At 36.5% G+C, this 139,397-nt stretch overlaps 1 protein-coding gene across 1 annotated transcript; it reads right to left on the minus strand.

Moving 5' to 3' along the window:
* Positions 1-14,536: 14,536 nt before the first annotated feature.
* DNTT (DNA nucleotidylexotransferase) lies at positions 14,537-108,564 on the minus strand. Its single transcript, XM_086616792.1, has 11 exons — positions 108,362-108,564; positions 104,833-105,007; positions 98,118-98,240; positions 87,335-87,505; positions 86,019-86,090; positions 81,721-81,844; positions 80,232-80,364; positions 50,639-50,741; positions 41,346-41,609; positions 39,800-39,883; positions 14,537-14,623 (listed from the first exon to the last, which is right to left on the minus strand). Exons 1-11 carry the CDS (start codon positions 108,562-108,564, stop codon positions 14,537-14,539), a joined length of 1,539 nt encoding a protein of 512 aa, XP_086472918.1.
* Between the last annotated feature and the right edge of the window lie 30,833 nt (positions 108,565-139,397).

The raw sequence follows: 139,397 nt of genomic DNA on the forward strand, positions 1-139,397 counted from the left end.
GATCATTTTGAAACTTGTGTAACTGATGAACCAACTGAGAAGTCTGACGGATGGGAGGGTTGAGTGATGGAGAATGAAGGTTACTGGCACAGAAGAAACAGGAAGCTGCTAACAGTGGGTCCAGAGGACAAAAAGTTAAAAAAAACAATGAAAAAAATTGTCGAGTGTAGAAAGAGAGAGCACAGGAACAATTAGGAAGACAAAACTATCATAATAGTAAAGTCTTCAAACAAGGGAACACAGACTGATGACACAGAATAAGAAGCTGTTCAGTGTAAACTAATAGAAAAGATTTAATGGTTGATCAGACCACACAGGTTATTAGGGAGCCAGTAAGGAAGGGATGAAAGCAACACTATTAAAGCTAGTATACAGAAGATAAACAGAAGAGGAGAAACACAGCACGTTTTGGAATGTCACCTCTATTTCTCTCAGCTTCCTATTTTCATCTCCCCTCATTTTAAAATTTCTCATTCCTCTTTCCAGACCTATGCCTTCAGCTGTTTCCAGGCAGGCTATTTCATCTGACTGGGAACTGTTTTGTGTCACCATCACTGCTTCCAATTCTTCTCTCTGCATTACACCCACCCTAGGACCACCAGTACATGCAGAACTATAAAATAGTTTGCAGATTTCTGAGATACTGTGGAGGACTGTAACCAGCATCTTATCCATGAGCTGACTGCTACTGAGTTCTAGCAATAAAGAAACCAAACAGATGTTTCATATTACACATTATATATTCATATTGCATCCATATTTCATTGCTTCTTTGAAAATGACAATGTTTAAAAATACGAAAGTGATCTGAAAATGCCTATAATTGATAGTTAAGTAGAAAGAAGCAGAACAAGAGTAGAAAGAAATAAAACATCAGCAGATAGAAAACAAGAGCAGACATGTAAGTTATAGCAGGGCTAAAACCGTATCTTGTGGACACCAACTGAAAATGATAGTTTGCAATACTGCAAGATCTCTCTTTATTAAAAACACAATCCACTTAACTGTTAAAGCCAGAAACCATGGTATTTCCCATGGCAAACAAAATGCCAAATAGCTCATAATAATTTAAATTTAACTACTGGGTATAAAAAATGCACAGTTTAAGTATGTGTGTGATATTCTCACCATGGTAGCAGTTTCCTCAAAATATTTTGGTAAACAGGAATTGATATTCTGAAGTAACTGCTGCTCTGTTTCTTCACCAGTTGAAAATAACATACTGTATTATTTATGTTACATTCTTAGCTTTAAAAGTTGTACAAACAAAAACTAATCAACCTGTCATCTTTCACATTTTAAATATCCAACAGTTTATTAGAACTCTGATCCTCTGGAAAAAAAAAAAAAGGTAATGTAAATTTTAAATACTCTTTATACAAATCAAGGGAGGTAGCAACACTCATGACTTTAGTGTTTACTTTTGGTATGGTATCAAGAAACAGAACGTGCTGCCACTTCTTTATAATAGAAAAGCTCTTCACAGACCTTAGAGAATAAAGTTTTATCCATACAAGATATGCAGCATTTTCAAGAGCAGAATGTAACTAACATGAAAGCTATAGGAAGTCCTTCTCCATAACTAAAGGTAAATTGCATAATGCTGATTAATTTCCTTGGTCCCATTTTAACCCCTGAATCTTGTATTTGCATTGGAAGGTTCTTACGAGCCTTAGATCTACTTTGACTTTGCAATGTGACATTTTATCTTAAAATAGACTGAGAAAAGAGAAGGATTTTTGTGATCACATAGGAGGAGACATGGCAATCTGCACCATACCTAAATTTCATCCTATACTGGCTGAGAACACCCCCACGGTCCTGTCTGTTGCAGCCCTGCAAAAATGAGAGGCTGACTGATTCGCTGGTGAACAAACAACATTTGTATTTAGGTTTGTAGCTACTTGCTTACTTCAAGTCTTATTTACTAAAATGTTAATTTTTAAACTTTTATTCCTCCAGCTCTTCTATGTCTATTTTCCACTGTTGTTAGGCATATAAGACAGCCCTTCGTCTTGGCCTGTCAACTGCTGGCATCTCTGCCCTCTCCCAGGAGAGAGAGGCTTCTTGTGAATTCTATTACTCCCTCACTCCCCGCATCCCCTTTGCTTCTTGAATTTCACTCCCTTGTCTGTTTTCTCAGACTTTCCTCCTTCATTTTAAAGTGTCAAACAAGATTTCTGGCATATTCTACAGATTCTCAGTGATCAAGTTGCATTTTGCATCTCCACAGCAGTCACCAACACCTACTGTTCAACACACACTTCCATGTTTCCTGCCAAGTGTAAACACTTGTTTAAGAAGGTCTCCAGATTCACAGAGTGCAACTTACATTCAGTAGTACAAAAAACACTTATTGTATAGCTATGGTTTTATCTTTGTTTCTTCAAGCTGAATTATTGCAGTAATAATTTATAGACTTTATTGCTTATAATTTTGTTTTATTCCTTCTAAATTTTTGTCAAATGTTTTTGACTGCCATTTTGCCTTGATTTGCTGTTAGGACAATCACTCAATTAAGAAATCTCATATATTGTGTAATCTTTCAATTAGTTGTCTTTTGCATCCAAAGAGCATATCTCCTTTAAATCTGCTATGAATTATTTCAGAATTATACGACTGAGAAAACATAAAAAAATTAAAATACTTGCTTTTTTAATGCATTTTGTGTTCTTTCAGTCGTCACTCCATGGGACTCTAATGAGGAGATTTAAAGTACTTTTTCCTACACTGCCTGTATTAGTCTTGTCTAGCTGTAATTTGCAGACCAGTGCTCAGTTGTTGACCTTGGGCTGTTGTGGGATTTTTGATTTCCTACAGAGCATAAACTCAGCTCTGATGTCCCTCAGAGCATTCCATTCTTGGCCCAGCACTGTTCCTAATCAATATGCTGGCACTCAGAGGCCAAAGTCTTTGGCAATGTTTTTGTGCCCCTGCATGGATGCTGATACTAAACTATATCTATCTTTAACGCCTTCTGTCCCTCAGGCATTTTTATTGTACTTACATCATTTGTCTGGTCTCCGCTACTAGATATGCTGTAACATTTTCCATCTACATTCAATAACAACAAAAAGCAGGTTATTCTTACTGGAAGAGGTTGTTTAGCTGCTATTTTTCTCTTTAGTACATAGCCATTCCTATATTCAACATTCAGTCCAAATATTAAAAAGAGAAGAGAGCTGCTAATCTCATGATTGATATTTAAGGCTTATGTCCATTCTATTAACTTACCTTTATTTCAACTAAGAAAGATAGACTGCTCTTTTATTATCTGGGTATCAACGTCTTGGGCTGTGCTTTTATTTCTTGCAGCAAGATAGCTGTGAACCTGTCCATATTTCCAAATCTGTTTTTTTTGACAAATTGGAGTGTATCAAAAATACTGTTGCCTGTATCTTCTCTAGAATTTTCTAAAGCATTTATGTTCAACAGTAGAGTTTATCTCTGTACAGAGGAGACCTGAAAAACGTATCTTCACCCCAATTTTTTAAAATGGAGTATAGAATAAACCACAAGTCCCAGGAAAGAATGACAGAAGCAAAACTTGAAGCTAGGTCTAAAAGATGATGTGTGGCTCACTTATGTCACAGATAATGGATTAAAAGTAGGTACTCTTGCTAGACTACTGGTAGTACAGCTTGCAGAAACCACATGTAGCAAAAGTTTAGTCCAGACATTGATCTCTCTTAGTACTTTGAATATCAATCCATAGAATATACTTCTTACAATGCAGCAATATTTGGAAACAATTTAACATACAATTTTCAAGAACTGCTTCATCTACCAATTTTTAGTGTTTATTTTTGCAAAGATTTTTCATCATGTGCTTGGTTAATCAGTTATGTTGCTGGTGCTAGCTAACACTAATACAAAGACTTGTGACAATCGTTTCAGTTGACAACCTTAAGGATAAAAAGTTCCCTCAGATAACAGATACATGGTGCCAAGAGTACCACAGGTATTAGCAGTACCAAGAACAGTAGACTGGTGAGTTCCATCCAAACAAATACTTTAAACATATTTAGTCTGCAGTGTTCTTCCATTACTACCTGTGGCTTGAAAATGAATGTGAAAATACTGGAAAAATGAAGAAAAGAAAGAGTGACGTGCAAGGACAACACTGGAGTAAAAGGCTTAAGAGCTGTTTGAAAGCAATGTGGAGACATTATGAAAGCATCATATGGGTTCTTGCACAGAACAATTACAGAAGCCCAAATCTCCTTCTTGAGCAAGGCTTCCCAATCTTTTGGATTACTCCACAATGGGGTAACACCAGTGTTGTGCACACCACAGAATGGCTTTTATTCCCTGACAAATAAACATTAGCGGTTTAAGATGCTTAAACAAGCACAACCTGCAAACCATCACTTGCACAAACATTAGTTTGACTTGTTTAACAACAGATTGTGATAAATTACTTCTCACAATGTAGAGGAAAAAAAAAGTTTGAGCTGAAACCCAAAGCCTGACATATTTATAAGTTTTCTGCTTTTTCAGATATATGTTCAAATAAGCATTTTTTCATACTTAATTTGTTAAATATGGTAAAAACTCTTATGCTTTTCATGACCTGACAAGGAATGGATGGAGAGTTGTCAAGGAAATTTCTAAAGTACCCTTGGTGCTACCCTTTTCTATGACAGCTGTCTCACTCAGCTGTAAAAAAAAAAAAAAAAAGAATTTCTTTGTGTAGGCACTTAAAATCAATTGAATGAATGAATCTGAAAACAAGATACTCTAAATCAGAAAAAAAAAGAAAGAAAAAAGCATTAGATATTACAAGGGCTAAATTTTAGATTTTATAAGCTTAGATCAGATTTTATAAGGGCTAGCATGGCCCTCTATTCTAAAACTACTGCCCATTTTCCATTTTTATATTAGTGCAGCACGTTGAAAATATTCAGTTACATTCATGTGTTAATGCTATTCATCATTAGTAAAGATGCAACAGTCTTCTTTATAATTCATACATACGAATATACATTTCATAACCATAATTTCCATCCTATAAGCCAGAAAATACAGTCAATTCCAACAATATCAGATTGCGGCATCATCACCATCACGAAAATTCAAAACCAGAAACTTCTACTGTAGGGGAGCACATTTATCTATGTCCATGCTATGTTAAAGTTTCCTATAACTGCAGATGATGATTGCAGCAGCCTGTCAGTGACTGGTTTCAGCAAAAGCCATCTGGGTGGGACATGGCACAGTAATTTCCTTCACCACCTCAAAAATACTTTCAGCTGAGCAAGTATTCTCTTTTCAACACAAGAAAGTAGCTGAATGCTTCTATGACAATAGATTGTCAACGTCAAATTTATTTATTCCATACAGTATCTGAACATATTGCATACCACATAAGCTCCACAGTTTACATTTACCAACAGATGTTTTTCTTTCTGGAGCAGATGGTATATTGAGTGTACTGTGACATAATTCACATTTGCATTATCAGTCATGAATGCTAATGCATTCCATAAACTGCGTTTTGTATTTTGGTAAGATATTTTTAATAGCCATAGCATCTTTGTAAAAATCAATTAGCTTGATAATACAATCAGGGAACCAAATTTCTTTTCTTAGCTGCAGAGAAAGGTAAGCTTTATCTTACCTAAAGGTAAGATTTACAAAAAAAAAAAAGAATTAAAAAGAAAGAGGCAAGAGGGATAATACTTTGTTATTACCTTTGTTTGATCTGTGCATACTTATTCTGTTTGTGGTTATCGAAAATTCAACTTCAAAGATGGAGTTACTTTTGTAAGAATTTCGAATTTTCAAAGCTATTAGCTAATTCTGAGTAATATACGTTGCCAGATAAAGTTAGTAACTTCACTATTCTTGGGCATGATGATGGTCCTGCTAAATAATTAAAAAATCCAAATTGTCTTGAATTTTATTCTCAACTTACATTATTTTTTCCATTATTTTGGGATTTTGGAATCTAGAATGCTGTTAATATCTGGAATACCCTGCTGAGCAACTTCCTAAAAGGGATATATCAAATAATATATGCAGTCCCAACGGTATTCTGTTTTACAGTATTCAAGGTACACTTTCACATAAATGAACTCTCTGCTTACTTTCTGACTACGATTACAGATTTTTCTTGATTCAAACAAACTTCCTATTGTCAAATTACTTTTTTTTCCCATGAGTTTTATCCCGCACAGACAGTGCAAGTGTAATCCAGTTCTTCCACTGGCATAAATGAGCCCAGCCTTCTTTAAAGACAATAAGCCTTTCATCAGTTTAAAATCAGCACAATGTGAACTGGACTGGTCTCATGATTCAGAAGCCTAGAGTCTGGTTTGAGCTGCATTGAGAGCAAACATCTTCTCATACATCTAAGTCAATCACTGCCCAACACTATGCTACTCTTAGATGTCTTAATATTTGTTTGTTTTTACACAGTTTACTTGTTTTTGCACAGAAGCGACTGGAATGTTTAACTGAGCACTAAGGAGTTAAGGAAGTGTTATACAAATTGAGTAACAAGTTAGATCAAAAGAAGGACACAGGAATGGAAAGACCACTGGTCTGGTGTGGCACTGCAGTCCTAATACATTCTTGATCAGCTTTGTATGAAGACCAAACGATAAAAGCATGACTTTTGCATTTTAGAGTAAGATATCCATACAACAACAAGAATATAAATTACACGTGTAGAAGGCTAAGAATTTTTACCTTAAAATTCTGATGCCTTAGAGAACCAGGTGGCATCCTATGATTGATATATAGAATTATATGATTGAGATTATAGAATCTGGAAGCTGGATACTATTCCCCTTTCCCAACAGTAAAAATAATTACCTATAATAGTGGTTTGTCACAACTAGCCCATTGAGACAGCTCTCAGGTGGGCCTCCATTATTGTTTTACAAATATTACAATATCTTAAGATTTGTAACTCATAATAGCTCTCCATTACTAATTATCACTATTCTTGCCCACTTGTTTGTGGCTGATTTGTCCTACCTTATACATCAAGGTTTAGTTTTGCAGGATTTAGTCGGTACCCATGTTATTTGGCATGAGAAATACTTGCTTCTAGGGGGATTTACCACCATCTTGATGTTTTCCTTTTGACTGGAATAAATATAATATGAAGTTCATTACTGACAGCTCTTATTAATCTTCATAACTGTCCATCCCTCCCTTACACTAGAAGAATGTTTATTCTATGTTCAGCCTTCTTTTTAACAGCTTGAAATTCTTGATTTGCTAGTAATTTTGTATGATCGTTAAACTTCAGTTCAAATGTTTCTTGGAGGCATTTTTTGTGTTTATTTGTGGTTTGTAGGTTTTAATGTATAGTCATTTACCATCTAGTGCAGATTGTCTTAGCAGCCATCTGTCACTAAAATTCACACTGGAGTGGCCCACTCATCTACACTTTCTTTCTCACTTGTGTGCTTTTGAAAATCTTTCCCTGTATACACACATGTACCAGAGTGGCTTCCAGCATAATTTTTATGATGGTTCATTAGGCTCCATTTATTTGCATCCAACAGAAATTTGCTTAAAGATGTTCGATATCGCACTTTCTGGTTATATGCAGTCAAAAGGAACCTCTGGGTCCTTCAGACAAGTAGGTAGAGAAAGGGTTTGTAAGCCCCTTCAACAAGGAGTAGAAGGACAGCACTTGTTCTGTAGTTGAGTTCCTCAGATGCATGTCCATCCTCTTTCCCTAACGAAGTCAGATCTGACTTGGGGCAGCGGGGTGAGGCAGAACAGGACAGAGAGAAATATCTGTATTTCCTCTGTAATTCTGATGTCTTGTCCAAACAGTTACATACAAATATCTGTGGTATTTGGATTCTTTTTAGAGTTGGTATCATGAAAGATTCAAATTATGTCATCCATCATTTGTCAAGTGCCCTGCAACAGCTACAGCCCTGGAAGTAGTCTGGAAGGGTTTCCAGAACAACCACTTCCCACTTATATACCACCAACACAAAAAATACTTTCTAGCAGCCTTTAACACATTTAAAAGTGTAGTGCAAAAGGACAAAAGGCACCAAACTATATCTTTGACAGAGTAGTTTAGTTAAAAACATAGAAAAACAATTCATATATCGTAATATATTTTAAACCAGAACACAAGGATTTCAGGATCACTAGAAGCAGCAGAACCTAGCTATCTCACTCAACATTGTCTCTTTGATCTTTTGCATTTCACAGGAGTTCAAAAGAAAAATCTCCTGGCCATTGTATACTAAAGTGTGGGATTTATAGATTACAGTTATGGAATCCACAGGACCATATGGTCTTTCAACCTATCCTTAGGCTACCAAAAATTGAGCACTTTCAGACTCATATCATCGGCAATAGTTTCCAACTGCAGAAACACTCCTACCTAGTCACACAATTACATAACCTTGTCAAGCTCCATTTTTGAAGCTATATAAACTCCTCAGCCTCTCTACCCAGCTGTGAAGAAAATTCCAAACCATCTCTCTTTTAGTGGTTAGAAGTACACAAAGATCACTATTTTATTTTCTGAGTGCTGGGATAAGGTTTTTATTATTTGCTCTTTTTTCCCCAATGTTGCAACCACCGATTTCTGGAGCATAATCTACACTTCCCCTGGCAAAGAAATCACCTTTTCTTTAGAAATGGAAAGGTTTCTCGCTATTTTCTATTATATCTTAATGCATAGCTTCCTAAAAGGAAAAAGACACTGAAGCTGACAGAAAACTTAGGATAATTTGGATGTAGCGTGTGTACATATAGCAACAAATACACGAAGCAATGCTATTCATGCTAGAAAGGCTTTCTTTATCTAATAGAAATGCTTTTGACTTGGTTTCATATAAATGTTTTTCTTTTATATCTTCAAAGATGATGGTAAAGGAAATGGGAATCTTCACCATTTCCAAAATCACTTTGAATTAACATGTTAATTTTGGAGAGAATGCAACACAAAAGGCAATATAACATGTAGCAGCACTTTTTTGCTGCATAGTCACAAAGGAACTAGAATCAAACACCTGCAACATCAAAAAAGTGTAGCTTCTTTTTCAAATAAGCGTGTTTACTTACTAAAACACAGCAAACTGGGAGCCTTCACACTTACCCAACACATGATCTCTCTCCACATAGTCACCAGCTGCAGGTATGATTGATTCTGATCAGTCAAGTAATATAACATTTACCCAAGGCACTTGGGATTCTGGGATATGTAGTTCAGTAACACCCACAATGCAATATGTATCGTGTGTCTGTATTTCCAGTAGTACTTGAGAATACTCTTTGTTTGGCGGTATTAGGTGAAAAATAGTGTTAGATTTTATGGGTTGCCTATAATACACATTTATTGAAGAAGTCATTCAATCTATTTTTCAATTAAGCATTCTGAAGAGGTTTGAACAGCAATCGTGGAGAGAAACCTTTCCTAGTTATGATTTGACATTGTATACCAGGACAGAGAGCAGCATTCAACTTTAGCAGAACAGCTTAGGCAAGGGTGGCACAACATACATTTTCACTGTATACCACACAAGCTTCAAACAAAGAAAACTTTCAGAAAACTGAAAGAAGCAAAGGTCAGGGAGAAGATAAGGGACAAATAGATGTTGATTACTAGTTTGTGAGGTTTAGTTTTTTAATGTCTGATGCTTAGGCTAGCATTTATTTTGGCCACCACAGAATCACATTCTAGCTACAAATCACTGTAATGTCAAATACAGGAAAGAGGAGCTGAAATGGCAGAGTGAAATGGAAATGTGCAATAGGTGATCTGTGCACAGATTTGGGAATCTAAGTGTCAAGAGCAGGCCCTCCTAGAACAACTCATTCTGCAGACACCTGACCAAAACGTGCGGCCGCACATGCACACAAGAATTATGGCAGAGATATAGGACACCTGGAAACACTTGATTTCCTAATCAAAAGTCCAAATTTTCAGTTAAAAATAAATAGAACAAATCCAAAGTTAGAATTTGACAGACCTAATGTGTAGTAGCATAAATCATACAAAAGAAGCTGTAAACAGGCACAAGACAATTCCTCCTAAGTGAATTAGATCCTGAAGAAGGAATACTAACCATGAGTGTGAACTCATCTTTTTTTCTAAGGAGCATCATCAGCTAAAACAAGTTACAGCTGATGCATTCTGATTAAATAAAAGGCACTCAGTATATCTACACAGCAGGGGTGAAGATTGCTGAGTCCTCTTTGTAAAAAGAAACATAAAAAAAAATAAAAAGAGGCTAGATGTGTATACAGACAGTGATCAGCTAATTAGCTGAATTTAGAAGTGGAAAGCTCTGAAGCTCTGACTCTTTAGCTACACACACGAAATTTTCATGTTATGGCCCCTATTGGGCCCTTAAAGGCAAAGCCATCAGCATTTTCTCCTATCTGAAGGGACAGCCATGCCAGAAGAAGCTTAACCTCTATTGAAGGTTTTCAGAGCTTCTTGTCTTCATTTGTTTATGTGACTTCGTCAATTAACCTTTTAGACCCAGGACTCGATTATTTTAACTGCAATTGCTGAAGGAAACTATTATCATATAAAGAAATAGTTCAACAAGCGAAAGGATACTTTTCATACTAAGGCATAAGATGGCCTCACCTGAGAAATCCAAACAATTCTGGCCATAAGCTATAGAAAACACATTTCATTTGGGGATTGTAAAGTATGCAGATCTTTAGATTTTTATTTTTTTTTTTTAAAAAGTTCTGGAGTTATTTATGTAAAATAGCAGCAGTTCTCTGATTTCCAGTAATTTCCAGAAAGTCTGTGTGGCTTCAAGTTTATAATGACAGCTGTATGAATATTTAGATTGTCTGAATTTGCAATTTTGCAGAGCTGTATAGATACAATGAGCTCTTCCTTTATTACATTGTACCACCTAGATTCACTGATGACATTAACTACATTATTACCCACCAATTGAAACATATTTTAAGAGATTTGTAGCAAAGTATTTGTATGATCGAGCATTTGGATTTGTTTGCTTTTTGACTTCGTTATGTTTCCTATACAATATATGCTACACCATGTTTGTTACTGGAAAACATTATCTGGGGTATTTGACAAATCACAAATTACCACAAACCATGAAAGAAATACAGTGGTTTTCTTTTTAACTTTTACCTTTCTTTTTTCCCAGAGATAGAGTAATTGATAAATTTTTAGAGAGTTAGTATTTAGATGCTTATAAAACCAATGATTCTTCTCCTCTTACTACTTGCCAAATTGCCTTGGTGTAGAAGCAGGGGAGGAGAAACAGACATTTTAAAAATCAGCCTCCAGGGACTTTACAACTGAATTAGTTTGATATGATTTGTTTCTGATGAACAAGTTACCAATAACTTACCACTTTATTTTCCTCTAGGTGCTTTAAAAATAAAGTCTATTAATCATTCTAGCAATTTAAGAGATATTAAGTGCACTGATCTGAACTGCTCTCTTCCCTTCCTGCTATTATAAACATCAGTCTGTTCTTTTTTACAAGTGTTTGCCCTTTTCCAGGCCCCCAGGCCTCACCTGTCCTTCAGAAGCATCATTACCATTGACTCCAACAGTTCTGCCACACTGTAGGGAGTTTTCAGTACTCTCATGGATCCAGATATGCTCGAGTGATAAAGATTTTCTTTCCTTTAACCTGTTCCATCCCAGTTCTCCTGTATGACTTCTATCTTTTCTAATTACAGTCTCAGTTGACTAGCACCATCAAGTGAAATCATTACAGTGCTGAGACTGTTTAGAATTGTAGCACTAGATTTAACTGATGTGAGAAGTATCATGTCATGATCCAGAATTTGTTTACTAAAAACTAAGTTTATGGTTTTCCGGCTCTGCCGTTGCATGCACAATTAGTTTGGCTAGTGCTATCAGGGATGATCCTGCCTGTAGTAGCTCTGATAGTGACTGGGTTACCAGCTTCTTCAGTGGAGGTGTTCATAACAGAAGCTATCTTCTTCATAGTCAGACCACCCTGGTAATCTAATCTGACCTTCTGTTTAATCTGACTTCTCATTTAGCAATTCTATATTTTTTTATGATATTTGATCCAGTGAGTAATCCTGTTTTTCATTCTCTGTAAAATATATTCTAAAAAAAGTTCAGAAAAATTGAGGGAAAGAAAAGATAAAATGATATGCTGTTTTCTTCCAATCTTGAAGGAGCTGACAGAACTTGTGTTTAGTATCTTCTCCCCCACAGGTGGTATAATTATAAGTGATGCATGGGCAGGCAAGATGGGAGTTATGAATGTCAAACATTTCTTTATGTGGAAATCAGAATGTTTCATATTTCCTCTGTGGCTTGAAGTATGCAGAAACAGAACAACTAGAACGTATAATTTCTGATAAATGTTGGCCAAGTAGTAAGTATGTTTAGATAAGGTATCGCAGCTTTTGTTCTCTTCTGCTAAGACTGAAAAATGTCATTGCTACTTACGTGTCAGCATCCTGATGCAAAACAAAGAGAAGGTGCTTCATACATCAACACAATAAAGCAGGAAGCAATGCCAGTGCTTTCTAGTTAGAGCAAATTAGAAGGCAGTGTTATATTTTCAGCTTAGTTAGCAAAACTGCACTTAAGAAGGACAGTTTTATTGGCACAGGCAAGAATAAAACTCTATGCTGTTATCACATTTTGCTACATCTCTGACTGAGGTTTTAGAATAGTTTGTGATGCAGTCCTCTTAAAAGTCCATTTCTCAGTTGAATGGAATGAGTAAACAAAATCTGCATACTTTTGTTCAGTATCAAAACTGTCATGTAACTATATCTGTAAAAAAAGTCTTGATTACGTTTCTATTAATGGCATCATATTAGGTTGAAATTACAGAATTTAAATTGCTTGCACCATAAAACTATAGAATTAATTCATACCATAGCATGCATTTCTTGCAGTAAGTCTGATAAAGCCATTCCTGTTTAGCTTTTGTTTCAGGTTGTTACTAAAACTTAGGAAATCTCCCCACTACTTGTGAGCCAGATGGGTGTGTTTATTGAATGAAATCCTTTTAGCAAAACGCCATCCTTTGCTCAGACATAGGATTCACTTTCCTACAATTACTTTTGGGCCTGATCCTGTAACATTTTACCTTGGCGAATTAATGCATAAAACTGAATAAGAGTATTTTTCAGGAATACAGTAGAGGAGATAGAAAGTGGGATGCATAAACTGTATCCTAAAAGATGTGGGCAACAAATAAATATAATTCAATGTGAATTGATATTTTCAATGTATTTTTATAGTACTGAGCCTAACCACATTAATGAATGAATACATTTCACAAAAATACAGCTACTACCTGTTTTAACAACCATAGAGAGGTGATTGCATATGAAACTGTACATTGGAAGTTTTGTTAATACTTGTATTATCATACCATCAGGCCAAAATGTGAAATTGGCCTTAATAGGATAAAAAAAAAGTTCAGGCTTTTAAGAAAGAAAGTTAATTGACCAGTCTTGATGCTCTTAATCACCTTTATTCTATAAATGACAAATGAATGGTCAGTGAGTAACTTCATATAGCAAAGCACTAAATGTCTTTGTTCATTAAAGGATAAATGTATTACAAATTCTGCCTTATCATTAGTCAGAAGAAGTACCAGGAAATTTTCTGAAACCAAAATATCTAAGATTAATTTCTGACCAAAAAAGAGGGAATACCATTCTAGAGCAGCCAATAGCCAAACAGCTCAGGTAAACTTCCATTCCAATGCATATATATTTACTAATAAATAAACCTCCAGCTACCTAAATTGAGCACAGACAATTAAAAGCTCTCACCCCAGAGCAGCCACCAGCCTGAGAGTTAAAGCAGTTGTTTTCATGCAGGTTATAATTCAAATTCCTGATTGAGGACCATCACAATCAGTACTCCAAATCTGTAGTACTTTTTCCTCACAGTTGAAGATTGCTACTGAGTTATTTCACTTTTACTTTCCAAAATCCCTTCTTGTGAAATGTTTTTAACTATCATTGAATTCTCAACTTGTTTATGGTTTTGTAGACTGGTGCCGCACCTGGAAAAATATTATAGCTGAAGCCTCAACTTGGTGAGACTGCCAGGCTAATTACTGCCTAGGTCGTTTAGTCTTATATACAGCAGCAATTTTATATATGGATTCAGCAAAATACCTCTGAAATTCAGTTAAAGATAAGCATGTATTTCAATAATTTTTGGACTCAGCTCAAATATTTTCTATGATTCAGGTATGTCATAGCTGACAGTATTTTAGCAAGCATTATTCATAGGAATGTTAAATTCCTATAACAAGTTAAAAATCTCACCAGTTTCATGTTTTCCCCCCAAAACAAGCTCTATCTTGTTACTCCCATATAGAAACTTCAAAGAATAAAACAGAAAAGACTGGAAAGGATTCGGAAAAACTTAAAGTCTTCTTTTCTAGGAACATCAGCATGTATAATGGCTTCTAACTAAGATATTTTAAAAAAATTTTAGTTGGCATAGAGACACATTATATATATATAAACCAGACTGCCAGATAGGCACAAAGACCATTGCTGTCAACTGATGAATGTACACTGGCAAATTGTTTTAAGCATTCCTTTCCCATGGTTCGACATAATCCAAGCCGAGATGTGCAAAGATTTCTTCCTCACTTCCAGCTTTGAGAAAGATCCTCTGTAAAAGAATTTTTTTAAAAACAAGTCAATAAGGGTGTTAGAGGGAAATTTCAATTGATGTTCTTTGTTGTTTAAAAGGAGTTAACTTTTGGCAGTTCTACCCATTGTATCCTCTACAGAATATACTGCCTTCATCAGTGTGCTGACCTTGAAATATGAAAGCAAGTTAAAAAATAATTCTAATGCTGCTTGATGCTTTCAGTTCCAATGACTAGTTTACAACTTTGTTTTGATTTACTTTTTCAAGACTCTGTGCATGAGTATTAGTATTAGAACTCAAATAAAACCTATATTTCCCTTCCATGAGGGTCAATAACTTGACTTTCTTAACAAAATCATCAATATCTTTTAAATTAATACAGTAATGTTCTTTATAAATGCATTCAAGCTGATTCAATGGTTACACTAATTAAGTATAGCAAAGCATTAAAAGCATCAATGCTTTCCGAATCTCTAATTTTGAAAAGACAAAATATTCCACCTGGAAAATAAAGCTGAAAATGAGGGATCAACAATTGCAACTTTGGGGTTTTTTTTTACACACACACACTCCTAATGAATGTTTTACAGTAAAAAACAGTTTTGTTTTTTTTATATCTGGACTTCTGATAATATAAGATAGTACTCTTGCACAGGAACCATCCACAAGCCTACCTCCCCTAAGGTGACTGATACGGTAAAGTGCATAGCTTTATGCATTCCTTTCATCACTGAAGTACAAAATTAAAAGAGCTGCTAAGGTAGGTGAATATTAAAACAGTGAAAGCGCACCATTTAGAGGAGTCTGGAAGCAAGAAAGAATTCATTTCTATTGAAAAAGAATACTTAATATTTCAGCAATTCTTGAATCATTTGAAGTTAAGGTCTCAATCAGTGTTCAGCTCTGAAAAATCTCAAACTCCAGTGTCATGAAAACTTCAGGGTTAAGGTTTCATAATCTTCTACATTTACTTTCTACTGTGAAAGAGGAGATGCTGTCTGAAGAACTACCCACTGATGAATTCCACTTAGTCAGGAAAATCTCGGACTACCACAAAGTTTAGGAACATTTGTGCCAGCAACCTCCTCTGTCTCAGCTGCCAAGCTCTGCCTTCTCTGTCCAGCATACCCATGGGAACGGGTCAGAAAGAGGAATCCATAACTACATCAGAGCAGGCCCATGGTATGGTGGAATAAGAGATTCACAACCTTTTCCTTCCTTTTCCTCTGTGTTCTCTCCTTCTTGCGCTCCTTCACTCCCTGATCTGGATGGTGCTTCCCTGTCTCTTACTCCCATTGAGATAACATAACTGAAGGGACTTAGAAAGCATCTGGCAGGCAGACTGCTGAAACAGGTATATCCTGCTTCTGGTTACTGACACTTCACTCTTTCTCCTTTCAACCACTGTTACTTATCAGTCACTAGGGAAAAAGATCGACACTGGTAGGAAAGACTTGAGGATGCAACCTGGCCAAGCTGTGTGGCACCAGAGCATGTGAAAGCTACATAACACTGTATAAGCTACTGCATCAATGGGAGGAAAGCAGAAAGCACAATAAGCCAGAAAGAATAAGCAAAACCACTGAGCCTAGGGCAGGCTCGTGCTGCCCCTGAAATATGCTTGGGCGTCATCAGTAAAATTCATCATATCAGTTGGCACCCACTGGCTTATTGTCATTCTCCATCAGTTCCATTCTTTCCAGTGTCTGATCCATATCTCAGTCCTGTCAGGTGACACAGTTTTGCCAAGGTATAAGGAAGAATTGAACCCCTAAAGTGAAATGTAACATTAATTGTAAGCTGAACTCAAACTTCATCAGGAATTCAACCAAATTAGAAACCTGTTTCCATTTCTTTGTAGGGATATTTTAAATCTGAAGTTCTAAGTCCAACTCTACAGAAAAGGACCATCTTTCCTTGACACTGTTCAGCTCCAACAGCCAGAGTAGCCAAGCTGGCAGCTTTCCTAACAGCTATTTTTCAATGACACAAAGTAGAATAAAAGCCAGTTTAACTGTGCTAGAAAGGTTATGAAGACTAAATTAAACGATAGAGGTTAGATGCTCCTGAGTGAACAGAGCCAGAGGCCATCAGTGTTCCCTTGAGCTTGGGAGGACAGAAAAGACAGAATAGAAGGTTTCGATTCTGCTCTTCCAGAGTTCCCACCAGCAAAGTAGGTATTTAAGAGAAGTTCTGGCTGGTATCCTCTTGAATCCATCCAAAGTTACTAAGTCATTTATCTTTCTTAGAAAATTATAGTTCTACAGTGAATTAATATGAAACATTTTCAGTTTTATTTGGAGACAGTTTATCTTAGGCAAATAATTAGTCGATGGTAATTATGGCAACATGAAATTACATACGTACTCCGTTATTAATAAAAATCAGAAAGTAACTTTTTAAATTGTATCTGCTTCTGTACGGTCCTCTATCAGCGTGTACAGTGCAACCTTCACAACCTCACCATGCTCAGAAGCTACTTGCTTGTCACGTTGACTCCTTGGCATCTACATTCCCCAGATGTGTATTTGCAAAACTGTTGTGTATCAATTGCACTTTACCCAAACCAAGCCCACTGGAATAAAGTCTTTCTCACTGAGGCCAGTGGACGTTGTATTAAGCTCTGCTATAAAGGTATTGATCTCAGGCAGTGATACATTCAATATGGATCACAGATTTGTTACTAGAGTGCACAGTAAAAGTACTTAACAAGGTATATCAAGTTTTTTTTCACTTCTCCATCATGAATTTGGCTTATATGAAATAATTTTCATATTCAAACATACCATATCAGAAATTTGAGGGAATAATTTTGCCCATTGCTTCAAGGATTTCATTATTTCTTTTTAAAACCAAATCAGGTCAAACATAGTATGCCTTTGTGCTTAGACACCTGTAGCATAAAAACAGTCTCCTCTTTTCTTACGTGTTTTATCATCCAGCAGAAGTTCTCAGCATATGAATATTTAGACTCTGGGACAGTGCCTCAGACATCTACAGAGTATTGCTGGAGCATGAAAAGCTGAAAAAAATCACATTCATAATGAACTGACAGTTGAAAATTTTATCTGCAATAGCAAAGATTGCTTTTAAAGCATAGACTAATAATGTTCTTTTTTCTAGGAAGTTCAAATGTCACATTCTAGAATAAAAGGAACCTATGAAAAACACTGATCAGGCAAAAGTGATCCTTTTTTCATATGGAGAGGACTAGAAAAAATGGTAGAAAAAAAGATATTAAACAGAATAAAAGAAAAGGAGAGAAGAGATTGAAAACTGTCCATTGGGTAACAATACTGGGGATATTTCTTTCCTAGAGCATGTCCTGGGAGGACAGGATTTTAGGGCTTTTATTTTGTTTTTTCTTTTACTATTATTAAGAACAAGAGAGGGCAATCCATACATGTACATTAATGCAAAAAAGTAGAACAAGAAAAAAGATCTTACATTTCTAGACAGATGTTATAGATACTCTTTAATAGAAGCTCTTCATATCTTGGGGACCCCAAATTGCATCCCATTTCTTTTCTTCTGTCACTTTATGTTTTTCTGCAAGCAAAATTCATTTCATTTGCTTGACAGGGAAAATTTCTAATACAAAGTGTCTGATGCCGAATACCATTCTCAGTAGCTACAAGCCATGTTTCTAAATGAATCTCTAGCTGATATCTGCCAACTGCCTTAGCAATGTAAGTGTTATTAATGTTAATCATAACCTATGATTTTGCTTGTCAATCTATGCAGAATTTATACAGTGATGCAAATTTGATTATTGCATTCACTACTGTTCATTCTTCCTTTTTTCTTTTCTTTTTGCTCAAGAAAAGTGACAAACTGCTCGACTAGTTGTAATTTTTTTTCAGCTTCTTACTAATATTCAGCTGATCCAAGACATGCCCAATGAACATCAATCAAACTTAGAAAAAAGAATCTCTGGAGCAGCTGGTATCACTCTGGTCTTATCCCATTTAATCAATTCTGTTATTTCAATGGATGTAAATGTTACATTTGTGGTTGCAAACATGACCATTAACTACACCTAATGTAGAACAGCTGCCATCTAAATGTTTTCCTATGTGGACTGCTACCTCTTATTTTTCATTTTGGCATTAATGATCAATAATACTTTTAATGAAGGAAAAGCAAAGTGAAGGCACAGAGCTAGCACTGCTTTGATGATATTCTAACTACCACTGCCAAAGTTCAAACAGATGTTATACTACTATTGTCACTTGGTTTCATCTCACATTTTAATACAATGAAGCCAGCAAAACAAAAGCATTATTCAAGAATATATATATCAGCATGGGCTAACAGCATATGTTTCTTTTGGGGGGCTAATACTGATTTTACTAATTTTGTATAGGTGTCATTTTAATAATCAGAAAAAGTTGAATGCATTGGAAAGTGCCTCAGATCCCTTTTTCTCTTCCATTTTGGCAGTAGCTCCATGTGTCTCTTTAACCTACTTCTTGAGTAGTTCAACATAAGTAGGTTGACCCTATGCATCAAAATAGGAAACCTTAAAATGTGGTTAGAAATTTGGCCACTAAAAACATAGAATAAAAGATTCCAAGACATCAGAGATTACTAGAAATTACTGTGCACAAATTCTTGATTTTCATAACACAAGGGATCTTGCTATTATATGAAAATATAGGCCACTGGATATGCACTGTTCACGTATTAAGCAACCTGTATTTTCAGCAAGCCTAGATAAATTCTTTAGGCAGTTGAAATGAAACTATACTGCTTAGACACCCAGCCCACACTTGCCTCTACTGTGGCCATCCATCTTCCTTTCCACTGTTCAGTCAGGAAGGAAAAATGCTGCAGTGATTGTAACCTCCTCACACTGCACTGAACAAAACAATACTTTGCTGAGGTTGCTCACTCAGGAGACATAGAAGCTGTTGCTCTGCCTGCAACTGCTCTGCCAGCTTTGTGGACACAAAGTTCCTGAAACCAAGTCTACTCATGCTCTCCATCAATATTAACTCAGCCTTCTTGAAAGGCATACATTTAATCAGACTCTGAGCAGACTGATATCCTACTGTTTATTATCAAATAGCTCGGTAATAATAGTGTTTTGCAAAATATCACATTGAGTAATCTAATATAATTGAGTAATACTATAAATAACTCTCAGCCTGTCACCGTGGCATTTCATTACTATTTTCCCCATCTCAAGATTAACTTAGGAAGTTAGTTTGAATACAAGCACCTCAAAATAAAAGCCAGTAGGACCACAAAGACAGAATCATTGATGAAATGGGATTTAATAGTTCTGAACTAGCAGACTTTGAGAGCGAAGTCCTCCAGATTTGTACGTATAATATAGATACTTGTGCAACCCACTGTTCTCAAGATGAGACACATGGTGGAAATTTGATTCATTTCTTTAAATCCTTATCATGCTTGGCATCAGCTGAGAAACTGGAATTAACTATGAAGTTTCCTAGATGATTACTGGCCCAACTCTACTTCACACATTATTTGAGCATTTATTCTTGAACAAGTCATAGCAAAATCGTGCCCTTTCAAAGACCAAAGAATTTCCTTCCATATTGCGTTCTTCCTACTCTTTTCATAGTTCTGACTTTTATTTGCTCTACAGCTGTAATTCAGAAATAATGCAGTCATACTCCAGTGGATTTCATTATCCTTTGGAAAACTATGACATTGTGTAGGAGGCACCCTCCCTCCTTTTGCAAAAGACCCTGAAGGGCCATAATCATTAAAGTCTGTCTGGACTCCTTCTGACATACTGTTTCATCAAATAAATTGGGCGGGGGGGGGGGGGGCGGGGAGAGGGGGAGGTGGGGAGCAGATGACATAGAATATTGCCAACAGTATCTTGTTAACAAATTACAAAACTGTTTGACACAACTTTGCTTCTAGACGAGTATCTGGGAATGTCTTTAACATATACATTTATTCTAACCATTTCTTTGTATCCTGATGATGTTGCATGCTTTAAAACAGCAAACTCTTACACAGGGTAGTTAGGGATTTCCTCATTTAATTTTGGTCTTCTCTCACTAGTTTTTATATGGTGTTTCACATGTGACATTTATTCACATGAGTTTAATTACCTTAATATTTGCTTTCCTTTTTTAAACTATTAAAATGGAGATGTAATGGAAATATGACTATATTTAACTTTGTAGCATTTCCAGTATACTGAATGATAAATACCAAGCAGACTAAACCCCTATCACTTTACATGTCTGGAATTATTACAGTGGCAGTAAGCATGACAATGATAAATGAACATTAGAAAAGAAGAGGACAGAGTGTCATTTGCAGACTTGGAACTTAACTGTTCATTGTGCTTGGACAAAGCCCATTCTAAAAATAAGTTTTGTGGGTAAAGTCAATTGTAGATGAATTATGGTAACAACAGGACTTGCTTAATCAACTGTATTAGAAAATACTACAATGCACCTTAAATTTATCTTACACATGTATTTGTCACTTTAGTGACATCTTCACATGTCATCACTTATGCCAAGTCCATTAAAGATTTCTAATTAAAGATACTCGGGACTAATGCAGAGATGATGCTACTTACATTGCTTGCAATAGCTTCCAAGATATGAAAGCACTTCTCTAGATATGAAAGGTGTACTGGTTTTAGCTGGCACAGTGTTAGCTCTTCTTTTTAGCAGCTAGAAGAGCTCCGTGTTTTGGTTTTACTCAGAGACTCGCTCTGAGAAGAATGCTGATAGCAAGTTGATGTTTGTGGTTGGACGTGAGACTCTAAGGATTTTTCAGTGTGCCGGAGTGCAGAAGCACGGCGGGATAAGGGAGGGGGCATAGCTGGGACAAGGGGGACACAATTCCCCTTGTGATTTGTGGTGAAACTTAAGATTGAGGCCAAACTGGCCAATTAGCATTCCATATCATGCAGCGTCATGCCCAGTATAAAAGTGAGGGTCAGCCGGACGGAAGGGCTTTTGCGCTTTGGCTCTTTCGCTGCTTCTGCTCTTTTGCGCTTGCTGCACTTTTGCTCTATTGCCTTTTTTTTTCTTTTTCTTCCAGTACTCCCACTCTCGGAGTACTCTCTCTCTCTCTGCCCCTCTCTGTTTCGGGGCCTCGCGTTCGTCCGGGATTGCAGCTTCGGGACGAGACGGGCTGCGGATAAGAGGGGGTGGTGAGCATCTACACTGTGTATTACTTATCTGTATTAAACTGTTCTTATCTCAACCCACGGGTTTCCCGTTTCTCCTTTAATTCTCTCCCTCATTCCTGGGGGTGGGGGAGGGTGAGTGACCAGCTGTGTGGGGGGTTCGGTTGCTGCAGCGGCCTAACCCATGACAAAAGGCCACTGCACTCAGTGAAGCAGTGCACTGTAACACCAAAGACCTACAATTTACAGAATATACTCAGATAGTTTATTAGATTAAAAGTGCAAAGCTATTAAACTGCTCACACTCCCTTTTTCTCTGATCTCATTTGCTCAAATAACGTTTATATTCGGTAAAAAAATACAAATAGCTGTTAATTAAATTAATAAAATGACCTTACAGAAAAAATTGTGAAGGCAGAAAAGTAAGTAATCCATCAAATAGCAAATACTTTCCACACGATTAGCAGTAAGAATGTTCACATATGTTTGCCAGACCTGAGCGTTAGCCTATCTGTTCTCTGCCACTGGGTCATTTTTGCTAGAACAAGTGTTGATGCACCAACACTGGACCCAGGTCACACCAGTATTGCAGCAACTTTTAGGAAGATGCTACTTTTAATAAATCAGCCTTTTATAATGCATGTCTTACAATGTAGATATATATGTCATTATTTTATGACTTTCAGACTATATTGACCTAAACTCCTGCTTACCATGCCAAAGGTATTCAGCTAATGAGGGAGTCTGATTGTTGCATCAAAAATGTCTGCACAATCACGTGTCCACAAAACAATACACTGAAGTATTTTTGTTGTAACATTTCCTGCAATTCTTAGATTGACTGCAGCTATCTTCTGTACTAGACGCTCACATTTTATTGAGCTCAGAGCAAGATTCTGACAATAAATGGGTATAGCGTTAAATTATTTCTCATCTGTGAAAATGTTAGAAATAATAATAGTTAGAAATAAACCAAACAAGTTGGAATAAGTGAAAACAACCGTCACTTATGGGAGAATTTCAATGAATGCTAAAACAACCATTGGTGAAATTGTTCTGAAAAGGTAGCTGTAGTACATAAAATGGTTTCTTGATATATGATTATTACATGTTATATATGACAACAGCCTCTAGCAGCTGCTTCTAACCCACAAAAGACTGAGGAGAAAAGAAATGAACAGACATTTGAAAAGTTGATCTAGTCACATTTTCATTTATTGTATGATCAGAATTGCAAGGAAAATAGTTTTGGGGCTTGCACTACAAAATTCTTTAAAAACAGAAATGAAATCTGCCTGAGACGTAAGGAAAAAAGGAACAAAGAGTTCAGAAAGCAAAAAATATGTTATCTTAACTGTTAAAATTTTGCAAAACACTATTACGTATCAGAAGCGTATTCTGGCTCATTTTTATATAAGGAAATGGATATGATTCAATAATTCAATTCTGCTGCATGGATTTTGTTAACTGGAAGTTAGAAGTCCTTAGGCATACACCTAATGGTTTATATCAACATAATTCCAGTTGCTTCCTACTTTCAAGAGTTAAATTTTAGTTCCTGTGACTGACAGTACACAAATTCAGTAAGAGAAGAGTAAGTTCTCAGTGCAAAATTAAAGACAGTTCAACATTTCAGGCTTTTTCATTTGACTACAGTGAGCGACACGGATTTCTGGTGAACCTTAGCAAACAAGCCTTATGAAATCATGCAAGTTCACTGCTGCTTTTCAGCTGGGAAGCCTGCTCTGCCTCACTAGCCTGAATATCTTCATTAGCTCAGAACCAAAAGAAAACTTGAAAACACTGAGGTCACAGAAAAGTAAACCTCTGGCAAGGAGAGCATACTTTTCAAAGAAGTTGAGTTCCAAGGCCAGTCACTGAATGTGCTGAATGCAGATGTTTAGGAATTCTTGGATGTGACAAGTACAAGGACCATTGTCAAAGAAACTGAGTCAGGAAAGCCCAAGAGAAGAGAAGACAGACAGGGAGAACATATGTTCTGTTTCAGCTATGCACTTACATCTTCTCTCAGAAAGGTCGCTCAGAAGAGAGGTAATCAGATTATACAGACTGATTGATGAAAAATTATCCAAACTCACTCCATGGCACAACTAGTCGGACTTTTTATTTATTGACAATTAAGTTATTGCAAGTTACAAAATAAACACTTTAAGCTGATCATATTCTTGATTCCTGTCAAATTCAGTTCGGTTTATGCTGGAATCATAAGTATGGAGAAGCTAGAAATGTTTTCTAAAATAAGTTAAAAATAAAAGAGAAGGACAAAAGGGAGGATGTCGGTAACAGACTGGCAAAAGACAAAACAACAGGATGGAGGAGAACGTTACTGAATGATTGACTTGACATGACCTCCTAATGGTGCCTCTTGTGCTAACGCTTCTTACAATACTGAACATGCTGATAAGCCTCTGCAGTTCAACACTTCCATACAGAGAATGTGTATAACACATAAAAAGTCAGCAAGGTAAAATTGAAGAAAATAGTGAAAAGAAATTTTTAATGGAATTTCAGTTCAGACATTTCTGAACTGTTTTTTTCAGGTAGATGTTAACTCAGGCTAAAATCTCCAACAAAACGACTCAGAACATTTTACTCCAACCAAATTTACAGAATCACACAATAAATATACTCCACCCACCAGCCAGCAAAAAGCAAGAACAAAAGGGCGCATAGAATAAGAAGCAATGGAAAGAGAAGATGAGCGAAAAGCAATAGTCTTGATAAATTTCTTTGGGTCTTAATAAAGCACTACAGCAGATTGAAGAAAAAACATTAACCTGTTTTTGTTTTATCTTAATGGATTTCTGAGAGAGTGGGTTTCTGAGAGGAAGGTGCCTGCAAAGCAACTCAGCAAAAATAGCAGCTGCAAGGAAGGGTGAGGAAGGATGTTGCGAACTTTAAGTGTTTCAATCGCTTCCTGTTGAAAACTTGTTTACTCGCAAAAAGATATTTCCACCTTCACCATTATCAAAAGCAATCACTTTCTGGAGTAATTTCTTGCAGACAGAGCTTGTGCATTAACTGGGCCAGCTAATCGCTCCGGAAGGTACAAGCCACAAGGTTTCAAGAAACCTATGAGAAAACACATGATAACTCTCCACAGCAGTAGAAAAGAACAGATTTCAAACAAAAGTAGAATTTTGCTGAGGTTATTACCATACACTTGTGTCTATATTTGAATTTACTAACCTAAAGACAAGTAACATTATGCGATTAGTATGATTTATAATAATATAAGAGATGTGAGTGAAAGTTATCCTCTGTCAAGAGTATTTTTTAAAAATCTTTCTTGAATATCTAGCTCCATGATATTTTCTACCCTTATCACGTAGAATTTGAGTTACTGAGCATCACCCTAACCAAGACAGTGGGCTGTGATTTGATTTTATATGTTATATGTCAAAAAAGAATACATATGGTAGCATACAGAGATTTTTACTAAAATAACTAACAGGAGCCCAGTGCTGCCATCAACACTTAAAAATTATTGACTTCAATAGCAGAATTTGGCAATATGAATGTTTACCCACAGGGACTATGATTCTGTTTTCTTTCAACAGCTGGATGTGCACCTCCACTCCCTCCTGTAATGACCAAGATGAAGGCATACTTTGCAAACACTGATCAGGAAGCCAGCTATTTTATCTTCCTTCTCTATGCTACTGTTAACTTTATAAGAATGAATGTTGTACATCTTTGGTGGAAAACATAAATTCGCTCAGAGCTTCAGTGTAGCAAACAGCTTTGCAATTTTACACCAGTTACAGACCCAGAATTTTGTAAAGCAACTGTAGAGGAAGTGTTACAGAAGATCCATAAATTCCTGCAGTACACTGAGTGATACAAGATTGAGTGCTCAACTTTCAATCTGCAATGAAAGAATGGGAATACAACGTAACATTAATCCATAAGATGGTGGCTACTTCTCTGAAATCATTAGCTGACTCGTTAGAGTAGACAAAGTGCTAACAAGAATCACTGTAATCAGTAACTCTCACAGCAAGCTAAATGATTTTATGGCAAGGGAGAAGAGGGAATAGAGAAGGGAAAAGAAAAAAGTCTAAGTAAAGCAATTTCCAGATAAAACTGCATACAATCCTGTCATTATATCAGAGGTTTCCAATAATTGTATTCAGTGATTATCTTGTGTAGTAGGAACGCTGTCAGAAAGTAACATGGAAAAATGAAACTTCTCCATGGTCATGAGGTTCATGCTGCTCCCCAGCCTGAGAGGGACAGCATCTTATTCCATCACTAAGCAGTGCAACAACATTGTCAGAATACGACACTGCTTGATGAAAAAACATGACAAAATCAAGGAGCTAAGGAGCTGTGTAGTAATTAGCCATTTTACTCTAGTGGTATTTATCTTCATTATGGTCAACACAAATTTTTTACATTTTGTGGGTTGCTAGAATATCTGAGGAGCTATCTTCTAGCATTTTCCTAAACAATACAACTAACAACATTCAGGTGTTTTTCCTTCCTTGTTTTTCCCAATCTTTTCTCATTCGTTTTTTTGGAGAGGTTTTGTTTGAAGACTGGGTTTTGATGATTTTTGCTTTGCTCGTAATCAGACATTTTGCTAAATATTTATGCTATGTTTATGAATGAGACTATCAACAGTATGAACAATTTCATTATAATTATAGAATATAAATGATGAAGTACTAATTGTGCTAGAAATGTGAAGTATTTAATCAAGTTCAATAATATTCCACAATACTGTGTAAACACTGTGCATTTTCCCTTTAATAGTATCATAACAGTTTTCAGCAGCAAATAACCTGAAGTGCTTCTGACATTATATTATCTCCAAATGTAATTTTCATGTTTAACTGGTATTTTATGTAGTAATATTCACATCACTCTGCCTGCCTGCTTTAAAATAAAAACTGATCTGCTCCTAATCCAGCGACAAATAAGATGATAAATAAATCAGAGAGGAAAAAAAATGACTCTTTGAAATGACATTATAACAAACCATGATTGAAAAAGCAGTATTACAAGCATTACACATTGACTCAATACCCTCAGGCAAAATCATGTGTAATGGTATTGATGCAAAATAGTGCAGTGGAATTTATTCTAATAATTCTGGGCATGAATAATTTTTGAAGGTAATAGAAGCCAGAATCATAAATTCTCATTTCATTTGACCACTGGACATGTCCTGTGCTTTTAATCTGAAATACCATACTTGAATATTTCTCTTACAACTATTCTCTAATTCTAGTTATAGGTTTATTCATACTAAATTTCTGAACAACAAAAAGTAGATTCACTGAGTGAAACTGAATAATCAGGCTAATGTTAGGACATTCTAGGCAGTTATCCTATTAACTATTTCGTAACATGGAGAAGTAAAAGTTCTTCAGGCTTTCTACATGCAAAGTAGCTACTCCAAGTAGCTTTGATGAAGGAGAAAGAAAAGACCAGTGCTGAAGAGCTGACACTTCAAAAAATAGAATATTAAAAAACATTATCTGTTGACTTAACTGACTGAGCAGTTTTTTTATCTACTAAAATTTAGTTTGTAAACAAGACCATGCTGTCCATAAAATGGAACCATTCTCTGTTTAAAATGACAGATGTGTGGTTACTTTGCTGCAAAACACAACATAGTTATGCATCCAATCTCCCATTAAAATGTTAATAATTAAAAACTTTCCATAATAAATAAAGAGTATAGTACATTACCATCCGGACTACAAGAATATGTTTTCGGGGTTTTTTTTTTAAGAGTGAGGAGAAATTTGGAACTTCCTATCTGACAATCCAGGCAAAAATTTTAAGATTTTAAATAGCACATTGTTGTAAACAAAAACAGAACAAAAACTTCTCGCCCCCTGTAGTTTTTGACAATCTCTATCCTATCACAAAGTCACTAAAAGATGAACGGATTACTTCCTTTTCCACTTTAGCTATACGTCTGTTTTTCTTTAAGTCTATGTTATTTACAGTAGCTTTAGCTTGTCAAATACTGTTAACTTGGCTTATTGTATTTTTCTTTATAAAGCTTCATACGAATGAAACAAGAAAAATGCAGAATCCTGAGACACAGTTGAGTGTAATTCATATGGGACTATTATAAACAAACTACTTCAAAAGAACATTATTGAGATGGCAAAATCAAAGACCTGCAATTTAAGAAATCCCAGAATGTGGTTGATTGTATTTTAACCTTAATTCAGTTTTTCTATGTATATGCATAGAGACTCCTTTCTCTTCAAAGAAATACTGCTTCCTTCAATTCCTTTAACACGCTTATGCTTCTTGCACTGGGCAGGAAATATACTCCGCCATAGGGCTAACAAATGCCTGCTGACAGCACTGACAACAATCTTGGGTTGCAGGACAATGTGGGGTCCATCAGTCTTAGCAAGCTCAGCTTTTACAATCAGTATCTGTTCTAGCTCCCTCTTTTCCCCGCTTCCCTGTACTAAACTGTAGTCTTGATCTCTCTCCTCAGATTTCTAAAGTAACTTCAGGCTCCACTCATGCCATATCCAGAGTAAAGTGAGATAAACATGGTTTAGTCAGTTGTTTGGGGCAATTGAATGTCTACCCATTTGTTGCCACCCTAAAGCATTAGCTTAATGAGTTTAGATAATTTTTTAGTCCATCAAACTTCCACTCATATCTCTCCTCAGTCATTCTTTTTTCATGCCCTTTTCAGCTCAGTGTCTTCAACCAACCCAGATTATTTTCCACAATGCAGCTGTGAATCAAGTACACCCTTTCCATTCCCCATCACTTTGTCCAGACACTCTGCACTTCCTTATCAAATCTGTACATCCACCACAGCCTTCCTATTCTCACTCCCATTCGATATCTCATTTTTCTCTCTGAGTCTTGGCTCATTCCTTTTCCAGCTTCTTCTCTACCTAGCTTCTTCTCAATCAATTTCTTTTTTCTCTTTAGAGGAAATCTGAGTGTTACCTGCCCCACATTCAATAACTTACCCAAGCATACTGATTGAATAATTGAATTAAAACACTTGAAAATGGTTGGCTCTGTACTGCTCTAGAAATTAAAATGCATAATCCTTTTTTAATTTACCAAGAGGTAAAAACATAGATTATTTTAATTCTCAATTTTTAAAAATAGACTAGGTGCAAAAACAACAAATGCCCCAAATCACACATGAAATTTGCAATTTCCACTTTCCTGATAGAAAGCAAGAATTGGAACGTAAATGAAAGTATGTGCATCTGTTTGCAATGTCTCAGTGTTTAATTGTAGTAATGACTGTGTGAACAACTGATCACATTGGAAATCAATATTATAAACTTTGGATCTTTATGTTTACTTTAGCTTTAATCCAGTCATTATTGCAGACATCTAAAGCAAACTCTGCAGCTGCAGCATGTTTAATTCATCAAGATGTTCTCAAGGCTGACTGTCTCACTGTTATAACTTCCTAGTTTTAGAGCAGCATCTGCCAAAATAGGACTATAACATCCAGTTTTTAAGGAATCATAAAAAACGTCTCTTTAACTGTACAAGTAAACTTCTGCAGGCATCTTTTTTCAGTGTGAAGTAAACATTCTCAGAAGACACAAGAAAACTGATTTTGACACTATAACTATTGAATACACAGTTAAACATGTGTTAATATTGCAAATCTTTATGTAATATAATAAGGGTATAGAATCATATACAGCTCTTCTTCCCAGTGACACGTTTTTGAAAAACAGCGTATTGGGTAGTGACAGAATAGAGTGAATACTTGGAAAACAAGCTGGTCTTTACTAGGACATCTGTTTACAAAGTTGTGGGAAATGCACGTAACAGCCCAGCCATCTGCAATCAGTCTGGCTTTCTCAGAGCTGATTCCATCCTCTAAGCAGAGCCACCACACAAACATAACTTTTCCAACCAACGTGGTCACTGTCAGGTAAGACATTTTAAAAAAAGGTTACTGGCTAAGTGGCATGCCAGCAACACAAGCTTAGACTCAGCCAGATAAAAATCTGAGTATCATGGGGAGGCTACAAGTTCAAGTATGTTGCCAAGCATGACTGGATGGCGTGCCTACTGTAAACACTCTTGTCTGTGAAGGAACTACTTGAGCAAAAGAAGGGTAGTAGTAGAACTCAGCAAACTTACATGTACCCTTGAGCCAGCTCATCAAAGCATTACAGTCATATAATAGTCATTTACCTGGGCTGCAATCACACCTTCATTTGGCTTTATATGCAAGACAGGGCAAGCCCTGCCTGAAGAGTCCGTTAAGGATTTTCATAGAATCATAGAACACTTTGGGTTGGAAGGGACCTTAAAGATCATCTAGTTCCAACCCTCCTGCCATGGGTAGGGACACCTTCCCCACTACACCAGGTTGCTAAAAGCCTCATCCAACCTGGCCTTGAACACTTCCAGGGATGGGGCATCCAAAACTTCTCTGGGCAACCTGGTCCCGTTTCAGCACTGTCATTGTAAAAAATTTCTTCCTTAGATCTAAAAATCTAAGATCTAAATTTACCCTCTTTCAGTTTAAAGCCATTGCCCCTTGTCCTATCACTACATGCCCTTGTAAAAAGTCCCTCTCCAGCTTTCCTGTAGGCCCTTTTTAGGTACTGGAAGACTGCTATAAGATATCCCTGGAGCCTTCTCTTCTCCAGGCTGAACAACTTCAACCCTCTCAGCCTGTCTTCAGAGGAGAGGTGCTCTGATCATCTTTGTGGCCCTCCTCTGGACCCACTCCAACAGGTCTTAAATAGAAATGCTTTCTGCAGGCAAGGGATTAAAGATTGTGCCATAGTGATCTTCACAGTGTGGAAGAAATCCCAGGATAAATATTCCCTTTCATGCTTATACTGTTTTCCCAAGGAAAACTAAATATTCTCTTAAAAAAAAGTTGGGAGCATAAGCAGACTGTTTTCATTGTAACTGTACAGCACTTAATGTTTTGCAAAGCTGGGTCCTGTTATGGAGTTTTCAGAGCATCTTGTGAATTTGCTATTCAGAGGAGTTATATAAACCACCTCTCTTGCTAGTCAACAACTAAATAACATTTAATGCCATTCAAATTCACACAATGATTTTTAAATGCAAAATTGTCATCAGTCATATACAGTATTCCACATAGAGTGTCATATTTTTTTCTAGTATTTCTTTAGCAGCAGAAAATAGTAAGGCAGCGATTTCCAGTCTTCAATGTTTATAGGACATAAAAGTAATAACTGCTTTCTGCTCCAATGACTCTTCAAAATAACACTGAGCTTGTGACCCTCCTCTTACAAAAAAACAACCTACAATGTTAGCGCAAGAGCATTCACATGCTAATAATTTAATCAATCTATTATATCCTAGGAACTCCAGCAACTCTTGTACAAAAAAAAAAGCAATGCTAATTATTTATATCACTTCATTTTGCTGCCTTAAGCTGCATAAAGTAATAATTGGACTTAAAAGAGATTTTCTGGAATATTGTTGTGAAAATATATCACAGAATCACAGAATGTTAGGGACTGAAAGGGACCTCAGAGGATCATCTAGTCCAATTCCCCTGCCGGAGCAGGACTACCTAGATCACATCACACAAGAACGTGTCCAGGCAGGTTTATATAATATAAAAATCTAAATCTACATCATAAGTTCAACCCTTGGATCCCACAACCAGCCTGAGGATCTCCACTGGGTAGTGGTGTGATAAAGATGCAGGAAAGAGACACTTTCTACGTGGCCATGATCTAGCCACGAAGCTGTTCCACATGCCATCCCTAGAAGTGAAACAGGAAGTACCTGCAGCAGCTTAATGCACCTACCCCATCCTACCTCTCATTCAGTAACTCCCACATGCTCGCTTATGTCCTCAAAGATAAAAATTTGAGGAAATATATCATTCAGAACTTCTCGCATAGAGCGGTTGAAACTAGTTCCTGTTTTATGCAGTCTTCTTCTATGCAATGGGATATGATTACAGCTCAGACACTGAATATATCAAACTTCCACTGGGCTCTTGGGCTCTCAGTAACTGCTGAACAGCAAACCAAATCAAGAACAATGAGCATACTTCGAATGAAAGGAAAGACCAATAGGGAATCCTACCACAGCTGAAACTGTGTGAAGTACAGTTCAAACATGCTTCTCTACTGAAGCTACAAGGTATAGTTTCCAAATAGTTACCAAAATGTAAAACCAACTAAAAAAACAGCTTATTTTTGACAGCATGGGTCCTGAAGTATTTGGTAATAATACTAGTTTTAAATTAATTCAGATAAGAGAGTTTAGTTAGGAAGTAATATTAAAAAGGATTAATAAATCCTGCATTTTAAAAATGCAAATTTATCCATGGTGTAAGTAGTAGGAGGGCTGGGCTTTGCATAGCACAGTAGAACTTTCAGAAGTATCTTCTGAATTTAAGGTTGGGGCATCCTCACACCAAGCCCTACAGAGAAACATGATATATGGATGCTGCTGGCTGAGAATCACTGGAACACAACTTCAAAGGATTCTCAAAGACAGTTCTAGGGAACAATATTTCAACTTAATACATGCATAGTTACACAAACATAATATCCCATTATCTTGTGAACAGATCCATTCAGCAAAACACTACTGAATTTTGGTTTGTTGGAATTTTCCTACTCACTTAAGCCTGGGTGTTCCATAAAAATTATGTAATTATCAAAATATTGCCCTGAAAAACAGTAATCCAGTAGAATCTAGTTTACCAGGCACTTTTAAAAATCTAAGCATTTTTGAGCTCCTGCCAGCTTGCCCATCTTCTCAACAACTTGCTTGACAGTCTACTGGGAGCCTGAGTTCAAAAAAAGTCATTTTAATTACATCAGAGCCAGGGTCCCCAGAGCTTATTGGCTCCACAAGCCCAGAGCAGCCAGCCAAGCCAAGCACCTCAGAGCTTGCAGCCTCGAGAGCTATCTGAGCTTTGGAGTTTGGAACAGTCTGATCTGTGGATTGCTTCCAAAGCTGAGATTCAAAAAGCATTTTCCTTTGCAGAAAGTGTCAACATTTTGACTTTCCTTCTGATTAAGAGAACAAGCAAATTTTGAACGATCAAAATTATTCATTAACCATTTCTTCTTTCTCCCAGTTATAGGGAAAGGCAAAACACTCAGTGATCAAAATCGTTCATTAAACAATGCTTTGCCACATCGTTGCCACTTCAATCCAAATGTCAAAATGCTTTCTTCCTTCCCATATTGTCTTTTTGCAAGACAAATCAGGATTAAAAGAGGGATCAGAAAACATTCAGAAAACATGAAAACCTAAAAATTGCTTGAATGTGCCCTTCGATGTCATGTCTGAACAGGTACAGGATCCTTTGGCTGACTGTAATCACACCAGTCTACCAGCCTGACATGATGCCCTATTACAAAGTGATACAAGAAAATATGTATGTAACAGGCAAGAACGGACCTACTGCAGAGTAAGAAAAGACACAAATAGAGTAGGTCACCTCCAGATGTTATTTCCAGTCTGCATACAAATGCCTTCCACATGTGTTAACAGCTGTTCTTGATTGTTTTCTCTGTTGAGACAAAATACCAGCACTATGTGCAAAATTTTACACAAAAATTTCAGAGTGATTTCACTGTGCACTTAAGACATTTCCAACCTCAGAGCTTGGTCAGTGCGAAACCCTGAAGAATCAAACTGATGAAACATCACGTTATCTTCAGCTTGCTCATTCAACCTTTCCTTGAAATGCTAATGGTTATCTAGGCTGTTTTGTCAATGAGAATGGAAGTTTGTGGGACAAGTGTCTTCACAACCATCAATGTAAACACTTCAGACACCGCTGACAGGTATGGCATCTTAACAACCATGTACGTCAGGCTTTTTGGAAGCTGAAGAAAGACCTTTTATATCCAGTGACTATACATAGAGAACCAGAGGGAGCAGAAGCTTCAACCAGCCAGACTGCAGCAAATCTACAGCTGTTTATGACAAAGATTGGGTATCTGAATTGGATCTTCAAATGGATGACCCATGAGGAAGAACAGGATCACAACAGTCTGATATTTAAGAACTGCAAGCTGCATCAGGTAACATCCAGGTTCCCAACGTCAGGGAGGGGGGAAAAAAAGGCAAACAACATATTTACGTTCCTGTGGAATTTTAAGAGTAACAAGCAACAAAAAGGTTTTGCAGTCATGCCAAAAAGCAGCTAACAGCAAGTGTCAGAGTAACAACAGAAGTTAAAACAAAATCAGCTTAAATTAAAAACACAACTTTTCTTGATGATGAAATTTTTGGAACTTGAATCTCATTTTAGCAGTTACAGACTGGAATCTAAGCTACATTTAAAACTGGTTAATTATAATTTCAGCATAAAAACATAGCTTATGTCTTCCAGAGCTACAGCAGCTCTCTAGGTAACTCACAAGGGCCTATTGTATCCTTTCAAGACTGGAATAAGGAACATAACTTCTCAAACTGACATTTTACACCACTAAGTTGTAGCCACCCTTTTTACAGTCATTCCCTGGATTTTGAAGTGGTATTAATAGCACCCAGGAGAAAGTAGGCAGCAACATTGGTGTCTACAAAACTATTGATGGAGTCTACAAAATGGAAAGAAATTATGTCAAATTAGGAAGAAATAGAGACTTGGATGAGATTAATCATAGAGACAAAGTAAAGGCCTGAAGAGTACAGACAGATAATAAGGCTTTGTATTTATGGTAGAGCAAACTTCAAAGTTAAATATGATGTTAAGTTTATAAGCTAACTGGACCGTAGCGTTTCATATTCTGGAGGATGAGGAAGTTTCTCCTTAAGTAATATTCTCACTGAAGAAAGCACACACTTGAGTCCGAGAGCCATTTCATGGGAGAACAGTTGTTTCACATTAAGTCTTACCCACCCTCTTGGTGAAAAGTGAAAAAACAGTGTCATACGGTCCAGCTTCAGACACTCTCCGCAGTGCCCTTCTGCATGACAAGGATACTCTACTCTAGCTAAAAGCATCAGAACTTGGTAAAGGAGCGAGTAACAACCTTTGCGGTTCCTGAATCGTATTCCAGGTTGCTGACACCATAAAAGGGGAGAAGCACTCATACTTCAAGGACAGCTACTCCTTTAAGAATAGGAAGCCTGTGGTTTGCCAACCGCTTTAAAAATAACAAAACATTAAAGTGAAAGTAAATCACACATTTATTGCATTCTCATTCAAGTAGATGATAGTTATTCAGCTTAAAGACAGGTGTTCAAAAATAAAGCAGAGTTCAGAGCCGTAACATCTTTACTTAAATCCACTAGATCTCTCTCTATATTTCGCCCAGTTAAAAAGCTGCCAGGATGTTGTAAAAAATCTGCTAATGACTGTCCCAGTACATCACAAACTTTTAATCATTGCAATGAAAGTGCCCTTCAAATCTCAGTGTGTGGCAAACTATATATACCTGCAGACGGCATGTATAAAAATTTTAAAAATTACCCAACGAGCTCCAGTTCAGACAGTGAACCGATGACCATGTTGCATAAATACATAACAGAGTTCGCATTGACACCCTTCTTCCTAGCTCCTGATTAAGTCTAGACACAATGCATGTTGTAATAAAAAATTCTTTATAGGGCGTTAAGGGATAAATTATCCCAAATCCAACACAGAGGGGTATGAAAATAACCAGCGATAGCATGGTTTCCATCTTTAAAGACTTTAATTTTTCTAAGGAAGAGCCTATTGTTCAGCTGACCTGACATGGTTCACAATGAAAAATCAAATTATTTTTTTGCAAAAGCACTTCTACTTAGCACATTGTTCATTCATGAATCAGGAAAGTTTTACAGTGAGAATTTTATTGGCCTGGTTCATAAATGTGTTGTGCCATTTGTAACCAGTGCAGTATCAATAATAATATTATAAGACAAGGGGAATACACAATTTCTCTTTCTTCCTGATGGCTGATCAACGAACTCTCTCTTTCTGTGAGCGTGGGAATCATTATAAGGTATGATCTCCAGCTGATGTAAATCACAGAAACTTCATACTTCAAGTCGGTGCGTGTAAGTGGTGACTTCGATACCTTTAGGACACAGTTCCAAAGAGGCACAGCTTTGAACATCCGCTCATCTTTTTATGAAAAAGAAGCTGACAGATAAGCAGTAGTAAATTTTCAAATTTTGTTGTCGCAATTTTCCTACCAAAGGAAGATCTACAAAATACTGTTTTTAGTACAGAACTGAAAAGAATATTAGTTTGATAGTTGCAAACTCACTTCCAAAACCCACAAATATATGAAAAATATTCACATTAGAAAAAAAAAAAAAATCAAGGCTGAGGAATAATTTCAGTGTAACTTTGTAACGAGTCCCTGGAGGAAATATCTGTTCCTTTTGTTCCACCCTGCAAAGCTATGTAATTGATTCCTAACTGCTGTGTTAATGCTCCCCATCCCTGTCAGAGTCCCCTTGGAAATACATTAAAGTAACCAGGACTCTCTCCTCATGCAACCCTTTGAACACTGGAATCTGGGATTCTCTGACACGCATCACATTTCAGGCAGTAGGCCACAGTGGAAGCTTCAGTGCCAAAGGGCTGATAAATATTAATACATAAGAATAAAGTATACCAAATTATATAACAGAATGCAGAGCAAACCAGGAAACTGTTGTCTCTTATAGTCAAAGATACTATCTTATAGGTACTGTTACATTCCATCACAAAAAATAATAATCAAAGTATATTTGCTATAGCATGGTTTATTAACTTCCTAAAGCAGCTTGCAAAATTTTAAATGAAAATGGGCAAGTGTTTTCAGAGAAAGGATGCATCAGGATCCACAATTAGCTTGACACTCACTGACCTTTCTATCCCTTTTGCTGTACACACACACGGAGTAGTAAAAGAAGTAAAATGAAGCAGAAAGTATTTGTCTCAGCCCTTGAATTATACCCCTGTGACTGTCACAGAGTTGTGCATGAAAGTTTATCTGTCTGGACAGAACTAGTGACATCAGGTAACCTCTCTTCAGCAAATAAGGAGAGAAACATGGAAAAGATATGATTCTGTTTTAACCTATGGTATTTAATTAACCTCAATTAAGGTTGTGTTGAGAGATCTTGGGCAGCTTGTGCAAGGGATATCTACTTCCTGATTGCTTTTAGCTTTGAGAAGGTTTTCCTTTGAGGAAGGAGAATTTCCTGCCACAAAGAAAAATGTCCTTATGAAATACATATGTTCATGTTCCAATCTAAATTTAAGACAGCATAGGTAGAACATCCATGTGCTTAGTGCTTCTCCCAGTCAAATGTTATTTAAACAAAAGCACTAGAATTACAGTAAGGAAGATTCTCTAGTCTTCATAATTAAATTAAGAAAAAGTCCAAACATTCAACAATTTGGGTATATATTCCCTCAAACAGCGCTAAAGTTAGTAATTATTTTCATCACTGATTTTAAGATTACTAACCTGATGACCCTAAAAATTAATCTACCTTGGCAGCCACACAACTTACTGCAAACTTCTCCTCTTCCACTATGGGTCATCATCTCAAGTTTCACAGTTACAGACACCACTGTGGTATTATGCATTTCTTGACTTTATTACACATTGTGTGGCAGTGTAAGAAGGCTTTTTGTTCAAAATGTGAACTTCATGAAAAATTGCAAAGTTAAAAATAGTAAAAAAAAATTTTAATTTAACACATTAGATTGTAAATAGAATACTTGGGGGGCACGGGGCAGGGGTTGGTGTCTCCCTGCATCTTGTTAGAATGACACTACTTAATAAAAGAGCTTGTTTTAAGTAGATTATAACTTTAGTGCTACCTAGTCTGAAATTTTGCATATTGCATATTACATTCTCTTTCTTTGTGGAAAATTTCAGCTAATGAATTTTAGCTATTTCTGAGAATGTAGCAGAGACAACAGCATTCTGCTGTATCAACAGATCGTCATGACTTCTTATTTTGAATTCTGTAGCACGCTTATGTTTTGCAGCAGAAAATTAAATTTGGAAGTAAACTGCCTGTTTATGGGATTAAACGAGAAAAGGCAGACTTAGATATTATTTTGGAGGGCGGGAAATATTTGAAAGAAAATAGAGTCCCTGGCAGAAAGGGACATTTGATTCATTCATGTCATTCATTTGATATATGGAAGTCCTAGATTAAGGACTTCATGGTCAAGAGAGTTGAAATTTGCCCTGAAGGTTTGAATTTTTTTTTTTTTTGCTTCCTCTTGTCACAGAATTCCTGCATCATAATAACTAATAAGGAAAAATGTTTAAGTCTTGCTTCTCAGTCCTCCCACTAATTCTTTTGCTTTGTTTTTGGGCAGTGCAGTGAAGAAATCTAAGTTGACATGCAGAAGGTCTGGAAATTCAGTTACAGCTACAGCTAGCTGATAGCTTTGGGAAACATGTCATGGATATACACAATCCTGTGTATTTTACAAAGTCCTGAGGAAGATACCCAAGAGGAGAAAATTCATGCCAAACTGCAATGGATTTTTAGGGCCTTAAATCTTTCTCTGCCTCAGTTCTTTACTTGAAAATTTGGGTAGACAAGAGCACATCTTTTCCCAGAGAGCATTGGGAATATAAACTCATCATTCATCTGTGAAACATCCTGGCTAGTCCAGTGAAATTTACATGGAAACTCAGATTTTCTTTCCCAGAAGGATTAGAATGATATGTCAGATATGAAGTCTAAACGCAATAAGAAAAAATAATACTGATCGATGCTGTTCATGAATGAACAGTGTCCATTTTGCATCACTGAATGCCTCAGGGTCCTGGGTAAAAGAAGCAGATATAATGATATATACTTGCTCACCAGGCAGGCAAATTTTGCTGCACATAAAAAACAACACTGGCATTTCTTCAATTCTTTGTATTTCCCTAGTGCAGTTACCCATTACATCCAAAAAGCTATTTAACAGAGCACGTACTAACCTGCAGATAATAACATTTGCTATATCATGTTGAGTCAAAGAGTTTGTTTTGAATGCTTTGAAAATGTAAAAGACAGGGAGAAAGACACTGACATCCACCGAGTTCATGAAGAAACTTTACCCTTAGACATTTGATTGCATATTTCTCTATCATGTGATTTTATATTTTCTTCTGAAGCATCTACTATTGACAACTGTTGGAGACAGGATATTTGACTAAATGGATCATTAGTCTGATCATTTCCCCAGGTTTCTATGTGAACTGAGGATGCTATAGCATCTGACAAGCACATATGGAGGAGACAGCTGAAATGGAGCAAGGGCTTAGATCACTGCTGCATCTCACAAACAAACAATGAGACAATGCTGCACGTAAGTAGAGATGCTAAAAGTAGTGCTTGTTCTATAAGGAATATATAGGAAAGATTAATGTAAAATCTTGACATGGTATTTTGGCCTTCCCCTATAATGACATCAACAAACATCTTCAATATTGATTTTTGCTTATTATTAAAATGGCCTAATACAAATACAGACATTAAGCCAGATAAATGCAGAGGTCAGTATATTTGCAGCCAAGAGCATTTAGACCAGAAATACTATCAATTACTACCAAGACTAGCAAGCCTGACTAAGCAGAACTCCACACAGAATGCAGGGCTTTAAAAGCAGGACAATTCCTGATCTCCACTTTGTACCATACCCTACAAAAACTTCCTTAGGCCTTCTAGTTGAGCCCATACCACTCAATATGCCTTCTTCCTTTGAAATGTCAGCATAATCCCTGTTGAAATTGTGCCTGTGACACAGAAATGACATTTCATTCTGAAATGGGACAGTAAAATACCTTTTTTCAAATACTTTCGGATGAGTTGTTCTTAGTTTTGTGAAGGTTGCACAATTCCTTCCAAATAGCATTGTCTAATGTATGTGTCTTGTCAAATTTCAGAAATTACCTTAGCATTGCCAAAAAAGATTTCTGGATTTACTTGTTCAGATTTAATCAGGCTCTGTCAGTGAAACTAAACCTTGTGAAGGTGGGACAGTTTTATCACGTAATATACAGAGAACTAAGATAAAATATTCTATATTCTGGAATATAAAAAATAAACTGAAAATGTATACTCAGAAATAAAAACATGATAGCTTTATTTCTGAGAATAAACAGTACCTTTCTCCTGTCATATAAAGCATGGTTATCCAATATCATCTTCCTTTCATGAGTAGCATACCTCCGCAAATCACGTCCAAATTGCTGTAAAAGATATAGCAAATGTGAGCAATTCTGACAAATGAAAATTGTTATCCTTTGTATCAGAGCTCCAACACCAAACCAAATAAAACCAACCATGTTAAAATTACCTCTATTAAAAAACAATAGGCTAAAAAAATGGATCATCTGAAAGGACAATGTTTTGATAGGCAATGGTCCATCATTTCAGTTGGTTAGTCTGAGAATAGTTGAGCACTGTATGAAAAAGCAAGCTTATGTATAGTCTACTATGAGCTCCCACAGTCTGGAAGTGAATTATCTCAACAGGGAGTAGGAGCTCAGTGACGCAGAGAAAGATGAAGTCATTGCCTACTCAACCAAAGGGCCTCACAAAGTGCCTTTTTAGTGTAGACACTCACCTACAGAGTTGAGAGAAGGGCTTTTAAGTAGCCAAACACTTCTAGGATAAGAACGACCCCAAAGTCTGCAGAACTTAATTCAAGGTTCAAATAAATACATTTCATTATCTCAAAAAAGAAAAGCGACTGAAGTAACTCGTCAGCTCAGCAGGAGAACACATCAGTTGCAACATTTTGCCTGGTTTATAACATCCTGCTTCCAATTAACCTGAGTAGAAGCATGGCAATGCACCTGTACTGCTTCTAGCACATCAAAAAGATCATTCAGAGCAGGCTCAGGAGCTCTCTGTTATACCATGTAATCACTCCCTAAGAAAAGGAACATCAGAAGGCAAGCATGTAGAACAGATTAAAAAATAATTCTGTCTGGAGAGAGATTAATCATTTGAGTTTTGAATTTGCATTTAGATAGAATTTTTTATTTTGAAAATACTGTAATATTCTATATTATACCCACTGACTACAGTGTTTATTGTGAAAGTAGTTATAATTTCAAGTTTTCTTAACTTACTAAAATATCAATCAAAACATATTTTATTCTAGTTCAGAATTAATGTGTAAATTTAAAATTTTCCCACTTTTTTACGATGTAAAACATTCAAGTAAAAAACAACTGAAAGAGAACGTTTTATCTAATCCAGAAAGAAAGATGTCAAATTGTTTTCAATTTCCTATGAAACAAATTAAGTTCCAATTCAGAAGATCTTTTCCTCAAATGTTTAATTTTCTGTAAAGTTCTGTCACACTTTCCAAATCATCTCTCTACTTAGTAACCATTTGCCTTGCTCGTTAACACTAGTATGATGTAAAAAGACAACGCAACTGACTGAAAATCTACCTCTTCAGTCCATGAACTTAAAAATCAAGTTTCAAGGAAAACAGATGTTAACTCCTCTAGAGAGACATCCATAAATGTCAGTGATGAGTTCGTCAGCTCCAACCTATGATCACAGGTTGATGACAGCATGAAATGTGATGTGTGGAGAGAAGAATAGTTATTAAAAATCCATGAATTCTGAATGGTCCTGCAACAGCAAAAATAGGTTAGCAATGCTAAGAAAACATAGACTGTCGTGGTTACTTACCCTGGAGCCTGTCCAGCCTAACAGAGCATATGCGTATTGTTCAAAGGGGGTTATGACCAGATCCACACGGATTGCCTTCCAGTCTTTGACTTCTGTCATATCAAATTTTTTTGACGTGTTGTAACTGTTGTCGTCTACTCTCGGCTGATATAATTTTAAAATTGCAAAACACTTCTGAAAATTATCCATGGCATCAACTTTTCTGCTTGGTAGCTGTTCCTTTACAAATGTTGATTCAATGATATCACAATATAGGAGTAAACCCTACAGAGAAGACATTGCTCACATTGAATTGCTGGACTGGTTTTACTGTAATACCAGAGTTTCTAGATAGTTGTTTTTAAAAAATCCATTAAAAATGCAGTTTCAGTAAACACAGAAACGTACAGGGACATATCTGAGCTAAGCAGAGAAAGAAACAGCTGCAACTTTTGGGAAAATATTAGCAGATCTTTTAAGGGAAATCTGCAGTGGTAGTCATCTGATAGTGGTGATGTCCTGCCCTGTACTAAGGAGACAATATTTGCAATTCTTCTTCTCCATCCTTTCCTCCTAAGCCTTTTGTAGTTGATGTCAACAGAAATTTCAGAGTAGGGATTGATGCTTTCCCACATGGCTGACATCTAAATAAACAGATTAGTCCAGAACACAGTCTTGCTGACAAATTCCAAACAGAGCATTTGGACTGTGTCTGTTCCGTGAGATTTCCTTGTGACAAGGGCTGGAGTCTCCAAAGACGTCAAATGGCCCTGCCCATGCCTTTTGTTTGAAGGGAGTGCATCTTCAGCTGCCCTTGGGTAAAGTGTAATCTCCCCTCACCAGCCAGAAAACTTCTCATCATCCAAAGCAACGCACCTGGGACAAGACAAGGAGCACCATCCCTCTCTCTGCTGCCCAGCATATCTTTTTTAAAGAATATAAAACATCAAATACACAATAACAAAGAAATAAAGGAGATACTGTCCATTACACCACTTCCTTCAGTCATCCTTGAGTCTTCAGAATAGAAATGGAGCTTGACACGTAAAAATACAACAATGCTTACTGTCACTGAAGCCATCTCTACCAGGAGGGCTCACCTGGCAAAAAGATTCTGCTTTCTAAGAGCTGTTCCACATGATGAAAACACTTAGATGTGTGCCTAAGTCCTGGCACACTTAGCCTTAATTTGGCTTTTATAGACTCACAAAATATAGGAGACCACTGTGACTGCCTCCTTTGAGCTCCTGATTTCACATAAAGAAGAGAGTTCTAAGATTCGCCTTTGCAAAATAAATTTTTTATAAAGTTTGGAAATAATCATGCATAAACCACTTTCTTCATAGTCTATCAGGTGTTTAACTGTTATTACTAGACAGAAGACTACTCAGACAAACTTACTAACTTTATGTTCTGACTGAATAAGCTCATTAGTTTTCCTCTTTAAGATCAACAAGCCTACAACTGTCACATGTCTTTTCATACATCTTTTTACATTTATTTAAAACTACACATTGATTAAACCAACTTCTCAGATTTCTCACTGAGATGAATAGACTCAGTTTCTTAAAATTTCCATCATCAGGGTTTCTTTACGTCCTTGGATCAATTTTTTGTCTCTTCTTTGTAGTGCCTCAAATGTTTACACATTCTCCTTTCTCTGGACTAGGAATTCTTATACTAGTCTCACCATAAAGAAGCATGGTTAGGAATGCCTCCTGACTTTAAGTTAACATATCCTGTAATATATAATAAAAAATCATACTAGTTTTGTGAGGAGGAGGTTTAAATTGCAGTATTGAACTGAGCATGTAGAAGTGTTTTCATTTGATGGCTGTTGATGGTTAACTACAACGGTCTCCAGGCCAGACCTCTTATGAACATAGGTGACAATGATCTGATTTTTTTAAAGAATATCTCCATATTAAACACTGGGTTTTGATTATTTCTTTTATATAGCGTAAGTGTGGTAACTTTACATGATAATACATTAAATACCTTCGAGAATACTTTACAGCAATAAAATTATTTCTATCACTCAGAGCTGTAGTTCTGACAAAAAACCAAAAGCGTAACAAAAACAGTTAACAAGACATGATTTCCATGAAGAGACACTGTTAGGTATTATTATATTTTCAGCCTCCAGGTTTTTGTTGATGATATTTCCAAATTAAGGATTCCATTATTTTACCGGGAATCAGTCACAGGCTGTTTTATGGGTCACTGGGGCAACCTTTTTAATGATAACTATTTGACTTGCATTGACATTCTTTCACTTCTTTCAAACTTTTCCTGATTTTGAAGATTTATTAACTGATACAAGAAAACTCTATAAGTAGCTCATTCTCTTGGATTACTAGTTTCCAAGTCTGCTGATTTGAAAATGCTTAATTTTAGCAGCTGTTCTCTCACATTCATTTTTAAAACAGATAGTAATTTTTTTTTTTTAATTTTATCCCAACATCACAGGGCACTGATGCTTCCTATTTCCAAATATAGACTCAAAACAGCTGTTGAATGTTAATGCATAACAGCTTATTATCTCGCTCTTTTTGATGAAACTATGCCTGCCTTCAGGTTAATTTTGTTGCTTTTAATGCTAAAAAATTTTTTTAATCTCATTGGTCATTGACCATTAATTGATGACTTCAAGCTTTGATTAAACACTGACATGCTTTCCATTCTATATAAAGAAATCTAGCTACTTCATCGGTGCTTTCTCATCTTTTGCTTCATTTTCCTTTTTGCTCTTTGAGATTCGATGCATTACACATAGCATATCCCAGAACAAATCGAAACAATTTATTTCCTAAGGCAGAATCTTAACTAGACTGAGTTTTGGTAGTCTTATTTTACAGTTCCAGGTACCTACATTTCCCAGTATCTATATGGTGCTTGTAAACAGTGGTGCTCAGATCACCAGTTTTGAACATTTGCCTCAGTCTATATCAGTGTTTGCGTCCTCTTTGCTTGAATGAAGTTGAAATCTCCTCAGTTTTGGTGCAAGAAATCAGGAATTAAAGTCCATCTTTCGATGGACTACAAAAGGAATGGAATTCCTACTGCAGATGGGAAGTCTTAGTAGGATTTTTGTTTGTGATCACTTGAGAAATCCGGCAAGATATTAAAGCCTGCAGTGGTTTCTCTCTTCCCAGGGAAGAAGATGAGCACCTAGGAAGTGTTTTGTCTCAGTGAGATCTGGGGACAGTCACACGTGGCCACCAGTACCCCATACTTGGATTTTTAGCCTGTAAACTCTTGAGTACATATGATTAGGAATTACCTGTCTGTCTGGAATAGGTAAAAGGGCCTTGACAGAAAATGCTCAGGTCTTTTAAGATGTCAATTTTTAAATTTTAGTCATACATTGTATCCTCTGCTTCATCAGTAATTTCATTCTAACAGTAAGCTGTAGTATCATCTTATAGATGATCTCTTCTGCCTCAGCTTTACTTAGTTTTCAGACTCATTTTTTCCAGCGTGCTACTCATTACAGGAATATATAGTTGTAAATGAAAACAGGGTAAATTTGAGATGTCAGTCTTTGCTGTATTGCCCACATTAAAAATGAAGAAATTCCCCTTACCTAAAGTCATCCTGGATATCACACTTACTAAAGGTCCTCCCTTTGAGATGTCTCAGCTGCTTGAAGAGTACAAGTTCTGCCTGTTAAACCACAGCATTTAAAGATGGATCTCTTATGTATTTTTTTTTTTTTTCTCATCCTGTTTTCATATTTAAGAACTTCAAAGGAACACTCCTTGGGGTCATAGAATCATAGAACGGTTTGGGTTGGAAGGGACCTTAAAGATCATCTAGTTCCAACCTCCCTGCCACAGGCAGGGACACCCTCCACTAAGACCAGGTTGCTCAAAGCCTCATCCAACCTGGCCTTGAACATTTCCAGGGATAGGACATCCATAACTTCTCTGGGCAACCTGGTCCAGTGTTTTGTCACTGTCATTGTAAAAAATTTCTTCCTTATATCTAATCTAAATCTATCCTCTTTCAGTTTAAAGCCATTGCCCCTTGTCCTATCACTACACACCCTTGTAAAAAATCCCTCTCCAGCTTTCTTGTAGACCCCCTTCAGGTACTGGAGGGCTGCTATAAGATATCCCTGGAGCCTTCTCTTCTCCAGGCTGAACAACCCCAACTCTCTCAGCCTGTCTTCACAGGAGAGGTGCTCCAGCCCTCAGATCATCTTTGTGGCCCTCCTCTGGACCTGCTCCAACAGCTCTATGTCCCTGAGATTTAACATCAAGCAGTCATGAAGAACCTTCCTACTGCTGTTTTCAATTGCTAACTAGGCTGTTTTCTACCTGAACACATTTTAAGTATTTGTAGATGGGTACGGTTAGCAAGTGTGACCAGAAAGATGTTTTAGGACTACCTCTGGGTTATTCTGTAGTGTTTTTTAATAGTTTGTTGACTTGGCAATTTCTAAAGATAATAGGAAGAGCATCAGAGTATGTAGACCGCTGAAAATATCTATCTCAACTTAAAAAAATCCCACAATTAGGAAACAATTACAAAAGTGCTGACGTCAACAAGCAATTGAAACCTGATTCAAAGTCAGGATATCTCCTTTAAATAGGAGCCAAAGCCTAGGTCATATCCATTGGGATAATATTTCCAATTAACCTAATTTGAATAGGCACTGGACATCACCATCACCCCATAAAGTAAAGCTGAAGTGGCACTTCTATACCTTTTGAAAAAGTATTGCCTGAATGGGCAGCCAGCTATGAAGATTGTGTGAAGTTTTGGCTACTGCTAGCTGCAAAACAGCAGCCTTCTTATTACTCTGTGTCAGGGAATCTGCAGTTCTTTGCAAATTTCAGCTTGATCTATACACCATAAAGTGCTATAGACCTTGTTTACATAATCAAGTTTTAAAATGTGGGCATTTTCATTTCTCAAATTTACACCACCATCAAAACCAAATGTATATTTTTAGGGCAGTTATGTTAACACCCACAACAATTTTTCCTTTTTAGAATGATTATGCACTTTTACTTAAATAGACTGAGTGCTGGCACATCAATAGCATTGATACTGAAGTAAATCCATGATCAAACTGAGGAAAAGAGTGAATTTTTAGAAAAATATGAACTCAATAGCTGAAAAATCAATCCAAATATATCATTAGCATTCTTTGTCATTTTTACTTATACAAAATCCTATTCTATTTTTAATGTTACAAGCTGTCATTATTCGTAATTGTTGGTAGCTGGATTAATTCTGTTAAAGCTAAGTAGGATCATTTTATACCACCTAAAAATGTAAACCAGTATGTTCTTCTGAAATGTATGTATGTTGTGGCTCTGAATTTCCTTCTGAGATGGTTTAATAAAGTGAAACTGGATTTATTTTTTTTTCAGTGAAAAACCTACAGCTAATCCAAAATAGGATGTAGGCAAGTTTAGTTCAAAAAAATCTCTACCTAGGTGAGACAGATAGAATTCTATAAAGTGGAACAGCTCAAGGAACTGATGCCTGGGAGCAGTCAGGCCTGTTACAGTGAGGAATCATTAGTAAATGCATCAAAGGCTTGATCAGCAATACAAAACTTTGCAGCTGCTGCATAACCATGCAGCTGCCTTGGTCTCTTTTTCGTCTTAAAGTTCCCTGTATGTCGGAATGGTCTAATTCTGGGCATGTCCTGAATAACCTGATTTTGATAGCAATGAACAGACAGCACTGGAGTCCAGGAATGAACATGTTTCCCTTCTCTATGCCATGAGCATTTGCACTCGTGAGCAAGATAAACTGATAGATAGATAGATAGATAGATAGATAGATAGATAGATAGATAGGGACGTATACATATATACTTACCCACATACAGATATACATTACACACCAGGAAGATCAGATGTCATAAGAAATGCCACTGCTGCCTGGATCTTCGCTTAAAACATAACAAGAAGTGGAACACTTCTGCCTACTTTATGCAACAACCTCACAAGCAGGACAATCAGATTCAGCCCCATCCTCTGCCTAAAGTAATTTAAACAGAGTTCTCTCATGTCCAGTGCTCTAATCACCATGCAATAGTCTATTTTAGGTAAGAATGTTCTCAGCTCCTGCTGAATCTGAGCCAGAATGCATTGAGTCAAAAGGTGAGACAATATGTGTTCACAAAGGTGCTCTGCATCCTTATGGGCAGAGCATTCTGAAAAAAACAAGCTCTCTATTCCGGCCTCTTAAGCGTTTTTGTTATTTGTCTTAGAAACAGAGTTTGTTGCTGCTAAAATCCAGGTCTCACTCAATAATGAATGTGCTGCTGATCTGTGAACGCTGTTTACAAAAAACTGTTTCGAGTAATGAAAAAGTGAGGCTGGTTACTTGCTCTGCACTATCCACATTGAGACATCAAGCCTTGCCCTTCCTGACCTGTTCACCTCAGCAAGGGTGAATAATAAAGTCAAAACCAGACCACTAATATACTAAAATAAGTAAGCACAAGCAGGGATCTACATTCCTCATTTTCCTAAAAGCCAAAAGAAAAACGCAACATTATACTTACATGAATACAAAGGGAAAAAAATGCAAAGTGCAGAAAAGCCTGTAGTAATGGTATCTCTTCCTTTGTTGAAAGTACACATGTAACAACAGGAACGGTGCTCAATATAGCTGTATAGGTTTTTAGCAAAAAATGAAAACGTCTTTACACAACATGTGAATGAAGCTGCATCGACACAGATGGCTCAGCTTGTTTGCGCACGGACTTCCAAGCTCTAACTCACAGAAGTAATTTCTTACTTTCTTTATGAAGCTTTTTGGAACCATTAAAACCATAACCTGTGCACTGCATTGCAGCTTTTTCGTTTTGCTTCTCTACTTTGAAGCTCAGTGGAGACTTTGTGTTCTCTGTTCCTCGGCCCATTTATCCCTGGTGATGCTTCATCAAAGAGCATGACGGTGTTGATTTAACCACTTAGTTTTCGACAGCTTTTAATGGAAGGATCTTGTTACATTAAACTTTTCAGCTAAGGAAAAGGCCCTTTAACACTATTTAAATAAGGCTGAGGTTCATAGTTTGGAAGTTAAACATTACAGAATCCTTTGCTAAGAGTTGCCAAAAGGAAGTCAACATCATGACCTCAGTGACGTTCTTTGATAAATTTGGGCTTTGAAGCAGTAGCACAGAAGTGCAAAGCTGTGAAGCAGACGACAGGTGTACTGTCAAACAGTATAAAAGTGCTTTAGGTTTGGAGTTTTTTTGTGTCCCCCTCAGAAATCAAAGGTAGTAAAAGGCAAGAAGAGCATAATTCCTCTCTCTCTTTTTTGCAGTTTGATTTTGCTGGCAGCTTATTTTTCAGTAGTGCCAGTAAAAGCCTGTATGTTACAACTGCCACTGTAGAGAGGCAGTATAGCTACATAAGCAGTAAAAATTCTGGAGGACAAACAGAACACAGGAAATGTTTGTCTATAGCTTTAAACAATCCTCAGCTTGTTTCAGTACGGTTTCTACAGCCATTGTGCATCTAGCCTTCCGACATTTTCTTCATGCTGGGATCCCTAGAGGAATTCTAATCCTTTCATCAAACCCTTGGCCACCCTTGACCTCTCATACTATCCCTTCACTCGTTTCTGCCAAATCTTATCCTTAAAAAAACATCAGCAAGAACAATTTATTTTCTATTTCTTTCCTTTCAATTTCACTTAATGAAAGCAGCTCAGAATGACCTGAAAAGCTTCAGCAGTTGCCAGACTTCTCAGATCACAGCCATTGTTCTCATTAACGTAAGTGAAGTGTGATGGAATGGGAGAAGGAATGAAGGGCTGCACTCAGGGCAGGCTCTAGCCTCAGCCTCTCTTTCTCTTTCTGCTGTGTGATAATAAACAGGATTTTTGGAGAACCCACACATGGCTTCTTAGAGATTCAGGTCTGATAAAGAAGGCAAAAAGACCGCTTCCAAGACGAAATGTAACTTTCCTCAGAATAAAGGGAGCAGAGAAACTGAGAAAAAAAACTTTACTTACATAATAAAAAGATAAAAATAGAGTAGCTCTTCAGTACTCATTAATTGCCACAGCTTCACTGCTTTTATTGAAGTATGATAAATTATACCTGCTAGTAATCTACTTCAATACATTCACTTTCCATAGAGAATTAGGATGGAAGTCATATAAATCTAAGAAATTATTAATAATCTGTTAATATTTCGAAGACCAAAAGTAAACTGAAGGAAGAGGAATTCAGCTAAGGTTGCATTTTACCAGGAAAAAACAAGTCTGATGCCCTTCCATGCCCATTGAAAGGTTTTGACCACCTTGAAATAGGTAACTTTATACAGTCAGACAAGTTTTTGTCTGGTTGGACGTTTTTCATGTTTTTCATGAGTTAATCTATTATACATTAATTAAAGTACATAGTTCAAAAATCAATTCAAAAGCATTCTCTTCAGGCTATCTGCACTGAAAGCTGACTTAGCAGTAGGACATTTGGTGATTCACCTCAGACAGAGTGTTAGCCTTTTACTTGTTGAAATGCACTCAGTTCCTTTGAACAGTACAGGTTCGATGTTGAAAAATATCTTAGCTGACTAGAAAGGTAGAAAAAGAAACAAAATCTTATTATTCCCAACATACTGTATTTCTGACCCAGGAATATTTTGAGGTACCTGCATCTGTTATAATTCAGACTTTTCTAACTTTAAAGCTGCTTGGAACTGAAGCAAGCTGAACAGAAAAAAAATCCAAACCAACCCTTAGATGGACAATTCCTCTGTGAAATGCACGCATTCTTCCAAACCCAGACACCACAGAGGACTATGTCAATTTGGACAATATTCCAGTGGACACCAGGAAAAATGCTAAACTGTGGGCTGAATTTCAGGGCTTTGGTACCTAAGCTTTCAAACTTGTTCACCCTACACCATGACATCACTCAAATCCACTATGCTTAAATCTGGAACTCCCTGAAGTAGTTCCCCTTGGGAGAACCTACTCCCATCTCAAGGAGAAATTAAACAAATACTGTTCTGTTTCAAAGTGTAAGAATAGTTTTGCTGTATCACTCAAAACTCCACCTAGCTCGATTTCTTGCCTCTGACTAGCTGCATATTCTTAGGGTAAGATAGAACAGAATTTGCGTGGAGTACTTCTGACATAAGCTTCAACTTTAGCGTTCAGAGCTAGAGATCATCACCTAGATCATCATGATTAATAATCAAACAGAGCAACATTCAATTTCAAATTATTGCAGTCATCTGTAAAAAGGAGTCATTATTTAAGCACTACATAGGCTTAATTCAGTGCTGTTAGACTATGTCATTTTTTGCCAAATGTTATTTAGTTCATACCTGCTTTTGCCATAAGTCAACAACTTTATGCAATAGTTCATCATCTTCTCTTGGTCCTGGATTGGTGATCAAAAAATCTATATCATGTCCGATCTTCTTACCCCTAGAAAGCATAAATAACAAGAATAAAAGAGTTAAGTTCTGTTGAATTTCACACTATTTTTGAAGATAATATTTTTGCTGCATTATAAAAAGAGTTTGCAGCATAAAGCGATAACAATGTTCCTTGAAACATAATAAAAATGGAATCTTCTATTTCTTTTATCAGGTCTGTCAGTGTTCTTTGTTAAGCAATAATTTAAACTTTTTGATATATTTTCTCTGCAGTTCAACCAGATACTGCAGATCCATTTGGTGATGTTAAATCTTCTCTTTCTTCCCCTTAAGTCCCAGAAAAGAAGATTCCGGTCATCTTTGGATAAAAAAAAACATAATCAAAATACCGTAGTACATATTATGAATCCCATGCAGTAACAGCAGATAAACTTGCCGGTCTGACTACTGCAGGCTTAAATATTCTTCTTCAGCTTTTGATGGACAATTTAATGAATAAAAACGTGATTACGAATAATTTTATTGCTTCTTTTTATGGCAGACATCAAATCTTTGAGTATTTTACATTTTCTCACTTTTAAAACATAACAATGCTTTTTGCAGAGATAGAGCTTGAATTTTTTTTTGAGAACAGTTCCGCCTTAATGTGACTAAAGCTTGTTTAAGCTTTGTGTAATTTCACAATTACATCCATACGCACAAAGTTTAATTGTAAAAGTTCTTAATGAAAAATGATATCATAACCTCTTGTTTTTCAAAACAGGCAAAAGCATGCTATCAGAACATTTCCCTTAAGAACTATGAAATGTTTGAGAACATCTGAAAACTTATCTTAGAATGCAATTCATTTGAGGATTGCAGAAACAATACGAGGTTTTTCCTTTTGATCTAAAAACTGCAACAGGCATGGCATACACATCTATTTATTGGCTGTAATCATGCCAGCAGAAGGAGAAAGGAGCAGAGGAGATATTTCTGCAAGTGGGTGCAGTATGCAGGACGTGGAGTAAGCACTCAAAATCTGGACTAGTGATACTTAAGTGTAGCACACCTCCAAATCCTTCTCCTATGTTCACAGGAAAGTCTACTCTTGCTGATGTTCACGAGGGTACGTGATGTTATAGCTCAGGTGTGTGTCAGTTCAATACTGTGTCCAGTGTTCAGAGAACTCGTGAATTGTTATATAAGCAATGCAAATTGGAACTGTACAAACCAAAAGGTTTGGTTTTTTGTATTTACTGAAATAGTTAATTGTCTTACAACAGTGCCTAAAACTGAATCTGATTTCTTGAACTTGGAAATTTGTAGGAACAGAACCGATTGGCAGACATACCGACTGCCATTTGTGTGACAGGAAATCATCTAACTGACAGATAGTTGAACAGCGTTGGCAGCAAGATGTAAGGAAATGAAAATCTAGGTTTTACATTTGACAAGCAGAATAGCTCACTATAATGCAACTATTGTGCCGTGTCTGCAGCAAAGTCAAAACTGCTTAAACAGGTGGAAAGAATTTCAAAAGAAGTTTCAAACAAAACATCAGTCTAGGCTTAGGAACTGAACAGCAATTCAAACTCAAGAAGTTAAAAAACATTTAGTATTCCATGTAACACTTTCTGAGTTATTTTGTAGGATGACATTCATTATCTCTTAAATTACCATAATAATCCAAAGCTCTTACATAGCATTTTCTACTTACATGTCTCAAAATGTTTTTTCAAAGGAAAAGAATTTACTTTTCCTATCTTAGTGATGTAGAAAGTGGCATAAGAAAACTTGCCTAAAACTATTAAAAAAAAAAAAATCAAAGGAAGAAATTGGAAGCTGATGGAATCAGGAGCTGATTCCCGATTCTTCCTCTGGAACTCAACACACACATATTTTAGGTTAACCACATCTACAAAATCCTACATCAATCCAGTCATAAAATCCCAAGAAATTCAAGGTGTTTCACTGGTCATCTGTTTCCCAAGACAGAAAGCTTTTAATGAAATGCTTTTTATTGGTGAAGTTAAGTGTTTAAATCTGATATAAAAGCACACAATATAAAATCATTGTTATTGTCAGAGTTATATTTCAGCTTTTCTTTGAACTAATTCACATTGGGTTAATTTCTGACTGAACTTATCAGGCTGTTATTGGAATGTTTAGGCTAATTTCCACTAGAACTCTTTACCAAATAATGTATTTCATCCTAGAAAAATTTATTACCTTCCTTAAAATAGAAAAAATCTATTAAATTAAAAAGCTGTATAGTATATATTGCTCATGGCTTGTAAATCACACAAAAAGGTGCAGTAAAGCGCACACAGATTAGGACCACCATTCTATTGAAGCTGAAGGGAACATGGCCATTGATTTCCGCAGAGTAGGGCTCTTCACGTGTATATATATATTTTCGTATTTTTGTGTGTGTGTACATACAAACATACAACCATGAGTATTCATAAAAGTAGATAAAAAGCGCATAGGATGGGATAGTGCCAAAGTGGTCTGTCCTCAGCTCAGGAAGTACATAAGCATATGTATTTGTTTATCAACAATTAACTCTATATGCACATCAACAGTTCATCAAAGCTGAAGCTAACTATATACCTAAACACTAGATATGATACAGGACTTGATTATACACAAATTAAACACCATGCTGCCAGACATCTGGTCTTCAAACTGGATATGAAAACACAGAATTTATCACCTGATTATCAAATGCCTCAGAGATGAAACCTCAATCTCTTGCTCATTCCTGAAGCTCGCCAAGAGGAACGTTGCAGGCTGCAGTCTTTTTCAAACCCCATCACATTCAAGAGGAGGCTCCTTACACAGGGGTACAAATGGGCTCCACCATGATCCAGAGACTGAAGGGGGTTAACTCAGCATCATTCACTTAAAAATGAAAACAAACTCTTTTTTTAAAAAAAACCACCAAACACTAAACTGATGCTGTCAGTGCCTGGTTTTGTCTTGCATTTGGTAGCCCAGTGATCGGTGCACTGATTGCTCATCTTTTTATTGTCTTATTTTTCTCAGTTAGGAATATTGGCAATGTTCCTGCTCTTCAGTTTCCTCTTCTCCTGCCTTCCACCAAGGTACAGTTCCAAGACCAGAGCTCGGCAATATCCTTTGGGTCCGTGCCAGTGGCACGCAGGTTATTTACTTGTCATTAGTTACTGGATTAAAACCACTCAGCCAGGAAGGAGAACACTCAGTTTGATATTTCCACAGCCAAGTTATTTGTTATCCACTGGCTGTTAAATACACAATGCAGAGCCAGTGTTTGCTGCAGGGAGTGGAGTCTTAAGAGCTCTCCTCCCTAAATAGGCATCCTAGTCAGTACGCTACATCGCACTCTCTTCCTGACTCTACGAATCTCCCATTTTGTACTGCAGGGTGGCATAAATCCACACAGGCTAGTAGTTTTAGTACAGTAATGGATGGTGGGAGATGTAGGGATTTGATTCTGGCACGCCACTGCCTACACTCTCTAATCACAAGACTTTATATAAAATTTGAGTATTATTTTAGAAATAAAAACAGCTGCAGTGACATTTTAGAAAAAAAAAATTATATGCATCCTTGTAATGTGTATCAGAATCGCTCAGAGCTTGTTTATTTTCTAGGCCTTCTATAAGTTGAGAGTGATAATCTGTCCACTTTCTAGATTCCAGCCGGGCATAAGCAGGATTTGGGAAATTATTTACTTATACCTGGAAATGCTGGGGCTGTTACGAAGCAAAAATGTAGGTGCCCCTAGGAGTAGAGCAATCAGGAACATAACTGGGGAGTTCAGGTTTCTGAGGCTTTGAACACAAAGGGCTATAGATTCAAGTTTTGGATTTGCTATTCAGATCTATTTACATCTTTTTTTCTTTTCTTTGAATCTAAACCTAGATCCTTGTTGAACTGAAGCTATGGTGAAGAAAACCAGCACCTTGCAGAACTGAAATCACAGCTTAGGTTTTGTCCTAATAATTTATTCAAGCCTGAAGACTATAAAAGATAGAACACTCTTAATTAACTGTGTTCAATTCTTGGCTGACTAAACTCATATAAAGCTGGTAAGTGTTTCTTATTAGTCAATTAATTATCTTTAAGGATGTTGGAATTTTCTTTTTTTGCTGTTATTGTTTTAATGTAAAATCCAGGTTCTAAGTCATCAAACATAAACATTGTTATGACTAAATCTTAAATATATGAATGTATGGCAAAAGGATAATCACGTTGTCTTACTCTACAAGGGCAACATCTGTATGATTAGACATTTTAGAGAAGTATGTGTACAGAGTATTTTGTAATCCCAGGATATTATATAATGGCTAAGCCATAACAAAGACAATTCTGATAAACTGACTTTAGTTGAGGAAAGATGGACTGACATTTCTCTACCACTCACAAAACTTCACTAATGGAGGAGCTTAAACCACTTTTTTGCAGCAATGAGTTATGTGTCAAAACTCTGAAAACCGTTTAGCAATCTTTGTGCTTATACAGACTTCAAGTGGATACAGAAGACGATACTGTATTCCCACATGTGTGCTTGCATTAGGTAAAACTGTAAGATTTTCTTAACCTTGCAAGCCCTTGAAGTGCATGAAATACAAAGTTAACACCATATTATATAAGCTTATATTTATAAGGGTAACCGCATCTCCTCCTCAGGCGTGTTTCTAGGGAATATAAACATCAAAGTAAAATCACAAACAGCACAATACCTTTGGATGGATCTGTCATAAAATGGATTTATTATTACCTTTACTATTGACGTTGTATTGTGCATAGAAACATTACCCATTTCTCAGCATTGCCAAAATATGCTAACCTGCTAACCAAGGAAAAGCATTTCTCCTTTGAAACATTGCAGTCTAGGTTCTAAATTTGTTCACCACCATCTTCTCTATCATCTCCCTTCAGTTGTGAGGGCCTTTCTTCAAGAGGAAGAAGGCCATATTTCATCAATATAATTTGCAGCCTTTACATTGGATAAGAAAAAAAAAACAGTTGTAAAATAGCTTCCTGAGAACGATTGCTACCAGGAAAGACAGCAAAAAAAATCAGGCCATCAGGAATTGCTACGCAACTAATATTCACCATAAAAGTGGCAAGATTTTTAAACTCTCACTTTCTTGACCATTTTATTGCATAGTCACATTTGGATACAGAAAGCTAGGAAAATCAGCAAATCTAATCTCAGACTAGAACTACATGGAGCAGGCCTTAGATAGCATGTGGAGAATGTGCACAAAATATTACAGGATATAGCTCTCCCTTCCTTCCAAAGAGCTCAGATTGAAAGCAATCCCGCTAAAATTCATCTGTATAGCAAACTGCATACTAGCTAAAATGCTGAAAGCCAATATAAACAAATGACAAGTCCTTTATTCGTCAAAAGAAATATGGGAATTCAATATATGTTAAATTAAGTGTCATCTTCTCTACATTTTTCTTTTAGGAAATGCAGGGAGGACAGCTTCTAGACAGACATCCCCAAGTGATTTGAAAATATGTGAGAACATTTGAATATTTTCTTGAATATAGATGAGCAATATGCATAAACATCTAGGAAGACCAAATGCAATTGCTGAAGTGATGATTGTGTGGCAATGGAAAGGGGATTAAATGTTGCAGAAGATTACACATAGCTGAAGATATGGTCAAATTGTGATATAGCACAATGAGCTTTTGTTTTAGCAGCAAAGATAAAGCTTGGATAAGTAGCAGAATCACTCCTTTTAGATATAACAAACAAGTATTTTATAAGTACCACAAAATGTATCTTCCTGAGGGAAAATTAGTAGTCTCAGCGTGCACGCATAGTCAAATATATAATTACAGCTATGATCAAACATGTATACACAAACATGTCTACATATTGATTCCATATTTTTACTCTAGGGAGGAATCCTCTATGCTGGGTCTGATTTAACTCTCACTGTAGTGGCAATATAGAGCTATTATTTGACATCAGTTGAGTTTGACCAAATAGAAGTGGCACGGTAATTCTAATAACCACACTCCTCATTAAGGTACTCCTACTACTTGTCTCCCACCAGCATGTGCCTTTTCAGAAGAGGAACAGGAATTTTATTCCAAATCCCAGGTAACGTGCATGCTTCTGGATTTGCTTAATAAGCAGGTTTTTCTGAGATCTTGAACAAGAGATAGACAATTTCTTACAGACAGATATTAAAATAATTCTGAGTTACTGTCACTCAAACTATGAAGAATCACACTTTTTTCTTTATACATAAACCCCATTATAAAGAGAAAAAAAAAATCTTTAAGCTGGAAGTACTGGAGTGTGACAGTGTCACGACTATTACTTGGAAGGTAAAATCCTGGATCATTTAACAGCCAGAGGAGAAAAAAATCCATTGATTGCAAAGTAGTCACAGAATAATTCTTGGCTGTAATACTACAGATTTTCAAAACCTTGTTCCATAATGTTGCATATTCTGGTATAAGTTACTAGCAGTTTAATAAAATATAAACGCAAAGTACACCAGTAAGTAAAACACTCGGAATATTTTGCCTGAGTGAATTCACTGAACTTCAAATTTAATTATTTCAGCACACTTTCTTCCGACCTTTTTCTAGGTCTGAAATCTGGACCTGGAGTAAGTGGCTTTATTGACTCAGAAGGACATTGACCTTCACTAGGTGCACAATTAGTACACTCACAGGAAAGAACAGACATTTTCCAAGGAAACGAACAGAACCATATCTGTGCAAGGGTTTCTGCAACAGTGATTTCATGCTGAAGAATTTTGTTGAACGGAAGAAACGATAAGGTTTGCAATATTCTCGTTTCATTTGCAACAACAAGAACTGGGTAATACTTATGAAAAAAAAAGTTAGAAAATTATCTTGTTTGTCATAGAAAGGGTCTTCCAAATTACAAGAAAATGCTGTAACATTTATTTGAAGCTATTTCCTCAGAAACTCTCAATTACATGTTCTGATCAATACTGTAAAGAGTATTAAACAGCCTAAGTAGTAGCATAATACCACACCAGTCCATTGCTCTCATAAATGATCAGCTAAAGCCCGTACACCACACATAAGCTGTTCTTCAAATCACTGTCAGCTTTAGCTCAGCAATTTTTCTTAATATTCAAGTCAGCTCTTCACTTTCAAAACAACATTTAGATTCAACAGTGTCAAGGCAATAGTGGTTCACATACATATAGAGTAGGTAGCAAGAAATAAACACTCACTGAACTGCAGAAGCAGCTCAACCAAAGTTAACAATCTAAAAACACTGACACAGAGAAAGCAGAGACAGCAGAATGCAAAAAGTAACTGTTCACAAGCCTGACTCGCACTGAGCAATGATTACTACATCTGCAGAGAGAGAGCGGAAGAGTGAACATCCAGCCGGAATAAACTAGGGGCACTCAAACATGTCAAACTCCACCAGCAGCTTCACTTGCTCCCTAGGTACGTGATCTTTATACCTTCACCTTAAACATGACAAAGACGTAAGGTTGATGAGGATGCCAGAGGCAAGATACTATTTTGTAGTTCATCAAACTCAATAGTTAGAAGGCTCATCTATACCATTCATCACATGAAGACATACTAAGCTTCCCAAAGGTCGTAGTTTTTGGAATCATAGATTGCTCTGATTACAGAATTGAAACTCAAGGAAGCCTTCCATTTCAGGACTGGGGTGGTAAACAGGGAGGCAGAGCTGTATAGATTATCAGGTTGTTTTATGCAACAGATAATTGCGAATCCTAGATCATAATTTTGTCCATGGTTATTAAAAAATGAATAACCAAGAAGGATCATAGCCACCTTACACTGCAAGTATCTACGGCAGGTGGCATTTATTATTTCACCTTTATTATTTCACATTTATTATTTCACAGTGAAGGAATCTCAACGTACGTCCACGTTCACAGTCAGTTCCTGCTTTTCAAAAATAAACATGTCTGAAGTAACAAGGGAAACAATAAAGCAAGATCTGATCAGGGCTCTGTAGAAGATAGATATGGGTATGGAAACATCTGGCTTCTTGGGATAATTTCTGCTCTCCTAGTTGGTTATTTGAATTAGATCCTAGCTGCCTTTGGAGGCTGTTTGACACCAGTGGTTCCCAGCCAGTCTCAAAATTCGTTCTCTTTTCTTTCTAATGCCATATAGGTGGTAATTGTACTAAAACATATCTGTTGAGATGAGAAGTGCCAGTGTGGGAAAACATTTACACAAATATTTTGTAGCTAGACTCTGATTATAGTGCCCAAAATTTCAGTCACCCTACTGGACTTGGTTTGAACAAGCTGATAAAAATTGTGTGTTTAATATTTCTGGAAATCTAAAGTGACAGAAATTTTGTATTTCATATCAAAGAAAACTCTGGAATTCCTGTCTCTTGAGGATTAATTCTTCCCTGACTGTACATCACAGGGCTATTTTGGGGCATAATTAATATCTGTGAGATGGTTTAATAGGATGCTGATTAATGTCTGAAATAGCAATGATCAAATTAAATTAACCGAAATTCTGCCAACAGCAAAGACAATTAAAATTAAAACTGATTTTTTACCCACACAGAGTGTGGGTGGGGAAAGAAAAAAAAAAGCTGCTGTATCTTTGTCTGCAGAATTATTTTTCCCACTGATTTAAGAACAAAATAATTTTAGATTAGACTATCTCTGAAATGAAAACATAGTGAAAACTGAGCCAAGATTCTCCTGGGCAGCTATAAATCAGGCTTCTACAAAGGTTTGAATGGCCAAAGATAGCATATAGCCCCTTCTTCACTCAGCCAAGTAATTCAACATAAACTTAGCTGGACTACATAAGTATTTGGCAAAGATTCACAGGTGTCTGCTCTGGAAGAGGTGCTTGAGGGTGGATACGCTACTTTTCTTGTCCAGTGTAACACTAATTCTAATTCACCAAGGGCAGAACTCATTTTCCATAGCTGTGGAAGCTATTTATTTTATTTCTGAAGTTAATCCAACTCTGTGATGAAGTAGCAATGGAAAAAAATCCCTTTCCCTTTAGGAGCAGAAACTTATACGGCATATGGGAATATAGGTTTAATATTGGATACAAAACCCAAGGATTTCTGGTTTCTCATTTATTCAGCAGGATATCACTGCTATGGAGCATCAGTAGCTGCTGTTCAAGGAGATTTTTAGAGAAACACCTAACAGTGCAGAGAATCCATTACTTAAAAGATCTTTCTTGTATCAAGTCAGGATAAAGAAGTTTCGCCTGCTGCAGCAGAAGGGATCACATCTCTGGATATTTCTGCGAGTTATGCTATGAGGGTGAAAATCACTGAAGTGAGGAGAACCAGTGCAAAACCTGTGTAATACCACTTAAATCTCATTTAAAACATAATTTCACCCTCAGTGACTACATCACCTCAAAAAAGTATAGTAATGCATGCCATTCACCTAGTCTCTCATTAAAAGCACTTTCAAAGACCAAGCATATGTCATGCTGTGCTTGACTGTGTGTTTCTTTGATGACCCAAAAGAAAGCTAGACACTGTTTCTCAGAGTACAAGACACCTGGGTACTCTTCTTCACGTAGTGCTGATGTCTTTTTTCAAGCTTTGCTTTAACAATATTTGATGTTACTTTAATGCAATAAGAAGAAAAGATAAATCTGGAAGTGGTTATTCAACTGAAGAACTTAAATGATGAGCAGTATTGTTAAATTTAAAGTTATCCACTGATTTTATAAAGCTCTATTAAATTACTTGCATTAAAAATTATTTAATGGGTTAAAATATTATAATGCAAAACCTTGAAAAGATTTATTTCCCCACCTTGTAAAAACAATGAATTGTGAATAGTGTGTTTATATATTGGCTTCTATGGACTTTTAGCCAAATGGTTATTTCAAAGCATATTCAGTTTCAAATGTATCTGCATGAGGATTCTTTTAAACATGGATATCTAAGAAAAACATTAAGTTGTGGAACATTATGAAAAATTAATTGAAGTCAAAATTTGAAGATATGACAAAAAAAAAAAAAAAACAGAAAACATTATTCCACTTGCAAAAGCATTACGAACAATCTGATTGACCTATTTTTATATATATTTTGTTGAGGAGGACCACCTATTACTCACAAGCTGAAATTAATTTCCTTCAACCTTAACTCAACTTCAGAGCTGTTAAAAAAAACTTTAAAAAAAATCTGTGAAAAAATAGTTATAAAATTAAATTTCAGCTAAATTTATTACACACTATCAAAATTGTTTATAAAACTAGTACTCTACCAGCCCATTTTCTACTGAGACAGCAAAATAGGATAATAGCCATGGAAGAATTTAGTCATCTACCTCTTAATTAGCAAGTAAGGCTATCTCTATGTATTACAATAGTTTTACTACCTAGACAACATTATTGTATTCCAGTTTTCCATGATATAAATGCCTGAATGTGGCTGTCACCAATTATAACTTGTTGTTGAATATTTATCCCTTTTTGGCTTGCACAGAAGATGACTTTTTGCTACAAGCAGCTCTAGGCTCTCTGAATTCTATAATTGAAGTAAATTCACTACTCCACCAACAAAAACAAAACTATGCTTAAGCTTTGAATCACCGAGAGTGCTGTCTCAATTTCATGTAAATAATGCAACTGTTCCTGGAAGCTGTCCATATAATTTCAAGCTTTTAAAGCTTATGAAATGTACCATACCAATCTGTCACAGTTTTATTTAAAGTCATGAAATACGTCGCTGAAGTTTCGCTTTTGCTGTCTTGGAAAATCCTTTAAATTACACTTCATTCCAATCAAGCATCTCAAATGACATCATCGAAACTTCCTGCATACATAAATTTTGCTGAGTGCCAATCAATGGCAAAGCAAAACCTCTTCAACACTGTTTGAAAAAGATATGCACTCCAGTGAGTATTGATGTGGATTTGGGATCTCATATATTCAGCTGAAATGTAAGAGTATGCAGATGACACTTTAGTCTTAAAACACCTATCTAGTTTCGCATATATAAACTCTACTATCAGCATATTCTATAACATGGAGCAAGATTTCCCACTCTTAAGAAACAGATCTGTATGACAGTGGTACAGTATCTGTAGTTACCAGAATCGTAAAATTTTAATTATTATGAAATCTGCAAGAAAAAAAGAACGCATTCCAATATGTAGTAAGTACTGAATAATCAAGGCTTGACTGAAGAGAAGGTACATTTTTATTATTTATAAGAGCAGTCATCTCAGACTAGGCCTGCTCAGACATCCTGAAATATCTACTCTCTTTGGCCTAATTCAAAGGCTTAAAGATTTCAGAGTTATGCAAACTGAGACACAAGAAAATTATACTATCTCTCCTTATGAAGAATGCAACAGAGAAATCAGTGCACTGAAAAATGCCAGGCGTTTCAGTGACCTTTCAGAGACTATGATGAACTTTGGAAAAAAAACTCTAAGAAAAAAGGTATAGAAAATTACCTCTCCCTCTATCCAACAATAAATAAATATGAGATGATGAAAGGAGAAGGTTAAGGTTTTCAGGACTTCTGTCTGAATTTAGAGATAGCTGCTGACTAGTGCTTTTCAGGACAGGCTACTACAAACTAGGACAGTGCTGGACCCTTCTAGACCTGGATTAATCATTATATGCAGATATTGCTCTGATTCAAGACAAATTCAGGTGCTGTGTCCACCTTCTGCTGGTGTTCTGCCAGACAGTGAAGTTTGCCATCATGAGGTATTTAGGATAATCAAGAGCTGGCTATAGATTATACATGTTCTCCAAATGCCTGAAGGTGGAACTGAATAGTTGAGACGCGTTGACGTTCTGGATTCGTAAGTCAGAAAGCTTACCAGTTTTTTGTTTCCATTTTGTTTCTCAGCTGGTACATAATCCGCTCAGGTGCCACATTTCAAACAGCATTAGTTGCAAACCAAAACCTCAGCTAAGAGCGTTATATGTTGCTAGAACAATAACCTAGTGATCTCTTCAACATCATTAATAATTCAGCAAGGAAAACAGAAAGGTCAGCTGCATTCAAATTATTTACTGAAGTAAGTAGACAACAGTCTGCATTATTAATTATGAAAGCTGTATATTTTAAAAAATGCTTTTATGAAGCTATTTGTCACATTTACTTTTTTGTAACTAGAAAAAACGATTTTGCAACTAAGTCAGTTCCCATTTACTAATTTAGATTTTTATTGTCCAAGAGAGAATTGTTTGGTTCAGAATTATATTTCTATTCTACTTACTCAGAATCTCATTGATATATACAAGCTAATATTTAAGATATGGTATTTTATTTTGAAAGAAGAAATAAGATATTTTTCTACACTGACACTGTAACAAAATTAACAAATAGCTTTAGAGTAACAATTTTGGCTGTATTGGAGCTTTCTGGTGGCAGAATGAAAACATGCATTCAGTCCCAGTCCATTTTAATTCTCTCTAGCTAATTCTCTTGAGTTTCAACCTGATTATTCTTTTGTCATATTCCTTTGTCACAGAAACTTCCATCAAAATGTTCTTTTTCATGCATGTCTACTTTGGCATTTCCAAAAATCAAAACGTTCACTTTAAACAATTTAAAAGACGATATTAATGTTCATGCAAGGAAAGAAACGTGCATTTTCAGAATGTCTGAATGATATTGGATGTTCAGCCTAGATTTCAATTAGTTGGCAGTGATGGGACATTCTGTAGAACCAACCTACCATAAAAATAAAGGTTTCTATTTGCTTCCTGCTCAGCTGTACTGGAAGTTATATAAACATGACAGTTTTTCCATTAAAATTCCTTGAACTGAGAAATAGATTGCTTGCATCCACTGAAAAAAAAAAAAAAAGACAAAAAAAAAAAAGACATCAAAACATCCCCCTCAAATTCTAACATAAAATAGGATTAAGACTTCTGTTTGAACTGGTGGTATGACGGCTGAGGAGTGCAAGGAATTGTTCATCCATTTGGGTTCGTCACAAAGACATGAGAAGCTGATTTATGAACTTGAACTTCCTGGCATTTTGTGACAATATGTATAAATCTACTTTAGTTATGATTACTTTAAGATATTTTATTAATCTATTCCATCTAATGGAATATAATATCTGCTAATTTCAAATTAAACAGTTGCGTGGTTGCTAGCATACAGCTGCAGGATGGTGAGTTTTAGTCAAGCCCTTCTACCAAGACACAAAAGTTTTACTCAAGTATTTCTGAAAAAATTATGCACTGTTTAAATTTCAAGCATGTATACAATCTGTTTAGTTTTAATGACCTTGCTCACTCACTTGAATTTTGAGAGAGAACTGTTAAGTCTTTCCAAGATTAGGCTGACATGGGTTTTCCATAACTAGACTCGCATACTTCTACTGCAAGGAAGGTAGTTAGGAATTCTACAGAAGCATAATCTAGAGAAAATTAGATTGCTCTTTTTGAGACCTGATTTGGATTATGTAAGCTACTAATTTTGTCTAAGGGAAGAAGACTTCACTCAACCTATGGGATATATTTAGAAAACTAGACTTTTACAGAGAAAATCACACTTAATATTAAAATGAGTATATTCTACACTAAAATTATGGGATACGACAGCTATGCCTGTTTTGCCATCAGTTTTCAAACATAATTTGAAATTTAAAACTTGTCTGCTTGGTCTAGTGTTTTGCCAAGATAGCTGTGATGTGTGAAATTACACTGTTAGCCAGCAGTTGCCTGGAGCTGAAACAGTTATATTCTTTGGGCCAATATAGGTTATTCCATTTGAGAAAAATCCTTTAAACTATACTGGCAAAGGAACACCGCATCTCCACAGAGAAAGGCTGTCAAAATATTCTACAAATATAAGCATACCAGAAAAGCCTTTTAAAGTGTAGACAAGCCTGTCATTAAATCTACCTTCTACCATAAGTAAATCTCTCTATAACGAAATCTTGTTATTCTCCTTTACAAAATTCTCCTTTACAAAATTTGAGGCCCTGAGCAACCTGATCTAGTTGGAGATATCCCTGTTCCTTGCAGGGGGGTTGGACTAGATGACCTTTGAAGGTCCCTTCCAGCCCTAACGATTCTATGATTCTATGATTCTATTCTATGATTCTAAAATTCCCTTGCTCTGTTTCAAGACATGATCCTCCATCAGTCTAAGGAGCTCATGAAGTTGGCTTAGTTGATTTAATCCTAAATTGAAAACCTCTCTGATCATTATTAACCAACTTCCTTAATTCCCAAACCATGGCAAGGAGATACTCTGTTTGAGAATGCAATTTTGGAGTGTTCTCTCTGAGCCCTTCTTCCTGATCCAGATATTATAAAGCTCTAGCTATATATTTTCAGAGAGTATCTCAAAGAATCAGTCATGTCATATTTCTCTAAATTCTTTCTCTGATTTCTTTCTGAATATAATATTGACTGTTTCAACCTGCATTGTTGTGTGACCTCAGGTAATAGGGCATTTTAAGGGCGTCTTCATTGTAGCTACATATTTTTTTTTTTAGGTGAAATCTGAAGATGCATTTACTGGGTCACCATTTCTTGCCAGTTTAAATTCTCAAACAATCAGATGAAAGTATCCTTCTATTTTGTCATGAATCAGCTGAAATCAATGTCAAGACTCCCACCGACCTTCAAGCTAGAATGTACCAATAGGTTGTTCACATTTCATTTATGATATTTGAATGGTGGAGATATGATCTACATTTACTAAGTCCAGATGTAGTACTATTTATGGCAGTGATACAAACGCATACTTTAATATCGACATTGAGACATTTCATAAGCAACTACGTTCAATGAAGATGTTATTACTAACATAGGCAAAGTAGGTGCAACTGGACACAGTAGACTCTGCAACAAGATCAAATAGCCAGGAATGTTGCTGTGTTTACCCACTAGAAGTGTCTAGGTGCAAGATATGCCAAGATAAAAGGCAAATTTTATGCAGTCTTTGATCATTAACAAAACACACACGTTACAAGGTTATTAGTTTATGGACTAATACGAGTTTATAAACTTGTATATGAGAAGTAATAATCCATAAGGTTTTAATGGTTTAGGATTTTTTGTTCTCCAAGATAGCCCCTAGTAGTATCACGGAACAGTTATCATAGCTGATGATTATAATTGAATCTATCTTATCAGGTTTTGCTGCTATTTAATGCTGATTCTCCATTCTTCAAAAAGATTGCCTGAAACATTTCCATCCAGCTCTCCCACAGCATAGCAAAAATCCATAATAAATTTCACCATTCCAAAACTGAAAGTAACTAAAAGGGCTATTTCTGGCTAGATCTTGTAATTCAGGCATTTCTTACATGATTTATTTTTAATCTTTTAATCTTTTCCTTGTTATCTGACATGCAGAAAATGTCCTGTCTGACTCACATCATAACAAAAAAAAAAAATTAGCCAGCAGTTACCTCTCATTATCATGTCCTCACACCACTAGCATGGTCATGTCACACTTAATTACAATGTTATGGCTACTTTTGCTCACAGGGATCTGCAAAGCATAGCCTCTTGTTGCTCTAAGCATAGTACAAGGTCACTGATGCTTGCAGCTTTTCTCATGATTATCTGCCAGGAAAACATCATTCTTTGCTTGGGCTGTCAACTGTCTTTACAGCAACTAACTAGCCTATAATAAACTTTGACTTCTGCTAAAGAGCAAATCAGCAATGACTGAAGTCTGTTACATATATATGCTGGTTTTGAGCCAGCTTTCTAGGAATAAAACCATGGTAGAAGTGATATATATAATTAGAACTGGGTTTTAATCTCTTGACTCTAAACAATAGGTGTTTGATCCTGCAAACCCTAAACTGTCTGGCATCTGAGCCTGCAAAATCTCTTTTACAAACAGTGAATCACAAAATAATATTGTTCATCTTAGTATCTGCTCACTAACAGAGAGCAAAGTCTTCAGAACAACTTCATCTCTGGTGCAGATGTCCTGAAACACTTATAAGTAAAACATACTAACAAAATTATCTTGCAATATGAATAGTAAGAAATATACTTGAAAATATTTGAGGCATCAGAAAGCTGTCAGAGGAAGCAACACACATTAAAGGACTGCAAACAAGACAAAATGTAATGAATTTTTTCTACTTCTGTCCTGAATTGCTTAGGGACAGGCATCAGAGTTCATAGGTAAAGAGATGCTTAAGTGCAATTATCTGAAACAAAATAAGAAATAGATGCTTGTTTTCTGGTGCACCTATAGATGTCTGACGGTAAGCTGGCTGAGCATCATTAGCAGTATTCTTTCTTAACACATCAATTAAATCTCTTAATCAAAATCAGGCTCTATGCTTGGCCCCTTAATGCCACCTTACAGCTGACTTTACTACTGGGAAGTTAGTTGAGGGCTACTGGGAGAGTTTTGGTTCAGTTTGCCTTTATGCAGAGTTTTGGTTCAGTTTGCCTTTAGACAAGAGTAGCACTTTCTTCTGTGGGTCTCGCTGTGTTACAAAGATGGTGTTACTATCCGTCTCTCTTCATTCTGTTCCCACCTTGAGCTGCTCAGATTTTGTAAGGCATCTTCTTTTTATCAAGTGAACCCCAATGGAACTATTTTATAGATACAACCTAAGGAACAGAACTGTCTAACGAACCATGCATCCGTGTCTCATCAAGGCATGTACATCTTTGATTTGACCTCTTGTTCTTTATGTTTTGCTTTTATCTTACCACCTTATTTGCAATCTCCTGTTTCTTTCTTTTTATCTTGCTACTTCACCTTTCACTGAATATATTCCACTATCTTAATAGTCCTCTTTGTACCTAATACTCTACAACTATTAGAATATTTTTACTTACCAGTTTTATGTACTATCATGAATGTATTTTATTCTATAGCTATTTATTTGAGAGGCAGCCTGTAAAACCCTTAGTGCTCATCCATTTACAGCAAATACTTTTCAAGTACTATATATTCTAAATATCCTACTTCAACAGAATTCCTAGTCTAAGCATTAAAATCAGTCCATTTAAATCCACTGGCTGAGCATTTCAGAAATCAATGCATGATATTAGCTGTCTTCATGCCAAATCTTTTTAAGAGACATCTTGATTATTGTGACTTTTCAGAGCAGTACTTGAAAATACAATGCCTCCCTGGAATATCCATGTAAACAGCCCAAAAAAACAACCATTAAAAATAACTAATGACTGGAAAATATTTGCTGGTGCTTGATTTTGCTACAAATTCTGAATGATAATTTTAGTTGATAGTTTATTCTCTCTCTCTCTAATCACTCACTGTCATTTACAATGGGGATTTAGCAGAGCTGGTCAGGAAAACAAGAGAAAGCAGGATTTGTGAGGACAGTTAAATATAAATGAGAAATAAATGTTTTAATCCAAGTTGTCATTTCAATTTCTTGGCCAAAACCCAAATCAAAATATTTCTGCAATCTTGAAAAGGCATTGCAACACTTCATAGATGTCTCTATGCCTCTGACTACCTCTTCCATGATGCACATAGTCTTTAGGTGAAATGACACAATAAAGTATGAAGCTTTTATAGCTGAGGCTTGTCATGAAAGAGAAATTCTGACTATAGAACCCATTTCACTGAAGAAATACAAATCACTTTAATTATATCCCCTACTAGGCAACAGAATGACATTTCTGTCCAGCTCTTCAATGAAGAACTGAAAATTTTCACAAAAACCAAACAATACTTAGAAATATTTTTGCAGTTATTTTCCAACTAACTTTAAATATAAATGTATGACCTGCTTCATTCACTGTCTTAGTGTCTGGGTATAGAGCAGTTTTATAACACCATGGATACGTTTAGGCTTGCAATAGTCACATTGTCAGCATCCTCTTTCATCAAACCTCTTCCCAAATAGTAATATAGAAATTCTCCTGGCTTCTATTATTTAAAAAAAACCCCAACAAAACCACAAATCCAACATTACTGAAAAGCCACTAAAATAAAAGTCAAAAAAAAGTTAATCAAATCTCCATTGAATTTAGACTTTCTTACACAGTGAAGCATGTGATAAAATTCAAAACTTACCGAAAATTAAATATTTATATTCTCTATTTACCATATTCCTATTATAATATATCCAATATCAGTAGCATGAAAAAGAATGAGTCTGCAAACTGTGTGAGCCCTATTTTATGCACTTCAAATTAACAGCAGCACATATAACACGACTGCTACAGAGTAGTTCTAAGGTTATCATCATTGATCTTACCTGAGATTTTCTTGTAAAAGATTACTTGTCGTTCTCTCTACAGATTTTGAAAATGAAGCTCATTCAGTCTGTGGATATATTTCTGTACACGTTAATGTTAGGTACCAATTATTTGTACAGCTTCCTTTTAATCAGAACAGCTTTTATTCCTCCATGATATATCATACTAATCTACTCCCAAATTACTAAAACATTGAAAGAGCAATAGTTCACCCTTTGTGTAGATTTTAGTAGTAGATTTTCCAGCTTATAAAATTATGCCGATAAATCAATTTTAGTACATGCTCTGTATCATGCAACCTGCCCCCCTGCCCCAGCCTCAGATTGTATGTTATAATAATGCTGAGGCCATTGGACTTGATGTGATTTTTTTTTGATGAAATGGTGTCCGTGTTCTATTCAAACTGTATCAGCACCAATGTTGGTGTCCCATGCAAAAGATCTTTTATTGTGAGCTTATTTAATATGTCTTATGCTCACTGTATAGTAGAAGAATTGTGTATTTCGCAGAATTGTGTTCAAGGAAAGGCAGAGCATTTTCCCTTCCAAAAAGAGAAGTGTCTCTCTTTCATAATGCTAATAGCAACCAGTACTGCATGTATTAATTGTTCTAAAATGCTAAATGAATAATTTTCAGTTAACCTAGCATAATAAAAATCAAAACAATTTTTATTGCTGTTTTAAAATGGGAATGGTCAGTAGAATATAGGCAAGCAAGTATATTTCATTGATATATTGAGACTGTAAAAACAGTTGCATTATAACCCTTTCTTATAACTTTTCAAAACATTCCCTTTTGCAAAATTGTCTAGAAAATTGTATAAATAATGCAAAAATCTGTTTTAACATTTTGGATTTCTAATGGCATATTATCTCAAAGAGTGCCACTGCACAAGCCGCTGAAGTTTGAAGCTGGGAGTACTGTCATTTGTACTGACAGCTGTCACCTCATCTTTCCACTTAGGCGAGTGTAACAAGCCAGCCATCATTGTAGACTGCTATTTGTTTCAGAGCTAGGACTCTACATCAGGAGAAAGTGAGCTACTTGTGGGCAAGCTTATAACCTGACACTCATACCAGCAACTAAACCAGCAAAACTGAAGCCACTGCTGAAATCCTCTCTAGCTAAGGACAATACTGTTCTCTTGCACTTTGATAACCAAAGCAACTGAACATGATACATCTACACTCCAAATCACCCTCCACCCAGCTCTTTTACATAGCAGACGCTCCAGGTTTTGTTGTATCCCATGCTGAGCAGTAAACCCAGAAGCCTCTTTCACCACGTCTGCCCCCATACACAGTGAAGGTTTTATCACAGTATGCCATCTCTGTTATATAGTGAAGGGTTTGAGAAACTGTCATCCAAAAAATGAGATCAAACATCAAACAGAATTAATCAAAACATTAAAGATGTTTTTGAATGAACTACTGCAGATTTCTAACAATTTCTGCTACTTTTTTCTATAAGCATTAGGCATATTACATTGTAAACAGGAAAATAATCCATGAAAAAATGAAACTAAACTATATTACATTAGTATAGAATAAACAGATTTGAAAAACATGGGATATCCACGTACTGTATAGAGATTAGATTGTTTGAAAGAAGTCAAAATAGATTTATGAGGGGAATCTGCATTGTTAGGTCACTATTTTTCCCATCATTTCCTAAAATGTTTTCAATGTGTAACTTCTTGGAAAACCATTTTCTTCATTTCTCAGACATGCATCTTTCTTAAAATCTTAAATAGATCTTTTTTAGTTCCTCTTTGTTGTGGGTTATGTTGAACCGCCCCACACACAGCCGGTCACTCCCCCTCCCCCACCCCCAGGAATGAGGGAGAGAATTAAAGGATAAACGTGAAACCCGTGGGTTGAGATAAGAGTGATTTAATACAGATGATTTAATACAATGTAGGTGCTCACCACCCCTCGTATGCGAAGCCCGTCTCGTCCCGAAAACTGCAAATCCCGGACGAACGCGAGGCCCCGAAATAGAGAGGGGCAGAGAGGGAGAGAAAGAGAGAGAGAGAAAGAAAAAAAAACAGCAGAGCAACAGCGCAGCAAGCGCAAAAGAGCAAAAGTGCAAAAAGAGCAAAAGCGCAAAAAGCCCCTCTTCCCGGCTGACCCTCGCTTTTATACTGGGCATGACGCTGCATGATATGGAATACTAATTGGCCAGTTTGGCCCTCAGTCTTAAGTTCCACACAAATGACAAGGGGAATCGTGTCCCCCTTGTCCCAGCTATGCTCCCCCCTTATCCTGCCGTGTTTCTGTACTCCGCACACTGAAAAGTCCTTGGAGTTTCACTTCCAACCACAAACATCAGCTTGCTATCAACATTCTTCTCAGAGTGAGCCTCTGAGTGAAACCAAAACAGGGAGCTCTTCTGGCTGTTAAAAAAAAAAACTCTGTCCCAGCTAAAACTGGGACACTCTTTCTTAAATTTCATTCACTTACAAAATAAAGAAGCTGTGATTTATTTTTTGTCTTATCTCTACACATTATTCACCAACATTGCACAAAGAAACGGTTCTTTTGACATTGCATCTCAATAAATGGATTAAATGAGCTGTGAATACCAGCATTTAACCAATAAAAAGAGATCTTTATTTATTTAAAATGTATCAGATCTGCTTCATCTAAAAGGCTGATTGAAAAGGCTATTCAGGTCAGCTGTGATATTAGAAGACAACTGAATCACATTTAATGCTACTTAAAGGATGTGAACAGGCTAAAAGAAAAATTAAACCATGGCCATTAAAATTTAATTTGACTTAGTGAAGCCATTAACATTTTAGTTTTATGCAGTGGCAAGCATTCTAAAAAAATTTCCATATAATTCAGAATCCCAGAATTGTCAAATGGCTAACCCTTATGTATCAAAAATGATTGAAAGTGATCTTAAAGGGCAAATCAGAAAAAAGGAAAGAGAAAAAATCTTTGAATACCATGATTAGCTGTCATTCTATTCTTTCTTCATATATCTTGAGAGTCTTTGTATATATGTGTATTATTATTGTGCACACACACATACATAAATTATCGGCTCACAGCAAGTTTCTCTCTCGCTCTGATTCTCTTTTATCTTGCTGCTTTTAAACTTTTACATCTTACCACATCTATCAGAGGGATTCTCTGTACCAAGGCATTTCTGCCTCTGATAACGGCCAAATTGATTTATGCAGTTATCAGCCTAAACTCAACCAGAAACTTTCTCTCATACACTATTTTAGAATAACTTCTTATAGGAAAAGGCAACTTAGAATTTGTGGTCAAAACCAGTCAGTTCTATGAATTTCAGTCTTGTTATTACACTAGAAATAGTCGCATCTTTACAATAAATTCTTGCATTTTTTCTCTTAATTGCATACTTTAGTTTTCATTTTAACATTGAATACCAGATTTTGATATCAAATGAACAAACCACTACTTTTATGTGAACTATAAAGAAATAATTTATTTTCAGGACAATATCTTATCTTACTTCTAGTAGGATACTTCTGATACGTGGCTTTACCTTTATGAGTATCCTTTGCAATTAGAAAATGGTACTGCAAATATGCCTTAGACTCTGAATAACAACAAATATTGTAAATAGCACAAAGCAGTAACCAATGCCTTAATTTTAAAGATCTTAGTCAGTTCCATATAGAAACTTTGTCTTGAATTAAAATGCTAACAAATCTGATCATGTATCAGTACATAAATAAAATTTCAGATTGACTACCTGACAAGGAAATGCATTACCCCTAGTTTTGTCTTTCATTCTCATTTTTTCCAATTCAGTTTTAAGAAAAAAATATTTAAATGTTAATACAGAAGGTTTTGTTGTAAAATCACTAAAATAATACAATGTGGGGGTTCCTGTCTTGCTGTATGCACATTGCTTGCATTGCTCTGGCTTGCTTACCAGTAATCATTGTCAGTGATGACAGGAAACAGAAAATGTTAAATAATGCTAAGGTTGTTAAAAATGCATTCCAGGAGCTGTAGGTTACGTGAAAACTCCCTAATCAAGGGAGTTTCTGGCTCTGCATATACTGTGCAAATCCTCTAGGTTCACAGAAATCAGTGGCACTGCCACCTCCACTGTGGACCTAGCACTTGAAGATACTTTAGAGAAAAGAGAGGTATTATATAACAGCATCCTTCTCATGAACTGACAAACCTGTTGAAGTGGTAAAGGCTTGAGCAGAGTAGTGCATTTAAAAAATCTTGGCTCAACAAGACAGTTTTTGAAAGAGTACACTGTGCTGAGTACTCAACTGTCTCATGGATTCTTATAAAGTTGTTCTTGGCCAAGACTTCCAGATACCTTATTCATCAGCTTCTACTTCATGATTCATCATGACTAATAATAGATGAAATGAGTGGAAAAATAATCAAAGCTCTAATGACAAAAGGAAGAGTCTGAATATTACTCCAATAGATTATCTTCTAAATTGACTTCACTAGTCATTAATTTGGTTAAAAAAAAAATCTTTTCCTTTCTCAAATTATTTTTAATGGGTTACAGAAAATTAGAAGTAAAAACTACTGATGACCTCTGTTCTTCCCCAGTTGTAGTGCCTCTAACTCCTGCCACAGAATATTTTTATTCAGAGCATCCCAACACCTCACAGTCAAACACTTCTGAACTTAGGGAGTTTGGTAATGTGAAGCTGTTTTACTAAGCTTTAAGACCAACTAGATCAGATTAGAACATCTCTGGGTTAAAGGCCTCATTCAAAGTAGACTACCATTCATCAGAGGCTAGATTCCTCTAGGATCTCCTCAAATTAGAGTGTGTGCAACTATCGTATCAGCTCAAAAGTTCAGTGAGCAGCTTGCCTCACAGCTCCTTCATAGCAGATTTCTCCCTGACAAAATGAAGTAATAAGAGATAAAAATTTTACTTCTTATAATGATGGTGGAAGAAAGTAAGCAGAAATTACAGTATTTGGACTTGAGCAGCTGAGTACAGCTTATATCTTCCCTTATTAGAGTTTGTGGTTTGGAGTGGAAAAAAGCATAGAAATAACTGCATCTAAGAATAGAGTAAATGCAAAGACACACTGTAATGACAAGGTGCGAGCAGAATAAGGAGCCTCAGCTTAGCAGTTTGTCTAAAAACTTAACAAAAGCAACTTTAGCTAAATTAATTATATTTGTTTGAAGTCTGGCACTATTTTAACCCTACATCTGAGCAAAAAGAAAACAATTTTTGTAAAGGACTTCAAATACGTTTATTTCTCAGAACTAACAAAGATTAGAAGTCACATCAGGTGTTCTAGCCTCACTATAGAACCTCTTCAGCCTGCTAAAGAATACTTTTGTTAGGAGTATCCAATATGAAAAGGTCAAATAGAGATTTTTATAAGGATTTATGAAGGAATTCACTTAGAGGCCACATGACTAGCTCACTTAAATAAACCATGAAGTCTTCAGTATATACCAAGAGCTTGGGAAGCGTGATATTCTGCATTTTAACTCACATTCTCTCATTTATAAGCACGTGTCAATACAGTCAGATAATTGTGATTCCAGATGCCTTATAGAAGTCTCATTTCTGAAATTAAGGTACTACAATAACGTTAGCTATTCATCAATGTGTGAGCCTGTAAAATAATATCTGGAAGCTATTTCATTTTACTTATTTTTGAGATGGAAAAGAGGGATATCTTTAAATTATTTTCTTGATACACAACAGGAAAGAGCAGAGGCCTGTGCCATGTCATGCCTTTATGCATTCCTTTGCCTTGTAGGAAATGTCACTGCACACAGGAAAGAAACTTTTGCATTGTAATACACAAAAGCATGACGGTGCTGCTGCTTGATAAACACATTGACCCTGTCCTTTGCTCTCCTCATTGCTTTTCTGTTAGTAATCCTTATCTTTGGATGTTATAGAGCCTCAAATCCTGATTTCTTAAAGATAATATAAAATTGAAGCAAGGAGAAAGTGATCTACAATTAGGCTTATGTGAGAACAGAATTCAATAATAAGAGAGTCGGAGATAAAACGTCCCTGAAGACTGGTGCAGGATGCAGAAATTAGTCTCCTGCTCAGACGAATAACATACAATAGACACTATTATGCTTCATGCATTGCCCAAGACACTTGAGCACCTTCTTAAGAACTGCAATATGAAAACTTACCTAAAACAAAGTCAGTCCTTAGTCTGCTTCGCTCTGTCTTAAATGCAAAGACATAAGCTCGTAAAATTGTGTCTAAGTAAATCTCATTTAAGAAGGTCAGAACTGAAATTGTGATACCAATTGGATGCCTGGGTAATTTCTGAAATGTAAATTACTATATCATCAACAGGCACTGTGTGCTCATATCATAGCCATACAATTCTACTGCTGCAGAGCTAACCATAAGTATTCGAATGTGGCATGTAGAACACAAAAACCCTGAAACCTTACTTGTAAATGATAGGTGAATCATATGGACAAAGCACACAGAAAGACTAACAGAAAGCCATACTAGAACTGTAGTTAATGAACATGATGATTTACTCTTATTATTTTATTTAATTCTTACTCCAGATCCTTTTCTGAACTTCTCCAGTAAAAGTTGCTTTTTGTGGGTGTGTATATTGAGATACGAATAACCAGTACAGAGATTAAAGCCATAAAATACATATAGTATACGATGCTTCCTCCAAGCATTTTTGCTTTTAGGAAGCCCTCAATCTAGATCATCTCTTCTGGCAAAACCAAGTATCAGCGGCTAAATCAAGTTAGCAAAAACCTAGAATCTTGCAGAATATGGTGATGATGATTCCGCCTTTGTCAACCTTTTACTGAAGTCGCTGTGAAGCTATGTCCTAGCATGGAGCTATGGGAGGAAAGGGGCAAAACTGGAACATTCACTGCCATGAAACCTAGTGTGAAGTTCTCTGCTTGTCATTGCTAACAACCCTGCAACAATGCCAATATTATTAATAAATAGCATTAATGCACTGCTAACAGGATTAAATTTTTTTTGTAACATGCACTAATACATACAAGATGAGACACTTATTACTACTGAAAAAAACTTAATTCTCTTCATAGCATAAAATTACATTTTTAATAACCAGGAAAAAAATTATCAGGTCATCAGTTTAACACTCATTTAAAAGTGATAACATATATTAGCCTAAACTACATTCATGCCTTGCAGATACTTGGGAGAAACACAGGGATGTCACTCGCTAAAATAAAGATTTTTTTTCTCCCTATGCCAGGACCTCTCTAACTCAGTGCTGAAAGAGAAACTTCACCCTCAGTGGCTTTTGTAATGTGTAACATGAGGTACTATTCTCCACCTCAGAATTTGTCTCAGTAACTCTAAGAAGAAAACAGTCTTAAATATCAACAATTCAAAATAAGAGAGGCTGCACACTGGAAAGAATGTCATGCCACTTCCTGATTCAAACAGACTGCATGGAAAATTCAGTCTTTCTGATAACATTGTCCATGGTGTGCTTTATATTGCTTTATCAGCATCTTCAATACTTCCCTCTCTGCAATCACACTGATCGGTCTCACTAGATAGACAATGAAACATTCCACAACGTGTGGGCGTGATTTATTTCATAACTACAATTGTTCTACTTCTTTATTTCTATGCATTTCAGTGTCGTAATTTCTGTTTCGAAATGACCCAGATAAGTGTCAGAAAAAGATTTAAAAAAAAAAGAAAAAAATTCTCCCATCCTCTCACATGAAACTATACCAATGGAAACTAAGGAATATGTTTTACAGCCACGTAGCTAAGTGTTTCTGTAGGGGAGTAACAAAGGATAAACTCATCCAGTCGTCATCAGTTTGTTCATTTCTGTTCCTGAACGATTTCAAATTAGGGAGATACTGAAGGGTTGCCATCATGACCCTTTATTTCTGTTACTTTCAAGTCTTTATATTTCCTTTATGGACTCTGATAGCTGAAAAGAGAGTTGCCTTCACCAAACATCATATTATTGCCACTTCCAACCAAAGACACAAGGAAAGAACTTCTGATTAAAGATGTTTTATGAGCTATTGTTTTGTGAACACAGGCAGAAAGATGAGAGAATCGGAAAGAAAAAGCATTAAGGAAGTAGCAGACACTGAAGTCTGTTTCAGTAGTATGACCCCTGAGAAGAGGTTAGAGAGAGAACTCCGGGGCTAAGCTGAAACTACAGGATGTTAGAGCAAAGAAAAAAATAAATTGTACGCAACTGGTCAGAGTAATAGGTCTTGGTATGTTCTCAATAACATTACATCAGCTTTTCCAATTTTCATGCCTTACTCTAACAACTTGTAGGTCTGGTATTTTGATTAAACCACATACATCAAAAGTAGTAATTTTATTTTTCACTTCCTGTCTATGGTCTTTTTGTCCCCCTGAATCTTCCACTATTCTGTACTAGAAATACACAAACAGTAGTCTCCAGCACTACCTAATCTGCAAATGAATAACTACTGGCTTAATCCTGCAATGCTGCTTCCTTGACACAAGCGGTGATCAGTGCCCTAATACAGTCTCCAGACTAATCAGCCAAACCTATGCTCAAAATATCCTTGTCTCTTCTCTTCAAGACTCCATCATTCTCACTATCCATCATCCACCTTTCTCTTCGTTTTCCTCTTGCTCTCTAATGTACAGCTGCCACTCATGTCTGTTCCAGCACTCGTGCTTGCAATTTGACTCCTGAGTGATTGATGCCCTGATGCTTTTGTACTTTAGGTAGGGGCTTCTCTTGTGTTTACTCTTAATCCTTTGAACTGCTCCTACATTTATATCTGAAACACAGTTCATCTACCAATATCCCTGATTATGGCTGCTATAAACACCAACTAGCATTAAGACTAGTACAAAAAGCAATACAGACGACTAAAGGTGAAAGCTAAATCAAACCAAAGAAAGGTCCACGAACAAGTTTGCTGGGATTTCAAATAAAATCTATTTTCTTGAATTTTATACTATGCTTCTTAATTTTCATTAAAGCAACATCTGATTTCATGAAATTCCAGGAATCTAATGGAAAAGGTCTAGAAACTCACTAATATATCCAGTAATAAGTTTGCTTGATAAGTTTGGGAAAAAGAATGTAACTTTCCTGTAGTTCATCTGTACCCTATTGGATCTCCATGAGTATATCGCTAATGGAAGCTCTGTTCCTTGTAATTCATCCAGTTCTCCCCCATAGTAAGCAAGGTTTATGAGACTTCTGACTTTCAACTCTTCAGTCAGATCTGGAGGAACACAATCAACTGCTTATTTTTACCAAGCTGTACAAAACAAGACAAATCTGGGTCCTAGGGAATTACTATATTATTCACAGCAATCATGAGCTATTTTCCCCTCTTATGTTAGTAGTGTACAAGGTGCAGTATAAGGGAATCAAGTCAAGTTGATTAATAAAACTTGCCTGTTTATTTTATTAAAATATTTACATAAGGATGAAAGGAACAAATAATAATTTTTTAATTGAAAACTGTGAGCTAGTGAGCTTACACATACTTCATGCTGATGAGTATTGCCACTATATAAGACAGGTAAAAAAGAACAGATGTAGTCAACTCTATTGCAGTTCAGAAAATAAAAATGTAAGTGCCTAATAAAGGTACCTCAATCCATTCAATTAAGTTTTCTACAAATTCTACACTACAGCATTTGTTTTCTATGGGCTGGTAAAATATCATTTAGGACTGACATTTTGAAACTTAGGATTTTTATATATTCTCCATGTATTTAAAGGCACAAAATTAATATACAGGATTACTCACTGAAGGAATCATTATTTATCTTCCAGTTTGACACACCCATTTAGAGGTACAAAAGCTTATTCTTAATAAAAACCAGAATGGCTAACTATCATATCTTCCTGAAACAGAGGCTTAAATCTGATGTGTGAGATTCAAACTTTGCAAACTATTCTGCCAACAAAGCTCACAAATTCATCATATCTGAAGAAATGGGGAATTCTCAGTGTGGTAACAGTTCTACTCTTGCAACTCTTCAATCTGTCTAAGACATGTTCTAATCAGTTATATCCAAGTTACTAACAACACAGGTCCCTGACTGATTTACATCAATTTGAACCAATTGCCTCTTAGACAAGTACTCACAGAATGATGACATCTGAGGTTTTGAACGCAAAATTTCATGTTGTTCTTACACCTCCGGGTCAGGGTTCATACTTGAGCCTAATGCTTCTTATTGACCACACTGTTTTATAGAAATTATGTCGCCATTGGCTGAAAACATTCGTACAATAAATATGGGACATACAGGGAATAATTATAAATATCACGAGGTAGCACAAAGGTGGTAAAATATATTCATCACAATCACTGTGCATGTATATAGCAATTACAAATCATATAAGGTCTTAATTTTGCACCAGAGCAAGTCTATGCAGGCTTATCTAGGCTCACAGTAACAAATTACACAAGTGATATGTTAATTATTAATACTTTTCTGTCTTTCGCTTTTGTACCAGTTTTAATTGCATAAGAAAATGACAGAGCTGCATATTTTGAGTTCTAAGAGAACATTTTAAGTATTTTTGAAATGTATTTTTTTTTTATTAAAAATATAGTCAAAGTTTCACAAAGTAAAAAATTAAGCAGCAGGAGATTTAAGGTACAGATTAAGGTTTTTTGGTGTATGGGTGACTAAGTACAGAGCAAGGAACCTGATACTCCTGAAGACTGTTACCAGTCTCGACACTTGGCTGTGTGGCATTAGGGAAGCTGTCAAGTAAGTGCCAAAGGAACCAACTGTGTATGACCTAAGCAAGAGTTTCAGGTCTGGTTTTACAGAGCAAGACCAAAAGCGTGAGGAAAAATAATCACCCAGGGAAGAAATTCTGAGATATCTCTATCTATAAAGAGATTAATGTATGTCTAGTTTAGTGAGTGCTGTACATTCTAACACTACAAACTCTGCCTTAGCACATTCCAATCTCTCGTGACCAAGTTCTCTTAAAAAAAAAGACAAAAACAAAACCAAAAACAAGCACAACATTGCCTTAAAGCTTTTTTTCTTTTTCAAGCATGGTCTTACAATAGTCTCAGCCTTGGGAATTCAGATCCACTAAAAGAGAAAAAAATACACTCAAGTACTATATGTGATCTAAACATCATTTTTTCCAGCAAGCTATTCTTAGATTTTGTTCTGACAAATCAACCAGTTCAAATAAAGCATAGGAACCTGGGAATGCTAAGATTGCTCTACAATTTAAAACAAACAAACAAACAAAAAAACCCCCAACAAACCAACCATTGAAAACAAACTCTGACACTTTCCCACTAAGCTTCTTTGATTTTTCCAAAATTCAAACAGCATTTTGTCTGTACCTGAATAAAACAGCCAAGCGACATCATTTGATTTCACTCACCTCCTGAAACCACCGGTTATGGTAACTAAAGCATCTGGTAGAAACGTACACACAGTATTCTTGACAATCAAGCTTACTGCATCAGCTTCTGCCTTAGATACACAGCTAACAAGGTCCTCATAGTAGAGAAACCCTGGAAATCAAACGCAAAAAAGTGCAGATCACTCTGCAGAATTATCAAAACCAACATAGTGTTAAGTGAGCCCCGTGTGAAATAGCCACCTCTCACCAAGTAGTAAAACCAGGCAACTTGTATCACGGGCAAAGGAACCCTGTCTAGCGGCAAGAATTAAGAAATATTGGATCTTGAACCTGAAACTATAGTTTTGTTTCAAGACATGTTGTGGGAAGAAATATATTTTAACTCAGCCTCTTCAGGAGTCTTTTCCTTCCTCCCCAACATTCCTGGAGTCAGTCTCCTGCCTTGGATGTGGGGGATCATAGGCAAGAGACAGCCTCCTCCTTCCCTCATGTTTGTCCTTATAGTTTTTCTATATTTTTGTCATAATTTACTATAAATTGTAACTGCTGTTACAATTTATAACAACATAGCAGTCAGGATAATTGCTCCACTTGCTGAGAACTTGAACATTTATAAATTACTCTGACTTCCCTACCAGCTCCCATCAATGGCATTTCTGGACATACTGTTTAAAAAGGTGCTTTTCCTGAAATGATGGAGTTCTACCTAAGTACAGGGCTCAGAGGTATGTGAAACATCCCAGTTATCTTTATGTCTGATCACAGAGCTTGTATCAAAAAAGCCTAATCCTGCAGCTTGCTTCACATTTGTATATGATATGTAAAATAATAAAAGACAAAGGAGCATGAATGTGGGCAAGCTGATCCATGGGATTCTGAGGTGATGTAATGATGTAAAACATACGGGTTTAATTCAAAAGTAAAGTTACATTATTTTAATGTCATGTTATATAATCTCATTTTCTTAACGTAACTGATTCCTTTGTTTAAATGAAATCCTTTATTTAGGGAAATGGCACACACACACAAAAAATCTATGGGCAAGCAATGTTATTCATTTGACCATATTTAATACTTTAAAGTTAAGATGTGCTAGGATTATAGAAGCAATTTTACAAGTAATTCATTGCAAATCTGATTTGTCACTAAAGTAGCGCTGCCTTGATGGAGACAGGTCTGGAAAGCAGTTCTGGGCTTTCCTAATGTTGTAATTTTTTCATGACCTGTGTAATAATGACCCATTGATAGTTCTGTGTATAAGAGCAGATTTCATTGGGTATCTGTGTAAGCAATTAAAAAAAAAAATGCATATGAATACGTTTTGAATAACACCATTTTTATTTAGGAGCTCTGTTAATCAAAATATTATTATAACCTTATAATTTAATATTCACAAGACATGGCAGCAAGAAGAGAGATGTATAAATGAACTTTGCCTCCTCCTCTGATTTTATTATCAAGTTCTTAGAGCACCAAGACACAAGTTTTTATGAGACTTTCACCTTACCTGCTTTCTGCATTTTTGTCAGCTTCAGGGTCTTGACAGCTTTTACCTCTTCCAGAGTTCGTAAACCCATTCTGTACCATTTCTCAGATGTCTTCACTCCCACTCCAAAGACTGAAGTAAATTGCTAAGGTCAGTAAAAGAACACACACATTTCAGTGTAGTTTTCTAAAGGAGCAATGAATTAACATTAAGTAGGTAACAATGAGGTTTCACAGGGAAAATACTGGGCAGAGTTTATCCTGCATTGAAGATAAATAATAGTGTAATACAAACATACAGATTCAACTGCCTTTCTTTGCACAGTTACATTGAACACACGATTGTTTTTATACATGGGCAGTTCTCATTAAAGTGAAATCTATACAATGATACAGAAGTATCCCCAGCATCTTTATGTGATTTACCTAAATGTACGCTTTCAATTAAGGATTGAAATAAGGACAGTAGTCTTTATTTTTACTGCACGATTAAGAAATGCAAACAATGTTATGTACCTGGATTCTTACACTGACTTCATAGAATAAGAGATGTCTCATGGCTATCTTGCTAATTTGACTGACATTATGATTTTTTATTATATGCATTACCAGCTCCCAGTTGTACACATGATGCTGGTGTTACAGCACTTCCAAGAATGAGGTCAGTGGGAACCTTGTGGCTCTTTAAATTCTGCACTGAGAGCAATCGGTCTCAATGGTGCATGGAAACAGATGGTAAGTACATGAAGACAACTAATCCATTCTTATACTGCATTCCATAAAACACATATGTTTGGAGGTCATGCCAAATACTGTTTTCCAAAACGGGATTCAATTTCAAGTGCAAATGGTAATTTTTGTTTGCTCGCATATTAAAGTGTCGTACAACTCTTCAGTCCTTCCGTGAGCCAAGCTAAATTCCTACACATCTTATTTAGAGTACAGATTTCACTGCTTCGCCCACTGGAAAAATACATGTCCAAACCTACCAGCCTCTGAAGTTTTAGTATGGTTATATTCCATTTATTCCAAAGTAATTTTCTACACTAGCTTATTCCCCTAGAACGCATGTAAAGCAAAAATGTCACAGTTGTAAGCATTATTCAGTGGATCAATATCTCAGATGAACAGTGATATGAAAGCAAGAGGGAAAACTTTCATGCTTGCCCAAAAGCACATTCTTTATGCTTAGTTTGTCAATACTGAAGCTCTCAATAGTTTCTTTGTACTTTTATAGAAGTCAATGAGTAGCCATGTAAGACACGAATAACTGCTGTTTTCCATTGAATCTACAGCCTCTGAATTCCAACCATGCAAGCTTTATTTTGTGTTTTTCTAATGAGATTAATTCCTTGGAAGTAATTAAGATGAAGAAAAGAGAAAAATTAAAATCTTGGATAATATTAAACAGGAATTACCCTACATTTTGTATATAATGGATTAAAGTACCTATTCTTTGTCCGAATCATGGGTATTTATGAAAGAATGTGATTTTTTTTAAAATACTTAGATTGCTATCTTTTAATGTTTTTGCTACTGCTAAAAGATTTTCAAAAGGGTCTTTTACTGGGTTTAGAATGATTTCAAGAGACTTAATTAATATTGGGATAGACAACTAAAGATAATGGATTCTATGTCTGTGATAGTTTGATGTGTGGGGGGGTGTTCTGGTGGCAGGGGAGGGGATTTGCTCCCTGTGCCACCAGATCTGAGTCCCATCCCCCCTCGGGGGGTTGAGCCAAATTGGCGCCTCTGCGAATTGCCCTATTTAAGTTGGGACAAAGGGGCGGGAAAGGGCTCTTTGCTCAGGAGCGAGGAGAGAGCAGGAGGGCGTTGCCCTCGCTCCTGGCTCCCGGCCGAGCGGCCGCTCGGGCCCGGGCCGGCGCCATGTGCTCAAGATGGCGCCGGGGGAGCCGCATGGGGGACTTGGTAAGAGCCCCACTCCCGGGGTGCCCACCGGGCCGAGCTTCCCCAGAGAGGATTAATATCTAAGAGAAGACAACCACAACGACCGGGTCAGCAAAGATGGAGCAGGAGGAGGTGTACTGGAGCTGAGGCTTCCCTTGCAAATCGGTGTGAGATGGCAGGCGGCCCCCCTGCAGCCAGGGTGTACTCGGCGGAGCAGCGACCCACTCGTGGCCCGTGGAGAAACCCACGTCGGGAAGGAGATGCCTGAGCCCAGGAGAGGTCGTGGAGCAGGGGATGCGCGACCAGGTACTGTTGATAATGGGGCATGGAATGCACGACGAGGTCGTGGAGGCATCTGGAGACCGTGGGACGACCCACGCCGACACGAGTGGCAGCAGTTCCCTAAGAGGCCGAGACTGGTAAAGCCCGAACTGGTGCGATCCATGGGGAAGGATTGCAATCCTGCGGGCAGGACTTACTTTGGAAAAGTTTGGGGACTTTTTCTTTGTGAGTAGGGGATCCACCGAAGCAAGGGAAAAAAATGGTGTAAAGACTCCTCCTCCTTTAAGAAAGGAGCGGCAGTGAACAACATGGATGAACTGACCTGTACTCCCCCATTCCCTGTCTCCCTGCGCCGCTGGGGGGAAGGCAGAGCCAGGAACGAAAGGAAAATAGGGGGTGGGGAGGTGTTGTTTTAAGATCGGGCCTTGTTTTCTCTTTTCTCCTCTCAAGTAACCGGTTTCGTTCCCTTGTCTCCTGTTAAGTAACTGTTAATAAATTGTTTTGTTTTTATGAAGAAAGCCTGAGTCATGTTTTGCCCGAGACCATGGTTGGTGGGTGCTCCCTCTCGGTTCTTGTCTCGACCCTCAGTCAAAAAAAAAAAACACGACAATGTCTCTGTCCAAATATTTAGGGAAAAAAAAACCCACATTTTTTTCTTTCCATACTAAGATTCATTATTTGCAGTATATTTATAGATGTAAATTCAGACACACTGCCAGGAGAGCAGTTTGAGTAGAAGGTAGCTCATTTCTTTAATTCTGTATGGGATCACTGCTCTTTTTCAGCTGGTGAAAGTGAATTGTATGAACTTGTTCTCTGCAGCATCCACTTCCATAAGGAGGTAAACTGGCCGTGTCATTCATGTATCCTGAATCTAAAACATAGACTGCATAATTTATTCAGTCATTTGATGACTGTGGTCCTGGGACCTGCAGTGATCTTTTAAGTCATGAGTGTTTTGCAGCAGTTATCAGAACCATGCTGAACAGTAAAATTTAGAAATTCACTAATATTAAGGGATTCTTCTTGGCTTTCTCAGAAACACAATAAAAAATTGCTGGGAAAAACTAGCTGCAGCAAATTTAGCCAAAATGTTGAGACTGTATTCAGCTAACTAGACAGCCATGTAAGTTTGTTGTAATTTGGAATATGAAACAAGGTATAAAGCGTATTTGAGATAATCTGTTCCCTGATAGGTTTTATTCTAATCTTCAAGAAATTTTCTTAAACCCTGAAACATAAGATTTTATGGTTAATCCTCAATCTTCATTACCATTAACAAGCAAGTCTGTTTCCTGAATCCTGCTATACATGTGAATCTACACATCTTCTCTGAGTATTGCTACAGATGGCATCAACAGCTATCACTGAACACCCTTTCATACTGGTATTACAGGTTAGAGAGAATGGAAGAGTCTGTCAATAGCTAAAGTAAAAGTGAGTAATGCAGGGGAGAATTAAACAGTCCCATTTCTTTTACTCTCTGAAGGCACAAACAGGATATTTTTAGAGATTAGAACTGCAGATAAAATTGAAAAAATATTTTTCCAGTATATATTTTTCCAGTGGAGAATTCACTGAAAATTTAAGAAATGGGAACTGCAGTATTTATGTTTTGGATTCCCTGTATCTATGAAGTGTGACCATGACGCTGAGTCTACAATCCGTCTAACAAAGAAATATCTCCAATCCTCTTCCTTCTGCCGCACACAAAAGAGCATTAAAATAGATCTGAGTCATCTTCTTCACCTGGTTATTTTCTTAATGCCAGATTAAGATGGTGTGGTGTTATAATGATAATCAAAGGAGGAAAAAATAAATCCATCAAGTTAAATTTACAGCAAAGAGTATGCATTATATCAATTTTCAGAAAAAAGAGATTGTTTAGTTCAAGCTTAAAAGCAACTGCATGTGCATCAGATTAATTAGAAATGTAAGTGGCTTCACCATTATTCCTTACTCTATCAGTTTGTCTCTCTTGCTCCCTTTCTCTTTATTTGAGACCTCTCTTTCTTTATACTTGATATTGGATGTTCCTTCACAGTAAATTGATGGTTATGTCTAAGCTCTACTAAATAGAGGAAAACATATGTAATTTTAAACAACAGCAATAATTCTCAAAATATTTACCTTAAACGATTTGTATCGTTCATCGTTTAACACTTCTTTAGCTCTAGAACTCTCTCCTTCCTCAATAATCTCCTAAACAAAGAAAAATGTTATTAAAAAAAAAAAATAAAGATTATGGTAAGATATAGTAAAATAATCTAAAAGAAAGTCTTATCAACCTATAAAAACACAAAGAGCATCCTTAGCAGGCATATTGTTTTATTCCATTAGGATCAAATTCTGCAATCCTCTTTGAGACAGAAAATTATTGAAGGATGAAGAAGAAACTGGAACCACAGAATAAATTTCACAGTACTTATTTACTCATACATTTACTCAAGGATGAAGTAGAAACTGGGACCACGGAATATATTTCACAGTATTTATTTACTCATAAATGCACAGCCAGAAAGTAGTTATTTATCATAAGCTATCAATGAGTTGTCCTGAAAACTAGTTTAGTTTACTTCTCTTAAAAGTTAGAGCATTGTAAGAACAGACATATTTTCTCTTGAGTACAATTCTTTCAGTCTTTCTGACAAAAACTAACAAAGAAAAAACCTCACAAAAAAAACCTCTAAAATCATCCTATTTTCTGTGGGATTGTAACCAAATTCCAAGTCCCCAGGCAGTAGGTATATAGAGCACTTCAGAGGCTACATTCTTAACTAGTGGAGTGAGGCAAACAAGGAGCCAGAGTGAATCACAACACTCGACAATGACCTCACCAGACAGCTGAGACCTCCTGATCAGCTGCCTGCTAGAATAACAGCACCTGAGATGAGGGGTCCTGAAAAGGCTAAGAATTCAAGAAAATTGCAGGGAATACGCAAAGCTCCAGTAAGAAGGTAAAGTTCATCCACCACCTAGATAAAAGGCTCTGCTATAACTCATAGCGAGGTGGGATTTAACATTAAAGCACTAAAATATTTACCAGCTTTGCAAAAATAGTATTTCTAATAAAGCATTCAGGAGAGCAAAGGGATGTTGCCAAGGGCAGAAGTCACATGAACAAAACTATTAACAGTTAGCTTTTCACATCCAAATCAGAGTGAGCCTTTAAAAATTACATACAAAAATGATACTGCATTACTTACTAATTTGTATTTATTCTTTAACTATCTTTATTCCTCAAGGCAGGGGTTCCATGAAAGAACCTTATGTTACTACAAAAGGTTTCCAGAAATCATTGCTTTCTTAGTAACAAGGATAATATAACATTATTACAGGAAACATAGAAGGTTGTGTAAATACACAGATATCAGTGCTGCACTCTGTGATCTCTAAAAGTACATCTGTAAAAGAATCAATTGGCAGATAGTTATGAGGGACATTACCTCAATGACATCTCTGACTTGGTCTCCCATGCAGGGCAATCCCTGTATATCTTTCATTCTGGTTACTGGAAATGGAAGAAATTTCAGCACAGAAGCTGCTCTCAGAAATTCCAGGCAAAATATTTCATTTTCTTTGAACTCATAATTTTCAGCCATTATCTCAAAGGCATCCTGGAGACAGGGGAGCGGAGAGGTATAGAAAAAAAGTTAAAGCTTAATAAAAGCTTAAACTATTCCGTATACTCCTTAGAAAGGTTACTTTGTATGCTAATTCAAGAATGATTTCTTCATACCAGAGTGAAAAGACAAAGTTCATTAAAAATAAACCAGCATAATTTTCTAACCACTTGAAATTTTCCAGGTATCATAAAAATTGTATTTTAGAGACAAACGTGGGAAAAGATTCTGATCTGTAAAAAGGCCAAACTTTAAAATCTTTTGAGAGAGACACTTTCCGTATTTTATGCAGATCTAATAAATCAACACAAAATAGCACCCTAATTTTTAGATTTGTGCCCAAACATTAGAAATCCAGCAGGTCAGTACACGACATTAGAAATTCAGCAAGTCAGTACACGACAGTTCAGACACAACCAGATAAGAGTCTCTGGAAATACTGGGAACCTCCTCCTTCTTTTTGAACTTGTAACCATGCTTCTGTTTAGTAACTTAAGGAATAAACTTGCTTTTTCCTCATTTTTGAGATGTATGACCTACACAAAGAGAAAAGCCTTTTCTTTATGATTCTTCAGCTACCCATGGCTTAGTTTATTTGACATTGCACTCAAATCTACCTGGAGATTGCCAGTACAAGTTGGTGTTTGTTTTTTTTTCAACTATCCATATGTAATTTACGCAGCTTTGAATTCTCCCTCACAGGGAAAAAAAAAAAAAGAGACATCACGCAGCAATTTTTAGAAATTAAATGCAGGGAACAGATCGCACAGTGGTAGAGAAGAGAAGTAGGGTTTTTGTTTCCCATCGTAAAATACTATATTTTGGGAGACAAAAATTGCTGCAAAAAAACGTTTGTGAACAACCTAAGATAAGATCTTATGAAGGCTTGCAGCTGATTAGCAGCTGGAAATCCGAATTCCTAATGAGATCTTGCACAAAACCTCAAAAACTTTCAAGACTGCAAAATTAAGTGGTTTCTTAAGAGATTTTTAAGAGCGTACCATTTCCAGAAGAGACTTTGACTGTTCAAAATATTTATCTAAAACGCATCCCGCACCTGGCTGTTTGGAATGCTTTGGTACCCCATGGCACAGGGCAGGCTAGGTATGGACCAGAAACAAGCCAGCCTTGCAAAGCTCCCACACTGCCAGAGACCCCATTTCTTACTCTTCAGCCTGTCTCTCAAGAGCAGCTAACAGATCCCAGCCTTGAAAGAGCCATATGTTCCACTACATCAGTTGCTGCATATCCTTCCTGTTTCCCAACTTAGTCCTGTTTCTTCACGAGGCATTACAAAATAACAAAGGAGTGGCTGTCAGTGTGCATCTGCCTGCAATTATCACTTCACAGAGCTGTAGTCCAAGTGTCTGTTCAGAAATGTTTTTGAAATAAGGGTGAGTAACACCCTGTAATACAGATATCAAGAGGCAGCAAATAGCTTACTGGAACAATGACTGAAGTGGATAGTAGTAAAGAATAAGATTAAACAGCTTTTTCCTGCCCTCAGTATTTATGATCACTGTTCACATTTAGGCTCAGATTTAACTGCATTTGTAATTAAATGTATCATTATACAGTTTAAAGAAAAATAATTTTAGATTTTACTTTAATTTTTATCTTATCATTAATGTGACCTATATTGGAAAATAAAGCCAGGTAAAAACCAAAATGCCTTTCGCATCCTGAACGCTACATGTGTAACATTTCTAGGTGAACTAGAGTCAGTTCCAAGCTTACTAACTGATGTGACAGCAAATCCAGTGAAGTCATTCATTTCTTACATCTGTGGAGCTGAGAACAGCATCTGTCACCTTGCGTTGAAGAAATATGGCATGATTTAAACAACAGCAAAAATATTTCACCTGAGTTACAATCATTTAAATCATTAATAAAGAACAACTTCTTAAAATTAAATGTACTTTTCACAATAAATGTAGATTATTTACATACTACATTTCATTGTTCAATCAGCTCTAAAAAAATGGACCATCTTATGTGTTGTTCAAAAACACTATAGTCTCACTGAAGCAAAATGAAGGTTTTAAAAAGAATCTTCAAGAAAACATTGTCTCTACTGACCCTAGGATTTGTAAAACTTTCCTCTTAACAAATCAAAAAAATGAAATCTTAACTGGTTTGCTAGTATCTCTTTAGAAGAAATAGGTACCTTAGCTGAACAAAACAACTCCACTTTCCTTTCTTTTTTCCCTGTGCTACCATATTAAAGCATATAAAAATAATTAATTAGGGCTTGCTACAGAGAATTTGCTTTGTTCTGTATCATCAGTATAACTTCACTCCTTGATCTCTGTAAGGATCAGTCATCTGTTGTCCATCTTCACTGGAAGAATCCTTCCTTTAGTTGCATATTTATTTATCAGCTACCCTGATTAGTAAGTGCTGTGCAATTCCATTTTCATAACATTTCATGAAAGACCTCTTCAAAGAGAGAGCTGGTTAAGAAGATGCTTGATTTGGAAGTTTCTACCAGTATTTACATTCAGCTAGCCCTCAGGTATAAGGAATCAAAGAGAGGGGGAGAATGCTCCTTTGAGAAAGAAAAAAAAAAAACAAAACAAAAACAAAAAACCACACACACCAAAAACATTCTATTACAAAAAACAGTGCTCAAAACCTTAGCTTCCTTCAAGCTATCTTTAAAGCTCTTGCAGTGGCTAATTGTTGGATTTATTGAACTTCTATTCTTTTTTATTTTTTTTCCCCACATTTAAGATCTTTATTTGCTTGACAGATTACGTTGTATTTAATTACATACTTTCTAGTTAAAGACAGGTGCACATTATAGATCCCATTTAGAAAGACAACTAATGCAGAAAAAGGGGAAACTGCCAATTTGAGGTCACAAGCAGCATAGATCCATCCCAGTTTGCATATGGAAGAACAAATACAGCATACACAGTACTGCAAAGCAAATGGGGAATATATATTTTACATGTGGGGTGACAGAAGTCAGATATTCCTCTTCTGTGGGTTTTTTTTGGATGTTCTCTCAAGTTGTTATTCTTTTCACTCTTATCAGCTTCAAAGATTCTTTCCTTCTAAGTAATAAAAGATTCTAATTCTTGCTTCAAGTGAGGTTTACAGTCACAAAATTATGATTTCTTTTGCTTTCTTTTCTCTTTCAAATCTGTGCACATGAATACTCAAGAAAGCAGTGTTTGGCAAGAAATTTCTTACTCCAGTTAAGAGTAGCAGAGTTAATCAGGGAATAGAACCAAAAAGATATAGTTGCTACCTTCTTGTCAAAATAGTCTGTACAGACAAATACATAGACAGAAAACAGTTCTCAGAAGTATCTCCTCAGCAATATCTAGTCATGACAGAGACTGGCAAAGTTGTCTTCTTGACTAGGAAGCTCAGAAAGTCTAGGGATGTTTTTTCTCACTCCCAAGAAGGAGCCTCTCATATGCACATTTAAATAGATGTATTCTACAATGAATAACCAGCCATTATAATAAATGTGTCTGCATGTACCAGTACCACTGCTGGTTTAGAGAGGTATAGTCCCTTTCTGCTGGTAGGAGGGCGGTTTACAAAGAAGCTGTGTCAGCACCATTATTGAAAATGACAATCACATGTAGCTTTTTACTCAAAAGCTGTTGACAGTCAATAAGAAAATATAATCAAAGCATTTTTATCATTCTAGTTTGCATATTTCAGTGTTTCCTGCCTTTGTAAATCTCATTAAGCTATTGTAAATAAACAATTAAATAGTACTGAATATTCATTATTCCCTGTACGAAACACTGCCTGCAAATGCTGCAATTAATTACAGATCTGTCTTTTTGCATAAAACTGCTTTTGACATCCTTTTTGATAAAATCTTTCTGCTTTAAAAAAAGAAAGTAACTGATCTCCAAGTGGCATTGCTGTCTATTGAACACTATAGTCCATATTGAATAGTATTCCAGAGGGGAAAAGCACATGAAACTCCTTTATTAGCTGAGAAAAAGCTTGCAATCTATTAGATCTCTGGTGAAATCTGCTTATGGTGATGTCAAAAGTAAAGCTTACTGACCCTTCCTTTATTCTAAACCTTCATACTTCTTACAGTAAGCACCTCACCATCTTTTTATCAATCAGATCAATACTCAGATTGCCTGTTTAAAAGGTACTAGTTTAATAGGAAACTAAATTTCTAAAGATTTCCAACATGTGGGATTTTTATAATCTCCAGAGTATTCTGCAGGGACTGCTCTAACAAAATGTGAAAGATAGCTGGGCTGCATTTCAGTTCTTCAGTTATTGCGAATTTTCCATCTATGTCTGAAATTGTGAAATATATGTTGGTGAGACTTGAGCTATGGAAAAATATGGGGATGGAATGGACTTCCAGGTCCCAGCAGGTTAGATACAGAAGTACACAAATATTTGGTTGAATTATGTTAAAAATAAGGAAGAGGATGGATATACTGACAGAAATTTTGAAGCTCATTTAATATCTGGTATTTAAAACCTAATAAGATAAAATATGATTAACAAAGCAAAGTTACCAGTAAGCATCTTCCGCATGTAAAAATGCATACTAAAGTATTATATTATAAATGCTAAAAAACACAAGATTGAAATCAAGACAAACAGCAAGATTCTCAATTAATATATGAGAACGATTCTTGGAAAAAAATAATGATCAATAATGCTATGCTGGTTTTTGTCTGCTGAACAGCTAACTCAATAATAACTTTCAATATGAATATCAGAGCACATAAGTCACACTGACAAAAGCAAAAGAAGCTAACAGTCCCATGCCATGCTTCGTGCTCTCTCTGCTTGTTCCAACAAGACTGTCAAAGCAGTTCCATCGCTACTTCCAAAATAGTCTGTAATAACCTCAGTTTAAGACTGCGAGGACAGAAATCACCAATATTATACTACACCAAGAGCATATTTTAAATCTGATCTGTTTTTCAAAGAAAGCATTGCAGCTTCATGGACCAGGCACTTGTCTTATTCCCGTGCCAACACCCACTGTTCCTCTGCTGTGGGACCTTGGAAAGATGCTACAGACTTCCCTGCCATTGTTCCTTTGCTATCTTTCATTTGCTGTCTATTAGGGCTATGAACTTTGCAGGGCTTGAATTCTCTATTACAATGTGTTTGTACAGCATCTCTTATAAAAAAGGCCTCTATCTTACTTGAGCCTGTAAATGCTATAGCAGCACAAATAAAAAAATAATAACATACCGTTGTACAGGTGAACTTAATCCACCAAAAAGCTAAATAGCAAAGTGTGTTAAACCAAAAAAAAAAACCCAAACCTACCTGATACCTCGTTGAAGGACTGTTATACTCAGAACAGCAATTCGAGTTAAATTGCTTTTCCTCTCAATCACTACTTTGTACTTGAAGTTCATTTAGTGAGTCATAAATCCAAAGGTTGGTCCTAGTTCTCATCACATTGCTGTTGCTGGTGTCCATTCAAAACTGACTAACATGATTTTAAAGAGATCCAGAATGAACAATCCATGCAAATAATTTTCTTCTCACTTTCCCCAGTGTAAATTCTAATTTCATGTGTCAATGGGAAGAGACATAGGGTATGTGAATACCTTTTGTATACAGAGAGAGAGAAAATAAATACTTTCAGGTGCTTACTTCAAGGAGAATTAAGCAATTTGAGCCAACCTGTAATGTTGACTTGTGCTATTTGATTTCCAAATAAATTAAATGATCCATTTTTGTTCAATCTGACCTTTTTAAAATTTTATTTCTGGTTTCTAAACTGAAAAGCACAATATTTGCCCAGGTCAAATGAATTTATCACATCATCTTACATCAGCTGGAGAAACAAAGGAACTGAGAGAATAACAGTAATAGCATAATGTACACAATCTCAGGGTCCTTGTATACACACTGTTATTAGAAGTAAATATCTGTTAGCTCCAGCTGCCCCTCGTATTAACCAATAACAACAGGTTCATTTCTTACAACAGAAGAATGGTACTCTTGAGAAGTTTTCATATTTTTCCACATAATGTGAAAGAAAACAAGACAATTGTGAGAAAAGATTTGCTGACAGAGCACAAAAATGCAGTTAGGGTGTCAATCACATAACACTGCCCTAGATAAAAAGATACAGTGTAATAAGAAACATAAAACACTAAATGTATATTACACATACTAATATGGTCAAAGAAAGCAATATGGACTTAATGCATACAAACAAATTTGGGTTGCTGAAAGCTGCAGGTGTATTTATATTCTGTCTGTATTTTAGGGAGCACCCTCCCACTTACCTTAAAAATGAGAAGAAATATTTCCTCCTTGATGTACTTTCTGGAGAATTCTTACTGAAGTAAGCTATGGCAGTAAGACCATACATGTTACTAAGGGTATGCATTCAGTTAGTGGTTTTCTACCTGTAGAGCCCCCAAGTTTATTAAGAAATTAAAGTTGAGGTTCTCCTGAGGTCTGTTTTAAAATGGAATAATAAATGCTTGAGCCACTGGCATAACTGATATATGTTTCTGTAGGTACAAAAGAAGAGAAAATAAAAAGGAGGAAAAAATATAATCCTAACAGAGTGGAAAGGAAATCAGGTGTTTTTCCCATGCTAAGCATTCACATTCTCATTACCATGAGTAACAGCCAAAGCAGAGTAACATTCAGTAGCATTAGCAATAAGCCTCAGAATCACAGAACCATTTGCTTCTGACTTAATTAGTTTCTTCGGTAAGAATTAAACTGTATTTTCCTCACAGAAGAATGTCTTTCTGAATTTTATTGCAGTCTGGTATTAATATTCAAATCCAATAACCCCTCTCGGGCACAGCAGAATGACTCCATTTATTCTACCACAAGAAAACACAATGCAGCCCTCAAGTGTATATTTTCAGTGGGAGAGGGGGAGAATGGCTAGCTATTTACAAATGAACCAGAGAACAATATTGGAATATTATATTTCATAATAACATTGAACTTTAAGACAAACAGAAAGGAAACATGCTAAGATATAGTCTCTGGTGAAATGATTTGCCCTTTTGTTTTGCACCTTTACCCATCTGAACAGCTACAGTTCACCTGTGGAGTCAGGGCTATGCATTCAGGTGTATTCCTGCATCATCCAAATCAGCAGTGGTTATCAACCTATGTACCACGAGGACACACAGTGACTCAAAGCCTGCATGAGGCCCCACAAGTCTGAAGCGGTTGCATTTCTCCTCCATGAACTGCCACATCATGACGCTGTCTCTTCCATGGCATGCAATTTGACATACTTAATCTATTTTTCATACAACAGGTCTCTCTACTACTCAACAGCTCATAAAAAATTTAGGTAGGATTTAGGTAGGATTTGCCCCATACTGAACACAGTCATGAAACCTTCACACCTGCACAGTCTCTGCCAATCCTTCTGTAGCTTCGTCCATGATGTAAAATTCATTTGTTGCTCTGTAAGTTATTTTCTGGCTATTACAATAGAAAGTAAACATGGGACAGTTGAACATAGAAACTGCATCTACTGTGCTAAACCACCAAATTGTCCTCATGAGCTCTCATCAAGTATCTCTGCTATTTGATTTTAACACATGGTCTTTCATGGTAAAATATATACAGAACAGGACTCAAGATTAAAACTGGTTACTAATTACCAATTTCTCCAGAAATCAAGTCTCCAAAAGTGTCTATCTCAAGAAATCACCACATTCAAAGCCTCATTGTATGCACATTACTGCTTATTAGTGACTGTTTTCCTGCTCTTCTGAAGGGACTAAAAAATGTCAAACATAACTAGTACTCATTTGAAAGCAGAATTTGACGCATGGTATCAGGGTAAAGTCCAGTAAAAGGAGGAATCCAAGAGTTCATCTAAGAATGCATAAGCAACTAATAGGTTTATGTCTCTGTTGAAGGCAAGGTGAAAAAAAATTCTTTCAAGATAACCAAAGAAAACAGAAAATCTGTAAGAAAAAAAGAACAACTGTGGCTCAAAGAATAAAGAAGTTATAACAAAATACTATCATCAACACATAATTCAAGATGGTTTGGACCTAGTTTTCAGAATGTACGGCATTGAGCCAGCCAAAATATGTTATTTAATGCATGCCTACAGCATGCACAAGCGAATTATGCCAATGCTTCAGTGCATTTGCTAAGTGCTCACACTGAAAAAAATCTTTTGGAACACTTATTTGAGAACATGAATTACAGGTTTAATACAAGACCAACAAAACAACAGCAAAACTGAAAATCCAGCTCCTGCAACATTAGGTAGACTAACTAGCAGGCCTGCAGGCAATAGGCCAGCTCTTGCAGTCCATAAACAGCCAAGCCTTCAGCTGTCATTGCAGTTTTCATTTGTAGGGAAGAAGAGCAAGAGCCCTAAGAAGCTACATTACAACTGTCAAGATGCAGATGCTAGACAGACTCATAGGCATTATCAGCTTGTCCAGGACCACCTCCAGAAATAAAATACAGCAAGAACTTAGAACAGGTACTCTCAAAGTACAAGGATGAAAAACTGCCACCTTTGTCACAACGAAACCTAATTTCTACCCAGACTCAGAAACGTTTGATATATAGGATAACAAAAGGGAGTCTCAGTGCTTCAGTCATTGAACCACCCTGCTTTCAATGTGTTCAGCTGAATTCATTTATCAAATACAAGTTGTACTCTGACATTAAGACTGCTGCAATGATAAACCTGGAAGTAATTTAGGGACTGTCTCTCTGGAAACACAGGTATTACAGAAATCACTCAATGAATATATTGCTGCTATCATAGCTTTCATTTTAACTGAATCTTGGACTAAATTCAGGAATTCAATAGCTAGAAGACAAACTACATATTCACTAGAGTTACGGTACTCAGTCTTTGAAAATGGAAAAATACTGTGTAAATGTACAAATAGATACCAGATATTTCAAAAATTAAAAATAATTTTAAAAGGTATCACTAAAAAGGGAACTACCTTATTCTAGACATTTTTGTGCTCAAAACATTGGTGATAATTAAAAATCAACAATTTTGTGCCTTCTAGGAGTAGCCATTGTACTTTGGCATTATCCATCCCAACTGCTTTTATTTTTTTACCTTCAGAATGACTGACAAAATGTCCTACTACAGAAAACTCAACAACACACTACTACATTCCACTGTTTTCAGGAAGTGGAGAACTAAGGCATTTAATTTCTATTTCTCTAAGGCTGGTGTTTTACAGAATCTTTGGATCGTACTATATTTGGCCTGACATCTTCCCCTACAGCAGTGCATATTTGTAAACAGTGAAAAAGAATGACTGCTTTCAAGAGGTTAAATGGCAACATTCACAGCCCTGTTTTTCTAGCAGGAGGTGGGGCACAGCAGTCATTTCAAAAGAAGCAGTGTGGGGAATGTCGGAATCATTGGGGTTGGAAGGGAGCTTGGGAGGTCTCCAGTGCAACCTCAGGCTCCCATCAGGTTGCTCAAAAAGGGAAATTTTATTTAAATAAGCAAACTGTTTAACCTACTTGAGTACCATAAACACCATTATATAATTGGTATAACTGACTATTATTTCAAAGCATCACTACAAGGCAAAATTTAGGTTGTTTAATTTTTAACTGTGATTTCCCAGATCAAGACATTTCAGAGTTGCTCTTAGGTTTATCTTCAGTACTGAATTCCCAGAGGTTTTAGTATTTACCTTGTAAATGTTTTTTATTCTCAAATTACTGTTATCTGCTGTTATTATTTTTATATAGATCTTACAAATAATATTTACTTGAAAGATTTGTATTTATAGGCATACACACAAAAAGTAAAAACAGAAAAGTTATAAATAACAACAAAATAAATAATAAAACTTTAAGAAGATGAGGAGGCATTATAGTTGAAACGTATAATGTGATCATGCCAGATTTATTCAGACTATACTACACTAGAGTCTCTGTGTCAAATGTTTCCTATTGTATAGTTTTCACTGAGTATCTAGAGCCAGCCAAGAGGAGCCATTAGGCACAATAACGTAAGAGGAATTTTGACCAGATGACTCAGGTTCTTCACACCCATTAAACTGTGTAATATTATGAGCAGTAAATAGGATATATGACAGTCTCTAAGATTTCTATTTAACTAGAAAATTTAAGGGTTATTTTTTTATCATATCGAAGTAATTACATTGGTCATGTAATCTGTTTTGATAACTAAGCAATTATGAAAACCTGAAACTTAAAACCACACATTAAAGAAATAAACACCTAGGTAAAAGAAAAGGCAGCACAGCAATTGTGAAGTACCTTGAACTGACCTAAACCAAACTTTTGCTTATTATTTCAAACTTGTCAAATAAGACTGTAATGAAACGCTAAAAGACATTTTCAGAATGTTATTCTATCATTTGTTTTAAAAATTCATGCGTTTACAAGCTAATAGTGTATTTAAAGATCCACTGTGTTAAGCTTTCAGCAATGCTTAAAGGATGCAATTAAGCTTACACTCAATTCTAATTTAAGTATGGCAGATTTATAACTTTTTAAAATTGTTATCATTGTGCTGCCTGTTTAACTTATGAATTTGCTGAGGGTGCCATAGGAAATATTAGTGCAAGTACTGTATTAATTATTTTACTTCTAGTTTTTATTTCATGGATAGAGTAAGTATTACCGTGAATTTCTCGTTGAAGTTACTTAAAGTTGTTTTCCTTTGACATGAATACTGAGATACTTTGCTTGCAATAAACGGCACTTCTGATTCAGGTGTATTCAAAGGAGGAGACTGAACTTGTTCCTAACAAGGAAAAAAAAAAAGGGAGAAGCGTTGGTGACACACCTACCAAGTGGCTTAAAATACCAAAAATACATTTCATGAGCCCAAAATATGTACCTTTAAAGAAAAGGTAAAAGAATAATGATGCTCCTACCAACTTCCTAGGAAAAACATTTAATTTCACATTGGCTGCACTGATAATACCAGTTTATCTGGTAATTACTAGGATTTTTCATTTTCTGAAGTAAGTTCTTGCAGGGAGTTTTCAATGGCACTGTCATTCAAAAAAAAAAAAAAACAACCAAAAGTCTCTCTATTGCAGCATTGAAAAACTACAAAGCTCTAAGAGCGGATAAGCTTGAAAGAACAGAGGTTTTCCAGAAAACACTAGATGATTCAATATCAGATCAGGGATACCAGATCAAGGAGAAAAAAAACTAGTAGATAGAGATGCTCAAATAACTGACTTTTTTAATCTGTAGCTAAAGTCAGTGGTGGAGGAAAAATTTTTGTATGACTTAAAAATAAACTTTTTCCCCCTCTTCCAGGTAAAATGAAAGAAGCCTTTTTTGGTTTGGATTTAATTCATTAAGCTAAATGTTCTATTTTGGGGTAACTATAAAGCAAAGGAAACATTTACAAACAGCCATAGAAGAGTCATCTTCATCCTTTCATTCAACAGCGTTCACCTTATAAATGTGGTTTTGCACTCAGCCCCTTCCGTACATGCTGATCCAATTCAGACACCATTTTTAGGTTTTCAGTGCAGCAAGGAAAAGGAGCCAGATGCCAAATCTTAAATGGAGTTTCACAAGCACCAGGCTATCTACATCCTTGTTGGCATTTCCTCTAGTTTTGCTCCATGCAAAATTGACCAACATCAATGAAAAAGTCTGTGGGCAACCCATCCCAGTGGGGTGGGAAGGAAATTCTCCTGAATGGCAGGATACAGAGAGTCATGTCCCAATTGGCAAAAGAGAATCTTGAGCGTGAGTCTTCAACATGTAAGTATCCTGACCAGTGGGAAACTGGAAAAAGACAACCTGGCACCAGCTTTTCTGCTGCTTTATATGCCCAGTCCTTTAATATCTTTGCTTTCGTTAAAAGTACACAAATCTGAAATACCTTGGAAACACCCAAAGTGTTCTCAGTATTTCTGTGTAATTTTTTGCTATTTGTCATTTTATCCAAAAACATTTGGCAGATCTGTCAAAAACGTATTGCATTGCACTATCCAAAAGGAAATGGTTCAACAACAACAAAAAAACATATCAAAGATACACAGAGGAAATTTTCACCCCAATAATGGAACAATGAGCCCTTTCTTCCCTGTATCCCAAGGCATGCAGACATAAAGCTAGCATCTGTGCTAGGCAAACCCATAAATACATGTATGTGCCTTCACACACCCCCCACATATAATTTCATGCTAAATTGCCTTTGTATTTGATGTAGAGTAGTTGAATAACATTCGCACACACACACAAAAAGGCATTTGCTTGCACAGCTGAAAGAACAGTGAATCATATGGCATTTTTCACAGCATACACTGAAAGGAAGGAAGCTATTGTATGTGTAGGACCACTCTTGGGAATAACCAAAATGAGTTTCAGCCAGGATCAACAGCACAACTCATCCACTTTTGCACACGTTCATGAATTATACTTTAAAATTGATTTTAAATCATATAAACTATGATTGATTACAGCTAATATACTGCTTGAAATGATAGTGCCAGCTGCAAAGACTGTGAACAAACAGAACATTACTGAATAGAATATCAAGTAAGCTAGTATCTTCATTAGAACATAGACACACAAAGAACAAGAGCCCTACATGTAGCATTACATGGCACAGTGGATGAGAGCAAAATTAATGCAGAAATTCTGTTTAAGAGGGTGGTAGACTGGCACACAAACATACTGTTCCTGCCTTAGCAAAGATATTTGAGCATTTTTCTGAATCAGCAATAGTTATGCTTTTAATTAACAGGACTTGATTATACTAAACAATAGAAGAAACTTCAGCTGGCTAGAGATCAACAGCAAAAGCATCTAGCAAACTGTAATTACTATAGTCTGATTTGTAGGGAATATTATAACGTCTGCATGAGAACTGCTGAGATGATCTCTTATCATCATCAGAACATAGCAACAGGATTTACATTGCTTTTTGGTGGGAAGACCAGATGGGATAAAATCATTTGCACAGATTATGGGACAAACCTAAAGTTTCATCCAGTAGCAATTAGAGTGTAGAACGAGCAATCCTGGAAACTTACACTACCTCAAAATAATTCATAGTACTGGGAAGAAAGAACTACCGATATGAGAAAAATTTAAGCACGAAAATTCGTTTTTTTGGGGGGTGGATATCTCCACAGCATTAAAATGAAATTATGGTAAATTATGCAGGGGCAAACATGGAAAAATATCCAAATACGTAGGCTACTCAATTGCTAGAGCAAGTTGGAGTTTGTACCCCCATCCAGGCTGCAGTAACAAGTGTCACTGCCATTCCTTCACAGTGACATTTACCACATGGCATAAGCGGAAAAATCAGCCGGCACCACTAGCATCAGTTTGCACAGCAGAGAGGCTTCATTTTGGAATTAATCTTGTAGGAGACTACTTCATTCTTTGTGAAACTATTTTTTTTAATACACAAGCGAAGAAGTATAATGACATAGGGAAATAACAAAGAGAGATAAAATGAAGCAACAGTGAACAAGGTGCACAGATACTAGAGACAGTGTCAGATGATACTATTCAACAGCCAGCAGCTTTGTAAAGTCCAGACAGCATTGACCAAATAATAAATTCAGCTGACATCCAGCATTTTATGAAGAGAAGACAGCCAGTTCAGAAGTTTCATTTTATTTTCTGAGAAACTGTGACTGTCAGCATGAAGGACTTCTTCCGTTAGTTAAAGCCTCTCTCCTTCATGAGGCAACAGACTGAGACACTCTGGAAAATGTTAAATGAGTTGCCCGTCACATGACATGGCAAGGGATCAAAAGATGTGGTACTTCCTTGTCCTAATGTGGAGGAAAATCCTTTGTTGAAGTAATTTTTTTTTTTTTTTTTCAGAAAGGAAAAGATTTAGCTAACAACTATTGGGTTCTGACTGAGGAAAAGGCAGAAGAGAGACAGTCACAGCACACTTCCTAAGGCTGCTGAAGATGCCAGCCCACTTATGGCTCTCTTCTATAAATACTTGAGGAAAGATGGTGGGGAGGTAGGGGAAGGGCTCTTTACATTAGTGATGGGTGATAGAACAAGAGGAAATGGGCATAAGCTTAGTCAGGGGAGATTCAGGTTGGATGTTAGAAAGTATTTCTTCTCTGAAAGGGTTGTCAGCCACTGGAATAGACTGCCCAGGGAGGTGGTTGAGTCCCCATCCCTGGATGTGTTTAAGAATAGGGTGGATGATCTACTTGAGGATATGGTTTAATGGGGTTTAGGGATGGTTGGACTCGATGATCTATAAGGTCTTTTCCAACCTAGAAATCTATGAATCTATGAATCTTCCTTTTTATCCCTCTGAAAGTTTCCCCTCTGCCTCTTTGTTTACCATTACCTGGGAAGCACTACTTTCTAGTATGCGGGGATGCTCTTGCGTACATACTAACATCCATGTCCTGCTATTGTCCAGAAAATCCATCTGCTTGTGGTGGGAAAGGTGTCTCTGGGCAAAGGCATTTCTTTGCCAGAAATATTTTGATTTCCCTTTAAAGCGGATGTTTGGCTACCATGCTTGCATAGCCTACTAAATTAAATGATGGCTACTAACTATAAAAGTCAACTGTTACCAAATGAATCAATAAAAATTCAGACCATCTTAGATCTGGTCACCCAACCTTTTATACTCTATAAATCACTAACACCAGAGCATCTCTCAGATCATTCTGAGCAACAGAAAGCTGTACTTTAGCGACAGTTGCAATTAATATGTTAGCTAATGGTCTGTAACTCTGACTCTGTTCCCCTTGTTTTGCATGGAGAAGGAAATTTCTTTTCAGTGATGCATTAAAACAAATGTCCTGAATGAAGAACAACCTTCCAAATCAGCTACTGTAAGATCTGAAAGATGAAATCTGCTATTGATATTAATGAGAATTTTACCACTAACCTACACCTAGATGAGATTTCACCCAAAACATTCCCCACTGCAAGGCATTAACAATGTAGCCTGAGTTCAAGGTTTCTAATTCACTTTCATTTCACGTTTTACAAGACTGATATAATGGACCAAATTTGTCTCCAGTGAAACTACAATTAAAATACATTATGCACAACTTCGGTCTAGTACTCAAAAAGAAAATTAACCTTTACTTCAATCTTTCCTCATTTCTCAGGGCAGAAAAAAAAAAAAGAATAATCATGGTGAGACTGCAACAATAAGATTAGTTTTAAATTTGCTGAACTTCTAGAATAATTTCTCTTCTTCCCTTGTTTACTTTACAAAAATGTTTATTGCTTTAGAGTCACTATACAATTAAGACTGGTTTTAACTATAAGTTTTATAGTTAACAGTACAGCTGTCACTGGCTTACTTATTGTGCCCTACATTTATTAGCATGAAATCTTTTTGTTTCAATAAAAACAGAGGCTTTTATTTGCAGAGCCAGTCTCAAAGTATAACGATGATGTCCTGACAGTGCTGCTACCTTTTTCAGAAGTTTCTGCTCCAGTGGTATTCCAAAAGGACTTTCATACATAAAAGAAAACTAAGGTAGTTCAACTTGCAGTAGCTTTCACACTGATCAAAAGAGGAAGCTTCAACATTGTTGAAGACAAAGGCATTTTTTGCTTTGAAAAGAAAGTCTAGGAAAAGATATTTTCTGAGATATCTGAATCTACAGGTTTTCATGCACCACTGAAATTAAGAATGTACATAAAGAGTAATTTTGCTTAATTTTAATCTTGATTTGAAACTCAGAGTTTACAGGATTTTGTTTACGTTTTGGATTTATTTCTTGTTTAGAGAACTTATTTATATTTTTATGATCTATTTGCCTGCTAGATTACATAATGCAGTAGTTACAAGGTTTTCCATTTTTTTTCCTCATTTGCATTAATTTCTTTGCTCTATTCTCCCTCCAGCAAATTCACTGAAAATATTATAAATACACTGCAAAAATACTTCATTGGAAAGATTGCAAATATAAACACATATTCTGTCATAGAATTATGCTGAGTCTGAGAGCGACAGCTCCATCTGGTGTATTCACTCCTCCCCCCGGCAGTGTTATTAAACAGTAATTCTTACATGTAAAATCCTGGAAAATAGTTTCTGGCAATGAAAGATGACTGAAAAAATGAATCAGGAGCTACAGTTTTTCTTGGGGAAAGGTGGTATTTATGAATCATCCTTCATAATCTAAACATCAGGATGAAAAAGCAGCAAACACTGCAATACTGCTGTTAAATATTCAGGCATCTTCTGCCTCACAGGAAGGTACACGCTGTGGATCCTGCCATGGTCCCAGTGTTTATGAGTTTCCCAGTTATCGCTTTGCAGTGGGGTCACAGTTTACATGGAGACTAACCCAGACCCTCAGAAACCAGCAGGAATCCCTCACTTGACTCCAGATCACTTTAGATCAGACTTGTGATTCTCCTGACACATGAATCAATATCTTCACCAGTGCACACTAAATCCATCACTGTGAGGCACGAATGAGGACGCGCAAAACAAGGGAACAGGTTCATCCTGCTCCAGCACAGGGTCTATTTCACGGACCAGCGGCACGTGCTGCCATCGCACCACGCGCCCAGGGACCCCTACCGCACCCTCAGCATTTACAGCCTGTGCTAGGGGGATGCAATAGGACTGTGTCACACTATGCTCCAATTTGAGAAATCAGCACATCATTTTGTCAGACGTAGATCAGAGGAAAATGTGTCATCATCCATTGCTTCCAGGTCAAACACAACTCATCAAATAATCAGCCTGCCATTCGCAACATCCTCTGACTTACCAGTTCCCATTGAGAGATAATATGATATAATAAAACTTTTTTTCCTTAGCACAGTTTTACTTGATGACGCCAAGCTTGTAAACACACGTCCACAGACTGCAGTCTCAGGACTTCATTTCACAGGTTTTTCAAGGGCCCAGCGGTTAGCTGATCACTTCAAAACAGCAAGGGCTTTAATATTTTTTGTATTGTTTTGAAGAGGCAAAGTATTCCATCAGGAGCCCATTAAAACACACTGCTCTCAGTAGGATGTTTACCATGATGTTGAAGTATTTGTGGAAATACCACAAGCACCACAACAACAGCGAGTGCTTCATTGATGGATGTTTTCCCTTCAACGGCATCCTTCTTTTAATAGGGATGATTTATATTACCAGTTTGTAACATGTGACAGCATAGTAGCTTAGCTTTACCAGACACTGATATAGAGGGTATGGAACGTCTTTTTAATCTATTAAAACTGTGTTAATTACTCATGTAAACTATAGGGAAACAAAAGTTTTTAAATTCAAAAATTATATCACAAACGTGTCTGGTTTTAGGAAAAAAAAATAAAAAAGAAAAAAGAAAAAGAAAAACCAGTCATTCATTTTGAATGTCACTGTATTCACACTGAAGGATCTGTCTTACCATGAGACGATACTTCATTTCTGAATCAACTGGTCTTCCCGCTTCCATGCAGGCTGTGAACCAGGAGATATCCAGTAGTTCAAACCTGGAGCTGTCTCTCACAGTCTGTCCTCTCAGCCAGTCCAGCACCTCTGGGTAAGAGTTGTTCTCGGCCACAATATGAGTGACAGATTCACTGTCAAGAAGCACACAAAAAGAAGTTTTCTTTTTTCCTGAACCCAACTGTACACAGATACAGAGCTGCTATTTCCATATTGACTTACGATGCACTTCCTGAAAATCATGGTGTATATTGTACATTAGGATGTGGGAAGCAGTTGCATTTTCATATAACAGCATATCTATTCCAGGCACTGAATCTGCTTTGAGGAAAGACTTTAGCCTGACAGCTCCTGTAAGTGCAGTATTTTCTTTCTTTCAGCATCACTTGCCTTCCATAAGACACTATCCTATTACACATTTTTTTACCGCTCTGAAAATATTTGGCTTACACTAGAAGTACCATAATGAAAAGCCTGCTTAACTATACCTGACAGCCCCTTCCCAATATTCCTGATCAACAAATGAAAGCTTTAGAGTATTAAAAAGTCTGTTAACGATAAGACTTTAAAGCTTTACAGCTAGTAATATCTTTCTGTAAATTTAACTTTTCTGTACTTGCATTACACTCCTTACATGTGGCATTGTCAAATGTTCATGACTTAAATCTTATGAATTATGCACTTCATCTAAAGACCACTTCCTTGCTACTAAGAGGCCAGTATCTTACGAAACTGATATATTGATTTAGTGAATATAAAATTTACAGATTGAGTTATTGTTCAATAGGTTATATGGTGTATATTGCTTAAAAATACAGTAGCACACTAAATTTGGGTTGATGTACTAGAATGTTAGAAAGAATCCCATGATAATTCATGATTAAAAAGACAGTTCTGCAACTTCCACAGGAAAATAACGAAGAGGGACAAATTTATATTTCAAGAAAAAATTGCATACATACTTAGGATGATGTCTAAATTTCCCCCTGGCATGCTGATGTTCGTCAGCAAGTTTAGAAAACTACTAACTTGGTAGGAAATTTTGAGTGATTCTTATTGCTCTCCCTCAACACACCCCAGGAGGGTGCTGTCACCCACAAAGACAACAGATAAAGGAAGAAACTTCATTTTCATGCAACTTGTAGGACCTTCATTTCTCTGAAACATATAACAAAATTAACTTATATCAGTCAACAAATTTCTAAACTCAGGGGAAAGGCACAATGTCATTATTTGACTTAGTGTTTACAGAAATAAACCTGGAATTGGAACATAAATTGTCCTGATGGCAGCCACCTCCGTTTGCAAGCCTCCATAACCACCTCCTAGCCCATGCTGGTGATAGCCTTGTGCCTATACAGTAAATTTCAAACAGACCTGACAGATTGCTTTGCAGTCCTTCTGTAACACCTGAAGATGTTAAGCCATCAACCTGTCCAAGCAGAGAGGGCACACACAACTGGTAGAGATAACTGGTTAGTATGGGCTTTAAAATGGTATGTGCTAACCGTCAAAGGCAGACTTCATAGCCTTTCAAAGCAAACTGCTTTCTAGAAGATTAACAAAACCCCTTGTGCTATCCATGTGAGCTTGATTCATAACAATAATCATCGATTTCATCAAAACACAATGACAAATACTGGAGTCACCCCATAGAAAACTGTTATCATATAACTCTCCAGTGCATTAAATGTGCTGTATTTTGGAAATATAGGACATATATCGAGCATACTATACTTCAGAAATATGAAAAATGTCACGATATAGCACAATTTTTTTCTCTCCATATTGTGCAACTTGTAGAGCAGAGTCCATTGAAAAAAAAATCCCGATTAATTTTAATCTAAAAGATTACAAGTCTAGGTTAGGTGACTCTCCATGAAATACTAATTATTTTATTATTATTTAACCCTGCTAGGTTCTAGTTTAATTAAACTGTCACATCTTTACTTGAGTGAAAAAAAAAATCAGTTAGAGACATAGAGCGTCTGCTTCCTGTGGTTTATTTCACTTTATATAAAATATTCATATGTAATGTATTTGTACCAAGCTGCAGCTCTGGGAACTTTGCCATCACTATGCTCACAGCAGCAGTTTAGCTGCTGTGCACCAGTTTCCTCTGGTACCTGTACAGCTGTGCTTTTTGCTTGGCACAGAACATAAATTTAGCATTTCCTCTGGCATTTTCAAAACAAAAATCAACAGTTAAATAGTTCTGGTTTACCCAGCAGCAGCTAAGCTGGAATTAAACATAACACCTGCCTTGCATACAACTTTCAGAAAGTCTGAAATATTGGCAATAAATAACTGTGTGTCAAAGCAGCCCAGACAAATCTTCTACTCAGTCCTCAATGGATTGTTAATGCAGGATTTGGAACAGCCCAGTTCATTTTTTTTTCCCCTGAGAATTCAATTAGTTTTGTATCAGACACTAATTGCCTACTTCTGTTCAATACCTGCTTGAACCTTGCTTTACAAATTATTTCATCCTCCCTTCTTCCTCAGGCTTTCAAAATTGATGGGACTGAAAAATCTGTGGAAATGAGCTTTTATAGGGAGGACACAGTTATATACTATCTGCATACAGAAACAGAGAAATAATCAATACTTGGTTTTCTTCCAGATTATCAGAGAACCTACATAACGGAGCTTTCAGAAAACTGCAAAATGATAAAACTAGCACTCATGAAAAGCACTATTTGGAGGAAGGCTTCCTTCAAGTTGGCTTACTGAAACACCACCAGACAACTGGAGTATATTTTCATCCTGAAACGCTGCAACTGTGGTATTTTATTCCTGTTTTTTTCTCCAGTCTTCCAAATTGTACCAAAGTGTTAAGTCAGTAACTTTGAGACTCACATCAGTGTATTACTAACTGGAAGATTAAATATTAGAATACCAGAGATGTTCTAGAGAAATGCCCCCGTCAACCCATCACATTTTCCATTCCTGTATATGTAACTTTTTTCCATTTCAGGAATTGGCCATTAAGTTTAGATTAATCTTAATCTGACTTCAAGGGGGAAATAAACAATTACTGATTTAGGTCAGCTAAAGACACGATTCATTGATTCCAGTGAGACTACACGAATACACAGAAACATATCCCGTGAGAAACATTTGCAATTTCACACCTTACAGTTTTTATTTTCCATGTGAGAAGTAGCACACTGAAAAATGCAGACACATTAACATTAATACACTTAAGATAAATTAGAACCAGAGATTTTAGAAGTAAAAAAAAAAATTAGAAATTTTGCTAATGTTTGTTTTCTGCCAGCTCTCTCTCCAGAAGAGAACAGAAATAAACCATGCTTTAGGAACATCCGCTGAAATTCAGAATAATCTTTACACTAGGAAGAGCAAAGTATATCCACCAAATACATAGGCAAAAACTTCAACCACAGTCACTTGTATGACTGCATTTGTTAAATTAGAATGCTTCAAGCAGCATTACTACATTTCTACACGTATAAACGTTTTCCTACCTTAGCTCACTTTCTACTCTGAAACCTTTTCTTCTTGCCAGCTCCATCAAAAATGTCCTTCTGGTCATCCCCATCTTCCTCTGCATAATAAAAATGACAAACTTATTGAATTTTATTTCATAACTGCAGGAAAGGTTTGGGGAATGCATCCCTTTCTGTCTCTTTCCCTGGGAGAGCACAGCTGGAGCTCTGATCCTATTCATGATGCAAGGTAGAAGTGTTTTTGCTTGGGTAAAAGGAAGATAACATGCTTTCTGCCAGGGAGCAGCTGTATTTAATGCCACCACCCATTGAAGTAATTTTCTTTTGTTTCCCCTCTGAAATCAAAAACAGGTGCCACATAAGCAGAAACATCACTTGCTTTCTACTAGCTTGGACTTCTTGCACAGAACTACTCCAGACAGGTGCAAATACGCTTTCGTTCCTTAAAACAGCCATTACCTATGGACACTTCACCCAAATAACATAGGCCATAGCAAAATTGTCACAAAACATCAATCAGGTCTCCAGCTGGTTTAATGGCTCAGTTTTATTAATTTCTGCTTTTCCAAATTGTAGGGCACATTAATTTTCAATTTATGAAAAAAGAATAAATTCTGCTTATTGTTAGCCAGGAACCATGTCTTAGAACGCAACTAAATAACAGCATGCAAATATGTGGTAGAATAGCCTGTACCCTTGCTACTTCTGTGTAATTAATTTGATTAAAAAGGGATAGTTTTTTTAAGAGAGTAAACAAAAACTAAGCTTTTGAAATTAAATTTACAATAAAAGAAATCCTTTCTGGTTTGATATTAAGGCAATGAAAGGCAAAGAGAAAGCATGAGACGTGTTTAAATACACCTTTGGTGTAGATTGTCAACATTGCTTTCTACTATTTGCCGTGGAATGTACTGCTATCTGTGGCAGGTACTGTAGGGAAAAGGTAAGTACCTTCCTGCTTTTAAGCACCCAGTGACCTCCAAAAAACTACAAAGGAGATTATGGAGGCTATGTACCATCTTCTCCTAGAGGACAGAGTATTGGTCATCAGTGAACTGCACTAAAATCTGTTGCAGACATTGTGTTAGATACAGTTAGGTATCACCCTGAATTTCCAGCAGAGTAAAGTGACTGCAAACAACCAGGTTTACAGCATGTGCATCTATTTCAGCAAAATCTACTTCAGTGGTAAATACCCCCATTTCTGTGTCAAGTGGAATTTTTATTTTTAGTGTAGCAGAGAATTTGGATTTTACCAGTCTTTCAGAATGTGTCAGAAATGTTATATCATGCAATTCTCGTTGCTCATGTTCACTAGAGGAAGCAAGGTGGAAAAATCCTACTTAAGTCAGATCAATTTTATTTTCAGACATTTTATCACAGATGGATATACAACCTGAATTATGGAAAAATGAGTCAAAACCTGTTTCCTGCAATTATGGTCATGAGTTTAAAATTAAATTATAGGAATACTACTGACATTTTCCCAGCCCTATAGCTCTGCTTGCTTCAACTATATTATCACAGATGTAAAGAAACAGGTTTCATCAGAATAGAAACTAATCATAAAAAATTAATGTAGAGCTTTCAGTTCTGGGCTCTTCCTGAGGTCATGAAGAAAACATATACGTAGTTCGATACATAGACTAGACTCCATTCATTTCTTCCCTTGCCTGAGGATAACCCAGAAGCCAAAATATCTATTTTTTTTTTTGATTAACAACATTAGAATTGTCAAAATAAATAATTTCAAGGTTATTTTGAAATTATATGAGAAATTTTCATAGGAACTGGAAAATCAACAAGCAGACTTTAAGAGGCTTAAGCAAAAGAATAGCAGCAAGGAAGAAAAAAAAAATAGTAGCGATGGGTCTGGCATTAAGGCTGAGCAATATGTTTTGGTTGCTCTATGTCTGTTTTCCAGACTACTAATCACCCATTGAACACTGTCCATCTCCCTGTTTACAGCCTTCTTAGGCTTGGTAAAACACTTTACCTTATCTCAAGTCCTACAAGGAATAATATATTTGAGAACAGATTATTTACATACGTTAAACAAAGTCTTATTTTATAATTAATTCAGTGCTCTCAAACATGTAAATATAATTTCCCCCAGTGTAACATCAAGATGCTCAGTGCCAGTAAAATCCTTCTGGCATAAAAAACCATAAGTTATTATTCCTTCGAGTTACTGTAATAACTCTTGAGCCAGATTTTTTGAGGGTATTTAGGTGCCAAAAAGCTGCAAACAGAGGCCTAAGGGGATTTTCAAAATATCGAAGCAACCTAGGCAGCCGGCTCCTTTGGAAATTCATTTCTGGCTTTGAACCTAATGCAAAAAGATTTTATCTGTCTAACAAACACTGTATAATATCATGAAAAGGTCTCTGCCAATGATGCAATTTTATTAAACACACCTTCTAAAATTAACAGGATCTTCATATCCCAGATGAGTGAATAACCTACTCTCCTACAACATTTACATTACAATATTTTTGACAGTAACACAGAAAGTAGAATATGCATTAGGGAGAAAGCAAATACAGCAGAGAAAAAGCATGTCTCATTTATGACAAAGGAAAAGTATCCTGTTACCTGAGTCATGACACCACATATAATACCTTACTCTCCACTACATAGGATTAGTAGCCTAAAACGACAGAAACCTGCAGAATTTTTTTCATCTCATTACAGTCTTCTGGAGTTCAGAGTGGTTCACATCCCTAGAGGGAAACCTAGAACAAATTTCCATGTTCTGATGTTATTTCCGCGGATCAGTTTTGTGCTCTATCAAAGGCATGGATTAAGAACGAGATGTACAAAAATGTTGATGGGCATTTAAGTAATCATCACTTGTGATGTCTGTGCCAACAGCAGCATTCTAAGCAATCTTCAAGCAGTGTCTAGTACAGACCTCAACCTGAAGCCCAGAGTACTGATCTGGCTTCCTAGGGGGTTTCCTCAGGAGCAAAAGTGCAGAACGCACAATTTCTGGAAAGCACAGTTCAACTCCTCTGAATTTCAGTATTCACACATGCTTTCACTGCACCTTCTTGATTAATGTCAGAGAGTCTTTTAGTGCCTGGCTTTTATGTGAACTGCGTTGTAAATATTTTATAAAATGTTGCCTATTTTATATAGCTTTCCTGTGAAGAGTGGTGAAAGTTGCTTTTAATACACATCTGCAGTATGCTAACCTTCAGAGAAAGCATCTCTCAAACACCATCACTAAAAACTAGAGAAGTGATTGTTTCAATACCTTTTTTAGATGTCACATAGGCTTAACAGCATTTCATGCACAGTGATTTTACAATGATTAATTTTTCTCAGCTTTTTCATTTTAAAGTCTTTGGTAATGCAGTATTTTTCAATGAACAATTTCATGGAAATTTTATAATCCTTCTGATATTTGTTTTGTCCACATATTGCCATGACTTTGCTTTTGTTTAAATCCTGGCCTTCTTGGCTGCTAAGCATTCCCTTTACTGTTGGTACCTGTTCTACCAGTCTCTCAATGACTAAAATTAATATGGCAGATGTTTTTCCTGGTTTTAGTAAAATCGTTGAGAAATCTTATTATATTTTTTAATAAAGTTATGACATAGAACTTTTCTATATTTGTACCACTTACAACGTACCACAAAGACAATGCACAAACTTGAAGGATGTACATATACCAAAAGATAAAGTATTTAAGAACTTTTTTTGTGAACTTTTATCTCTTAAAAAAAATTACAGGCTTTGTTTTTGTCTTTTTATTTACTTTTCTTCAATCACCAGGGAGGTAAATGGACTTATGAAGGCCTCGAGTTTCTGTCCTTAATTTGACATTATGTGGGAAGTTTTCATGGTTTAGTAGGTAACCAACAAACCTAACAATATCTTACGATTCCATCAGACAAAAGGAGTCGTCACTACCTGGAATTCCTGGACACTGCTACCTGCACCAGCAAAACTTGTTTGAATGTACGTTGCATGAATCTGTTTCTTTAGTCCTTTTTTTTTTTCCCTATATACTAATATATAAATTCTGACAAAATGAGCACAGTAAACCAATCTGGCTAGCTCACAAAGCAAAGAAACAGAACATCATGTTGTTACATTTGATTCCAGTGTTTTGAATAAATGTACACTTACTAAAGGTAAGGAAATGATGAAAAGTATATTGGGGAAATGTTCAGGTACATTTAAAAATCAATTCTTCTTCATCCCCTTGGGTGTTTACATTCACCTACTGAAACATTTTCAGGGAGCAATTTTGAAGTATATATCCTTGAGTTATTCACATCAAAGATGATAAACTCCACAAAACACTCAGATGATCAAGAATTTTGAAAAACTGATGAATTGATAGTATGCATTGAATGTGCTTTCTTGGCTGTATCATGGTATTTGGCATGTAAGATAAAGTAGGCTTAGAGAGGACACAAAATATTGTGGATGAAAACCTGAATAAGAAGAACGCATTTAGCAACATGTCTCAAAAACTGCCCATGTAGAAATCATACCAGGAGCTGACAGCTTCTTTAATGGCTTGTATACACAGCCATTCTCGAAAGGGTTTGTTCTAAGCACTTTCTAAGGAAACTAGTGAAGAGCAGTATCAGAGTGTTGAATAATAAAATAGAGCAATAGAGTTCCTCCTTACAGCATGAGGAAAACTAATTAGTGACAAATCCTGGCAGGGTTTACTTCCTACCCACATCAATACATCTATACGTCCAGGAAACTATTATTTTCACTCTTCCTTCAGTCTCTCTGTTCAGTAACAAGGCTTTCAATCGCTCTCTTTGGTTACTCTGCTGATAACTGCTGCTCCTTGTTGTGATTGTTATTGGACTGTTTGATTTTTTTTGTGCTGGTACATCAATGGTTTTCTTTATACTGTAGTCTCATGAGAGCCTCATGAACCTCTCAGCAATAAACAGAGACATATCTGCATAATCCCATCAATATACATGCTCAGGCAGGTCATTTGACAGTTATGCATCTCTTCCAAACACAGTTTACAAAGGTAAAGGTGTCTGGATATTGAGTACCATTTATTTAGACTCTCACACTCATCTCATTGCCAGTATTGAGGACATTTCCGTCAATTAACAAATACCATTCAACTTTTCAGAGATAAGGAGCTATACAAATGATGTTGCACGGTTTGTATTTAAGCCACCAAAAAGACTATTTCTCTCAGTGATTACCAAATAACATTTCTGTGGTCATTTCAGAAACTTCTTATGTAAAAAGATAATAAAAATGAATACATTGCTCTACAAAAATTCTTAACCTGCCAGCTTCATTCTCTCATAAAGAATCCCTGTTTCCTCCCCCACTCCTCTAGTAGGACACTGCTAATACAACAGCTAAATTGACCACGTATCTTCTTTTAATTAGTTATGATAGTTACCAGATGGTAGAATTGATGCCTCTTGCAGTAACACTGCAAATGCAGTGTTCTAGTTCTGCAAGTTCTAGTTCTACTCTGTAGAGTAAATAGTTCTAGACCTATTTACTCTACAGAACATACAAACAGCTGTATGTGTGAGATTTATGCCTTTACACTTACAGATAGTAAAGCATGATGCATTTAATAAAGATAGATGTCCTTAAGACAAAATAATGAAGAATGGGAAAAGGCTATTGCCATGTTTCACATAAATCTTTCAACTTCACACCCAATTTTCAGCAGTACAGGAAAGATTCTTTGGCTTTCAGTTCCCACATCATCAAGTTGAGGAGATAATCAGACCAGGTAACATAAAAGAGAGGAGTAAATAAGACTAAGTACCACAGATAACGTTGTTGCAGAGGGAAGAAAAACTTACAAATAATATTGTGCAGTATGTATCCTTGCCCTCTCAAAAGTTTAGGCGAATCACACCAAGATAAGAAAGTTTATCTTACTTTCTGGCTATTGAGCAAAAGCAATAAGTAATGGCTAATATTACAGTAAATCCTGACAGAGCTCTTTCTGCACACTCCGACAAAATAAGCTGTAGAAAAAAGTCAGAGCCAGCAATAGAGAAGCTGAAAGAATTGCTGATGAGGATTACACATATCTTTGTGTTATCTCCAGAGAGAAAACAAAACAGGTGTTCATCTGAGTGACGTGAATTTTGCAAGTGAACGAAAAATCAATTAGGTGCCTTTTTTATTCTAGAAATCTGATCTGAAGGAAACAAGAAAGAAGAGTCAAATGGGGCAGAATTCTCATCTCTCTGATTTATTGAGGTTTTGAATTCCACTAATGCAGAACTAATTACAGCAGAAGTAACCTAGCTGGGTGATTAATTCATAGCAGGAAAGAGCTTGCTTTATCCAGCTGGATTTTTTTAATCCAAAGCCACTCGTGACAGTTTCCACAAAAGTATTCTTTCAATTTCTTGCTGACTTCACCTATCATTTGGCAGCTGCCTAAAGTATCACAATACTTAAACGTTTTTTATTTTGCAGTGTGGATTTGATAGCTCTAACTTCCACTATAATTAAAGCTAATTTTTTTTCAACTGCATAAAAATTTATTTCTCAAAGCCACTGGCAATTCCTTTTCCAGGCTATTTCAAAATTTGCTCCCTCGTTTCATCTTGCGGAAAACTCAATATGAGTAAGTCAATCCAAAGCTGCAATAGCCCCTGCAAGCCCTGTCTCAGTGTAGCACTGCATACTGACTTAGCTTTGTGCATACTTACCTAGCTTTGAACATATTAACAGGTTGAAGTTGTGGATGCCCCATCCCTGGAGATGTTCAAGTTCAGGTTGGATGAGGCTTTGAGCAACCTGATCTAGCAGAAGGTGTCCCTGCCAATGGCAGGATGGTTGGAACTAGATGATCTTTAAGCTCCATTCCAACCCAAACCATTCTATGTTTCTATGATATGATGATCAATCCTTGTAAGAAAACCACACATCTCTTGATTTTTTTTGAGATTATAGCTTTTAGAGCCGTCTTTCTGACTCCTTATATCACAGATGTAAATCTCATGCCATTATTTTATGATGCACACCTGCTTATTAGGAAATTCCATCACAAGTTTTGACACATTCAAAGAGACAGTATGATTACATCTAATTGAAATACTTGCATTATGAGCTTTACTCCTCTTTCCTGTGTTTATTGATGTAGAGAGGATTCAATTTTAAGAAATGAAAGCTAATTTTCTGCTACAAGAAAAGTCTGTACTATCACAGAACTATGAATGGAGCTGGTACTTCAAAAGTTAAGTGATAAATCAAATGACCACACATACTAAAGAACTTTCCATCAGCAAGCTTCAACTTCTTTCTTACACCAAGATTTCCTATATCCTTCTGGGTTTCTACTCCTATGTTAAATTAATTATTATCATATGTTATGAAACATGGCAGCAGGAAGGATAGAAAGCAGGTAAATCCATTTGTGAATGCTGTTCTGTTACAACAGCTTACTCAACATTTCACTAAAAATACATGCTGCTTCTAATTTAAAGACATTTTAATTTAGTCACTTTGCACTTTGTGATGTTATTAAGAACACAATTCAATATCATAGGCTTTTTTTTGCTGTTGGGAGATCATTATGAGACTTACAATGCCTGGAACTCAAAATATCATGAATATGAGCATGATACACAGACAAATTTAGCCTCTGTTTAACTGTGTTGAAATATGTGGAATTACAGAGACATAAAATAAGGCCAAGTTAGAGGAGAGAAAGGCCTAAATCCTGTGACTGTGCTAATGGTTATGGAGAGCAGGCACCAGTAGATCCCAAAGTTACCTTATAGTCAAAAACAATTATTTTGACAATATTACTACAAATGTGTTTTCAAAACCCAGCCAGCTCATTTCCAACTAATTCTAGGCAGCTCTTCTACAATGTTGATTCAAGCACTATGGAAATTATATCATTCTATCACCAGCTTTCACTGTCCAAAGCAAATGAGTCAAGTAGAAGGATTTAGATAAAATCTCCTGTAGATGTTGGTAGTTAGGCCAGGCCACTGATTTACTTATATGAGGCACTGAGGAAAAGGGTGCTTTTTCCTCTCTTGTAGTCTTACCCACTGCTCTGTGCTGTTCAGACTCATTGAACAGAACACCTGACTATCTCAACATAACATGCATGGCAATGGCACAATGGCCTTACGAATGAAGAAGCCACAGGTATAACAATATACACAGACTACAGCTTTGACAGCTGTGAGTGAACGCATATCAAAATCGTGTCAAGAAGAAAAGGTATGCGGAGGAAGATACTTCAATAGTAGTGAACTACTAAGATTAAAACAATGTAAGATGTAGGCATGCTTTTAAATGTATGGGAAAGTAGTTCAAGATGTCTCCTAGGCTACAAGTTAAATCTTAATTATATAATCAAAACAGGACACAATAGAGAACCCAAATATACAGCTTTAACTAAAGAACTGACATATATATTATGACATATAAATGTCATAATCACTGAATGGTGCAGATAACTGATAAAATTACAATTGTTAACAGTATGGTTTCCTATCTATGGAAAATTTGGTCAGTTAGTCCATTATCTTGTGTAGGCATCTAATAAGATATAAATTGTGTCATATTGCACAACCTGCAGAGGGAAAATCCGTGTATATTTTCAAACATCAGTAAATTCAGAAAATTCTCTGTCACATGTAATTACATGTAGTGTACATCTTCCCTTTATGCAGGCTCAGTGAGTTCCTGTTTACTTATTTCACTGGTATATAGGTTACGTGAGTTAAAATGTCTTCTTGATCCTTTCTTTCACATCGTGCAGGTGTTGAAAACTCAAGAGGAGTGGGGAGTACAACTGTGGGTGACAGAGCTCAGCGTACAGGGCTGGAAGAAAAGGTTCAGACCAACTTTGCAACAGCCTTTACTGATCTATTTGCATATAGCATCATGAAGGTAAATCAGATATAAATACTTCTTGATGAATACTGATAGAGGGAGGTTAAAGGAACTACATAAATCAGACTGTAAGAGTAGATGTTTCTGAGAGGGAATAAAAATTTTCACATTTGAGGGAGAGAATATTAGAGGAAATAACATTCTCCACTTTGCTGCAAGTGAGTGGAAAAAGATGGCTCAGTCCAGAAGAAAGGTTTCTGAGTAGGAAGGATTTGATGATGGCAAGGATGTAGGCATATATCAAGGGCATATGATACAGGCCATTAACAAATACCCTAAACAGCTATTCTTTGATAGACATTGTCAAATAAAAGTTGAAAGGTATCAATAATATCTATAGAGTATTTGCATTTAATTGTAGATTATATGTGTACATATACACTATTATATACATACACCAAATTTCTTATCTCTTAGTTCCATAAAAAATTGTTTTGCCAAAGTATTAAACTTACAGTTCTAACAGTTAGATGTCATAATTGTTGGGCCAAACACTCTCTAAATTTAGCAACCAGTTATACATACTGTCTTCACTACTCACTGGTCAAAACCAACGGACAACAAAACACAAACCCCACCAGCCTTGGTGGTGATACACAAAGTTGTGGTGCACGCTCCCTGCCTCCCCGTGGCAAACCACCGCAGGATCACCTCATGCAACCTCCACAGCTGTGCTACCCACAAGCATGCTACAGCACAAATACCAGTGTAAACAAACAGCAGTACAATGTTGAAGGGTGAAAGTGAGGGCCAGAAATTGAGGATAACTGTTTGTTTTAAAGGATTAAGCAGAAAACAAAAAGTAACTGACAGTACTTCTTCAGTCATACTAGGTTCTACTATATATGTTTGGATTCATAAGGTGTTCTCAAGGCTATTTCACATTGCTTGGCACAGTAACTTAGCAGATTCATTGAGTAAAAATGATTAGGCAAATAATGGAGCATTAAATTTGTAAAATTAAACTACTTTAAATATGTAGTATGTACAACAGATGGAGTTAAAATTTGTTACCACCTTGTCACTCACAACACGATACTGTACATTTGACATGAAATTTAGAACTTAATCTCTCTAAAATGCCTCAGTCAAAAGAAGTCAACTGGTGCACCTGATTCTGTACATCACCGTGGAAAACTTGAAAAACCTTGCTCTTGCAAAGGTTGCAGCAAGGTGGGTGTCTGTCTCTTCTCCCAACTAACAAGCGATGGGACAAGAGGAAATGGATTCAAGTTGAGCCAAGGAAGGTTTAGATTGGATATTAGGAAAAATTTCTTCACCTAAAGGGTTGTCAAGCATTGGAACAGGCTGTCCAGGGAAGCGATTTAGTCACCATCCCTGGAAGTATTTAAAAGACATGTAGATGTGGTGCTCAGAGACATGGTTTAGTGGTGGACTTGGCAGTGTTAGGTTAACTGCTGGACTCAGTGATCTTCAAAGGTCTCTTGCAATCTGAACAATTCTATGATTCTATAAGAATCAGCTGAGAAGGCACTTAATTAATGTGATGATAGAGCCAGTTGCTTTATGATTTACATTTTAGAATAGGCTATACAACCTCCTCAATCATCTCTAGAGTAAGCAAGAAAGATTTTAGCAATACATTAGAACAGTCATTGCTCAGGTTTTCTTTTCTTGTTAAATTTGAGAATATTTTCTCATTATACAAATAACTGAAAGTCTATCCTGTTGCTTTCTGTCCTAAAAAGCCACATTTTACAGGTATCCATTTAAATTAATTCATTAAAAATGCTCAACCTTGTTCAGATTGCTTTGGTACTATAAATAAACTGGATATACTTGAACAGTTATGTATCACTTTTCACACTAATTCATGCCGAATATGCCTGAAAAGCAGTTGATACTCTCCCCATTCCTCCCATTTCAAAACAGGCACATATATAAATTTAAGTGGCATACTTAGCGCTCTTCAGGTTTTTTATTTTCACAAGTAACTAGAAGCTCCAAATTCATTCACCTTCCATTTAGATAACTGCTTTTAAATCTTTTTCAGCTGCAAGAACACATAACAGTTTTCCAGTGCAGTCCTAGGACTCAATACAGCAAGGTTAAGCCCCACACATTTAAGAAAGTCTATGTTGCAAATTATTAAGCAGCAATCCTGTTACCCCCAGATATAAACATCCGGCGATGCAGTCTTTTGAGGTACTATCTTAACTCTGTGCCTGAAGTGTAAACATCAGTCCATCTGTATAAAAACCTTGAACCGAGGAACCACTTTTATTCCCACTCTAAATACAGGGGGGATGACCAAAGCCGTGTTAATCTGAAGTCAAGCGCAACGGATTCTGCAGGATCTTGTAAGGTAAGGCTAGGACTGTGCTTAGGTCAGGTTTAGTGCTCTTAACATGATTTTACCGGCTGGGCCATTATATTTTGATAATAAATATTGCTTTTGCATGTTAATAGAATAGGATGATGTTTCAGATAAATGTTACAGCTATTGCTGAAAGACAAAAGAGAAGAAAAAGGGGCTGGAGGTAAGTTCAGAACCATATATTAAGGTTTAAGTTCGGTTTCTACTTACCTAGAAGAGGTGTTCAACATGGCTACAAACAAGGGTAGTAATAACCTTGGATTTAGGGTAGCTAAGATAAGAAAGCCTAAATTTGGGATAAGGGATAGAGTCCAGATCAACAAGGTCAGGAAATGTATTCTTAGATATCAGTATCAAAAAGCCCACAAGACTACATTTGGTCTGGGCCAGCAGTCTCCATTTATTATGGGTGATGTAATATAGCCATATCAAAAATCAGGTTAGAATAATTATCAGGTTTTGGGAAAAGAGAGCTCATTTGCCTGTGTTTTAGACTAAGTCTAGAAATTAGAAAATTGATTGAGCGCTGATGCAAGCAAGGGTCTGAATCCTGTGCTTGAATTTTGGCTAAAAGGAATCATTTTCAACATTAATGAACAGGTTAAATCTTTAGAGTTCAGTAGAGTTAAGAGCTGAATTCAATAGGGTCCCATGGCCTATGTCTAAAAGGACTGTTGTGTTAGCAATTCTGGGCACGTGGACAATATTGGGGTAGCAGGGGTTAAGATTGCTGGGATCATTTATCCACATTGCCAAATAGGTTTATGGCTAATTAATTCCTGTGCAAATGAAGAAACTTTCCTGTTTGTGTAAGTGTGTTTGGTGTGGGAAGGTAACAGCTGGGTTTGGGCTAACAGTGTCTGACAGACTAGAGTCAGGCTTGACTCAGAAGCAGCCACCTGGCTTGGTTTTGTGGTCATACAAGCAATAAGCTCCCTCCGCAGAACTCTCAGCTGAGCTTTTACACTGCTTCTCTAATCTAACTCCAACTCTTCTTCATCCTGTAAAGTGACCCTATTAGATCCCAAAATAAATACAGTTCTTGGGCAAATTAGTGCACTCATGTTGGCAAGTGCTTTTTTCTGAATGCAGAGGAGCACACATGGTATAGGAATACAAGCAGCTAAAGAAAGTGTTTTCAGTTCATTTGCTGAACAACTGGTGGAAGAAATATTTGTTTGTTTGGAAAAGGCAGAACGTTTTCCATGAAATGAAACCAAACTCTGATTGGAAGTGTTCATTCAACTGAAAATGTAACTCCTTGTATCAATTATCCAAAAATATCCACATTCAGTTTCAGTTGAACAACGTATTTTGTTTGATGTGAAGCCAGGCAACAACAAAGCAATTTCAGAATACTTGTTCTCCTAATTCCTTAAATTATTTTTAAATTTATGGCTATTTTTATTTTCAAATATCATTTTTAAATGAGAAGTTAAAAAAACCACAAATCTTAAAGCATTTCATCTATTTCCAGCTTTTTCCTCTCCCAGAATTTTTTTTCCAGATTTTTCTGTAACGCAGCACTAGTTGCTCTGCAGAAGCTGGTATTATTATGTAGTTAGAATTCACTAAAAAGAAATGCCTTCATTCTCCAAAAGGTGATTAAAAGACAAGCCAACATAGAAGTCCCTGTCTTAATTAAACATCTCAGAGGTAACGCTGCTGAATTTAGCAGAACAGTAGCACTGTTGGAGAAACATTAGATGCAATGCCAATAAGGACATGACCCCACTGCTTTATTTCACCTCATTCTGCTGGTGACATTAACTGGTTTATCTAAGTTTTCTAAACACTGAGTTCTAAGTGGCCATAAGTAAAATGAGCTTCAGAACAGCCAGTTCCATGTATTATATGTTGGATCTCTGGCTTTTGTTAGATTTTCATAACAGCCCTGAAGAGTGTTCAGGGTGGGAGTTGTGATTTGCTTTTTTAAATGTATGCTGTTGTTTAAAGAAGTTGCAACCATTTCTTTAACTATGATCTTGATTTTTAATAGTTATATTCTGGTGTACCAAGACTAGACATATTGGGATAGACTTGGATGTAGCTATCTTCATAAATTCAAGCTCTCACCAGAAATACATGGCAGATATGATCCATTCACCTTCATCAATTTCTGTGCAGCTGATTGTGGCAAATTTTCAAACACTGGAAATGCTTTTTATCAAAGCTGGATTTTTTTATGAACTATGCTTTAGTTCAATCACAGTCATATGATACAAATCAAGAATTTATTTACATAAATCATAATTTGTTACGCAAAAGGTTACACTCTATGAAGACTGTTAGTCACTTGCAACCTTAAAACCTACGAATTTATGAATCTCTATTTGAAGCCTTCATGAAAAACAAGACTAAGATAAGTACTGTGATTTCTACACTTAGCAGTTTCCATTTTCATTCCTGGTTTAAGGCCAGCTTCTGGATTATTTCTGCTTCAGTTAGTATGACTGTAACTCAAACAGATGGCAAAAAAGCTTGTGTTTCAATAAGGGATTCATTTAAGATTTTCAGAAGTCTAAATAAGTAAACAAGAGTCCAGTAAAAGCTGTGGCAGAGCGGTGCCCTTCATTTGGCAACTGGTGCAGAAAAAGCAGGCTTTGTAACTGCATACTGGTGTACACACATGTGTACACACATTTCACTTCTATGAAAATTAAAAACATTTTGTCTAGATTGGGTAAGTCACATACTTGAAGTAGAAAACATTTATGATTCAGTTGGTACTACTTCATTGGAGACAGCAGTCCTCTATTGCTAAAGGTTCAGGACAGCAACTTTCCCTGAGGGATTCAGAGATTGAGGGGGTACATTAATCCAGCGCATATTTTCTTTCTATCCAACTATTTATTATCATACTATCCAGGCAAGAATATTACACCATAATATCTTGCATAATGGCTGAACATGATCCATGCTTTTTTAAAATATGACACTTAATTCTAGTCTGATTACTTGTATAACCCTTATGTGCATCACAGAAACATTAGTCCTATCCATATATGTTTAATTTCTTTCTTCATGGGATTTGTTCTAGGTACAAATTCTTCTTGAACTAATCTAATCTTTTTAACTGAAGCTTATAAGTCAAGCCATTCTGTCCATAAGACGGAAATAAATCAAGCAAAAGCCCTTTTATTTCCTTTTTTAAGCTGGATTCCAGCATCAGATCCAGCAATATTTTATCCAGCAAATGTTTGAACAGTAAACTGAAGTGGAGAAAGAATTGTTCAGTGTATGGTTTGGATCAATTACTTCAACAGAAAGGGATGATGTTCCTGCATGAGGACAATTTTGTACTAAGAACAGCTCAGCTAAATTCCCACTTTTTTTGATCACTGGTTTTGATGGAAAAGAGAAGGAATGCCAAATACTTAAATCGTTCACCTGAGAAAGGACCGTGAACTACTGTGCCTGACTGAGAATACACTCCCCGCTTCCCTTAAACACAAACTCACTAGCAAGAAAAAGTAAGCCTTTCAAAAAATGCAACAATTGTCTTTGGCTTATTGTTAAGACAGAACTCTTTCAGGTTTTGACCATTTTCAGAGATGGTTTCATGGAGATTAACCTATCATTTCCAATATACTGTTGACACACTTCTTTGAACTTGACTTATCAAAGTACAAAAACGTACATGGGATGTCTGTGTTCGATATCCCTTATTCCCAAATCTCTAACACAGAAATCACTGTTTAATCAATCCAAAAGCAGAGAGAGAATCCATTAGTCTTACAATCAATGGCTGTACATCATCTTCAAATAAAGTCTTCATTGAGTTCACTCATTTCAAAGTGAACAAACATTAAGTCCTGCAATGATATCATCAGCAAACATCTATTTACCAGAAAGCATATTAAAACCAGAATTTGGCATCTCGTAATACAGTTTCTATGTACAAGGTGATGAATGCACATTGGGAATATCAGCCCTGACAGACAAATGAGAACGTGAAACTGAGCACTTTAATACTTCTTTCCCTTTCACATGCTGGTCACAATAAGGAACAGATTTTGAAAATATCTTCTAGAGTTACCTCTGTATTTTGCTTATGAAGGTACAGCGAGTGGCTGTTGCACACTTGTACAGAGCAAAGCTCTGATATTGTATTTGTTGTATTTCCACTGCTGATAAATAGGGGAACGTTAAGAATTCAGTCTAACTTCAGTAACTATGACTTTTTTAAATTGTGTGAATAGCATTTAAGAACATGAAGATTCCCAAGTAAAAGGCAAAGTATAACATTTTCTTTCAAAAGTGTGGCATTACCCTTCTATGTCTTCCACATAGAATTTGCAAGGGTAAACTGACAGTCAGCTATCATGTTAAGCCCCCTTGATACCAAGTGTCAGTTAGCAAAAAAAAAAATACAATCCTATATCTTGTCATTAATCTGCACTGTATTTTATCCACAGATCTCAAAAGAAGCCAATGAGCTGCCAACTCTGTGACAGCTGCAAATGTCTCCTGCGTGAATGTGTACTTTGGGCTAGATTCCTATCTCAGTTACAGCAGTGACAATAAAACGTCTCTTAGTAAACATCATCAACATAAAAGAGGAGAATCAAGTATCCACAGTACTATTACAGATAGAACCTGTGTTTACTGCCTAAATATGGTAAAGAAAATAAACCAGTAATTTTTTATGTGTAAATATTCCCAATTTTACACTTAATAAATTAACCATTCAGTCAAATAAATGAAGAAACTATCACACTTCTTTCCAAGTGACCAGAAAACACTATTTTCAAAAATTATTTATGATGGTTCTGGTTCAGCAAGGCATTTACTATATGATTTTATAAATACATGGGGTGACAATTATTTTGAGTCTAAATATCTGACAAAGTCTTCTTTTAGGAAATGGATTTTCATTGTTAACAAGAGTTGAAGCGATTATCTATGCTCAGCTGCCTTGTATTAAAGCTCCTGCTGTCAGTCTCTATTCGTGAGCTCTCAGGATTCAATACAGTTGTTAAGTACTCCCTCTTATGGTCTGTTACAACATGGCATTATAATACTTGATTCTCTTGATTAAATGCTAGCATCTCCTATAGGCACTGCATATATATCATCAGAGTTAAGCTAGGCCTATAGCATTATAACTCATCTTAGAAACTGTATCAATGAATAAATCTGTGATAACAGATATTTGCAATTGCAGATTGTCACTGCAGATGATCATTCACTGTTTTGCTTTGAAATGTTTTTGATCACCATTATTCAATTTCAGAATAAATATATTGAATACATGTGAAAACAATTGATTAAATCAGGATTGGCTGACTAGTGTCTTGCTCTTATTGGGATTTATTCTGGACTATATATATCTATATATTGTTGACAGGAGATTTTCTACGCAAGTGCATTATTTGAATTGCATTTGTTAATTCTGCAAGAAGCAAATGTAGCACAGTGAAACAAAATATCATTAAAATGGTACGCAATAAGTTTTCCTGAAGTGGAAAAAAACTGTCCAGTATGTGTATGCGGCCACTGACACCTTCACTTTGCAGTATGATTGACTATATTTGATACGAATAATTTCCACCCTTGAGTTCACTACTCTTTCTTCAAATCAAGCAGTCTATTTAAAAATACTCATTTCATAATCCATAGAATGGATTTGCAACTTCATTGTGCTACTGTCTTAGAAGAAAGCTTTCCTAGTCAGACATAAGATCAGTTGCACTAGGTGAAAAGCTGTTAAAAATAAAATGCCTGTCACCATTCAAAAACTCTTCTGCTGTTCCTATTTTCACCCTTGTGCTGACTGAAAACACACAGGGTATCTCACCTCTTATAGCCAACTCTAATATCTCATTCCTCAGTGCAGTTTGTGCTACTATACATTTCCGCTTCTACTATGTCCTCATCACGTTTCTGGAGGGGGAAAAAAAAAAAGTATGTTAATATCCTTATCTGAAACACTATTCGAACAGTAAAATGTATAGTTACCATCAATCTCCTTCACTTCTTTTTAGCTCCAGCTCATCTTCTCAAAATATACTGAAAAACATTCACTAATCGTGACGTGATTTCACCACCTTTGTGCTGTCAGTTCAGCAAAATGCTCTGGTCTCTTGCAAAGTCTTCAGAATTCAGCTGGTAACTTCGAAGAAAGGCAAGCCATAACTTCTCCCAGAAGATCCTGTAATGTTAAGCAAAGTACATTAAGGGTTAAGATCCTCTCTAGAAATAAATATCAATACATTTGATTCAAGTTTTTCTCCCTGAACTTTAACTGAATAGTTCTGGGGTCATTTTGATAAAAAGGTTGCTAAAAGGTATCCTTTCTGATAGCACTTTTGTCTTTGCTTTCTCAGTTTAAAAAAATGAGTGGGTTTATCTGTGATGGGTTTGCAATTTCGATCTCTAAACAAGATAATCAGTTTAACAATATTTTGCAGTATATTTTGAGAGTGCGAATGTAAAGAAAAGATTCAGAATGTTCATTAGAACACTCAAAGTGTGCAAACAACCCAACAGATAAAATCCACTGGGGAATTATGCAAAAACCTACTAAAATCCCCCCAACAAAGATTAAGCCTTAATACTGACATTCTCATATAACATTTGATAAATAATTCCTGGTACTATTTTAATCTCCTCTGGGAGAGTAAGAGAGAAGCTAAAGATCCATTCTCTACAAGTGCATTAAAGGATGCACAAGAATCAAACAGTACAGGAGTCAGCTCACAAATGAGTCAAGCTCATTTGATTTTGCTTTCCAAGTCTCCAAGCAAAGTCATATTCACCAAGCGAATTCTTTTATTAGGTAAAAATTTTACAACTAAGTCTTAAAGAAGGTGGCTACCTTCTGAAGCAGGGACGGTTATTCCTGTCAATTTTCTCCTAAATTCTCCTACTGTTACAAAGCTATCAAATATCACTGAGAAATTTGGTATGAAATACTACATTTCAACTTTGCTCTTTCTGTGATTGATTGTATTTGGATAGAGTCTACTTTTGCAGAACAGATGCTCTAGAATTCTTCTATATGCAGTTGCACAGAAATACTTTTAAGAGTTTCTAAAACTGGACTTAATAGTAGAAACTAATTGTAAAAGTATTTTCTTACTAGTTATAGGTAGTACAGGCAAGAATGTATTAGAGGATTAAACACCATAAATACAAAGACTCTGTCTTTCAGATGACACAAGCAAACACAGAAAGCAGCTTGCCCAAAATAGAATCACCTTCTTTTGTTGAGATGTTTCTAATCTTTCAAGAGGGGGGACAATCCCGCACTTTCACAGGCAGTTTGAAATCTGAAGGCAGACAAATTGACTGAAACTCAAAAAAAAGGGAAGTAGAAAGGCAATCCTTATGAATATATTACCTCACATCAAACAGAGGGGTCTCTTTTTCCAGCCAGCCTTCTGTCAGTAGCAGGGTGGAAGCCAGTCTTTCAGAAAGCCAGTCAAAGTTGGCCACCACATGCCTCCTAGGATGTTCCTTGCCCTCTCAGAGATTCGTAACCACATTTACGCAGGAGTGATGTGTTTCAGCCTACTTTTGTTTCAGAAAGCATCTTGACAAGCAATTATCTGTATTCTCAAGTTTCCTGGGATACAGATGAGAAATCTGAAGGAGACTAATTTAAGAAAACCCCCAGAAAAATATTGCATTCTTTCTGGTCTTGCTCTCCTGCTGTTCTGCTCTTACAGAGAGTTTTGACTCACAGAGTTTTGCATGCTGTGAAAGAGACAGCAAGATGTAAGAGAGCTGAGGGCAATTCATCTATTGTGAGAATGAAAAGGAAAAATGAAAAAAAATTATTTATAGCATCATGAACTTCCTGAGTTCAGTTCATCCAGAGTAGAACCTCTATTGAATCATTCTCTGAAAATAGTTTTCAGCACTTAAGTCTTACAATACCTCAACTTAAGCATTGCTTGCATTTATTTATCCAGTCTTGCTAGATGAAGTTATGGTGAAAAAGTGAGTAAGATCACCAGTAAGGAAAGAAACTATTTAATGAGTAAGTGATTTTGTGGGTTTCCAGATGTAATCTCAAAACTACTTGGTAGTTATTGTCCCTTACATGTTATTTAGCTTTCTTTAAAACGAGAAACAAAAAACATGCCTCTAAAAGCTGATGTAAGCACTTTGCAAACTGTCAGTAGAAATCCAGAAGCTGGGCTGGCAGGGTAAACAACATGGATGGCATCATCTCAGTGATGTGATAGGGACACTGGATCAGAACACCTCCAGTGCACGCTGTGATGGAGTGTTAACTCAATGATAAAATCATTTCTGTGCCTGCAAATCAAACTAAACTAAGGCCAGCCACTCAAGTCAACAGGTAAGAAGAGAGACAAACTCCAGTTAAGAGCAATTTTACAATGACATTAAATAATCTGTAATCAGTTATAAACTACAGGCCATTCTATTTCATATCACTGATACAGGCGTATCAGGGCCAGTGTATGTTCCCATAGCTTTCGCACTCACATGTGCCAGTCACGTGTACAGCACATTAAGTGCTTTGGTTACGAACTGGGGCACAGCTGACCAAGAGGTGAGATTTGCTAGAGAATTCAATTGTCTGCTGTAGTCCGCCAATAATGGAGAGATGCAAAATTGCAAACTGAAATAATAGATCATGCTCTGGACAGTGGAAAAGATGTGGCAAATGAGGCATGGGATGTTATGTAGAATGTGTATGTTGCAGAGGACTAAAGTCATCACTGTTTCAATCTGATTTTTAACATCTGACCTCAGAGGATAATCACATCATAGTCAAATCTCACTATTCTGAAGGTCAGTGGTGAGGTTTTTATGAAGCTGACATTTATTGTCGACAATTATTTTTTTTTTTGACGTTTAAGTTCTCATTTCATTTCTTTTTAATAAGAAATGAGGACATGAAGGTTATGCATAAACAACTCCCACTGACTTTTCATAAAATACTTGACTCAAAATAGACTTCAATTTATCAGGAATGTAGGTAACATTATCAAGGTCTCATTCACATTATACATCCAATTAACTTTTGAAAGGCATGGAATTGTAAGGTAGGGCGTCTTGTAAGGTGTGTTCAAAATCATAAAACAAGCATATGAGAAAAAAATTATATCAGAGTGCAAAATTTTTATGTGTTCATTTCTTCTCTTTCTCACCTCATATGGTTTACAGTTCACTTCTCTAGAAGTGAAGCTAACTTTCACCAGTTCTAAAGAAGAGAACATTTCTAGAGAATCAAAGCACTCTCCACTGTAGGAAAACAGGAAAATTTCTACTACTGTTCAGTTTATTGTCTTGAACAGCCCAGTAATGCAGGGGAAATTAAAAGCAAGTGAAAATCTGACTAAAACCATAATTGAGATATTCAGTATTCACCTGGATAGTAACTCATCCTCCTTTACATTATCTGACATACAGCAGTGTTCTTAAAGACATCAACGTAACATACAATTATACTGGACACCGAAGAAGGCATTTTCCAACAAAAAGTCTTGTTGCAAACAAAGTTTAGCTAGTGTGTTTTTTTCCCCACGTTGCTTCAAAGTATATTTATCATTTGAGATATATCATTCCCATGACAGTGGGATCACAAGGAATCATGATATAACAATGTAGACCAGGCAGACAGAATGTCAGCAGTGTCAAACTGGCAAATAAATCATTTAACTAGAGATCAAGAGAAAATCTGAAGGTCAGAAATACAGTATTTATAATACTGCCAGTAGACGGATGCATACTGAACACCTCATATCTAGATCCTTAAAAAGCTTATCAGAAGAACGTTTAAAACACACAAGAGCAGCTGTTACCAGAGCTTTCTGCCTTAGGTTGCAATATGCATGGATATTGAGCCCAGCATTCCCTAGTATATTCCCTAGAAACAGTCAAAATCTTGAGATATACTTTAATGGTACCGTTTGTCATGCAAAACACACACAAGTAGCAGTCAGCTGCTACTCTAATTCCCACTAATTCCAACTGGTACCACAAAACTGCCCCACTGGTGCATTTCACATCATTATTCATCCTCTACCTATTTCTATTTGGAAGCCCCAAAGTTTTTCCAATAGGCAACACATATTTCCTTGGAAATAAACTAACATGATTAGCATAGATTCTGCCTTTGAAAGAGAGCAGAGAAGAATAAACTCTGTACTGTCATCAATTTATACTGCAACAGGCGACTGTGGCTCTGTGCCAAGAAAATACCTGTGAGAATATTTATGGATTATGTTGAGTATCTGTATGACAATTGAACTAGAGATCATAAAGCTATGGAAGAAACGTTGACAAAAACAAAAGCTAGTTCACAAGAAATATGGAAAGAGAACAGACATAACCGTACTAAATTCTGACTCTATTCAGCATATAACAATAGAAGACTCCTCCAAATTTGGTGCAGGGAAAAATTTGTCACTGAATGTTTATTCCTTCCATACCCTTCTGGTTATCATAAGATCATTTTACCTAGATCTCATTCACTTACTACCATGCTGTTAAAGAGGTTTGATGACATTACAATTACCTAAATGATAAAAAAAACAAAACCCAAAACAACAAAGTAATAAAAAAAAAGAGCTAGAATAAAAGGTTAAGAAATTATTGAGTTTAAATTTGTGTAACTCAAATGAGAAAAAATTAAAAGTACTTTCTGTCATTTTTTCTTGATAGTTCTTTTCATCTAAAATTTATTATCATAAACATAATGTCTCTTGAAATATCTTTGAGATCTCCTCAAATACTGCATTAAAATAATAAAAAAAAACCACAACAACACACGTCTTTGCTCTTAAGGTCTTTCTTATTTATTGAGATTTTATCATATTCTCTCTGTTGACTGTCCAATAAACTCTGCTTGTAAAATTTTATCTATGTCAGCAGGCTAAGGACGTAAGACATGTAAAAGCTGTATTTATGAGACCAAAAACCTTGAGAACCATCCTCTATTTATACAGTTTGTCTCTCCATTACCTCCTTTATCACTTACTTTATTTTTTGTACCCTGCCACTTGTACACCCCCTCTCTTTGTCAATCTCTTCAATTTCTCTCAATCTTCTAAGCCCTCCTTCCTCTTTTGAATTCCTCCCTTCCTCTGTCTTTATTAACAGGCTCAGAAGTTCATTTTTCCAACTTCATTTGTAGGGCTTTGTTGACTGGAAGTAGGGAGGAGGTCTGCTTATTTTTGGTCCAAAAAACATCTGAATGCTGGCCAGTTGACACATATGTTCCATACAATTCCTCTTACCCATAAAAGTGAAGAACATGCTTCCCTGTACTCTTTAGGCTTCTCAAAATCATCACTTTTTGCTTCCTTCCTTCCACGTGCTCTCTATGACAATAAGCAATAAACACCTTGTCCAAATAACTCTATATCTCAGATTCTGTTCCCAGATCTTCTCTCCTTCATACAACAATTGACCAAAGTTTCCCTCAGACCTTCTGTTCTTATACAGAGAGGTTCTAGATTTTGCAGCGTCCTGTTCTCCATCCAGTTATTTTCCCTGTCTAGTTTTATCTCAATCATTCTAAGTAAATAGAAGAACTAAAGCCATGACCTTTGTGAATTCACCTGGTACATGTTCTTGAATGAAACCTGCATTTCAGTAGCACAGAAACACTATATCATAATGCTGTACTACAGTGCTATAATACTATGCTATAGTACTACAGGACCATCATGGTTTAACCCCAGCTGGAGACTAAGCATCACACAGCTGCTCGCTCGCTTCCTCCCCAGGGATGGGGAGAGAATAGGAAAGGTAAAAGTGAGAAAACTTGTGCATTGAAATAAAGCCAGTTTAATAGGTAAAGCAAAGCCGCGCATGCAAGCAAAGCAAAACAAGGAATTCATTCACTACTTCCCATTGGCAGGCAAGCGTTTAGCCATCTCCAAAAAAGCAGGGCTCCATCATGTGTAGTGGTTACCTGGGAAGATAAACACCATCACTGCAAACATCCATCCCTTCCTCCACCAGCTTTATATGCTAGGCATGATGTCATATGGTATGGAATATCCCTTTGATCAGCTGGGGTCAGGTGTCCCAGCTGTGCTCCCTTCCCAACTTCTTCAGCACCCTCAGTGCTGGTGGGGTGGGATGACAAATAGACCAGACCTTGACTGTGTAAGCACTGCTCAGCAGTAACAAAAATATCTCTCTATTATCAACAATGTTTTCAGCACAAATCCAAAACATAGTCCCATAATAGCTACTATGAAGAAAACTAACTCTATCCCAACTATATAGCATATATGCACTAAATATACTATGTACATACTATAACACTGATGATACTATAACAATGGTACACTAATGCTTCACTATTGTTTTGATGCTCCTCTCAGTTTCCCAGCTCAGGAAGAACATAGGAGAAATGTCATCCTTCTTGTCCAAACTTATATGTTAAGCAGGAAGAAATACCTCTTCAAAACAGAAGCAACTCTGTTTTCCATGACATGCATTACACTTCTTGTTAAAAAGGCATCCTAACAAAAAATGCTTGAGTTATTACTCCAGAATCTGTTGTGACTGAAGATTTTCTGGTTCAAGTCTCTATCAATGCAGTGAACTCAAGCAATACTAGTTCACTGTGAAAATCAACATAACTACTGCTTTGTGCCTGCATGTACTGAAATAGCAAAGGCTGTTCCAAAGGTTACAAGTACTGTAAGGAGTAAAGTGGAAGTGTGGGGCAAGAGGGGAATGGAGAAGCCTCTTTGTGACTACACCTTAAAGAAATGCGTGGTATCCATAACACCTGAAATAAAGGTATATCTTTGTGTATTTTTACTTAAATCTAGCTCTCTTTTGGAAGTCATACTGAGGCAGATTTCTTATAAACATAATTTGGAATTTTCTCGAACTAGCATTAGCTGAAATTGGCCAAGATCATTGCAATGACAGAGAACTCTGGACCTGGGAAGTAGATGCAGCAAAAAAACCTCACCACTCTGGTTCTTGTACTAACATCGCTGCAGTCTTCAACACCTACAGGGTAAAGTTTTTGTTGAGATCTTCCACTGTAAAATACCATACAATGATGCATTAGTATGCCCACTGTGAGTTGAAGTACTAATTTAACATTTTTCCATGTATCTCATATCAAGAGTCATGTGCATGGTGAAAAACCTTCTACACATATCAATGTTCAAGCCTCAAAGAAATCAATAGTGTTTAATTAAGAATTCATTATACTCACAAAATCCATCAAAAGAACATACACAAAATAATTTAAAATAAGCATCAGTCGCAGCTTCTAAAATTTAAGCTTCCTAGTAATGTTATTTAAATAAGGAAAGACACTGAAATAATTCTGGTTTTCTGTTTTGAAATTTACTCACTAGATTTTAATGCACATAAGTGTTGCCAGATGGAAATCTGTTCATACACATTTTCCTATATTTTATGAGAATAGTCAACACAGATGAATTTCAAAGGAGAGGTTCTAAAAAGAAACAATATAAAATGTAAGTGCAAACTATACAACCCAGTATACGAATATAGAGGAACAGACAGCAAGTTCTGCCAAGGCAGTTAAAAGAATAAAAATCAAAAAAGTGGCTCAGTTAAACTGCAAAGAATACTGAGTACTCATGGAGGATATCACAACCAAGAATTACACCATCAATTCCAGCGTTCAAAAAAATCAAAGAGAATTTCTAATGAACAATGTCACTTTTGTAGCAGGTTAGGTTTTTATTACTGTTATATTTTATTGTACTAGTTAAAAACATGAATTTTAAAAAAATATAAAGAAAACTAGGTGCAAAATTCAGGTTACATGATAATAAGTACATTTTTAATGCACGGTTAGATGTGGGAAAATCTCTCTAGAATAATGGCTGAATTTGTCATTAGGTTCAAAGAGAAAGTCAAACTAACAATCAAAAGCCATATAAAACCATTTTAGAAGGCTGAGTAACAAAGAGTAACTATGCTTAAGACAATGGGGTTTATGCTGTGTATCCAGCCTCGGTGACAAGAAAAAAAGCAAGCAAAAAAATCTAATATTTGCAATAACTAAAATTCATCTGAAACAACGCGCCCCAGGAATGGGTTGAAAAACAAGTGAAATAAAGAGAGCATATTTATGCAACAAACTGGATACAGTGGAAGTGATTTAAAGGTGATAGGTTTCAAATCGGTGTACAACCACAGTCTCCTTGGTATAGCAATGGTGCTAACCATTCTTAGCAAGGTTTTTTTTGAGTCTGCAGTTTGGATTTTTTGGGTTTTGTTCTTTTGCATTTGAGGCTTCTTTGAGTCTGGGTCTTTTGCAATCACAAGAAGGAAATGCATTTTAGAGTTAATGTTTAGGGCTGAAAGACTCTTTGATTGGCTCATCTAAATCATAAAAAATAATCTATGTCAGTCACAAAAGAAAGTCAAGACTCTCGTACTCCATTTCCATGCCTCATATAATTGGCTGGCATAGTAGACAATAAAAATTTAAAAATACCATTACAACTTAAAAAACAATACTACATGTTGCCACTGTTGGAGCATGTGCTGTCAAATGGAATCAGTTATAACTCCTAAACCCCACTTCTTTTGCAAAACCAGGAAAATTTTGTTGAGACTACCATGTTCTGAGTTATAATCAAGCTCTGAGATAGGTTACACCATTACAAAAGTTGTTATGAATTTGGCATTACTGTTTTACTATTTTAAGAACAGATGTCAGTTTTAAGCAATACAGCATTGGTATATAAAAAGAAGCAACTTCAAATATCTTCTTGTTGCATGATTTTTAGAATTTCAACAAGAACTTCCAAAAAACAACCGTTAACAACCAAAAAGCAATTTAATGATAAAGGCGCGTGCCAGAATGCAATTAAGCTAAGCCATCCTCAGTACGCAATTACTTTCTGCAGAAATATTTTTGCAAGAAATGCCTTCCCTTAGTACTTAACTGTGGCACCATTGGAAAAGCCTGTGACACTTCCCTCACCTACAGGTTCATCCAAAGTCCATTTGAGTCACTGTAGCTCCTGAAATATTAATAAGAGAAAAACAGGGGGAAATTACAGATCCACACCTCAGTGGGCAAAAGAGTAAATAAATATGAGAGAAAACTGAAGTATTTGATTAGTCTTCACAGAAAAGATTGTGACTCGATGCTTAATTTTGATAGCAGCCATAGTGGGATTGGAATATTTATTACCAATATTAACGTGGATTAGAAATTTAAATTAGAATGGCATAATGAAATTCTCAATACAGATTATGTAAAGAACTAGCCAAAGCATTATCCTTGAACCTTGAGCACTATGCATCCAGCACATACTGTAGGTCAGTAAAATGACAGTAGCTAAAGAAGGACAAACATCCACCCTTTAAGATGAGGGGGAAAGGAAGACAAGGAACTACAAAACAGTCAGCCCAATTTCAATTCTCACAAATATACTAGAGCAAACATTGAGCCTCAATATACTTATAAATTGCTTTTTTAATACTGCAGTAAAAAGTGACTTGTCAGGCACAAACCATGTCAAATCAGCCTCATTTCCTTCTGCAATATGATTGCTACTTAGTAAATAAGGGACCCAAAGTACATATTATCACTAAGGCTTTTTGATGTGGTCCCATATAAAAATCTTCACAGGCAAACTAGAGAAATGTGATGAAAGTACCTTATATTGAAAGTGCTCATCTGACTCACATTGAGATGGTATCTGCAGACCACTTTCAAACTCAGTGGGTATTTTCAAGTAGGGTTCCACAGGAATTTGTTCTGGCTTTAAATGTATTCACTATTTTGTTAACGACATGGATGTTGAATAAACAGCACACTTCCAAAGCACATCTGTATATTGCTGAGACAGAAGCAATTACCACAGGATAAAGAACAGTATGTTGCAACCAGTTTGGCCACTTTGTTTTTCAATTAAGATGGAGTCAAATTGAAGAGAGTGCCGAGAAGAAAAAGACTAAGTCAATCCTTACCTATGAAGAAATGCTAAGGATACTAAGTTTGCTTCCTCAGGAAAGAGAGGAGGTCCAGGTTCATCCCATCTCTGCTTAGACTGCAATTACCCTTATGAACAGGCACTTTCTCTTGCACCCTCCAGTAGTACAGCACAAATGTATTAGAGGTCTTCCTCCTGCTGTGCCACCCAAGGACGTGGTGAACCTGATGCTACCCCAAGAACTCACAGTTAGAAAAAGGGGTTACCAAACTGATTTTCAAGTCTGAGCCAAATTTGCTCTAGTTGTGTTTGATCCTGCCTCTCTGATAAAGCCCTGCCTAGATCTCCCAAGGTCCATTCCAGAGACTCTGTGGTCCTCTTGATTGTGTTATTTCTATTTCCTATTAAAAAAAAACAAGACAATTAGCAAAATTTTATCAAACTTCTAGCAAGATAGCTGTAAGTAAGCCTTTATTTTCCAATGTTCTCTGTGAACTTTTTCAGACTATAACACTATTCCAGCTTGTTACTTTAAAAAAGATTTTCTCCCACCCACCATGAATGTATGTCAATGACACTAACAACAACAAAATACATATGGGACAGTTTAAGGAGGAAGAACAGACATGAGAAACTGCTCCTTTAACTTTTTTGGAATCAACTCCAACATGTGTGCCTGGGAGAAGAAAAATGAGTATATGGTAAGTCATGTTCCTTTCATTATTTTTGTATAAAATGGGCAAAACAAACATATGAGTGACAATGGCTCATATTTTATATACAGTAATACTTCATTGAGATATTTTGCACAAGTATATTTTCCCAAGAGCAGTATTCCAGCATTACATCTAGTAAAATAAGTTTCATTCAGCTGCTACGGGTATTTGCAAAGCAAAACCTGACTTTGAAAGTTTTGAAATAATTCGAAACATTTAGTGTTTATGTTTATGAAAATATATAGTTGTATTTAGTAAGAAATGCTAGTGTATGATCTAGGAATCAGTTTTTATACTGCTTATTAGCAATTTCTCTAAAATCGCAAATTGAGAACTTACTTTATGAAACTCCAAGGAGCTGTAGCCTGTAAAAACGTGCCTCTTATTTGGCTTGCACATTCCACACTATAGGAAAAAAATTAATTCAAATATATACTGTAACGATGTGTTAACTCTGCTTGATGCACAAGTTATGTACAAGAATGTCTTTCTGTTTAGAGGTCAAATTACCTGGTGATAAATCAAACACATTAACTAAGATTCCTCTGAAATTTGGTAGTTCTCAAGTACTAGACATCAGTTTTGGTAAGGGGTCCAGAAAAAACAAGAAATCTTAATATACAGAATCAGATTTCCACCTTTTCTTGAGTGAACTGGAAACAGTACAAATAAAAAGTGTTAATGTTTCCAGTTAGATGCAAGTTTAAAGTAACAGATTACACTCTGCACATGTACCCAAACACATTTTTAAGTCTGCCAGTGTCCGTGCCAGATCAAGAGACTCTAGGGAATATTCAGTAGCAAGTGAGCATGAGCAGCCCAGGTCTAGTGCTGGTTCTCATTCAAGTCTCTACAATCTGCTTGAAAGTTATGTGTAGGCACCTGGCCATTTCAAATAAACAGCATCTGTGCCCATCTTTATCTGGGAGTCTCAATATTTGTGTGTTGAAGTGCATATATTCACTTGGATTGCCACGAAAGGTGGTATACTGCATAGGGTAACTAGGAGTATGGGGATACTAATTAGAATTGGTAACCAAATCTGGGGTCTTCCTAGCCAACAATTCTCAAAATAATCCCCTTGGGGGTAGTGGAAAGCAGTGGAAGTACAAGATAATATTCTCCATTTTTGCTGCACACATTGAGGAAAAAACTACAGCATTGATTAAGCCAACATCAATATTGGCATCACGAGATTAGCTGCAGGTTCCCAGATGAGCCCCTCCACGTTCCTGTTTTTTAATTTTGTTGTTGTTGTGTCGTCATTTTTAATCTAAAACACAAATGGCAAAATATTTCTCGCAAGCTACAGTCCCTGTGGTTCAGCCACCTCTGCTAGAGCCCATTTGGGAACACAAAGCTGAACATGACCTTCCCAAATAGATCTCTGTCTCATTCAATGGAGATGGGTGAACTGCATAAATATTGGCCTCTTGAGAGTACTCTCCTGAAAACCCAGAATACATATTAAGGCAATGTCAACACATGCAATGATAGACGAATTAGCCAAAAGTTAGTGTTGGGGGACAGCACTCAGAGAGAAGCCAGGTGAGAGCAGAGGAAGGCCTGGGAACAGCAAGGCAGACAAGCTGGCAGGGCAGAGCTTCAGCTCACACTGCAGACTACCAGGCGTGTACAGACATAACAGTGGACAGCAGCAGGCAGCAAGGAGCAGCTCCTTCCACACCAGTATTTGTGAAACGCTAGTGGCCACCTGGGCCATGGTGAGAAGCGTAAGTACCACTGGCAGCCTGCACTGAATTGCAAAATCCTTAAATGTTATTTTTAATCTGCCTTTGAGGTGTTCTGAACTAGAACTTCTTACACCTACTCAGTAACAAAACTCAGCCTGTACTACAGAAATAACACCACTGCTGTGCTTCATATCATTCATGTTTCACACTTGATGTCATCAGTTATTTTGTTGTTTCCCCTAAGCAACCATTAAACCTGTAACTCACACTTATCTCCCACCCAGCTGCTTCCCACCTCCACCATACACAAAGACTCTGCTACTGACAAAACTACTCTAGCACTCAAACTAGGCAAGCAAAGCTTTTTAAGGAATACATGCATCACTCTTTTCTGGTCCTGCACACAGTGGCAGACAGTATTAGACCCTCTCATCATCCAGAGAGATGTTGCCCCCCTTGAAACAACTCACAGCCAAAACATTATGACATTCAAAAGAACTTTTGTTGTAGTGGGCCAGCCAGGCACTTGGAGATCAGTCTGAGGAGGCAGAGTTTAAGTTGCAAATGCTTCTGCATTTCCAAAATTCCCAGAGCTGAGTTTTGCCAGATTTAATACTCTGCAAAGTCACAAGATAGTAAAGAGTTAAGAGTATTCACTGGCAACAACTGACCTGTCAGTCGCTCTAACAGCAAAAATACAGTGCAGGAAAATTTGAAGAAGGATAGCAGATGACACATTTCAACTCAGCTGAAATCCATTTTAATCTTTGAACATGTGCCTCAAATCTGTTTTGCACTGGGAAATAAAACAGGAAGAGTAATAGGAAAGCAGAATATAACATTCCTTGGTCTCCAGCCTTTTATGGAAGCTTTCATATTTCTCTTGTTGTGGTGACTCAGAACTGCTGAGCAAAATAATCTGGTTTTTTTTTTTTCCTGCAGCTGCATCTTTGCAATTTTATTGCCCATTCTACAAGGCAACGGCTCTCAAACTTTTCCCTCTTGCTCCACTTCGGAGTATGCACCCCACCCCCTTCCCCAATTTAAGAAATGCGTATGCTGCTCCTCTCAAACTGGAAGTATATTCTGTGTTAGAGGTGAAGAGGCAAAAAAAGGGCTGTGAGTGGGGCAGGAATGCAGCTCAGAAAAGTTGGCTGTACAGGGGCAGGACGGGGCAGAAATGCTCATCCTCTGCTCTGCTCCCTCTCGACTCCATCTGAGCTTCAGCCTGCACTAAAACATCTGTCTTCCTCCTTCTGCAGCCCAGGAGCAATTCCCAGCTGTGGCTGCCCCAGTCCCCATTGCATACGTGCCTCCTTAAAGGATAACCGTCATGGCTCCAAATTTGTGAATCGTTGGTGTAACAGGCGTGATATGTATGCATGCAGCATAGGTAAAAACTATATCCAGATCAGTAAGTCCTTGAGTTCAAATGGCTGGAGGCTGGGAGAATACTATGGGAGTCTTACACACGTTCCCTGTTTCTATACAGTTTCCCAGGTAGCTCACTTCTGACCACAGTCAGAAACGAAT

This window comes from Tauraco erythrolophus, chromosome 9, assembly GCF_009769465.1.
Source record: "Tauraco erythrolophus isolate bTauEry1 chromosome 9, bTauEry1.pri, whole genome shotgun sequence".
Classification (NCBI taxonomy): domain Eukaryota; kingdom Metazoa; phylum Chordata; class Aves; order Musophagiformes; family Musophagidae; genus Tauraco; species Tauraco erythrolophus.

Coding starts and splice junctions, on each gene's coding strand:
- DNTT (XM_086616792.1), bottom strand. CDS start 108,564: ATGAATAGGATCAGAGCTCCAGCTGTGCTCTCCCAGGGAAAGAGACAG. Junction 80,365..81,720: donor GACAAAAATGCAGAAAGCAG/GTAAGGTGAAAG, acceptor TTTGATTTCCAG/GGTTTCTCTACTATGAGGAC. Junction 50,742..80,231: donor ATAACCGGTGGTTTCAGGAG/GTGAGTGAAATC, acceptor TATGCTTTCTAG/GGGTAAGAAGATCGGACATG.